The following is a 144179-nucleotide window of genomic DNA, read 5'->3' on the forward strand; positions in this document are numbered from 1 at the left end:
GATATATGTAAATATATAGTGCTCACAATGAGAAATTATGACATGACAACACAAATGACATCACTCTAATAGACTGGTTATTATTGCACTGGAAAAATAAGATGAGTTTCATCCATCAGTCAAAGTGCTTCGAACAAAGCCATTGCAAGTGTGAACAGACTGCTTGCATGTGTGTGTGTATGTGTGTGTGTGTGTGTGTGTGTTCCCAGGAGGCTCACCACACACTTTTCACACTGCCACCCCCGCAGCCAAAGATGCTCAGAGCTGTGGTGGTTTTTCTCTCTAAGTACCACCAGGCAACAAACCTACTGTACATACTAAAAAAAGGAAGGTTTCCAAACGAAAGATTATATATATATATATATATATTAAAGCACAACTGAAGTAAAGATTGACTCGACTTTAGAAATCAATCTTTTCAAAGACCATAAATCAAGAGGACTGCCTCTGATCCCACCTGTATCAAACCATATCATATATCTTATAAGTTTAGAAGATGTATCGAAAGAATTTGTACTTAACAAATCAGTTTGGCAAACAAACATCTAATACTGTGATTCACAAGCTTTGTATGTAAATATGACGAGCTTTAAAAGTAGCTTTTTTTTAAAAAAAAAATGTACCACAATACAGTGGTATACAATAATCTCTAGGCTATACCATGGTACCCCATAAGTGTCTTTAAAATATAACATGGTATTACCATGGTACACATCCGAAAAAAAGCGTGGAGATACTTTTAAGTTGCATACTTTTCCATGTCCAACACTTTATTCTTGAAAATACCGAGGAAGGATCAGACACTGATGTTATCAGATAGGAATAATGTGGTATTATGAGGTTTTTTGTAGCATGGTAGGTTTCTAAAAGATCATATGTACAGTGCCATCATGGTATAAAGTACTTTTTTTGTTAGTATCTATCTATCTATCTATCTATCTATCTATCTATCTATCTATCTATCTATCTATCTATCTATCTATCTATCTATCTATCTATCTATCTATCTATCTATCTATCTATCTATCTATCTATCTATCTATCTATCTATCTATCTTGGAAATACTATGGTGCCATATCATAATACCATGGTACTAAATGATGACCAACATGGTAAAGATAGATACAAGACATCGAATAATATCAAGGAATGTAGCAGGCTGTATTAAAACAATGTATTAGCATTGCACATGTACAAAGCATTGTAATACGGCGATATTTTTCGATTAGTGCCAGGAAAAGACTGTGGATGAAAGAGTAACTTTACCTTCTCCGTTAATAGTTCTTCACCTTCGCGTCCATCCTCAGGCGCGCGTCGTTTGATCCGTTCGGAAGCACCGGGTGTTGTGATGGTGTGTGTTTGATCTAATGAGATGGTCCTCGTTCGTGTGATTCGGTGAGTTTGGTAACATTAACCGATCCTCCGTGTTTATCACATTGTGATTCACGCGCACTGGAGATCCTCGCGCAACTTTCCCCACGCGACACAAACTCTTCTGCCACTACGCGCGCGCACCCAAAGCCTAGCTCAGCCAAATCAAGTCGAAATAAAATAATAATAATAATAATAATAATAATAATAATAATAATAATAATAATAAAAATCAAATATTTTGCACAAAAATATAAAATCAAATAATAAAACAAAAATAACTGATCGCTTAGAGTTTTGCCATGACCATGCTTTTATTTTAGTATGCTAAATATAAAATGAATGGCTAATTTTATATAAAAGAAAGGAACACGTGAACGTACAAACACTGAAATATGTGACTTCTCATAATAAATGAGACAGAAATAAATCACGAGTGGAAGTGTTGAAGACGCAGCCCACGTGATCAGGCGCGTTTACAGCGCGTGCATTTCACTTTACATCCGCTAGATGTCGCTAGAGGAGAGAGAGAGAGAGAGAGAGAGAGAGAGAGAGAGAGAGAGAGAGAGAGACTTTTTGACTTTTAACACCCTTTTAATTTACACCATTTTTCAAAACATTACAATCTTAATATACAAGACACCTAATGATGCACACCAAAAAAGTTACCAATTAAAAACCATGTTTCCAAACTCAAGTTCATTGTTACTAAAGCCTCTCTCACTTCCCACCTCATTTCAAAATAAGGTACATTATCAGTTTGTTTATAATATGCAAACTCAATAGCAACCCTAAATTCTACCAGTGATTTAAAAAGAGACAATAAATCAACATCTTGACCAGCATTTTTACATTGATGCGTTTTCAAGATTGTTCAAGTTCAAGTTCAAGTTCAAGTTCAAGTTCAAGAGTTTTATTTGTCACATACACAGTTATACAGAATACAACCGGCAGTGAAATGTAAACAGGTCCGCTCCATGGACAGCAAATAACAATTAACAAAAAAAGCACAATAAATTATAAAATAGGGATAGGATAAAATAGGAATAGGATAAGGTGCTATATATATATACATATGTAGAATTATGAATAAATCAAGTAAAAGAAATAAGAGATGTGGAATAAAATAAGTGAGATAAAGTAAACTGGAGACTATAAAAATAAATCTGTGGATAACAGAAGTGCAGGAGTGTAATGTGCAAACAGCATTATAATGAGTAGTTACATGAACACAAGAATAAAGTGCAGTGCAATATCAGTATGTGAGTTAACTTGCTAACTGCTAATTGGTAACTTGGCTTGACCCATTAAAAAGTTGGCAAGCACACACTGTTCACGCCACACCTGTTTGTACTTACAACCAAAAATAAAAAGGTTATTTGTAAAAGAAAATCCCAATTTCATAATTAATCTTTCCAAAAGTGCAAACAGTGAAACCAGCCTTGGACACTCACAAAATAGATGAAATACAGTATCAGAAGCCTTACAAAGAGAACATTCAGGTAAAACCGTATCATTAAACTTGGAAAGAAAGGTATTTGTAGCCAACGCACAGTGAAGTAAGAGAGAGAGAGAGAGAGAGAGAGAGAGAGAGAGAGAGAGAGAGAGAGAGAGAGAGAGAGAGAGAGAGAGAGAGAGAGAGAGAGAGAGAGAGAGAGAGAGAGAGAGAGACGGACAAAAAGATCATGACAGAGATTTTTACCTACACTGTAAAAAAAAAAAAAAAAATGGCTTAAAAAGGACTTAAACTTAAAAAGTATAAGTAGCCTGGTTGCCTTAAAATTTTAAGCTTGATTTTGGAAATTGGTTTCATAAATAGAAACTCAAAATATTATTGCATCTGAACCACATAAAAAATATTGATGAATCATAAAAAAAGCACAATTTGGTTTCACTACGTCCTCACAAACAAAACACACACAATTACAAAATATTTTAATAATATTTTATTAAAGGTTCGATTTTTTAATGTTTATTCTCAAACATGTTCATTGTATTAACTCAAATGTTTACGGCAACCAGGTAACTCATTTTTAAAATATTTTTTTACAGTGTATATAAAATGTTTAAAATATATATAAATATAATTCCTGACCCCATTCGGTCCGTCGCAGGTACACGTTATCACTTCCTCACATTCGTCCGTCAGTCCAGAGGTAAGCTGGTAGTGTAAAGTCAGATAAAATAGGCCACGCTTTGGTAAATGACTCAAATAAGCTATGCATGAGATCTAATTATATTAAATATATCTATATATATATTAGCATGGGTCTCTTAAATATGCATATACACTTTAAATGTGAAAAAGTGATTGTTTTAAAATTATGAGAGGTAAAAAGGGCCAATATAAAAAGAGAACAACAGGTCACTTCGGCTGAAATCATTTTATTTTTTAACATATTTTTTAAAGCACCACTGTGTGATATTTTCCCCCATCTAGCGGTGTAAAGGTATATGACCATCCAGTGAACAATAGTTTCTGTTCCTCTCAATACTGATTTCGTTTTAACTCCTACGGTGGCCGATTAGTCCAAGATTAACATGGCAATCCCCCTCTTCACATTCGACACGGTGCCATCGAGTGTTAAAACGCGAAAGGCAAAGCTTGAATTTACGGGTGTGTCCCTCTTTGGCTAATGTACTTTCAAGATGGAGGGGCAACATGGCGACCGGCATTCGAACCCCTCACCCGTATGTGTTTTCAATGGCATATTATAAACTTACGAGAATACTTTATTACTTGAAAGAAGTAAATATACATTAATGAGCACATATATTTTTGAAGGAACTACGTGTTTTTAGCTAAGAATAAACTAAAAAAGTTACACAGTGTAGCTTAAAGTGCACTATTGTCTTAAGTGTGCCACAACAAATTTTCAAAGATTAGAAAATCAGTCAAAAATATTGTTCATAAACCTTTGCTTTGTTGGTAAGCTCACTTATAATTGCTTTAGTACCCTATTAATGACGGATGAAATGTATATGTCAGGCTCACTTGCCTCACTATTTCTCTTACAGTCTTAATGTAACACTGCTCTGCCCACCATTACAAACTCAGACCAAAAATGAAAATGAAAAATGAAAGTCATATGGACATGAGTGAGTAAATGACAGAATTTTGATATATATGTGTAAATTGTATCTTTAAAGGGAATACATTTCATCGTCACATGCTTGGCAAACATGCAGGCACACACACACACACACACACACACACACACACACACACAGAAACAAATCATCCAACCATCAAATTTTTCTCCATCTTCAGTGTTCGTTCTCTCCTCCCCTTTTCGAAGAACTCTACTTCAGCAGCAAGAGGTTAAAAAAAGCAGCACGCCACAATCTCCACTCGCTCCAGTGCCCTTATCCTCCGCCGTAATTAGTGCCGAGAGCGGCCTGCTGCGCCTCTGGCCATCTCCATGCCTGAATAAGGTGGATGTTTCCCCGCACCGCAGTGACAGGAGGCAGAAACCGATACATCCTCTCCAACAACAGCCACAGGGCCGTTTATTAAGCCATACAAGGACAGGGTCAGTCCTAAAGAGGCTAAGCTCGAGGATAAAAGCGTGATACTGTAGCTGACTCTGGAGACGTGTCCTCAAGAAGCAATCATGCATGAGCCAGGACACAAAATATACTGCCCTGTCATTTTGGTCAAACTGTGTTATCCGGTCAGATCTGTATCTCACGCTGAATCGGTGCTCATTTGCATAAAGTTAAATTCAGCTTGTCAAAGTAATCAGGCTTGTTGCTATGGCAAACAAACTGTAACACTTAAAGGTGCACTATGCAACTTTCCGTCCACTGGATGGCGCCTATTCTAAACAAAGGTGTAGTTTGATGACGCCAAGTGTGAGCGCAGTATCCTGGGACATGTGGTCTTCACCTCACAGCCGGTGGGAAATAGGACTCGGGCAGAAATCATGTTGATGGATGCGGTTATTAACGTTACTGTAGTGTGAAGCAGAGCAGGACCGAGTGTTGAGGAGCTGAGCACGGCCGCTGGAGAGATTGTTACACACACACACACACACACACACACACACACACACACACGGCTCGCGAGCAGCGGGACTTTTATTATGACGGGACGGGACAGAGTCGTCGGGTGCGCGCACTTCCTCTTTTCCGGTTATGATTATGAGGTAAAGCAGCTCTGTTTATCATATTAGATACATTTAAGTGTGTTTAAAATGATGTTATGACGTTACTCTGTGCGTGCGCTCGGCGCTGCTGTGACATGTTCACACTGCTAAGAGTAAAGCGCTTCTGCAGAATAAAACCGAGCGTAACGCAGATATGACCCGACTGACAGGCGACTCCTCAAACGCTATGCTGACACGTCCCGGTCCTGAGTTAAAATACACTGTACATTTTTTTTGTTGATTTAACTTAAAAAAGTAAGTAACCTGGTTGCCTTAAAATGTTGTGTTTATTGAACTTAAAAATTTGAGTTGATACAATGAAGGAAATTTGTTTAATAAATAGAAACTCAAAATATTATTGTATCTGAACCACATAAAAAATGTGATAAATCATGAAAAAATTTGGCATGTTTCACTGCGTCATCAGAAATAAAACACACACAATTACCCAATATGCTTACAAAATCTTTTAATAATATTTTCATAAAGGTTGTCGAATCTCCAAAAATGTTCATTGTATTAACTCAAAATTTTAATTTCAATGAACTCAAAATTTTAAGGCAACCAGGTAACTTTTTTTCTAAATAATTTTTTACAGTGTAGCAATTTTCTCACAATTTACAAATAGTTGGAAACATTTGGGATATTGGAAATACTCAACTGAACAAAATATATAACTGGCCGGTTTTTGTTTATTTTACTGCAAAAATACTACATAGTGCACCTTTTTTCTAGGCTTGGTTGTGTTTATGGGGTGCAGTATAACATGTCTTAATACTTCTTTTTTTAACGCTGTATTTATTCTTCTATTCTCCCTTTACTCCACACCGCTGTCTCCACTGTCCTCTGAACGGCTCGTTTGCTTCCTGCTTCTATGAAGCCCATCCCTCTGAAAAACGCAATGGTCTTAGATTGGTTAGATGGCCAAATGTAGTTTCCTTTATTTTTATTGGCTGAAGTGCCAAGCACAGCCAGGTTGTCATGGAAACGTCACGCCCCTTCCCATTACGGGCAGAAGTCACATCTGCGGAGAGTAGTGAGGGTTTATGATGTCACCAACCCAGGAAGAAGCTCGTTGTAGTCCAAACCGGCCGCTTTTGTGGGCAATAAACTGCCGTAACTTTAAAATATCTCCGTTTGCATTGAACTTTCAGCGCTGTAACTTTGCAGATACTGTTTATGCTCAAACAGCGACATTACACACTAACTTAAGTTAAAAAAGTAAAATCGCATGACGCACCCCTTTAATGCGTAATGCTTTATAATTTATACGTTTTTTTAATGCCGCAATTATGCTTTTTTATGCACCCTAATGCATTGGATGTCACATGCCTGTCCTGTCTCGTGTGGTGTTTTGTTATTCAGGCATGTGCTCCTGTCTTTTGTCGAGATCTCACCCCCCTTGTTATCTCATTATTGGTTCATTTGCCTCACCTGTGTTCCCTCTTGATTTCTTCCCTTTATAAGCTCCTTGTGTTTGTTAGTCTTTGTTGGATCGTTGTCTGTTCTGTCTACGGCTCCCCGTGACCCTTTCTGATATGTGTTTAGTTGTATTCTTTTGCATTTTTTGGTGGGTTTTGTTTTGTATTTATGTTTTTTGTAATAAATCTTCACTGCTTGAGTCCATGCACCAGTTTTCCTTTGTTTCAAACGCAACATTATATGGTCTCAGGAATAATTGCAAACACCGTTATAATACATTATTCTTATCTATTTATTGATCATACCTTAAGAAAGTATAATGCATTAAAGCTGGAGTCTGTAACTGTATCTGCTTACTTTAGCTCGATTTACAACGCTAATAATGTTTTTAATGTGGTACTGGTGGATTTCTGCGGGAAATGTAAGCATATTTTTGCGTCATTAGATCACATCTGTGCACAAAGATATGGCGTGAGGATGTTGGAGGTGGAGGTTTATAGCCTTTTCTCACGGCACTTGATATAATTAAACTTCCATTTATTTTGTAAAAAAGTCCATAAAAATAGGGCACAATGCACTGTATAAATATGAAGGAATTTTCCTCATAATTTTTTACAGGTGTTTTACCTGTATTTCGAATTACACGTTGCATTAGTTTGTGTTTTAAGGGTTAACGGAAATTTCCTTAAAATTACATGATAATATACTGGCAGAAAATTACCAGTACATTTTCTGTTTTTATTTTTTACAGTGTACTCTTGGTCTTGTTTATCTAGTTATGAGGAGTTGACGCTGTGATGGAAATATTTGATAATGGTACAAGTGGTAAAAGGGTTATTTAACATTAAACTACAGAAAAACACAGACTAAGGATGTTCAGGTCAAAGACCATGTAGACTTGTAGACACCCAAAAAGGTGCTCAACACAAATAGTAGTCATATGATAGATCATTATAAACCAATCACAGTTTAGGAAACTTAAGTGACATTGATTTTCACTCAAACTGTAAATGTACTGTTTAGGAGACTCATTTGGTTGTTGTGACCAGTGATCTCCCGGCCATGAATAAAACTTCATTTCAGAGGGACTTTGGAGGGGTTTCAGGTATAGGCCTAAGCTGCGCAGCTGAGGAACAGAAGTACTAAAGATGCTGCGCTCAAGAGATCACAGCAGAGACAGTGATAGTGTTCAGGCTAATCTCGTTTTTCAATTTCTTTAGCCATTTGAGGTTAGCGGTGGAGTCTCTCCCGATACACACACGTCCACAAAGCACGCACGGAGATGCATTCATAACAACAAAAGGTTGCGGTTTATTGATTACGATCTCCGGTTTACTTTCCAGCAAAATACAAAATTGAACGTTCAAAGAAACATTCGTGTGAAGAAACATGCGATTGAAGAAACTGTTGCCCTCTACACTCTCACCTCAACAATTCTCACTGACTATTAAGACCGGAGACACTGCAAGTGTGGTGTGAGCGTGGCGTTTCTGCTGCGTGTCATCCGCGGGGCGGCTGCCTTGCTGTGTTGGTGGTCATTATGGCCCCGCCCACCGACTCTATACACGATGTGATTGGCCCGACCAGAGTTTGGCTTTTACAGCTCAGAAGGGTCTCTGTCTTTGCACACCAGAAGGCGCTGCTGCTGTTATTAATGTACAGGGAAGCCCTATACTTCATGTTAAATATAAATATATAGCCTATTGATACAGCAAAGACAACGTCGGCAGTGGCCTATTGACCACATATCTATGGTATTGACGGCAAAATAGGCTACAGAATATTTCGTTCTGTATTGACAGGTTTAATATTTCAAAATCGATAATTATGTTGTTTTTTATTATTACAATTAGGCCTATATCTGCATTTATGTTAACCTACAAACTTTCAAACATGAAAATGTAATTTATTAATATGTATTTGTTTCAAAATGACATATAATCTAGCCTGACAAGCCAGACCCACATCCAGATGTTTGGTCTGGAAACTCACCATTGACAGCTCAATCCGAGGGGCGGATAAACGGTTGTCTTTCAAACTCCCTCTGCACGCGATAGGATAGCGCTACACCAACCAGAGCAACGAAGGTGAAGCGGAGCTAGCTGACAGATTAAACATTCGCCGTATCCGGTCGGCTAAACTCCGAACACATCTTCCCTTTTTAAGAATGACTTCAGTGCCGTTCTTTGTTCTTTTCTCAGAGAAAAGCTTAACTCAAAGTCTTCCAGAGTCGCGGTCAAAGCTGATTCGAAAGACCGCCGCCGTTCGCCAGTTTCTGTGTTTACTAGAAGCACGCAAACGCAACTCGGCCGTCGTCATTATGGCCCCGCCCACCGACTCTATACACCATGTGATTGGCCCGGCAAGAGTTTGGCTTTTACAGCTCAGAAGGGTATTGAGAGTTGCTAGACGACACTCACGGCAGATTAGATTTGCTGCCGCTAGGGTGCATCTAGATTTCTAGTCTACATATAAACATCTTTTCCTATTCTATTTTGCCTGGAAACGCTTCCAACACGCTCGCGTGTCGCGTGAAAAATAGGGGTCTCTTCTATTTGAAGCATGCACGCGTTTTCCGCGCGGCTCAGGCCGCGTGTGAGCCGCGCGTGTCATGCAGGCAGTGTGCAAGCTCTAACCGGTTAACATGGGAGCCAAAATAAAAACGGACACGCCACGCAGCCGAGACGCTCACTGCACGCTTGCAGTGTGTCCCCGGCCTTAAGACCTGCACTTTCGCGCCGTATTGACGCACACGTCAAGGAGGAGGAGCAAGTATAATCACGTGGACAGGTTAGTCCAAATATAGAAAATAATTAAATAAACAAATTAAACAAATCTTTTTTCTCTCTGGTAGTGCACACAATACTCTAGATATGGCTCCTACAGATAGTGTTTGAAGACTGTAGAGGCGTTCTCAGGGTGAGGCTGTAATATGTTAGCATTAAAGGGTTAGTTCACCCAAAAATGAAAATTTAAAAAATCTAAATAAGGACTTTATCCGCCAAGTTATTGTCTTCCGTGTGGGTCTCTGACGTGAACTCACCTGGAACTCACGCGATAGCGGCGCTCCTCCTCTTCCGGGTCATGTGTTGAACAGTGGAGCTGCGACATATTCTCGCGCATGCGTCGAGTTCACGCCAATAATTTGGTGGATTAAATCGTTATTTTGATCGCCAGTGTCACGTGATTTTAGAAGTTTGACACGCGATCCGAATCATGAATCAAAACGCTGATTCATAACCGTTTGAATCTTTATTTGAGGATTGAACACAAATGCAGAAGAGAAGACAATGCTGAATAAAGTCGTAGTTTTTGATATTTTTGGACCAAAATGTATTTTCGCTGCTTCAAGAGACTCTAATGAACTAACTGATGTCCCATATGGACTACTGTGATGATGTTTTTATTCCCTTTCTGGACATGGGCAGTATATAGTGTGCATACACTTGCATACGCTCTGGACTAAATATAAAATATCTTAAACTGTGTGTGAAGATGAGCGGAGGTCTTACGGGTGAGGAACGACATTAGGGGAGGAGTTAATGACATACATCTCATTTTTGGGTGAACTAACCCTTTAATTACTACACTAATTGTAATATAAATAATATAAATATTAGAGGAAAAATATTTTAAGTGGTCATTAATGGACCATAAATATTGCACAAATAGAATTTAGTATTCACCAAAATATGTCCACTGTGGATTTGGATGCAGATTAAACCTCTTGCCTCTCTTTCCGTCCACATGTTAACCCCCCGAGGGATCTACAGGAGCTGAAGCGTCTGAATGATCCTCAGCAATGGCTCCGTGATTCAGAGTCGTGAGAGAAGCCTAGAGGAAGAAGTGACACTTTGTCAGCATTGGCCTGAATTATAACCCAGAAGAGGCTTCAGCAGAACTCACAGCCTGTGTGAAGAAGACAGAAGTTCATTTCAACAAGCCTTCAGCGCTCAATCATAAACAACCCACCAGTGTTGGGTCAGATACTCTAAAAAAGTCATTTATTATTAGTTACTAATTACATCTTCAGTAGTGTAATATAGATTACTGTACAAATTACTCTCTCCAAAATATTTAATTATTTTTTAATTACTTTCGAAATCCTATATCAACCTTGGGTTAAACGATTCAAGGTTAGACATGAAACGGCTCTTTTAACTTATTCAAATAAATAATAATATAAAACTACACAAATGACTCTTATTAACTGACCAAAGTATTACAAATGTGAGAAGGATACAAACAAACAAACAAACAAGCATGTTAAAGTAAGACCTTAAATGTTGATGTTAATTCCACTATTGTATTATATATGTTTAGTATTTAGTTCAATATCATCAGAAGTAACTGTAATTAAATTACAGTAACTAAGTTACTCATTTCACCCAACACAGACCCACACATTAAGATGGCGGCTCTATAAATAAGCACATTATCATCCCGATGCTGGAACTGGCTCAATCGATTGATAACACAGTATCATCACCCAGAGAATACTTTAGATTAGTTATTATTATTATCATCATCATCATCATCATCGCTCTATTATTTAATAGCTCTTAACTGGATAATTGATCCCATCGTTCCAAACTCAGCTGATAGCGTTTTTGAAGCCAATACAATATTTTTGTATAGTTCATAAACGACCACATCTGTCAATCTCCAAAAAGCACTGAAATAAAATCAGAACAGTCAGTATGATAGTACGGTTTTTTTGGAGCTTGTTGGATGAACGAATAAATTGCACTCTAAAAAATCTTGGGTTATTTTTTTTCAATCATTGGTTGAGCCTGGATTTATTAAATGTTTTTTTTCAGTGTTTGGGTAGTTTCTGTGTTACTCAGATCCTGATTTAAAAGAGACAAATGATTCAATAGTTAATAGAGAATAAAGCTATGAAATAAATGTGCACAGCAGAAATGTTTGATATCTCTGACTTTTTAATTTATTTACTTACAGATTTTTTTTTGGGGTAACTTGACAAACCTGTAGTGGAGAAACATCTGACGAGGAGACTTCATCTGACCTCCGGTTAACCTCATTGCTCTCTGAAATATTAAGAAGCTTTCATGTGTGATTAAATCTATCTGACTTAACACGCACTGCATGTGTGTGTGTGTGTGTGTGTGTGTGGGTGTGTGTGTATCTGTGCACATGTGCATTCGTGTTAGTCAATGAGTGTGAAAGTGTACAAGGAGGGAGAACATCAGGGAATATCTGAGACGGTGTGTGAGAAACCGTGAGACGGTGCGAGACGACGGTTTGTGTGTGTGTGTGTGTGCGCGCTGCGGGCCTCCTCCTCCACATTCAGCTCTCACACTGCCCTCTGACAGCACAGGACACATCTGAGGCGCCGGCGATGACCCACTGCTGAAAGAAACACGCATCAATATGAAATAATCCCCAAACATCAGATTCTCTGTCCAGGGCTTCATGCCAATCCTCTTTCACATATATGTGTCAGCAAAAACACGCCGCAGTGTTACATAAGCAGAGAGAGAGAGAGAGAGAGAGAGAGAGAGAGAGAGAGAGAGAGAGAGAGAGAGAGAGAGAGAGAGAGAGAGAGAGAGAGAGAGAGAGGAGAGAGAGAGGAGAGAGAGAGAGAGAGAGAGAGAGAGAGAGAGAGAGAGCGAGAGAGAGAGGGAGAGATGGACAAAAAGATCATGACAGTCAGAGAGTAAAAGAATGACAGAAAGAAAGAAAAGAAAGAAAAGAAAGAAAGAAAGAAAGAAAGAAAGAAAGAAAGAAAGAAAGAAAGAAAGAAAGAAAGAAAAGAAAGAAAGAAAGAAAGAAAAGATATGATGAAGAATTGACAGAAAAAGAAAAGAATTGCAGACAGAAAGGAGGAAAATAACGACAGAAAGAAAGAATGAATTACAGAAAGACAAACCAAAAAACATGACAGGCAGAAAGAAAGAATGAATGAATGAACCAAAAAGAATGACAGACAGACAAGAAGAAAAAGAACGATGGACAGAACGAAAGAGAAGAACAACAGAGAGAAAGAATGAAAGACAAACCGAAAAGAATGACAGGCAGACAGAGAGAAAGAATGAGTAAATGAATGTATGAATGACAGACAGACAGGGTAAAAACAACAGAAAGAAAGAAAGAAAGAAAGAAAGAAAGAAAGAAAGAAAGAAAGAAAGAAAGAAAGAAAGAAAGAAAGAAAGAAAAGAAAAGAAAAAGAAAGAAAGAAAGATGGACCAAAAAGAATGACAGACATTAAGAAGGAAAAAAAACGATGGACAGAAAGAAAGAGATTAATGACAGAAAGATGGACTGAAAATAATGACAAACAGAAAGAAGGAACAGAATGATGGAAAGAATGAAGAGCTGACAGAGAGAAAGAAAAGACAAACCAAAAAAATTGACAGAAAGAAAATAATGCCAGGCAGAGAGAAGAAAAAGAATGATGGAGAGAAAGAACGGACAACAGAAAGACAAATAAAAGGAATGAAAGAAAGAGGGAAAAAACAACAGAAAAAAAGAATGACAGACTGAAAGAAAGAAGAACAGACAAACATAAAAGAACAGACAAAAAGAGAGGAATGACAGAAAGAACCACAGAGAGAAATGACGAATGAAAAATCAGACCGTAAAGAATGACGGACAGAACGAAGGAAAAAGAATGACAGACATACAGAAATAAAGAATGACAGAAAGAAAAGAAGAAGAAGAAAAAAGACAGACAGAGAAAGAACTGAACTGAAGAGAGGAGAGAAGTGGTTGACATGTGAAGGAGGAATGATCAGCGGTTAACCAAAGGCCGAGGCCTGATCTGAGCTCTGCTTCAGCTCATCAGGCACACCGGAGGACAGAAGAGGAGGAGGGAAGGAGAAGGAGAAGGAGGAGAAGGAGAGAAGGAGAGAAGGAGGAGGAGGGAAGGAGAAGGAGGGAAGGAGAAGGAGGGAAGGAGGGAAAAGAGCGGAAGGGTTTGATGGGGAACTGGAGGAAGGGTTTAGCGTTTGATGAGCGCTCCACAAACAGACAGCAAATGTGTCCAAAAACAAGCCTGGCACATCTGCTTAATCCCGGCACATCAACAGCCAAATTAATCACAGCAGAGCGCTTCGACCACACACACACACACACACACACACACACACACACACACGCCGAGATATTCACTGATAGATTACAGTCATAATCCATCTTTTCATTCTGAAACAATCGCACCTTTTGCCACTTGTGCAAAACAAATGTCAAATGAGATGCGGTCTGTCAGTTAGCCTTTAATCCCAGCCAGAGAGAATCAAACATGAACTCAGAAACACTTTACACTCTCCTAAACAACCCAGTGTTTGGGTAGTTTCTGTGTTACTCAGATCCTGGGTCAGACGTAACAACCCAGTGTTTGGGTAGATTTTGTGTAACCCAGATCCTGTGTCAGAAGTAATAACCCAATGTTTGGGTAGTTTTTGTGTTACTCAGATCCTGGGTCAGACGTAACAACCCAGTGTTTGGGTAGTTTTTGTGTTACTCAGATCCTGGGTCAGACGTAACAACCCAGTGTTTGGGTAGTTTTTGTGTTACTCAGATCCTGGGTCAGACGCAACAACCCAGTGTTTGGGTAGATTTTGTGTAACCCAGATCCTGGGTCAGACGTAACAACCCAGTGTTTGGTAGTTTTTGTGTTACTCAGATCCTGGGTCAGACGTAACAACCCAGTGTTTGGGTAGTTTCTGTGTTACTCAGATCCTGGGTCAGACGTAACAACCCAGTGTTTGGGTAGTTTTTGTGTTACTCAGATCCTGGGTCAGACGAAACAACCCAGTGTTTGGGTAGTTTCTGTGTTACTCAGATCCTGGGTCAGACGAAACAACCCAGTGTTTGGGTAGTTTCTGTGTTACTCAGATCCTGGGTCAGACGTAACAACCCAGTGTTTGGGTAGTTTTTGTGTTACTCAGATCCTGGGTCAGACGAAACAACCCAGTGTTTGGGTAGTTTCTGTGTTACTCAGATCCTGGGTCAGACGTAACAACCCAGTGTTTGGGTAGTTTTTGTGTTACTCAGATCCTGGTCAGACGTAACAACCCAGTGTTTGGGTAGTTTCTGTGTTAATCCTGGGTCAGACGTAACAACCCAGTGTTTGGGTAGTTTTTGTGTTACTCAGATCCTGGGTCAGACGAAACAACCCAGTGTTTGGGTAGTTTCTGTGTTACTCAGATCCTGGGTCAGACGAAACAACCCAGTGTTTGGGTAGTTTCTGTGTTACTCAGATCCTGGGTCAGACGAAACAACCCAGTGTTTGGGTAGTTTTTGTGTTACTCAGATCCTGGGTCAGACGTAACAACCCAGTGTTTGGGTAGTTTCTGTGTTACTCAGATCCTGGGTCAGACGTAACAACCCAGTGTTTGGGTAGTTTTTGTGTTACTCAGATCCTGGGTCAGACGAAACAACCCAGTGTTTGGGTAGTTTCTGTGTTACTCAGATCCTGGGTCAGACGAAACAACCCAGTGTTTGGGTAGTTTCTGTGTTACTCAGATCCTGGGTCAGACGAAACAACCCAGTGTTTGGGTAGTTTCTGTGTTACTCAGATCCTGGGTCAGACGAAACAACCCAGTGTTTGGGTAGTTTCTGTGTTACTCAGATCCTGGGTCAGACGTAACAACCCAGTGTTTGGGTAGTTTTTGTGTTACTCAGATCCTGGGTCAGACGTAACAACCCAGTGTTTGGGTAGTTTTTGTGTTACTCAGATCCCGGGTCAGACGTAACAACCCAGTGTTTGGGTAGTTTTTGTGTTACTCAGATCCCGGGTCAGGCGTAACAACCCAGTGTTTGGGTAGTTTTTGTGTTACTCAGATCCCGGGTCAGGCGTAACAACCCAGTGTTTGGGTAGTTTTTGTGTTACTCAGATCCTGGGTCAGACGTAACAACCCAGTGTTTGGGTAGTTTTTGTGTTACTCAGATCCTGGGTCAGACGTAACAACCCAGTGTTTGGGTAGTTTTTGTGTTATTCAGATCCTGGGTCAGACGTAACAACCCAGTGTTTGGGTAGTTTTTGTGTTACTCAGATCCGGGTCAGGCGTAACAACACAGTGTTTGGGTAGTTTTTGTGTTATTCAGATCCTGGGTCAGACGTAACAACCCAGTGTTTGGGTAGTTTTTGTGTTACTCAGATCCTGGGTCAGACGTAACAACCCAGTGTTTGGGTAGTTTCTGTGTTACTCAGATCCTGGGTCAGACGTAACAACCCAGTGTTTGGGTAGTTTTTGTGTTACTCAGATCCTGGGTCAGACGTAACAACCCAGTGTTTGGGTAGTTTTTGTGTTACTCAGATCCTGGGTCAGACGTAACAACCCAGTGTTTGGGTAGTTTTTGTGTTACTCAGATCCCGGGTCAGGTGTAATAACCCAGTGTTTGGGTAGTTTTTGTGTTACTCAGATCCTGGGTCAGACGTAACAACCCAGTGTTTGGGTAGTTTCTGTGTAACCCAGATCCTGGGTCAGACGTAACAACCCAGTGTTTGGGTAGTTTTTGTGTTACTCAGATCCTGGGTCAGATGTAACAACCCAGTGTTTGGGTAGTTTTTGTGTTACTCAGATCCCGGGTCAGACGTAACAACCCAGTGTTTGGATAGTTTCTGTGTTACTCAGATCCCGGGTCAGGCGTAACAACCCAGTGTTTGGGTAGTTTTTGTGTTACTCAGATCCTGGGTCAGACGTAACAACCCAGTGTTTGGGTAGTTTTTGTGTTACTCTGATCCTGGGTCAGACGTAACAACCCAGTGTTTGGGTAGTTTTTGTGTTATTCAGATCCTGGGTCAGACGTAACAACCCAGTGTTTGGGTAGTTTTTGTGTTACTCAGATCCCGGGTCAGGCGTAACAACACAGTGTTTGGGTAGTTTTTGTGTTATTCAGATCCTGGGTCAGACGTAACAACCCAGTGTTTGGGTAGTTTTTGTGTTACTCAGATCCTGGGTCAGACTTAACAACCCAGTGTTTGGGTAGTTTCTGTGTTACTCAGATCCTGGGTCAGACGTCACAACCCAGTGTTTGGGTAGTTTCTGTGTTACTCAGATCCTGGGTCAGACGTAACAACCCAGTGTTTGGGTAGTTTTTGTGTTACTCAGATCCTGGGTCAGACGTAACAACCCAGTGTTTGGGTAGTTTTTGTGTTACTCAGATCCTGGGTCAGACGTAACAACCCAGTGTTTGGGTAGTTTTTGTGTTACTCAGATCCTGGGTCAGACGTAACAACCCAGTGTTTGGGTAGTTTTTGTGTTACTCAGATCCTGGGTCAGACGTAACAACCCAGTGTTTGGGTAGTTTCTGTGTTACTCAGATCCTGGGTCAGACGTAACAACCCAGTGTTTGGGTAGTTTTTGTGTTACTCAGATCCTGGGTCAGACGTAACAACCCAGTGTTTGGGTAGTTTTTGTGTTACTCAGATCCTGGGTCAGACGTAACAACCCAGTGTTTGGGTAGTTTTTGTGTTACTCAGATCCCGGGTCAGGCGTAATAACCCAGTGTTTGGGTAGTTTTTGTGTTACTCAGATCCTGGGTCAGACGTAACAACCCAGTGTTTGGGTAGTTTCTGTGTAACCCAGATCCTGGGTCAGACGTAACAACCCAGTGTTTGGGTAGTTTTTGTGTTACTCAGATCCTGGGTCAGACGTAACAACCCAGTGTTTGGGTAGTTTTTGTGTTACTCAGATCCTGGGTCAGACGTAACAACCCAGTGTTTGGGTAGTTTTTGTGTTACTCAGATCCTGGGTCAGACGTAACAACCCAGTGTTTGGGTAGTTTTTGTGTTACTCAGATCCCGGGTCAGACGTAACAACCCAGTGTTTGGGTAGTTTTTGTGTTACTCAGATCCCGGGTCAGGCGTAACAACCCAGTGTTTGGGTATTTTTTGTGTTACTCAGATCCCGGGTCAGGCGTAACAACCCAGTGTTTGGGTAGTTTTTGTGTTACTCAGATCCTGGGTCAGACGTAACAACCCAGTGTTTGGGTAGTTTTTGTGTTACTCAGATCCTGGGTCAGACGTAACAACCCAGTGTTTGGGTAGTTTTTGTGTTATTCAGATCCCGGGTCAGACGTAACAACCCAGTGTTTGGGTAGTTTTTGTGTTACTCAGATCCCGGGTCAGGCGTAACAACCCAGTGTTTGGGTAGTTTTTGTGTTACTCAGATCCTGGGTCAGACGTGACAACCCAGTGTTTGGGTAGTTTTTGTGTTATTCAGATCCCGGGTCAGACGTAACAACCCAGTGTTTGGGTAGTTTTTGTGTTACTCAGATCCCGGGTCAGGCGTAACAACACAGTGTTTGGGTAGTTTTTGTGTTATTCAGATCCTGGGTCAGACGTAACAACCCAGTGTTTGGGTAGTTTTTGTGTTACTCAGATCCTGGGTCAGACGTAACAACCCAGTGTTTGGGTAGTTTCTGTGTTACTCAGATCCTGGGTCAGACGTAACAACCCAGTGTTTGGGTAGTTTTTGTGTTACTCAGATCCTGGGTCAGACGTAACAACCCAGTGTTTGGGTAGTTTCTGTGTTACTCAGATCCTGGGTCAGACGTAACAACCCAGTGTTTGGGTAGTTTTTGTGTTACTCAGATCCTGGGTCAGACATAACAACCCAGTGTTTGGGTAGTTTCTGTGTAACCCAGATCCTGGGTCAGACGTAACAACCCAGTGTTTGGGTAGTTTTTGTGTTACTCAGATCCTGGGTCAGACGTAACAACCCAGTGTTTGGGTAGTTTTTGTGTTACTCAGATCCTGGGTCAGACGTAACAACCCAGTGTTTGGGTAGTTTTTGTGTTACTCAGATCCTGGGTCAGACGTAACAACCCAGTGTTTGGGTAGTTTTTGTGTTACTCAGATCCCGGGTCAGACGTAACAACCCAGTGTTTGGGTAGTTTTTGTGTTACTCAGATCCCGGGTCAGGCGTAACAACCCAGTGTTTGGGTATTTTTTGTGTTACTCAGATCCCGGGTCAGGCGTAACAACCCAGTGTTTGGGTAGTTTTTGTGTTACTCAGATCCTGGGTCAGACGTAACAACCCAGTGTTTGGGTAGTTTTTGTGTTACTCAGATCCTGGGTCAGACGTAACAACCCAGTGTTTGGGTAGTTTTTGTGTTATTCAGATCCTGGGTCAGACGTAACAACCCAGTGTTTGGGTAGTTTTTGTGTTACTCAGATCCCGGGTCAGGCGTAACAACACAGTGTTTGGGTAGTTTTTGTGTTATTCAGATCCTGGGTCAGACGTAACAACCCAGTGTTTGGGTAGTTTTTGTGTTACTCAGATCCTGGGTCAGACGTAACAACCCAGTGTTTGGGTAGTTTCTGTGTTACTCAGATCCTGGGTCAGACGTAACAACCCAGTGTTTGGGTAGTTTTTGTGTTACTCAGATCCTGGGTCAGACGTAACAACCCAGTGTTTGGGTTGTTTTTGTGTTACTCAGATCCTGGGTCAGACGTAACAACCCAGTGTTTGGGTAGTTTTTGTGTTACTCAGATCCCGGGTCAGGCGTAACAACCCAGTGTTTGGGTAGTTTTTGTGTTACTCAGATCCTGGGTCAGACATAACAACCCAGTGTTTGGGTAGTTTCTGTGTAACCCAGATCCTGGGTCAGACGTAACAACCCAGTGTTTGGGTAGTTTTTGTGTTACTCAGATCCTGGGTCAGACGTAACAACCCAGTGTTTGGGTAGTTTTTGTGTTACTCAGATCCCGGGTCAGACGTAACAACCCAGTGTTTGGGTAGTTTTTGTGTTACTCAGATCCCGGGTCAGGCGTAACAACCCAGTGTTTGGGTAGTTTTTGTGTTACTCAGATCCCGGGTCAGGCGTAACAACCCAGTGTTTGGGTAGTTTTTGTGTTACTCAGATCCCGGGTCAGACGTAACAACCCAGTGTTTGGGTAGTTTTTGTGTTACTCAGATCCTGGGTCAGACGTAACAACCCAGTGTTTGGGTAGTTTTTGTGTTATTCAGATCCTGGGTCAGACGTAACAACCCAGTGTTTGGGTAGTTTTTGTGTTACTCAGATCCCGGGTCAGGCGTAACAACACAGTGTTTGGGTAGTTTTTGTGTTATTCAGATCCTGGGTCAGACGTAACAACCCAGTGTTTGGGTAGTTTTTGTGTTACTCAGATCCTGGGTCAGACGTAACAACCCAGTGTTTGGGTAGTTTCTGTGTTACTCAGATCCTGGGTCAGACGTAACAACCCAGTGTTTGGGTAGTTTTTGTGTTACTCAGATCCTGGGTCAGACGTAACAACCCAGTGTTTGGGTAGTTTTTGTGTTACTCAGATCCTGGGTCAGACGTAACAACCCAGTGTTTGGGTAGTTTTTGTGTTACTCAGATCCCGGGTCAGGCGTAATAACCCAGTGTTTGGGTAGTTTTTGTGTTACTCAGATCCTGGGTCAGACATAACAACCCAGTGTTTGGGTAGTTTCTGTGTAACCCAGATCCTGGGTCAGACGTAACAACCCAGTGTTTGGGTAGTTTTTGTGTTACTCAGATCCTGGGTCAGACGTAACAACCCAGTGTTTGGGTATTTTTTGTGTTACTCAGATCCTGGGTCAGACATAACAACCCAGTGTTTGGGTAGTTTTTGTGTTACTCAGATCCTGGGTCAGACGTAACAACCCAGTGTTTGGGTAGTTTTTGTGTTACTCAGATCCCGGGTCAGACGTAACAACCCAGTGTTTGGGTAGTTTCTGTGTAACTCAGATCCCGGGTCAGGCGTAACAACCCAGTGTTTGGGTATTTTTTGTGTTACTCAGATCCCGGGTCAGACGTAACAACCCAGTGTTTGGGTAGTTTTTGTGTTACTCAGTTCCTGGGTCAGACGTAACAACCCAGTGTTTGGGTAGTTTCTGTGTTCAAATGCTGAAGAGAAGACAATGCTGAATAAAGTCGTAGTTTTTGATATTTTTGGACCCAAATGTATTTTCGCTGCTTCAAGAGACTCTAATGAACTAACTGATGTCCCATATGGACTACTGTGATGATGTTTTTATTCCCTTTCTGGACATGGACAGTATAGTGTGCATACACTTGCATACGCTCTCAGACTAAATATAAAATATCTTAAACTGTGTGTGAAGATGAACGGAGGTCTTACGGGTGAGGAACGACATTAGGGGGAGGGGTTAATGACATACATCTCATTTTTGGGTGAACTAACCCTTTATGAAGAGCCTTTACATTTATTCTAAAAGCCAAATGATAAAACCTCAAGCGGTTCTGCGGTTCCCATGCATAGATTAACCATTAATGAGGCGTTTGGGAGGCAGGGCGGTGGCGGGACAGTAGGGGGGTTCTGCGGAGAACCCATCCAAGGGGAACAGACCCATTCACACACTGTAATCCAATTCTGAGCGCTGTCGCTCTCTCGGAGGCCCCATGCAGAATGGGCTTGATTTCAGACTCGATTGCAGGTCTTTAAAATCCGAAGCCTGAAGGGGGGGTCGTATTGCACATTTGCACATGCACAAAAACATCAGCTGCCCCCGTTCCACAAATCTCAGATCGAGGGAAAACAACTCGGATTACCTAATATCCATGCGCCTTTATTTAGGGCTTGAGTTACAGGGGCTTTCAGAGACACACAGACGGGGGGGAGAGCGAGAGCTATAGATTGGAAACGGACCCCCAAGGGCCCCATATAGGCGATACAGTATTGATGTTTAATGATGGCACATCTGCTTTCTCTCGCTCGGTGTAACCGGAGGCACTCTCACCCGTCTGCTAATATCGAGCCGCGGCTCTTTAGTAAAGAGCAAAAGCGTGTTCCTGTTGGCGTACGAGTCTCTCGGTGGCTCGGCGATGGCATTAATCTCCAGGCGGTCGATGTGCTTTACAACCAAATGAAGTGGCAGGCTTCTCTATCTGTCCATCTCCTTGCTAAATAAAAGGAGTGATTTCTTAAATCTTCTTTAGACTGTGATAAGGGCCATCTTCGAACCGCTCTCACTGCACCTATCGGGAGCCTTGACCTCAGAAATCACCACGATTGGTCATCTTTGGTCTGGGATAGCCCGAAATCTTACGATGCGTAGCGGGGATAAAGAAGTCTTAAGATGGCTGCGACAGAGCAACACCTTGCAAGCTGTTATGTCTTTGCTCTAAGCGGCCCTGCAATCTGTGCGTATACACACACACACACACACACACACACACACACACACACACACACACAGCCCCTAAACCTACCCATCACAGGAAACATTCTGCATTTTTACTTTCTAAAAAAAACTCATCCTGTGATTTATAAGATGTTTTCCTCATGGGGACCAAAAATGTCCCCACAAGGATTTCGGATATTGCCATCTTTGTGGAGACATTTTGTCCCCATAACATAGGGATTACCAGCCCACACACACACACACACACACACACTGCCCCTAAACCTACCCATCACAGGAAACATTCTGCATTTTTACTTTCTCAAAAAAACTCCTCCTGTGTGATTTATAAGCCTTTTGAAAAGTGGGGACATGGGTAATGTCCTCATATTTCACTCTCTCCTGTAATACCGGTGTCATACCCATGACATTATACACACTTGTCCTCATATTTCACAAAAACATGCCCACACACACATCCATCACAGTCAGGACTTCCCATTGACTTTTGTCGCTAGAAAGAGTTTCTTAATGATTTTACGTCTCTAATTCCGAACTTAACATTCACAGTAACCTTTCTGCATTTTCAGTAACACATTTACTGTTTAAAGTCCCCCTGTAGTCGATCATTTAATCCCATCTTTGATCACCAAAAGGACATGTTTAAAAATATATATATATTTGTGCCTTAAAATGCAACTCTACTGCTTCATTTAGGGGTTTTCAGAGAAAAATGTAAAATGTAATAAAACATGAGAAATATTTTTTTTTATAAAAAAAGATGAATAGATATAAATAATTAATAAATGACGTTGATAAAAAATAATACAATAAAAAATAATTTAAATTAAATGCATAACATATTACATTAAAACAAACAAATAAATAATACACACACTGTAAAAAAAAAATTTTAATTTGCTGGTTTAACTTAAATAAGTAAGTAACCTGGTTAACTTAAAAAAAATTGTTGATACAATTAAGAAAATTGGTTTAATAAATAGAAACTCATTGTATCTGAACCACATTAAAATGTGATAAATCATGAAAATAACACTATTTGTCATGTTTCACTGCATCACATATAAAACACACAACTACCCAATATGCTTACAAAATCTTTTAATAATATTTGAATAAAAGTTGTCGAAGCTCAAAAAATGTTCATTGTATTAACTCAACATTTTTATTTCAATGAACTCAAAATTTTAAGACAACCAGGTTACTTTTTTTCGAAATAATTTTTTACAGTGCAGTGTATATACACTAATAAACTTAACTTATACAAAAAAAAACATTAAATATTTTCAAAATAATATTTGACAGTATAAATTGTGTCTTTATACATGATAAAAATGTTTAGCTGCCTGGTGCGCAGACCATGTTTTCCATCGTTAAACTAGCAAAAGTTGGTTCGGACAAACCCTAAATGCACCTGCGCCATGCGCTTCAGACCATATGCTCAGATCGTTAAAATAGGGCCCTAAAAGATTGAAAACCGATTATTTAGTATAACGCAGATTCATGAATATGCAAATTAGCCCCGCCCCCACTCACTTGCACAAGCTCCGAAAAACAGTCTGCCAACTTCCTGAGGTAAACGCTGCACGATGCTATCGCTCTTTAGTCTTTACAACGTCGGTAACGATTATCCTTTTGCTTGACTGCAGCTAATAATGTGTTGCTAATGTTACACAAACCATCTCAGTCGGGCTTCAATATCTATTTAATATCCTTAGAAACGCTTTGAATAACATGTAGACTGTCAATAAAGAAAGGCATAGTTCATCATAACATCGTAATATACATCATTTACATAATTCATCCGCTATATTGGTAAAGCTATACCCTAATTTTAACAGAAGGATAACCTCTTGAGACTCCCCTGCATTAGAGAATAGTTAATGATATGCTAAAGCCCGCCCCCCTCGGGACGTGATTGGTTACAAGGTAGTTTGTGACGTTTAAGGAACACCAGCGATCTCAAACCGGTCTTTGGATTACTGCAGTTTTAAACAGAAAATACTCAACAATGGTGTTGAATGATGAGTTTGCACATGGTTTGTCTTATTAAAAACAACACATATAACACATTTTTGTAATCTGTTTTCCTCAAAGAAACAGTTTACTAAAGGAAACACACACACACACACAGTACAGTCCTCGGGCCGTTGGTCTCGCTGATTCTCGAGTCATGAGTTGGTCTCTATTGGCTGCAGGGTTTGGAAGAGTCTTAAATAATTCACCTCACAGCATCATAAATATTTAGTCTGTTGCTGAAAGATCAGCTGTGTGTCGTGGACCGTTCCAGAGACTAAACTGCCAATGTGTGTGTGTGTGTGTGGAGGGAGGCACTGAAGGGCTTTAAATCTTTACTGCTTAGTGTTAAAATCTCCCATCATCCTTCCTCTGCCTCCCTGTTTTTATCTACTCATCTGTTTTTTCCTCTGAAGGGTCGTCTGCGCCCACTCTCGCTCGCTTGCTCTCTCTCTCCCACACACACATCTCCATCTCTGCATTATTCTGCTCGTTTTTTTCCTCTCACTGGTTAATCTATGAAACTTGTGCATTTTACAATTTGTTAAATTCAAGTCATGCAAGATTTTAAATATTATATCAGACAAATTATGTGTTTAAAGCTCCACTGTGTGATATTTTCCCCCATCTAGCGGTGAAAAGGTAAATTACCATCCAGTGAATATTAGTTTCTGTTCCTCTCAATTCTGATTTCGTTTTAACTCCTACGGTGGCCGATTAGTCCAAGATTAACACGGCAATCCCCCTCTTCACATTCGACACGGTGCCATCGAGTGTTAAACGCGAAAGGCAAAGCTTGAATTTACGGGTATGTCCCTCTTTGGCTACTGTACTTTCACGATGGATGGGGGGATACTCTGGGTTCAGGCACAATTTCCGAGCCCGGAGCCCTCCCCGGACAGCACGCCAAACACACATAATCTTTACTCTATTTAATTGATGTAAGTGTGAACTCGTGAACTATGTTTATGTAAGCTTTTGACCCAAAAAATAACCGTTTAAGGAGTCAAAAGCGGATATAGGCAATAAGACGTGAAGCTGTCACAGTATGCCTACATGTGCAGTAAACATTTAGTCAAAATCCAAAAGTCAGTTTTTAAATGAATATTTCCTGTCACTGACTATGTTCCCCACTGAGTAGTTCTCAGTGTAATATAACACGTCACGTTCTGTCTCAATTGCCTCTATCCACGTTTGTGTCCTTAAACGCTTGTTTTTTTAAGTCGACAGTTTAAAAAAACGTATGGGTTTTTGGTTCTAGATTTAGTAGCTTGTTTTCTGTACACCTTGTCACATATCAGCCTTTAGACATTATTCTGTTTTTCGTTATATGTCAGAAATGATAAGGAGGCCACTTCACACAAAAGTCAATGGAGACGGATAGTTTGACTTGCTTGGTCAGTGTCGCTGTGGGTTTTGGTTCTTTTGCTGTTGGCGGCTGAGGACCTTTGAAATAAGTGAAATCATTTGGCGGAGTGATACATGGAGCTGTAAGGCCCTTTCAGACCGGACGCGCAACGAAAAAGCGAAACGAATAAGCGAATATTTCGCATGCGAATATATCTCATCAGCCGCGACACGAATTTGCGACGTTTCAGAGCTCCAACATTACAAAACTTTCGCGGGGACAGCTGAGACGGGCACTTCATCATTCAGTGAAGACGAGCGTTTCATTTTATTTAAAGGCCCGAGAAGAAGTGTGCTAATCTTGTACAGGAGCTAAAACTTTATAATGGCCGGTTCCGCACTTACTTAAGTCTGTGGGACAATTTGAGGATCTCCTCCAGCGGCAGCGCATCTGACGAGACAAACCGCGCACTTCAGGGAACCGATCGATCTGAGCAGATGCTTCCAGAGTCACAATGTAAACATTTCAGTGCCACAGACGTAGCCTACTGGTGGCAACACGTTCACTTTCCATAATCGCGGACACAATGTTTAGGGAAAAAAATCTCATGAGAAATGGCATGCCTGGCAAAGGTTAATGTTGATTGAATAGCTTGTGACATAAACTGGACACTTCGTCACCTTTGTTTCCTTTTATGCGATCAGTTGAATCCGTTTTTGTCGCCGTTAGAGTAAAAAAATAATTAAAAAAAATTCCACATCAACATCGAAACGAAACGAAAAAAATAAATGTCGTTTTTTCGCCTCAGCACATTCGCGTTCGGCGTGGAAGCGCTCATTACAAAAACAGCTGATCAAAAAATAAAACCATCGCGCGAATTCACGTCAAAATCGCGTCCAGTGTGAAACTGCCTTGATGTGATTTACTGACCACCCTTATATTAACATTGTAAAATAAGTTTCATTGTTTAAGCTTTTTTTTTTTTATATGTTACACATACATGAGGGACACAACTGTCACCTGTTGTCATCACCCATGTTATTTCTGTCTCATGTATATTTCCTTTTTCTCCTGTATGAAGCGCGCGCGCACACACAGAGAGAGAGAGAGAGAGAGAGAGAGAGAGAGAGAGAGAGAGAGAGAGAGAGAGAGAGAGAGAGAGAGAGAGAGAGAGAGAGAGAGAGAGAGAGAGAGAGAGAGAGAGAGAGAGAGAGAGAGAGAGAGAGAGTAAAGCCACAGGTGAAGCTGCCTACAGAATGGCAGCAAACACACACACACAACACCGCTGATGCATCATAACGCTACAGGAGCAGAGCAGTGTGTGTGTGTGTGTAGGCCTATATCTGCCTCTGTCTGTTTGACTTGACCAGGATTATGCTTGCTTTCATTACAGTCAGCAAGTTACTAACATCCACAGAGAACATGTTTACCATGAGACTAGAAGCTATATTTTACATTTTATGAAGGGAGATCAGAAAAATAATAAGTTCGTTACTGGCATTGCACAAAACGTTCTTAAATAGTTCTTTAGATAATAAAAAAATAATCATCATATTTAGATGAATTATAAAATATTATAAATTCTCCAAGAGTACTTGACTTTCTGGTAATTCATCAGATGCACTTGTGTGTATAATATAACCAAGACTGTAATTTATCTAACATCCTGAGGTGAATTATCTTCTTCAGCCAAGCTTTTATTATTATATGCATGTGTATATATCATGCATAAAATTAAGATAAAATGCGTAAAATTAAAATAAGTATTGAATTATTTTTCTATTTACTCAATGAAAGGTCAAGTCAAGCACATTTATTGTGGTTGAGAATAATCTCACACTTGCTCCACTTGATGAATTGGAAAATGTATAGCGTAGGCCAGCTGATATTTCACAGCACCCTTTCCCTTCATGCTCAATAGGAAGTCTTTTGTTAATATTAAGAGACAGAAAGATAGAAAATAGTCGATTGAAGCACATGAGTCTGAAGGATGTTGTTTTTCCAGCTTTAATGGTCAATGTTTTCACATCTTTCATTACACAGCTTCAGAAGCAAACCTCTGATTGTCAGAAGCATCTTATTTAAAGCCCCTAAAAAGTCATTGAAAATGTTGCAGTTAAATAAATAGAGTATGAAAGAATGATTTTGACAGAACAGCATCTATTGTCATCTTACCACCCAGCACAAAAAAAAGCATGAAAACCACTTTTGACGTCTTCATGAAAAGGTCACAGGTTCTTTGTATACAGTACATTGTGGTAAAATCACTCCATGCTTTATTTCTAATTTCTCTTACAATACATCAGAGATGACAAAAGACCAATGAAGTGTCTCCAGTGTTATCTACCGAGAGGTTTTCTAACCCAAACAAGAATGACGAATGAGTTGCGCGTTGAGAACAAATGGTGTTGTTTGTTTACAATAGAAAAGTACATTATATACAAAGAGTACTTTCTATATCTCTAATGATGTCTTGACAGTCCTTGAGGACTGAGATGCTTCCACTAACAGCAGTATTCATTTATCATCTGAGGTATTTCTAATTTTGAAACGAGAAGAAATGTGACTGTTGGTGTTTGTGATCTACCAATCCCACAGCCCACATTAATCTCTTTAAGTATCAACTAGGACTCCTAAAAACAGGAGCTGGTTTATGTGTGGATAATTGTTTCAACACGCTTATTATGTTTTAAATTTATATGCCTCCATTTGACAAGTATACTTAAAGTTATGGCATACATGCCATTGCTATATTGCTCCAAATACTATTTTCTAAAAAAAAAAAAAATACAGTACGTAAAATAAGAGCGAGATTTCACCAAAAAGTAAATGCAAACCTCACTCCAGGAACCAAGGGAATTCTTACTGCGGGAAAGTTTGAGCGAGAGCAGCAAATTATCTTCATTAAAACATGTTTCTACTGAACAAACCTTGCAGCAAAGGCTTTGAATGGCAAATAAACCAATATTAGAAACAACGTTCTGTAAGAGGCTGTCCTTTTAGAGGTATTCAGTTTCTATTTGGTTGCCTAAACCATTTCCCTACCCTGTTCCTGGAGGCACCCCAACATTTGGGATGCCTCCCTTATCTGACCCATTCATTTCAGGGCTTTCGGAGTGTCTGCTAATTAGCTGATGAGTTGATTTAGGTGTGCTTGATAAGGAAGAGCTCAAAAAAGGTGTTGGAGTGCCTCCAGGAACAGGATTGGGAAACTGGCCGAAACCAATGGTCCCCAACTGGTTTGATGCAACCGGTCAGACTCCACAGTAATTTGGTGCAAGTTTATTTCAAAGGTCACTCCAGTGTTGCAAAAGCAAACCAGTTGAGAAACACTGGCCTGAATGAAAGTGATGCAGTGTTGTTTTAAGTACAAAGACAGTCAACGGACTATGTTTTTACATTCCACTGGCACCATTTAATCGGTGACCGCCATTTCGTCGCCACTCTACATCACAGTGCCTTTAAGGGAAGATCCAAAAAGGAAAAGTTAGGCATGAACACACTCTACTCAAGTATGTGAACCCCGGCAATCTGGTAAATAAAGCTCACTTAGCAAGAAGTGTACTTGCCTGTGTAGAGTAGGTGTTAAACTGACAACTTGGAGCTCTATTTCCTACTCTAATTTGATTACATACATGTTACGCATTTGCAAGTGCACTGCAGTATAAACGTTATCCTGAAAAACACACAAGGATTGAACTAACACACTGCTCTCTCTCTGGCTAAGAACATGTAGCGATTTTTTAGTCACTGACCTTGATGGTGTCCATGTAGATGAATTCGATTCCAGCTAGTCAAGGCTGTAGTGACCTCGTAAAAATGGGCTGTGTTACCCAAGCATTGCCCTAAGAGAGGCTAAATATGAAATATTTAAATATCCCTTTGAGAAGTTCGCATCGTCATCAACACGTGTTTTGACCACAACTGAAGAGTCGGTTATGGCGATTTGTGGCTCAGGAGCAGCTGTCATTATGTTGAGAAGCATGTTCACACTTAACGCTCAACTCAAATGTCTTAACTCCAATACAGTAAAGATTATATTCTGAGACCCCTGGAAATTCAAGGTCATGCCAAGCTGGTTTGTTGCTGGTTGCAGGTTAGTTGCCGGGTGTCTATCAAGGTGGTCTACCAGTCCTAACCAATTTTGACCAAGATGATCTACCAGGCCAACCTAAGCAGCACCAGCTGGTAACACCGCTGATCAACCATCTACACCAGCTATGACCATAGCATTAATAAACTAGAATTCATATTAAACCAAGTACCATCTGAAGCTGATTGCTTAAAAACAAACAGTGAGTGATGGTATATATGGAGAGATAGTCCTTGAGAGATTGAGACATTCCAGATGTCAGGCTTTTAGACTTCAATATATCATTTTCCTTCACTTTTGTACATTACATTTTATTCTTTACAACACAATGGTGTTTCTAACTTATAGAACGAGAGTTGTGAGCGTACATTTGGTTGTGCTCACGTCCAATAAAAATGAGGTATGGCCTCAATTTTTCAAGTAATTCCAACAACTCTTTTAGCTGCAATCCCAATCAAGGAATGGGGGAAAAAAATGGAACAAAGTTTGACCATCCTTTCACACTGGTCATTGGGAAAGCCGTAGTGCTCCTTTGGTGCTCCGAGCCACAGTATCTGATGGTCGTGGGATTAAACTCGGAGCTGGGGACTCTCTGTGTGCTCGAAATTGTCCCACGGATCGTGAAGTCTGCTGCGAGCTACGTAACGGAAACCGCTTTCGATAATGTAGAGACTCTGAGCGTAATAACAGCCGTGTGTACTGCACTTCTGGCATTATCATCTTCAGACACTCGTCTCGTGGAGGGCTGTGGCCTTTTTGTGTCGCGTTAACTGGTAAATCGTACCCAACGATTGCCACTTTGGCACTTGGCTGCCAAGGCCGTAACTCCTTATTTGTGATCTGTGCAGCCGAGCGAAGAGGTGGCAAGTTTCCCCCGAAGCAACTACGGACAAGTCGGTCACGAGACTGTCGCAAAAGCTGGACTTCTCGCTCAACACACGCTAGTCCCAAAGCTCTCAGCTGCCGCCACAGCGACGCATTAAAGTAATCGTACAGTACAGAATCTATTGCGTTCCAGGCTCTGATTTTAGCAGTATTTTCGCTTGAAAGGCTGCTCTTGGAGTCAGGTGTGCGCATGTTGAGACTGACATACAGGACGTCATCCAGATCCCAAGACAACAAACGGCGTAACAGCACCAACGATTCATCAAAATACTCCGCGATCATAACCAACGAGAACACCCGCTCCACCTCCGCAGCGAATCGCTTTGCGTACCCCGGCGCTTCCGAAGATGGCCGGTCCTTATCCCCGCCTAAATCGAAAGTCAACGTATTTCTCGCATACATCGAATCCTTCTCTTCTGGACGGTAGTAGCTCCACGGGTGGTCCAGAAAAGTCTCCAAGGAGCCATTTGGGACACGTTTAAAGCTAAGACAGTACTGATTGAAGTAGGTAAAAAGAGACTCAAACATCGCTCCCGGTTCCCGCAGTATAGTGATGTACATAGTGTTGTTGGGCATGAGGCGTCGTAGCTCAGCCCGACTGAACCGTAAATGGTTAGTGATTATATCCGGTGGCGTGGTGTGCGGGTGAACAAAATGGGCACTGAAAGGCCGAGGGTAGCAGAACTGGTGGTCACAGGTGGTAATGGGCAAAGCCACAGTGAGGTTGTTGCGTTCTGCGAAGCGGAAGAGGATGTTTTGCACAGTGGAGCTGGCGGTTTTATGAGTCTTCAAGAAGGCTACACTGGTGTGTTTAGCGGGTCCATTGCTGCCCTGGCTGGAGGAGATCGTAGAGGATGGACAGCCCAACCAAAACGCCTCCAACGTCCTGCAAAAAGAAAAGGGAGAATTAATGCCCTCAGCGTTGAAAATAAACAGATTAGAAAAATGTAAAAATGCACAAAATCTGCTGAATAAACCATCTTTAAGCCACCCTTAAAGGGATAGTTCACCCAAAAATGAAAATTAGCCCATGATTTACTCACCCTCAAGTCATCCTATTTGTATATGACAATCTTCTTCCAGACGAAAAAATGATGAGTTATATTAAAAAAGTCCTAGCTAATCCAAGCTTTTTACGTCAGGGATTGTTATTCTGTTTTTGAAGTCCAAAAAGTTTATTCAAAAAGTTAAATATGGATATTTTTCTTACACAAATGCAATGATTTGCTTCAGAAGGCCTTTATTAACCTCCCGGAGCCGTATGGAGCACGTTATTTGACGGACAGATGTATTTTTATGGAGCAACAATCCCTGCCATAATAAAGCTTGGAAGAGGACATTTTTAATATAACTCAACATTTATTCGTCTGAAAGAAGAATGTCATAAACACCTAGGATGACTTGAGGGTGAGTAAATCATAGGCTAATTTTAATTTTTTGGGGGAAATATTCCTTTAAGCTTAAGGTGTTTATTGGTTTTAGCTGGCTACTCTCTTCTGGGTCAGGTTTGCTTGTTTTAATGGTATTTTGGGCACTTGTCAACTGGTCAAGTTGGGAGACCAGTTGGCCAAGCAACTAAACCAGCAAGGTAAAGCAGAAAGCAAATTAATGGACAAAAAAACAAATGTGACTTGAATTGCTCAGTCCGACATCATGGACCGAAATAGTCAATTTGAATTAGTGCTTCTATGATACCTTGAACAAGAAGTAAACATGTCATGTGTGCACTGTGACCAAAACTATTTAGAAATGGGTCAAATTTACTTACACCTGGTATTAAGATGCATTTTGGATCACAAGGGGGCGATTCTTAATACAGGTGTAAACGGGGTCTAAAACGTTTTTAGCTTGTCCAATTTTGACCACTTCCAGAGGTAGTCAAAAACACATTCGACCGGACTCCTTTCAGAGCGGATTTCATTATGGGAACACTTTTTTGAAAATAGGCTCATTTTCCAAGTCCCTTAGAGTTAAACAGTTGAGTTTTACCGTTTTTGAATCCATTCAGCCGATCTCTGTATCTGGCGGTAGCACTTTTAGCATAGCTTAGCATACATCATTGAATCAGATTAGACCATTAGCATCGCGCTCAAAAATAACCCATGACTATTTTTTCAAAGATTATATTTTTCCTATTTAAAATGTGACTCTTTTGTAGTTTCATTGTGTACTAAGACCAACAGAAAAAGAAAAGTTGTGATTTTTTTAGACCAATATGGTTAGGGACTATTCTCTCGTTCCTGCGTAATAATCAGGTAACTTTGCTGCCGTCCCATGGGTGCAGCGGCAGATATTACACCGCAACTTTTCGTTTTCTGTTGGTCTTAGTACATGCTATAACTACAGAAGAGTCAAGTTTTAAATAGGAAAAATATTGAAAGTCTTTAGTCATTTTTTTTTAGTGTGATGCTAATGGTCTAATCTGATTCAATTATGTATGCTAAGCTATGCTAAAAGTGCTACCGCCAGATACAGAGATCGGCTGAATGGATTCAAAAACGGTAAAACTCAACTCTTCAACTCTAAGGGACTTGGAAAATAAGCCTATTTAAAAAAAAAATTGCAGTGTTCCTTTATGGGAAGCGCGCTAGCCAGACGGGATTTAAACTCTGTCGGCTGAAGACCCAAGTTTGGTTTGAAGATTAAAAACGTCTCAAGCTCAATGTTCTCACCATTCCTGATTTCTAACACACACTCACAGCTGTTCTTGAGTCTGTCAGAGCAGAAACTAAAGCCGATGCTCTCAGTGTGTGTTTTTCCGTCGTCTCCGGGTGCTTTCAAATGTAAATTGTGCTAGTTTACTTTGCCCGTTAGATTGAAAGATCTGAAAAACCCATACATGTACCATCCCCTCTAAAGAAATCAGGACAGAAGTGGTTGAAAGCAGACAAAAGAAACGGATTAAAACACCAGGTGTAAACGGGTATGTTTCGCCCTCCTCTACTTGTGATACAATCGACCCAAATGCATCTTAACACCAGCTGTAAACAGGGACTATATGCGATAAGGTGCTCTTCAAACGCTCTTACAAGTTCAAGTGACCCCCATGGTGCAGAAGCAAGCTGACAGTACTGAGTGCAATCAACACTAGGAATATCTTCTTCTGAGACATCTCCAGGTTCTTTCACTGCAAAAGAGAAGAATGGGAAAATTACAATAGTGTACATTTTGATCGGCAGATAAAAGCACTATTAGCACGGCATTAGGATTATCTGGGGACCTCTGTGATTTAGAAATGACTCCCCCACATCTGAGTTTTGCATGGCGCATTCGCACGGGATAAGCAAAGCCTGTGATTTTACTCAAATTTACTGACTTCTCCCGGATATCATGTCAAGACTTTATTATAGATATAGCAGTATGAAATCATAAGCAGGCATCGATATCGTTTTGATTATTTTATAGTAATAAATAAACAATTTGAAAGTACATTAGCCAAAGAGGGACATACCCGTAAATTCAAGCTTCGCCTTTCACGTTTAACACTCGATGGCACCGTGTCGAATGTGAAGAGGGGGATTGCCGTGTTAATCTTGGACTAAAACGTTAAAGTTAAAACGAAATCAGAATTGAGAGGAACAGAAACTATTATTCACTGGATGGTCATATACCTTTACACCGCTAGATGGGGGAAAATATCACACAGTGGAGCTTTAAACGATCTTGTCATTGTACTGTTCTGTTATATTTATCATTAAGAACAGTATTGATGTTAATATTAAACACACCATTCAATCAGATTACTCCCAAATTGATACTCACTCTAAAGTGAAAGTATAATCCGTGCGGCCACACGGGAATTCATAACGGTGCGCATGAATGCAGCCTCATTCTTCGTGAAAGATCAAGATAGAAATGCGCACAGGAAAAAAAAACGTGCAAAAATGATATAGCCTACGATCCGCCTAATCACAGAGATGTCGATTCGCACGGGACTACTATCATCACAGGGCCTCGGTGTTTGGTGAAGTATGGTCGGTAATTTGCGGGGGAATTTTTACTTTACAAATTACAGACATGGCCGAGTCGCACGGGATTAAGATCACAGACATTCTCTGCAATTATTACAAATCACCAGAGGTCCCAGATAATACGAATCCCCTACGAATGGGGCTTTTCAGTGTCCGTAATTGCTTCTTTTATTTAAGAGCAACAGCCAAACTGAAACCCATACTCTCAGCCAGCAACCTGGAAAAAGTAGTCAGTATATATTTTTTCCCATTTAGACTACTGTAGTACACTTTATGTTGGGACGTGTCACATTGCACGCTTGCAGCTTGAACAAAATGCTGCCGCAAGGTTATTGATGAATGGTGAAAAAAGGACCATGTTACTCCCTTATTAGTGTCTTTAGGCTGGCTACCAATACATTTTAGGATACAGTATAACATTTTAGTATAGGTTTTTAAAGCACTGCATGGAATGGCGGCAGAAGATTTAGTTGAGTTTAGTGCAGGTGACTAAGATCAGCAAACACGTTTCTTTTAACTGTTCCTCGTGCACGTCTCTAAAAATGAAAGGTGATCGTGTTTTCTCTGTCGCTGGTCTGAGATTATGGATAGCCTGCCGTTGGATGTCAGATCTTCCATTAATCTACATTTTTAGTACATCAGTACATGGATGTTTTGTGTTTTGTCTTGTTGTATTGTTGGTTTCTTTTTAACTGCGATGTACAGCACTTTGGATCTACGGTGGTAGTCTGTAAGGTGCTACACTGAAAAAAAAGGAAAACACACATTGTCCAATTTACTTAATCTTATTATTTGTGATCTACGCAACACAATTGTGTTTCTCTTCTAAACATGATTTCTTTGCTTTCGATGAATGTAATTCTCTAAAATGTGCAATCTACTAGATGACATTATTTGGGGTTAATGTGAACCAATCAAGTACTCGAACATGATTTCTGCTGAAACTGCACTCTAAAAAATGCTGGGTTAAAAACAACCCAAGTTGGGTTGAAAATGCACCGACCCAACAATTGAGTTGTTTTAACCCAATGGTTGAGTTGTTTTAACCCAATGGTTGAGTTGTTTTAACCCAGTGGTTGAGTTGTTTTAACCCAGTGGTTGAGTTGTTTTAACCCAGTGGTTGAGTTGTTTTAACCAAGTGGTTGAGTTGTTTTAACCCAATGGTTGAGTTGTTTTAACCCAATGGTTGAGTTGTTTTAACCCAGTGGTTGAGTTGTTTTAACCCAGTGGTTGAGTTGTTTTAACCCAGTGGTTGAGTTGTTTTAACCCAATGGTTGAGTTGTTTTAACCCAGTGGTTGAGTTGTTTTAACCCAGTGGTTGAGTTGTTTTAACCCAGTGGTTGAGTTGTTTTAACCAAGTGGTTGAGTTGTTTTAACCCAGTGGTTGAGTTGTTTTAACCCAGTGGTTGAGTTGTTTTAACCCAGTGGTTGAGTTGTTTTAACCCAGTGGTTGAGTTGTTTTAACCCAATGATTGAGTTGTTTTAACCCAGTGGTTGAGTTGTTTTAACCCAGTGGTTGAGTTGTTTTAACCCAGTGGTTGAGTTGTTTTAACCCAGTGGTTGAGTTGTTTTAACCCAGTGGTCGAGTTGTTTTAACCCAGTGGTCGAGTTGTTTTAACCCAGTGGTCGAGTTGTTTTAACCCAGTGGTCGAGTTGTTTTAACCCAATGGTTGAGTTGTTTTAACCCAGTGGTTGAGTTGTTTTAACCCAGTGGTTGAGTTGTTTTAACCCAATGGTTGAGTTGTTTTAACCCAGTGGTTGAGTTGTTTTAACCCAGTGGTTGAGTTGTTTTAACCCAGTGGTTGAGTTGTTTTAACCCACTGGTTGAGTTGTTTTAACCCAGTGGTTGAGTTGTTTTAACCCAGTGGTTGAGTTGTTTTAACCCAATAGTTGAGTTGTTTTAACCCAATGGTTGAGTTGTTTTAACCCAATGGTTGAGTTGTTTTAACCCAGTGGTTGAGTTGTTTTAACTGAATGGTTGAGTTGTTTTAACCCAATGGTTGAGTTGTTTTAACCCAATGGTTGAGTTGTTTTAACCCAGTGGTTGAGTTGTTTTAACCCAGTGGTTGAGTTGTTTTAACCAAGTGGTTGGGTTAAATGTTGCTTAAGACAACCCAATTGCTGGGTAAGAACAACTCAACCATTGGGTTAAAACAACCCAATTGTTGGGTCGGTGCATTTTCAACCCAACTTGGGTTGTTTTTAACCCAGCATTTTTTAGAGTGTGTAGTTCCCAGCATGCTTTGCGTGGGACTTGGCGAGAAGTTTGAAATTGTTGTTGTTTTTTTGGGCAAAATTAGATAAGGGGGGGAGGACTTTATATTGTTTAATAGTGTTTAATGTTTAGTTGGAATAATTAGAGCCATTTTAATTATACTGGGTTAGTGTATATTGGAGAAGAGCAGAGCGATTGCTTAGGCTGTGGACTGAGACAGCTCATGATATTAAAGAGCATTTAATAGCACTTGACATGTTTATTTTATGCTATTGCTGATTGATAAAATAAAAGCTAGTTACAGTCTTATAAATCAGTCAAGTGACCACAAACATATACAAAAACTAACTAAACTTGTAATTTGATTAAAGAGGCAGGGTCTCAAGCCCTCCTGTGCACACCACTGTTGTTAGGAAGCTATTTTAAAATTATTTTGAGATTACTCAATTGGGTTACTAAAAATTATTTAATTCCATGATGTTGAAGTTATGCGAACAAATTATGTTTGTTTAACTTAATTGATCCATGTGGAACCGATGTACATGATTAAAACATGTAAATCCAACACACCCTTTTTTTCAGTGTATATTAATAAATAAAGTATTGAACGAACAAACATTACTCTTATGTTTAACACAAAATCCAGAAGCATTCTCTCTTCAGCAATATAAACCCCAACAAAATCCACAGCACAGAAATTGGTTGATCATGCAAAAAATTGCTTTGGTTGGCAAGGTCTCAAACTGCAAAGCTTGTAATGGTTTGGGTCATGAAAACACATAGAGACAAAGAAAACAAGCAAATCTTGAAGAAGAACAGGACAGGTGTCACGTATTGCCTGTCTAGTGCTAACAAAGTCTTGGATATCGTCCATACGAGTCAGGGCCACCTCTTCCTTCGGCTTCTAATTACAGTTCTCTCATCTCGCGTTCCCTTTCTCTCTCACCATATCGGATGGCACTTCTACACAACCTGCCTTTATTTCCACTGATCCAGCCCTGATACTACTTTCATTTAATTAGCATTACAAAAAAAGATTTCGCTCATGATGCCAATCGACAATAAAATAAGCCAAGACAATTGAGTGACTTCCATTTTAAGCATAACTCAACTAGTAAAGCTAGTCCGAGATTAGCAGCACAAAATAATGATAAAACTGCAACAACCTGCTTCTAGTTTTATGATTTTATTGCAGTTGGGAGTGTTTACAAAATGTATAGCTGTTCAAATGGACAAAGAAAGGGTTGCCAAATCACAGATCGGATGAAGTGGGGCACAATGACTGGTACAGAGCCCCGCACATGACACGCAGTAAAAAAACTAGTCGGCTATATCGTGGGCACAATTTACCATTTCGTTTCCCTCGAGTTATAAATGGAGGGAACGAAATGGTAAATTGTGCGCACTTTTTACCTTTTTGCATGTCATGCGGGGCTCCGTAGATTGGTGAGGATGTTTTTTTTTTTATTTGCACACAACACACCATTTTTGCACTATTAAAGCAGCACTTGGCTACTTTTGCTCTCGGGGTCCCCCTACAGTTTGGAAAAAATAATGACCTCAACTACTGTCGTAAGATCTGTCATCCTACAACAGGGGATGCCATCGCGCGTGCATTTGTTGACATGACAACCCTGATAGCCCTGAACTAGTGATGCGCAGGTCGTCTCATAACCCACGGACCCCGTATGTCTATTTAATGGTCGCGGGTGCGCGGCGGGTTGTAAAAATATTTACAGTGGTGCGGCGCGGGCCAAATAACTTAAAGCGGCCCGCGGGTCGGTGCAGCACTAACAGTTCCCCTGAACACTGCAGGAGGAGTTCACATGCAGGTGTTCTTCTGGCGGCGTGTGTGAAATGTCTTCATCAGGTACAGTCAGTGGCAGATGTTTCAGCATGTCATATGAATATAATTTCATGGGTTTTATTTTTTTCAAACGCCAAATAATCACGATGCTCACGTTTACAAGCGTCATTATAGTAGTCTATTGGTTACCGTTTGACAGGATCTATATGATACTTCAGTTCAATGTTTGAGTGGTAGCGTTAAGTAATCACCGTAACAAGCAGGACAGCATCGGTCGGGCACGCCTCCTTCAGCTCACGCCAACGAGCAAACGGTGGTCACATGTTGATCCTCGTCCTGCCTTTAATCCATCACTTTTTCGTTTCCTCTTATTGCTTTCCTCCAGCAAAACCTTTTCTTTCTTATTTGTCTGTGCTGCTTCGGACATGACTATATTATCCGACGAACAAAGTTGGGCTGGCACGTCCGAATGTAAGGAAGTGTGTGTGTTGGTGGAAGTGACGTATATGCCGTAAAGCAGTCGAATTTTGTAGTTCTTTTTGTTCTCGGGTTACTACCTGAAACCCGAAGTTTAAAAGTACGATTAAAAACGATACAGACCCCATCAGGCTATGGCAGACGTGTCATTCAACCTATTGTAAGTCGATGTATCATCACAAGAGTCTTAAAAATATATTATGAAGGTTGAAAAGTTACCTAGTGCTGATTTAATAAGGACAAAAAAAGTAAATACTGTTTTTAATGACCAATAGAAGTTTTACTGAACGCAACATCAGGCCTAAAATGTACACTGAAAAAAAAATATCGTCAGTTTAACTTAAAGTAAGTAACCTGGTTGCCTTAAAAATTGAGTTTATTGAAATTAGAAATTTGAGTTGATACAATGAAGGAAATTAGTTTAATAAATGGAAACTAAAAATATTATTGTATCTGAACCACACAAAAAAATCTAATAAATCATGAAAATAGCACATTTTGGCATGTTTCACACTGACAAAATGTGATTTATTTGTCATAAATTAAACACACAATTACTCAATATGCTAACAAAATATTTTAATAATATTTGAATAAAGGTTGTCGATTCTCAAAAAATGTTCATTGTATAAACTCAAATATTTAATTTCAATGAACTCAAAATTAAGGCAACCAGGTAACATTTTTTAAATATATTTTTCCAGTGTAAATGCAAACAAATATTGCAGATCGGAGTTCAACAGCGACCGGCTGTCTGGGACTCTTTTCCAGTGGTAATATAAACCATCACATACGACAAGAGTGCAATGCTCCTTCGGCGTCCTGTGTTGTAAATTGACCCATTTTTATTCTTTTCTCCCCTTTAATTTTCTTATGTTTTTTTCACAAAGTAACTGACATTATCATATGGTGTACTACATTACCCATAATCCCCAATCAAGGTCTATAAATAGACCTCACTTCCTCCTTTTGTTCTTTTGCGTTGGTGAGGTGTGGGTGTTTGAAAGGACACCCAACCATGTCCTTTGAGTCCTTTCCTTAGGATGCGTTATGTAAGTTTGTTTGACAATTGTATGATTTGAATTTGCTTTTATTAATTGGGTTTAATAATTATTTGGATTGAATATATATTGTTTATTTATGAATTGGTTGTATGAGTCTGATCACCTTTTTGTATGGTTTGTAGTGACTAAAGACCATCACATTCATCCTATCCCTCCTGTTTATTCCATCCTGATAATCCTGTCCTGTTAACATCCGTCATGTGAACTTGCTCCCAGTATCCCCATGTGCTTTGGGTTGTTTAAGGAGTTCAAGATTTAAGTATCATGAACATAATAAAGACTATAATGACAAGAACTTTTTCCAGTGTTTTAATCAGACACACCACCAAGTCTCTACAATTCTGACGAACTTTGGATACTTAACAGCTGATATCCAACAAATGGTCCTTCGAGCCGGAGGTAGAGATTTGGTGGAATGGATTACCATGCAAGACCTGCAGCACGGCGCAGCGTAAGAATGAGAAGACCTCCTGCCCGTTTTGCAGACTGTATAGTACGAGAATGTGCTCCTCCTCCCCCTTCATCAACAACAGTTGTAAGTGATCCTCACCAAACAGATAATGGAAATCCATGTTCCTTGAAGCCTGCTCCTTGCTCATCTGTTGAATGTGACCAGACTCAGTCTGAGTTACTTAATATGGACGTTAAACAAGAAATACTTGGACTTAAGGGTATGCTTGGTGAGCTTATGTCTAGAATGTCACAGTTTGCAGTTTCTTCTAAACGTTCTGATCTATCTGAGTCTTTTGATGATGTTTCCGATGATGATGATGATGATGATGAGAATGGCTTAGATAATCCACCTATTGTTCAGGAACTGTGTGCATGTATTAAGAATGTTGAACAGAAATCTACATGTGAGCGTAACTCATTAGCTGTCCCTTCACCACTTCCATTGAGTAGACCTAGCTCTCTGCCCCTCCCACCTTCCTCATTATTATGTAGTCCACCTCAACATATGCATACACATGATGTATCACGTTTGCAGTCAGGTACTATGATCCAGCCTTCTGTAGTTCCCTTAGTTCATGATCCCTCTAATTCTCATTCCCCTCAAATGCAAGCACCTCAGACATTGGTACAACAAGTTGGTTCACCACAGCCTGGTGCTTACTTGCCTTATAGCTCTTTCTCGCCACCTTTAGCTCATATGCAGTTGTCGTCACAGATAACATCACCTCAGTTACTTCCTCAGACTCAGCCAATTCCTCATGTATCTTCAGCTAATGTAGGTCATCATCTTCAGGCTGTAGGTAATTTAGGGAATCCTCTTGTACAACAACCTGCTCCATTTATTCGACCGATTGTTCCTACTAGTCAGGCAAATGCAATCCCATTTTTTCATTCCCACCAACATCCCCAGCCATACTATCCTTCATACCATGTCCCTCCTTATCCTAATTCTCGTGTTCAGGGACCTTCTTTTCCCTTTTTGGTGAATGATGATCCCCAAGAATTTGCAATGTTGCAGTTAGCTCTGACAAATTTGTTGTCACCTCATGAGACAGAACATTACAAATACCACATCTTGTTGGATCATTTAAAATTTCCTCCTGCTCGTGATCTAGCTTTGGCTTATGCTAATGATCCTAGACCATATAGTATGGCCCTCTTTGCATTACAACAGAAATATGGGCAACCCCATCAATTAGTTTTGAGAGAAATTAAAGCCATTCTAGCTCTTCCTAAGGTGAGACCAGGTGACAGCAGAGCATTTGGTAGCTTTGCATTGAAAGTCAGAGCTTTGGTTGGCATGCTCCAATCTTTGGGTCAAGATCATGCCCAAGCTGAACTTACCTGTGCTTCTCATGTACAGCGACTACTTGGTAAACTGCCCACAGAAAATGTGACCAACTTTGCCCGCTATGCTCGTGCTGTCCTACATGGTCAAAGCTACAACCTGATTAATTTTTCTGCCTGGCTTCAAGAAGAGGCCGAATGTCAAGCAATGGCTGATCAAGTTAGCGACTTCCCAAACCCACTCCTAAGTAAGCCTCATTCAAAGACCCACACTAATAGTCGAACAGTTTTGTATGGAGCTAATGGCAGTTCTGCTGTATTAAGATCCACACATAAGCAATTCCAAATTGTAAGAGACGGAGAGCAGAGTTCCAAATACTCATGTGTATATTGTTTCAGTAGAGAGCATTTCATTGGCCTGTGTCCCTCTTTCAAAGCTCTAGAAGACACTAAAAAGGGTGCATGGATTAGACAGAATAAAAGATGCTGGAGGTGTGGGCTTAACCATCTGGCTGTTGACTGTGACCTCAAAAAACCTTGTCCACAGTGTAAAGGTCAACATCTTGGTATCCTTCATGGAGTTAACTGCCGTGATCAGGATAATGGTACATTCTATCTTAGCCGACTTGGAGGTTCCAGCAAGGTGCTGTTGAAAGTTGTTGAGGTACTTATCCATCATAAAGGCCGATCTATGAAAACATATGCCATCCTTGACGACGGATCAGAACGTACCATGTTGCTACCTCGAGCATCTGACTATTTGGGCCTCAAGGGGCAAGCTGAATCCCTAATTGTTCGCACTATACGGCAAGATACTATTGCACTCGAAGGCTCTGCTGTAACCTTTGAAATATCCTCAACTGTCCACCCAGAAAGGAAGTTTACCATTTCCAATGCCTTTTCTGCTGCCAGATTGGGATTGGCAGAACAGACGTACCCTGTTGAGATTTTGCAGAGACGCTTTAGACATCTCCGAGATCTACCACTTCCTGCATTCACTAATGTCCAACCACTTATCCTTATCGGTGCAGACTACCCACACCTGATAAACCCAACTGATCAAGTGTATTTCGGACCTCCTAACTCCCCTGCTGCTATCCATACTAAATTGGGTTGGGTACTGCAAGGCCCAATACCATTTCCTAACAGTGATGAGATGCAGTGCCTTTTTACCCTTACTAACCCTGTAGAGGATCTTCGCCATGATGTGGAGAAATTATGGCAATTAGACATTCTCCCTTTTAGGAATGAGAAGGTCATTACTAGGTCCAAGCAGGATCAAGAGGCTATGGACTTGTTATCCTCTAAGACCAAAAGAGTTGAGGTTGATGGTGTGCAAAGGTACGCCACTCCTTTATTGCGTGCTGCTTCTGCCATTCAGTTAAGAGCTTCCCCCAATGCAGTTATGTCCTCCCTTAGGGGCATTGAACGCCGCCTCCAACAAAACCCTAGATATGTGGCTGTCTATGACCAAGAAATTGCCAAGTTGGAGAAGGCTGGTTATATTTCCAAAGTGGAACCTTCCCATGACATGCTTTCTGAATCATGGTATATCCCTCACCATCTTGTGGAGCATAATGAGAAACCACGAATAGTTTTCAATTGTTCTTATCCGTACAAAGGTACATCATTAAACAACCAGCTTCTTCCTGGTCCATCATTGGGCCCCTCCTTACTTGGTGTCTTACTTCGATTCCGCCAGTACCCAGTGGCAATTAGTGGAGACATTAAATCTATGTTCCACCAAGTTAGGCTATTACCAGAAGATCGTCCTCTCCTACGTTTCCTGTGGCGCAATATGCAACGGTCAAATCCACCTGACATTTACGAATGGCAAGTTCTGCCGTTCGGAACCGTATGTAGTCCATGTTGCGCAATATATGCTTTACAAAAGCATGTCTGTGATCATTCAGAAGGAAATGAAGATACAGCAAATTCCGTACTTCAGTCATTCTATGTAGATAATTGTTTAGAGAGTTTCCAAAATGTGCAAGCTGCAAAGAACCATCTTGATCGCATACGTTCTTTACTGATGAGTGGGGGATTCGAAATCAGACAGTGGGCAAGTAATAAGTCTGATGTTGTTAGACATCTTCCTCCTGAAGCCAGATCTGAGAGTTCTGAACTTTGGATCAGTCAAGACCATTTGGACCCTAAAGAAGGAGCTTTGGGTCTGAGCTGGCACTGTCCCTCTGATACCTTGGGGTATCGATCCCGAACTATGGAGTGTAAAGAAATAACTATGCGTAACATCTATAAAGTTCTTGCTAGTCAATATGACCCGATAGGGTATATTACACCATTCACAACGAGAGCTAAGGTCATCGTACAACAATGCTGGATGAAATCTCGGGGATGGGATGACCCTCTTATGCCAAGTCCTATTCAACAAGCCTGGAAGGCTTGGGAAACTGAACTCCCTGATCTGTCATTGATACAGCTTCCTCGCTGTTATCTAAATTCACCTTCAGAGCAAATTGTATCCAGGGAGTTGCATATATTTTGCGATGCCTCAGAGAGTGCATATGGTTCAGTAGCCTACTTGAGAATGGAAACGGATAAAGGTGAGGTAACTACTTCCTTCATCATGGCAAGATCTCGAGTTGCCCCAAAAAGGCAGATATCCATCCCTCGCCTTGAACTCTGTGCTGCTCTAACAGGCGCACAACTTTCTAAATTGCTGCATAAAGAACTGACACTCCCTTTGATGAATACTACTTTATGGTCTGACTCAACAACTGTCTTGTCCTGGCTGCATTCCCTCTCCTGCCGTTATAAAGTTTTTGTAGCCAATCGAGTCACTGAAATCCTGGAACTGACTGATCTATCTTCTTGGAGATATATCCCTTCTGGGCAGAATCCAGCAGATGATATAACTAGAGGCAAAACACTTGCTGAGCTAGCAAAATCTGATCATAGATGGAGACAGGGCCCATCATTCTTGAAATATCCTCCACATCAGTGGCCCCAAAATCTGGTGTCCAGACTTGATTGCCCTGATCCGGAACTTCGCAAACCACTCTTTTGTGGGTTAACACAACTGGAAGATCTTACACTCCCAGACCCGTCCTGTTTCCAGTCATGGGCAGAATTGACATCTGCCGTAACTGAATTACTGCGACGACATAGCTCAGAATCTTGTGACCCTTCCTCAGTCCAAACTCTACTCTTAAGGCAAGCCCAGCAACAAAGTTTTCCCTCTGAGTACCAGTGTTTAAAGAGAGGAAAGCCCATTGAACATCAAAGTCGTCTCCTTACACTTTCTCCTGAATTTCGAGAAGAAACGCAACTTATAGTGGTGGGTGGCAGACTAAGACGAGCCGAGGATTTGGAGCCTGGAATGGTTCATCCAGTCGTCCTTGACTCCATGCATCCATTATCCAGTTTAATCATCAAGGACTATGACGAGAAACTTTTCCATCCTGGTCCAGAGAGAGTTTTCTCAGAACTTCGGCGCAATTATTGGATAATTAGAGGAAGACAAGCCATTAAAAAACATCAGTGGTCTTGTTTGGAATGTAGGAAGTGGAGAGCTAAGCCATATATCCCCAAAATGTCAGACCTTCCACTTTCCAAGCTTAGAGTGTTTAAACCCCCCTTTTGGTCCACTGGAATGGACTGTTTTGGTCCCTTCCATGTCAAGATTGGTCGGAGAACAGAGAAAAGGTGGGGCATTCTGTTCAAGTGTCAGACCACTCGATGCCTACATCTTGATTTGTTAACCAGGTTAGATGTGGACAGCTTTCTAATGTCTCTACGCCGTTTTATATCCAGGAGAGGTAAGCCTTATGAGATTCTTTGCGATCAAGGAAGTAATTTCCGTGGAGCTGCAAGAGAGTTGAAGGAAGCTTTCCAGAACCTTACCTCAGAGTTACAAGTCAAACTGGAAAATCAGCAGATTCAATTCAAGTTTAATCCTCCACAAGCTCCTCATTTTGGGGGATCATGGGAAAGGGAGATCCGTTCTGTTAAGACAGCTCTGCGGGTGGTACTTGGCAACCAGACTGTATCAGAGGAAGTCCTACGGACAGTTCTTACAGAAGTTGAAGGAGTGTTAAATTCGAAACCACTTGGTTACACCTCTTCTAACATTACAGACCTTGATCCTATTACCCCAAATCTCCTCCTCATGGGGCGGCGAGATTCTTCTCTACCCCAGGTGATTTATGCCAACACTAAGCTCCTTGGCCGTAGATCTTGGCGTCATAGTCAGATCCTTGTTGATCAGTTTTGGGCATCCTTTATTCGCAACTATCTACCAGGTCAGCAGCTTCGTCAAAAATGGAATAGAGAAAACCCTAACCTAATTGACTCTGCTGTAGTGTTAGTTATTGACCCACAACTCCCAAGAGCATCATGGCCTATTGGCAGGGTAGTACGTCTTCTACCTAGTCAGGATAAGCGTATTAGAGCAGTTGAAATTGTTATTAATGGGAAAACTTATGTACGTCCGGTTGCTAAATTGATCCCATTATCCGAAATGAAGTAATAGCAAATACATGACCGTATTTGGGGGCGGCTGTTGTAAATTGACCCATTTTTATTCTTTTCTCCCCTTTAATTTTCTTATGTTTTTTTCACAAAGTAACTGACATTATCATATGGTGTACTACATTACCCATAATCCCCAATCAAGGTCTATAAATAGACCTCACTTCCTCCTTTTGTTCTTTTGCGTTGGTGAGGTGTGGGTGTTTGAAAGGACACCCAACCATGTCCTTTGAGTCCTTTCCTTAGGATGCGTTATGTAAGTTTGTTTGACAATTGTATGATTTGAATTTGCTTTTATTAATTGGGTTTAATAATTATTTGGATTGAATATATATTGTTTATTTATGAATTGGTTGTATGAGTCTGATCACCTTTTTGTATGGTTTGTAGTGACTAAAGACCATCACATTCATCCTATCCCTCCTGTTTATTCCATCCTGATAATCCTGTCCTGTTAACATCCGTCATGTGAACTTGCTCCCAGTATCCCCATGTGCTTTGGGTTGTTTAAGGAGTTCAAGATTTAAGTATCATGAACATAATAAAGACTATAATGACAAGAACTTTTTCCAGTGTTTTAATCAGACACACCACCAAGTCTCTACAATTCTGACGAACTTTGGATACTTAACAGCTGATATCCAACATCCTGTACTGGTCCAGTCTGTATCATGTGCATAAGCTCGTAAGAAAAAAGGTGCAGTAAGTCATTTTAGTGTGGTTTCCCAAGGCATCATCATTATTCCTCATACTTAAAGTTAGGGATTTATAGCAAACCGTTAAACCTGTTAAATGTTGGTGCCGTGGACCATCCCACTCGAGTAGAGAAATGCTATTAAAACTTAAATTGCGTGAGCGCCTTGAAGACTAGTGAGAGTCTCAGTTAGACGCCGCTCTTTAGCTGTGCTGACTAATAATCCAGAAAGTAATGGCAGAAACATGAGACCCCCTCAGAGACATCATGATTAAGAAAAGTTCAGTCGAGTCAGTGTGTGTTTTCTGTGCTGTAAGAGAAGATAAGGAGGAAGAGAAAATTAGAGGCAGAGGAAGACAGGAATCACCCACGCAGCCATCCTCCTACCTACAGTACATGCACTCCGATACGTAACACCGCAGTGTGAGATAAAAGGCATTATAAATGCCCAGATGTACTTTCAGATTTAGTCATGAACTTTAAAAACAGGTTCTGTGCATCGGCACCAGACTAGAGAACAAAAATCACATTGCTGATGGAGAATTCAGATGCATTACATACACTCTAGAAAATGCTGGGTTAAAAACATCAAAAAATGGACAAACCCAGAAATTGGGTTGTTTGAACCCACACTGTAAAAAAATATTGTTGGTTTAACGTAAAAAAGTAAGTAACCTGGTTGCATTAAAAAGTTGATACAATGAAGGAAATTGGTTTCATGAATAGAAACTCAAATTATTATTGTATCTGAACCACATAAAAAATGTAATAAATCATGAAAATAACACTATTTGTCATGTTTCACTGCGTCATCACAAATAAAACACACACATTTACCCAATATGCTTACAAAATCTTTTAATAATATTTGAATAAAGGTTGTCGATTCTCAAAAAAATGTTCATTGTATTAACTCAACATTTTTTATTTCAGTGAACTCAAAATTAAAGGTGCCCTCGAATGATTTGAAACAATATGTTAAATTGTTCTCTGATATCTGCATAGAGGGTGTGTGGCTTATCTAAGGGCAAAAGTTGTCCAGATACAGTTTTACAGGTCCATTTACAACCCTATAAACTGTCCCTAGGATGTAATGCTCTGTTTTGCCTTATTTGGAAGAGTCATGAATATTAATGTTGAGCTCTGCTCTGATTGGCTTATTTCAGCAGCTCAGATCAGTTCAGTGAAGCGGCTCGTGAGTCCTGACAGAACACAGACCGACTGAACGACACTTTAAGCTGAACATCTCAAGTGGAGATTGATAAAAAGCAGCTTACCTGTTTATTGGTGTTTTCAGATCATCCGCGCGCGAGAAAGAGCTCGCATTCGTGCGGTTGCCAGATTTAAGTAATTAAATCCCCAAACAGAGCTTTTCTGTGTAAAGAAACCCGTATACACTCCGGTTTTTTCCTAAACATGTCCAATCTGGCAACCATATGCACACAAGCTCTCTCTCTCTCTCTCTCTCTCGCGGATGATCTGAAAACACCAATAAACAAGTAAACAAGTAAGCTTTTTATCAAGAGATTGATAAAGAATCGTTTTAGCTTATATGGTGGAAAAGGTGACGTTTGCTGGAAGGATTGAACGATCTAAGCAATGTATCTACGGTTGTATTTTGTAATAATATTACCCTTTGTCATTAGACACACTATTTAGTTTTGTATGGTACTTGGAGTTTCCTATTGTTACTGTACTAGCATCTTGCGTCATCTAGACGATGCGGTCTCTCTAAGAAACTTTCAATTTAATCAGAAATTGTTAAAACAGTCAATAAGTGGATAAATTACTTACTGCTTGCAGGAATACAGTCGCCCCTTTCTTCAGTTTAAGACGCTGAGCAAAGCTTGCTTGAAATGGGCCAAACAAGCGAACGTTTTGTTGTGGTATCCGATTATAATAAACCTCAACCGTGTGTCATGAGAGCCATATTTGCTCTTTATCTTCGAGTGTCTAGTTTACCATCAGTAGATTCGGCTTGTTGGACAGATGCAAATGTTGGAGGCGTGCATATAAATGATCCCCAATGCTTGCGTCACGGTTGGGTTTATGTTGAGAAGCACTTTTTTTCTGTTGAGTTTTTGATTCATGAGATTTACATAAGAAGAAGGAGGCAATGGTGTTTGACACTCACAGTATGTGATATACTGAACTCTTATTATTTCACCAGGGCAAGGTTAATTCAGTTTTTCATTCTAGGGCACCTTTAAGGCAACCAGGTAAATTATTTCTTAAATAATTTTTTAAGCTTGTGGTTTACAACCAAATTTCTGGGTTTGTCCATTTTCAACCCAACCACAAAAACAAAACCACAATTCTACCACATCTCACTCTTTAGCTGTATCATTATAGCCCCTGTGTGTGTGTGTGTGTGTGTGTGTGTGTGTGTGTGTGTGTGTGTGTGTGTGTGTGTATTGAATTACTTTATATAGCAGTCGTCAATGAATATGGGTTGCCTCTAGGGGTGTGCGATATTGAGGGAAAATTATATCTATATTTTCTGGGGTTTTGTCGATAACGATAATAAAGATGATATTTTGCTCCTTAAGTTAATGATATTTTGGTCGGCCAGTTCACAGCAGTGACAAATCATCTTTTCAAAAATAGTTTAAATAGATTTTTACCTATAGGCATTTTACCTGTATACATTTCTTTAAAAAAAAGATAATTATATGAATGCATCATCTTGTGGATAAATTTAATTAGAATAATAATATTAATAATAATACACAATAGGGCTGTTACCAATTAAATATTTTTGAAATAAGTATAAAAAAAATTCATCTTTGCAATGAAGAGGAAACACAGAAGCTGCATTTGAAGGGGATTTAAATCATTTACACTGTTTAATGAGCTCAGAGGTGACAAATGAATAACCTGCAGTAATACATAAATAATGTTTCGATGTTTAAAACATTAAATATTGATATTTGAAATGATTTTAAACATGAAAAGATACTTTAAACATGAAATTAAAACCGCCAGTAGGTGGCAGCAAGTTCACCGTTAATGAGTGAGTCATTTAACCGATTCATTCAAACGGCTGATTCATTCAGGAACGAATCATTCGACTCTCTTAATCCATCTAAATCCCAAAAGGCATCCTAAACCCTCACGGCCTTCCTCCGAGTCAGACTTCGGTACCAAAATGTGACGCTTTGAGTGCTGTCGAGTGGAATCGTAAACGCCTCACACCACAATGGGCATTGAATATATCTGTGATTGGCTACAATGATTAGCGCTTCAAAAACATGCCATTTTTCACAGAGCTCTTACACACCGGAGTGTATTTACGATTCCGCTCAACAGCACTCAAAACGTCATTTTTTTTAAATTTCAGTAATGACTTGGTATTAAAGTCTTTACTTTAGACAACACTAGTTAGGGCGTGTTCACACTTGATGTCTTTTTTTGAAGCTGCCAGCATCTGTTTTACATTATAATCCAATAGGATAAACCGTGTTTACAAAAAAGTTGTGAACGCTTTTTTAAAACGCCAACGTCTTTCTGCAGCTCAGAGCGTCTTTTCAAGTTGAAAAAAAGTTCCACTTTTCTGATAAAAAAACACTCTACGTTGACCAATGACACTGACATGTTTCCATAACAAGAAAAATGGAGACGATGCCGGTCGATCGACTAAACAGCCGTAGCAGGTCTTCAAACGGACTTTTGTTAAGTCTAAAATATGACGCAAACTGCGCATCATCTAACCAGAGCTCCTGGACTCAATTATCGTAAGCACCATACTGTTTTCTTCCCCGTATAATGACCTTTTAAAAGAATGGGAACCCTGAAGACCATTCAGCTCTTAAAACTGCAACAATCCTATTGGTTAATTTTACATTACACTGTCCACAGATTAAAACAAAAAGTCACAAATGTTTAAGAGTTCAACTAAAACCAGAGAAGAGATAGCATTTTAGCACTACTGGTTACATTGTCATGAAGACGGTGGGTTTTTTGAAATCTATTATTATTATTAAATACCTGAGATAAGTTATGTGGTTAACACAAGCTCAAGATATTAAGAAGAACACACAGAGCTTATTTTCTTCAATCAAACAGCCAATGGAAAAATCCTATTGGGTTTTTGTCAAGGGAAGAAGAGTGAACTTCCAGGTTGACCTACAAATATATGTCAGTGCAGCACTATTTAGAGAGCAGGCGGGATGAAATAATATACATAATATGGTTTCATCTCAGCAAATGAAATGGAGAACAAAACCCGCTGAACCCCAATGAACTAGAACAGCCAGGCAAATCCGCCACCCAAACGTCAGAGCCTGACCTCAATGACAATAAAAAAACAAGAGTACAAGCTGTTCGAGAGGAAAAGATCCATGGTTTTGAAATGAAAAGTTCAACAAGCACATACGACCATGGTGTTTGGGTGCCATCACGCTTTCGGCCATGGATTGTATATTAAAAATCTGCATTGAAAGTAACAAATAATCCGTTTAGCTGTACACTGTAGGACCAGTAATACCGCAACAGATTCACAATCATTCCCTGTCATTCAGGCCACACAAAGCCAGAGTCGAGGAGAAGGCAGGGAGATTAGAATCCGATCTGTGCTTTTTTGTTGGAATCAAAATGTGGCTTTTGGGGGAAATCACCAAGAGTCAAGCTGAGCTCCTGCGGTGCTGAGTGGATCTATTGAGGAGCTGTGGACAGACGCTCTCTGGAGAACGTGTCGAGTTACTGCGATATAGCCAAGCTTGTGTGACCAATCCAGCAGTGACGTGACAGGCATGCAGCGTTATAGACGTCTGGCACAGATGGTGGTTAAGAGGACGCTTTAGACACCAAGCATGCACTCGCAGATTAATATTTTGGCTCTGGAGTTGTTCTTTTTGAATTATGACATCTTCAAACCAACAAACTACACCAAGAGGAACTTAATTTGTAGCATAAAAGCGTAACTGAGTGGTGACCAATCTTATCTATTTCAGTTCCAATTAACAGCTAGCATTGCAAAGCACATAACACATTTAACTTGTGTAACATGTCAATTTACTGAACAAGTAAGATGGCACTTGTCACTGGCTTTAGAGCAGTCGTTGTTGAAATTGTTGGGCAGAAACTCTCTCCACGTTTCTTTTTCATTACTATTGGTCACCCTTTACGTCAGTCTGTGGGTTTTGCACATATTTAACCAATTAAAAGTATTATAAAGAGCTTGTGACTACATCTTGTAAATTCATTGGATACAATTGACCCTTCGCTAAGCCCCGCCCCCCGTAGTTACTGTTGCTACGCCTGTCAAGCTTTCGCGCCTGGCACGTCTATTACAGTATGTATGCGCCGGTGTCAGACATTTCCGAGGAGATAATTAGTCATTTCTGGCGAACAGGGGAAATATCTGAGAGAGTAAGAAAAAAGGGACTGCAGTATGTATTTGCGGGATATATCCGCGACAAATTATGCAATCGATTACAGAATAATTTCAATAAAATTGAAGCTAAAGCCTATGGTCTCAGCGCAATCAGCAGCTGCCTCATATATATGTTCATGCACAACAGGGTAAGTAAAATGAGAAAATAATCGAATAATTATAAATCAAACAACTTATCAATAAATCTTGTGGAATAAACACAAGACATTAGCCTGAAAACTTTGCAATGATTCTCCGGCTTAACGTTATATTTAGCGCGCCGGGCTAACGTTACTGCTCACATGTCGTGTGTCTATAATCTACTCCTTGGACCTGGCACTAGCCTGAGATTCTGACCTGAGCCATTCATCAAAAACCACACATTTACTGAAACCTTATAACAGAAAGCCAGTCTCTCAAACATGATGGGTTTTATTAATATTATAAACACAGCCACTGCAACAATCCTTATGATGAAGGTCTTAATTTGCACACATTTGTCTAAACAAAACTACAATACAAAACTAATAAATAAAGCTAAGACAGTTCTTTTTATAGTCTATATACTGCATCATATGTAATAACTTCAGTCAATCAGTCAAAAACCTCATGTATTTTCAGTTTGTTGAAGCAAACGTAGGTGTTTTTGTTAATCCTGACGACATTTAACGTTGTGAATGGGGTCTCACACACACTGCTTGATTCAAGGCTGGTTTTTCTTACATTCAGTTTTACGTTTTGGGGAAGGAAAAAAAAAATACACCATCTGTCCAAACTTTTAGGATAGGCATCAGATTTGCACAATCCATACGCACAGATTTGCATCGGCATGTTTCCCTCGCTCGAAAGCTTGACAGACCTTCCGTGCCTAGTTACGGTTGCTAAGCCACGATTGGCCTGTGGTGGTATTCGGGCGTGGCTTAGCGAAGGGTCAATTGTTTCAACCCATGTTTGAGTCAAATATGGACAAACCCAACTGTTGGTTTAAATTTTTAAACCCAATTGTTGGGTTTGTCCATATATGACCCAAACATGGGTTGAAACAACCCAGCATTTTTTTGTGTGTAAAACCTCATAACTAACAGAAATGATCATTGGGAGATACGAGGCCCACTGGAAAAAGCGTATCGACTAACCGATCACATTACAGCCTTGGCCTTATTGATTTTCATTCACAGTTTTGCAACAATCACTCACCGTTTGTGGATACCATAGACATGAATGAGATGTGCCGTGAGCTCAATAATACCTGTGGTACAATTGTCCATGACTTCACTTATAAAACAGCATTTTTAAATCAGTGTAAACTCGAAAAATAGATCCATCCAAAATTAATTTTTAAGAGCAAACATGATAAAGATTAACCGATGGGCTGTCGATTCATTAGTGACCCTATTATGGTTTTTCGACTATTCCCTTTCATGCAGTTGAGTCGTTCGAGAATCACTGAACAATGTGGTGACTGAAAATGTAAGCGTTTTTTTAACCTTTGATGCATGTAAACCTGTTGTAGGAGACTTGAAAACATGTTTAATTCTAAGACTAAAAAACACATTCAATTTCAACATTATTCTCTTTGCAAATGTGACTGAGAACTGGTGACTGATTTGACTTTTGACTGGTTGAAACTTTCTGCATGAGATGATTTCTGGATGGCTGAAGGAGCTTGATGAATCACATTTTGATCCTCATTATTTTTGCCCGTGGGGTTGATCACAGACACAATGTGGATAGAAAGCTTGGCATCATAATTAGTTAATCTTGAAGCTGTGACAGACATCCTAAATCTCCCGAAGTTCCCAAAAAACAAAGGGGCGTACTTTGGGATACCTCCCTGAAATGACTTTTTGCAGGTTGGGATATCTGCGTTGAGGAATTGAACTCCATATGTTCAAAATGTATTTCCAAAAACTCGCTGTGATCTAGGACTTTTAAACAATGTGGCATCAATGAGAGACAGAAGTCATCTTTGGTCAGATATAATGGGTATAAATGATAAATCTCTTACTCGTTCAATATACTTTATAACATTTTCTCAACACTTTTTCAAGCTAATTACAGAGAATAAGTGCCTTACGGGTTTAACATGTTTAAAACCCAGTTAGCATGGCACGGATGACAAAGCATTTTCAATTCAAAGCATCTCAAAGTGAATCAACAGATACTGCTGGGGCATTTATATTTTTACAGACGAATGATCTACAACACAAAAGGAGTTTTTGTCCTGCTGTAGCAAAAAACACAATACTGTAAATATCTCATACAAGATGGTTTCTTAGCAAAACCGTTGCACTTAATAACCTAGAATTCGTAGAAACGTAATAATCTAGAAAACCTAGAACCACTTGTTGGCAGCTCTTAAAGTCTTCGTCATCAATTAGGGACATTGGTGTGCTCTTTGACAGCAAGCTTACATTTGAAAGCCAAATATTTGTAACGTGTCACAACATTATAAAACCACACCCAGATATATTTTCTGATATAATCTCCATCACAAAAGCAGAAAAGTTAGTTCATGCATTCGTGATCTCATTATTGTAATGCTCTACTGGGTGGTTGCCCTGCTCGCTTAATAAACAAACTCCAGCTGGTCCAAAACGCAGCAGCTCGAGTTCTTATGACCAAAATATGACCATATTAGCCCAGTTCTGTCAACACTGCACTGGCTCCCTATTAAACATTACACACATCTTGCTAATCACTCACTAGCACTAAAGGTTTAGATCTATAGTACACGAACAAACTCCTCTTCAACATATGATACGCATTATACATCACGTCTATATTGGTCTCAAAACTCTGGCCAGTTGATAATACCTAGAATATTAAAATCAACCTCCGGCGGTCGATCCTTTTCCTTCTTAGCACCTAAACTCTGGAACAGTCTTCCTAGAATTGTTCGGGAAGCAGACACACTCTGTCAGTTTAAATCTAGACTAAAAACGCATCTCTTTACTATGGCACACACATAGTACATTATTGATTTGTATTATTCAAATCAGTTAAATGATTGTTAGGCTGCATTAACTCGGCCAGCCGAAACTGGGAACACTTGTTTCATCGTAAGAAGAAAGGCATCAATGTCTTATATTAGTGTCTCTATTTAACCTAAGGTTTACAAAAGTCCAGTCCGTCTCCAGATCAGAAAATAAACCTGCCCCAAGACATGAGCACAATGCAGCCCTGAATGTTGATAGAAACTGTGTCACAATCTCCTGTTAAAGCCTCATAAACATCAGATCCTCAGCAGAGACAACAATAAGCAGACAGATCCTCCACACAGACCATCTTCAGCTCCGTACCGGCGTGATCAAACCGATCTTCAAGCAAAAGTATCTGGATGAAATATTAGATTTCTGACTTAAGATGCAGCCTGAATCATAATCAAACAGTGTTTGTTCGACTTGATCTACCTTAAGTGCTTTCCCCTTAAATCATAGTCTCTTGTCTCTAATACTTTCTAACTTAAAAGTGCAATGAGGACAAAAACAGCCTGAGTTTTGAATCTCCGGATTCAATTTAAACACGTTAAACATAGCCAATTCTCTCAGAGAAAACGAGTGCCAAAATTGTACCTTTAGGGGTACAACAGCTTGTCGCTGGGGCAGTACCCTTAAAAGGACCACTTTGTACCATTTTTACCACAAAAAGGTTCATAGTAGTACCTTAAAGGGTTACTTCAGCGATTAGCATATGGCTTTGTATCAGTAGAAACCCTGGAGTATATTCAAACGATTGTGCTTCCCCCCTCATATCCCCCTGAGACGAGAGATTTATGCATTTTATTTCTGGAAAAATTCCTCTTATGACGCGAACATCGTCAATTTGCGTTATCGGAGGAATTGTTGGCCAGAGGCTAAAGACTACAGCCAGCAGAGGGAGCCATTTCCGCATGTTTTACACTCGCTGGTGAGACGGAGATCACACTCACAGCACTCAGCTCGCAGCTGCAGCCTCAGGCATTCATGTTTAAATGGTGCAGCCAGCAGAGCAAAGTAAGTCTTTCAACTTCTCAAACTAATTCCTATGAAAGTTAAGCTTTCGAAGGCATGAACTGAAGACGCGGCAGACTGAACATGCGCTGTGAATCTTTGCCGCGGACGCGTTTACCTCAGCTCTCGTCACGAGCTCATCCATGACGGTCAGTATATCTGACTCCTGCAGCGTTTGGGCTGAGACTCCCTCAGCGGCTAAATCACATATTGAACACACACGGCCAGTTTTTAATTGTAGTGTCTGTTCTCTAACTGAACTGATTTTATGAAGATGATCGCGGTCGCGGTGGGAAAGTGATTCAGTGATCCAGTAGCGGTGGCTTTGGGAGTGGCCTCACAGGGCAGCGAAGCATTCTGGGAATTGTAGTCTTTCATCCCCATGAGACAAAAATACATTTTCTGTCTTTTCTCAGTCTGGAAAGCACCAAATTCAAAAATAATTTCACATTTCTACTAAATTAAAGACCCAGTTTAAATACAGATTCATCTTCCCAGCGCTGAAGTACTCCTTTAAGGTACTCAACTGTACTAATAATGCATCTTTTAAGAGTAAAATAGGTACAAAGATGTCCTTTTAAGGGTTCTGCCCCAGCGAAAATCTGTTGTACCCCTAAAGATACAATTTTGACACCCTTTTTCTCTGTGTGAAGAGTACAAATTTCAAATCAAATCAAATCTGCCAAGATATTAGTGTTTAAATGCATCTACATCCAATGCAAGTCCAATCACTGATGTTACTATCAGATGTTTTATTTGCCATTTGTAAAATGTGCCAAGGTTTGTTTGTTTCCAAATGGCAGCAGTCGAGTCAACATTATAAATAAACCAGCATAAAAATCACATGCTTCAGGATAGATCACGCTTGCATTCTCCACATGCCACGAATTATAGTCAGAGCAAACACATGCTAACAGCAGACCCGCCCGACAGGTAAATGCAAACGTAAAGTGACGACGGTAGCAATAGCAGCCTAGAGCAATAAAAATTGGAATAAAAAAAAACCCTCATAATTTGTAGGAACGTTGTAGGATTACAAGTACACAAATTCAACGATTCCCGCTTGAGCTTATTCTTGTGATTGAACTTGTTAACTTTGTCTTTTTAAAAGGAATATTAGGTGTGAAACTTACAACTTAAGATCAACTGAAAATATTCAATATATAAATTATACAGTATAATGACAATTGCATACATGCGCTGCAAAAATGTACATTTAAACTGCAAAATACTGTAGAAATGCTACAGTGTAGGGTTTGTTACATCAAAAGTTAACTGAAATATATAAGTGTGTTATTATGATGGTGTTTTGTTTGCTATTTTTACCTCTGCTCGTGGAAAACACAAAGCAAAACTTTGACTCTACATGTGGCTCTCTCATTAACACGTGTTATGGTTGTCAGTATATAATAAAGGTTAAATATATAAATATTTTTATAAATTAATAATTTAAAGAAAGTTATTTTTAGTATACCGTTTTTAATATACTCATTTCAGTCTACAATGTCACAAATATGTTTGTGACAATGCATAACACATAACATAAAAATACATAACACATACCAATTGGTTTCATTTAAAATACTGATTATTAAAATCCTCTAGAGTTCCTGAATTGAAGTTTAAAAGCCATTGATGATTAAATTATGAATGAGGCTAAACCTGGCTGTCTTAAAGTTTATTAAACCCAGAATAGTCCTACAATGGGAGGCATTGGGCCAGTTGTTTGACAAAGGCTTGTTTCGTTTACATTTGTTTTCCAAAGGTCTGAGCTAATCCCTTAACACATAAAACTGTACGGAAAACATCCGCATTTGAAATAAGGATGCTGTATTGGACTCATCATGTGTACTACTGTTTTTTAAACAACCGTGGCTGTCTGCGGGACAGAAGCCATTATTTAATCTAACAGTCGGCTCTCGACTCAAATATTATATTTATATGTTCATACATCACACCACAAAGCACGTCCTCTCTCTCTCTCTCTCTCTCTCTCTCTCTCTCTCTCTCTCTCTCTCAAAACTAAAAAAATAACCACAACAGCCCACGGCGCACTTCTACAGTTCCCATTTTATGCTCCGCATTATGTAAACGATATAGTGGAAATGCTGCCAATGATAAGTGTAAAATATACAACGACACATTCAATTAATCAAACGTGAGAGTAAAGACATTGTTACGATTCCGACAATCATTAATAATCACTGAAGGTGCTTACTCTTTGCTTATTCGTGGGAAAAGGAGGAGAAAAAAAGGCACATAAGGCAAGAGAAGCTGTTATACCTTTTATTTTACTTTATTTGTATATTTGGAAATGTATTTGGTATATATTTATTCTTATTACACGGCTCTGTGAAATACTTGATTCTGATTGGTCAATCGCGCATTCCAGCGGTATGTTATTTCCAGATAACACCCGCTTATCCGGGTACTACGAGTTATCTTGACCGGTACTACTTCTGTGCATTGTTCCGTGGGTTACAATGGAAGACTTCAAGGCAGGTTTCCTTTATAACGTTTTTAATATGGATATTTTTTTTACACAAACGCATCGATTCGAATCAGAAGGCTCTATTAACCCATCGGAGTCGTGTGGAGCACGTTATTTGCAATAGATAAAGGCTTAAAGCAGGATGGAACTGTTTTTCTTCGCAGAAGCTTTGCGTAAGAGCTAATCAAATATTTAATCTTAAGACAGTATTTTGCGTCTAATTTATCTGAGACTAGTAGCCGTGTAATAAGCGGGATAATGTCCACCCAGCCGGTTGTTATCGCAGAATAAACCCCTTCAGACGTGACGCTCCGCTCCGCGTTGGGGTCCTGATCACTCTGTCGGGGTTTATTCTGCGATAACAACCGGCTGGGTGCACATTATCCCTAACTTGTACTCAATGGACTTAAAACTAATTATGCATAACATTTGCTGATAAATAACGTTAGAGCAATACCTTATTTTAATAAACGATTTGATTTGTGCATGCTTTTCAAATGACGGGCACTACAACCTGCGGAAATCTGCAGAGTTTCATGCGCCCGCTTATAACGAGTGTTGGGGAAAGTTACTTTGAAAAGTTATGCATTACAATATTGCGTTACTCCTTAATAACTTTAATTATTAATTGAGTTACTTTTTAAGGAAAGTAATGCGCTACATTACTTCTGCTTTACTTTTTCTCACCTTTGTTTTTTTATAACATAAAAAGATCTATTTTTGTGCAAATGTAAAGACCTCTTCACACCAAAATTTAAATAATAAACTTCGACCCAGGTAAAAATGCTAATTTATGCATGTACAGTAGAGGGCGCTGCTCAAACAAACCCTTCAGCTGCGCTGCCGTTCTGGATAATGGAAGAACAGGACGCAGGAGAAAAACGTTTAACTCACTTCTCTAATAAAAACGAAAAATCAAAAGTAATTTTTGCTTTTGGTTTAACTGAATCATCGAAAATTAGCAGCAAGACATTGGTCAAAAAAGGTTGTTTAACTGCATAAATGCATTTTGTAATATGTAATTATCGGAGGTGTGCAAAGTATTCTGATTGTGCATTTGACATTTGAGTACTTAATCTTTATTGTGCAAATGAGATGCATCCTCATATTTAGTTCAAAACTACTATAACCTGTTCTCACACACACACACACACACACACACACACACACACACACACACACACACACACACACACACACACACACACACACACACACACACACACACACACACACACACACACACACACACACACGAGAGCTGTCAGCCAAATGAATGTGAAAAAGTAATTTTTTTTAAAAAGTAACTCATATTTTGTTGTAAATTTTAAAAGTAATGCGTTACTTTACCAGTTACTTGAAAAGTAATCCGATTACGTAACTTGTAATGCATTATCCCCAACACTGTTTATAACCCTACGTACAGATTAGCTGAAACACAAACCTTACGAAAAGCAAAATGCACTTGAAGACCATTAGCCCTGCCAGTGTAATCTTCACATTGCATGTTTGTGGTCTTTGAAAGCTTTGCTCATCATCCCAGCGTGTGGCCAAACTCTCTGTGATGCCCCATGAACGGGCCACTGTCCCCCCAACCCTTGCCCCAAATATCCCTCAGAGAAGAGCAGATTAGACCAGCAGACGTCTCTTTATACTAACTACACTAATTCCTCCTTTAAGCTGGACGGTTACTCGTGTCCTGGGCTTGTAGGATTTCTGTTTAAAAGGCTGCGCAAGAGTCACAGTTTGGACCGTTGTTCAATTAATCCGCTATGCTACACATAATGCTCACAAAAGAGCAGAAAACAATAGCATTGAATTTGTTTGTTGTGACTTTTTTCATACCCGCAAACAAGTGAAACAAATTGAGTAAATTAACATATAATGAAACTATTAATAAACAACACAGTATTTATATATGGTTATAAAAATGTATCTTTGATAAAATATGCAAAAATAAATCTGGTCTTACGTCTTCAGAACAATCAATTAAAAAGTAAAGAGTCATACACAGTAATAAATATTTTTGGAGTATTCCATAATAATAATAATGTGTTTTTTTAAATGGCGCCTTTAAAGAAGCCAAGGACACTTTACATAATATTAACAAAACACAAATAATACAGATATTCAATCATGGTACAACAACATAACAGGCAGCTCTACAGTGATCATAACACAAGACAATAACCAAAGTAATGATGGATCTGAAAATAAAAGTACTGTAAATAAATAAACGAGTTGAGTTTTAAAGGGGGGGGGGGGGGGGGGGTGAAACACTCAGTTTCAGTCAATCTCATGTCAATCTTGAGTACCTATAGAGTAGTATTGCATCCTTCATATCTCCGAAAAGTCTTTAGTTTTATTATATTTATAAAGGAAATATGGGCTGTACCGAGTCTTTCCGGGAAAAACCGAGCGCCTGGAGGCGTATCGTGTGGGCGGAGCTAAAGAATGACGAGCGCGCAAAGCGGTGACGTCCTCAAGCGTGGAGAAACCCATGGCTATCGATCTCAGCTAATAGATATATGATCCACAATCATTTGGAGGCTGAAATAAATTGAACAGGAGAAACAGCAACTTCAGGACGTCCGTCTCTGTGGTATGGACTGTATTTAGTGGCCTGTCAGAATTTGCGTGTCTTTACTCGCAGTTTATGAGGACATGATTCGGTTTATGGACTATTGTATGCGACTAAACCTTAGCAGTAGCAAGCAAAACGGTTTTGCACGTCAGACTAGTGTAACGTTATACAGAGAACAGCAATGGAGTCCGTTAGCGCATTTGAATGACGAAGCACGCGATCGTGTCGTTTACTGATGTTTACTCACGTGACGATAGCCAACAGCACAGACATTTGAAGCAGTTTAACTCACCGGCTGCTTCCAAAGCAGGACCGAACCTTTATCGCTGGGACGGCTCCGTCAAAAACACACTTCTTTGGTATGATTTGGTGAAGTCCTGACAGCAGTGGCGTGTAAATCCACTTTGCGACGCGACTGAAGCGATGTTGTGAAGCTTCCCGTCATTTCTGTGTTCAAATCGGGTCAAATGCAGCGCTGCCTTCCCAGAATGCTGTGCTGAAGCGTTGAAGTCGCTCGACGTCACCCATAGGAATAAAGTGGAGCGCGGCGCAACATAAGTGTTCACGGAGGACTGGATCTGCAGCTGAGCGAGTGTTTAGGGGCGTGCATTTCCTCTCTCGCTCTAGTCACGCACGCGCACCCTACCGGGAGAAGAGCCCGTACGGCCCATACAAGGACCTTCCGCTCTATTAACGTCAAGCCGACCCATACTCGAAAAAAACTCTCCGAAACTTGTGAGAAACCGGAAGGAGTATTTTTGACACAGAAATACTCCATCAAACGTCCAACATTAGTTTTTGAAACTTTGTCTATGTTTAGGATGGGAATCCAAGTCTTTAACAGTGTAAAAAGCTCAGTATGCATGAAACAGCATTTCACCGCCCCTTTAAAGATCTGGAGTGAGCAGACTTGAGTAATTTACGCTAATTCTCAGCACTCGGGCTCAGGAACACACAGGTGTATTAAATCTGAAGGATATGAAGGTGGCGAGACATTGCAGGCCTTCAAAACTAGGACAAGTATTTTAAACTGAACGCGACACACAATAGGGAGCGAGCTGAAGGATGGGCGGGATGGGCTGATGTTCTGGTGACGGCAGGGGCTCGAGCAGATGAGTTTTGAACTAGTTGCAGGCAGTTTAGGTCTTTAGTGCATATACGAAACTAAAATATATTGCAGTATATTGGGAAATATCATGTCATACATATGGCAATATATTCACCAAATGGGATTTAATATTTATATTTTCCAATATATTGCAATTTATAGAAAGCGGCAATCATTTATATTTTGCAATATATTACATTAATATATTGTATAATACCATCAATATATTATTCCATATATTTACAATATATTATAATATATTTCAAGTAATATATTGGTAAATGTATTTTCCTTTCGTACAGGCCACTAAACAGTTTCAATCCATATGTTTTCAGTCACGTGACCGTCGCGAAGCCTTGGAGGGCAAACCCGCCATTGAACTGCAGCACAAACCTGTCAAACTTCCATCTTAAAACAAAAATATGTGAAGAAGATGCACTTTTTGGGCACTTATGATCCATATACAGCACCTGCTGCAGTATTTTAGTCACTAAAAACAGCGGGACGTTTTTTTAAACCCTTAAAGTGAAAAACACTACAGGGATGCACCAATAAGGATTCAACTAAGCGAAGTATAACGCTAATCTAGGATTTATTGATCCGGGTTTTATTTTAAATTGAGTTGTTGCACCACTTCATTTTAAACACCGATTAATTACGCAGTTATTGAGCTGATCAAGCAGACGGAGGTGAACCGACGACTTCTTTTAAACCATTAAAGTGCCGTAATGTACTTTAACAGTAATATTAAAATATTAAATTCAGTTTACATCTTTTTGATGACCCATAACGTTACTATGAACAAGCGAGTAGATGAGCCAAGATTATAAACTATTATATGTTTTCTTTATAACGGTGAAAACACTTCAGGATAAACCTCGTGTTGCATTAATATTCTGTGTTCATCAGCTTTACTGTACAAAGTGTGCCACACCAATAATGTATATATTGGATTTGGTATTTTAATATCACTGTCTTACTGCATAAATACTGACTATAAATCTGGAAAAACGACTGGCGGTCAGTGGAGGAACGCCTTGTTTTGCCCTCCAGGTGGGCGTTCGTGTGGCGACTCGTGAAAACTCTGGATAGTCTGGACGTGACGTTATGAAAGCACAGACAACAGTCTGTGAGACTGCATCTTTGAGATTTAAAGACTGTCAGATTTAAGACTCACAGACTGACGACAGTCTCGGCATCTTTGAGATTTAACGAAGGTTGAACGGATGATGCTACAAAGATGGAAAAAACAGGATGTAGCAAACTGGCTAATATAGGGTTAAAGCATCATTTTGGAATAAACAGTTAGGGATGCAGCGATGCAGCGCGGGCACGTTAACGTACTTCATAAATCAGTTTTCTGACTATTTTTCTTCCCTTTCCTTTTTTCCTGTGGACGATATCGAGCTTGTAGAGGTTTAGCTCTCGCGGTCATCTGAACATCACACGCCGCCATTTCTGATATATCACTATAATCTGTCTCTCTTTTACTTCAATTATAGTGTGTGTATAATATTGTGTTTGTATAATAGTGTGTGTAATAGTGTGAGTGTATGTGTGTATAATAGTCTGAGAGTGTATATAGTGTGTGTGTGTGTGTTTGTGTGTGTGTATGTGCGTATAGTGCGAGTCTGTGTGTGTGTATAATAGTCTAAGTGTGTGTGTATAATAGTCTGAGAGTGTGTGTATATAATAGTGTGTGTGTATAATGGTCTAAGTGTGTGTGTATAATAGTGTGAGTGTGTGTATGTCTAATAGTGTGAGTGTGTGTGTGTGTGCGCCTGTAATAGTGTATGTGTATAATAGTGTAAGTGTGTATGTATAATAGTGTGTATAATAGTGTGAGTATCCGTAGAAGTGTGTGTGTGTGTGTGTGTGTGTGTGTGTGTGTGTGTATGTATAATAGTGTGAGTGTGTGTGTGCATGTATAATAGTGTAAATGTGTGTGTGTGTGTGTGTGTGTGTGTGTGTGTGTGTGTATAATAGTGTGAGTGTGTGTGTGATGGGTAGGTTTAGGGGCAGCGTGCGTGTATAATAGTGTGTGTGTGTGTGTGTGTGTGTGTGTGTGTGTGTGTGTGTGTGTGTGTGCGTGTGTGTGATGAGGGGCAGTGTAAGGCGATAGAAAATATGGTTTGTACGGTATAAAAACCATTACCCTATGAAATGTCCCCACATTTCACAAAAACAAATGTGTGTGTGTGTGTGTGTTTTTCGATTGGGACAGTGTATGTTAATAAACTCAACATGGAATACATGTATGTAAACATGCCGGATTGTAGCCAAGGGCTAATTTCCATCCGTAGTCCCACGGGCTAAGGTCACATAGCTCACAAAAACAAAAGTTATCAAATGTCCTATAAACTATATTTACATAAGACTCAAAGATTAATTCGGCATCACAAATACATCCATATGCACGTGACGAAATACAAAAATTAAAATAAGATGCAACATACTCACTAATGTGTGTAACTTTGGTTTGCCCATAACCATTTTTTTTATTGGACTTTGAACAAACTATATGTAGGGCATTCTCTCAGTGTTAGAGGAAGACTATTCCACATGTTCCCACCTCGGACAGACAGGACTCGTGGTATACCTGTGGGGTATTATCAAGTCTCCTCTGGTGGAGGCTCGCGTGGTGTGTGAGTGTGTGTGTGTGTGTGTTGTTGCTCAGTGAAACATTGGAAAACACCAGCTGAACCTTTATTGACATCTTTATCAGACAATGCCTATTTTATGTGCCAAAAATAAAAACAACAGGCAGTAAATCCTGTTTTAAACACAGCGTTTCATCCGCATCTGACATCTCCATAAATCTGCTCGTTCTGACCCATTAATCATACACCTGCTGATAGGTGCAGATCTCAAACTGAATATTACTATGACAACAGAGCAGATTATGAGCGTCTCAGGTCACACTCATAATTATGCAGCATAAACAGTGAAAAATGTTCCTCTGGTTAACAAAGGGAACAGGGTGTTTTCTTGCAGAACGAGGTGTAATTATTCATGAAGGTTTACTGATAGAAACGCCGCCCTTTAATCGGCACTCTAGAAACATTTAAAACAGATAAGCCTTTCCAAATCAATTTGATTTCTGCTAAAGGATTTGACAAGTCCAGCAAATAAGGGCCGAGGTGGCAAGTGCATCCCAGAGGGTCATGGGTTCAAATCCCCTGGCGCTCGTCTAACTAATCCCCAATGGTCCAGACCGTCCCGAGAGCCAGAGCCTCTGCTCCGCGCGCAGCAGACGAGCCAAGCGCGAGATTGAATTATTGTGCGAGATGTAACAATCAGAGCAGAGCTGTTTGGCCCTCACTGGAGCCTGAGCGTTTATGGGCTCGGGCAGATGGCACAACCTCTGGTGTAATGCTCAAGGGAGATAAATGAAAGCGATCAAGAGGTGTGTGTGTGTGTGTGTGTCAAAGAATAAAGGATGGGAAGTTGGGAACATTACGTTCAGAAACATGCACAGTGGTGTGAAGACGGAGCTGCTTATAACATTATAAGCTTATTGACATTAACTTTTTTGGTCACTAGTCAACCCTTTTCCAGAGTTACTAGCCACTCTGCACTTGAAATGAAACCGGTCAAGAGGTGTGTGTGTGTGCGCTGCTAAACCCTACTTTATGGGAACAAAATGTCCTCACAAAGATACAAGATTAGTTTTTTGAGAAAGATGCAGTATTAAAAAGTCTGTACTGTATTAAAAACCATTACGCCTATGGAAAGTCCCCATAAAACATGGAAACACAATGTGTGTGTGTGTGTGGGCATGTTTTTTGTAGCATATGAGGACACAAGTGTGTATAATGTCATGGGTATGACACCGGCATTACAGGAGAGGGTGAAATATGAGGACATTACCCATGTCCCCACTTTTCAAAAGGCTTATAAATCACACAGGAGGAGTTTTTTTAGAAAGTAAAAATGCAGAATGTCTCCTGTGATGGCTAGATTTAGTGTGTGTGTGTGTGTGTGTGTGTGTGTGTGTGTGTGTGTGTGTGTGATGAGTAGGTTTAGGGGCAGGGGTAGTGTAAGGGGGATAGAAAATACGGTTTGTACAGTATAAAAACCATTACGCCTATGGAATGTCCCCATATGTCACAAAAACAAACGTGTGTGTGTGTGTGTGTGTCAAAGAATAAAGGATGGGAACATTATGTTCAGAAACATGCACAGTGTTGTGAAGATGGAGCTGCTTTACAACACATTATAAGCTTATTTGAATATTATACACAGGGCTTGACATTAACTTTTTTGGTCACCGGTCACTGTGGCTATTGGTTTTCCAGAGCTACTGCAGTAAAATATCCAAAAACCACTAGGCCAGTATTTACAATATCCCAAAATGTTTCCAACTATTTGTAAATTGTGAGAAAATTGCTATTTTAACTCAGGAGCGGGACATGTCAGCATAGCGTTTGAGCGAGTCGCCTGTCAGTCGCCTCATATCTGCGCTACCCTCGGTTTTATTCTGCAGAAGCGCTTTACTCTTAGCAGTGTGAACATGTCACAGCAGTGCCGAGCGAACGCAGAATAACGTCATAACATCATTTTAAACACACTTAAATGTGTCTAATATGATAAACAGAGCTGCTTTACCTTATAATCATGACCGGAAAAAATAAAATGGCGCCGGCGACTGTGTCCCGTCCCGTCATAATAAAAGTCCCGCTGCTCGCGAGCCGTGTGTGTGTGTGTATCAATCGCTCCAGTGGCCGTGCTCAGCTCCTCAACACTCGGTCCTGCTCTGCTTCACTACAGTAACGTTAATAACCGCATCCATCAACATGATTTCTGCCCGAGTCCTATTTTCCACCGGCTGTGAGGTGAAGACCACATGTCCCAGGATGCTGCGCTCACACTTGGCGTCATCAAACTACGCCTTTGTTATGAATAGGCGCCCTCTAGCGGTAAAGAGCAATAAGCAGCTAAAAAGGACTCAATTTAGTGCTGAAAGGTGGCTTTGTGCGCGCACCAACGCTGAACTACACGCTGAAATCGAAGCCCTGTGATACAAACGTTATTCATCTGGAGCAAAATAAATGAGTGAGTGAGGGGAGGTGAGTTTGTGTCACTCGATGTCAGAGATGAGAGAAAATTTGTTTTGGAAGCATTTCATATAATCGCTATTTTTGACAACACTACATTGTACTTAAGCCGCGTTTCCACCGCAGGAACTTTACCCGGGAACCAGGAACTTTGGGTGGTACTCGGTGTGTTTCGACCGCAGGGTCTAAATGAAGTTCCGGGTAAATATTTCCCCCTCCAAACGGCCCTGCTCGCGGGGTAGTACTTTTTCAAAGTTCAGGAACTTTCGAGGGCGGGACTTGGGCGCTGAACATGCTGATTGGTTGAGCTCACGCAGCATTTTATTTCAACCGGCATTTTTAAAAGTCTTTTGCGAGGTTCGGTCTCCGTTCAGTAAATATCAGTCTTGCTCTCTGTCTGATGGCGCGTGTTCGTCTCAGCCATCTCACGTTCAATGTCCGTAATAGCTGATAATAACATATAACATATAATGACAATAACATTGTCATTTTAAATCTAGCTTTACAAGCTTTCTGAATATGCTGCTCTTTTCTGTCGTTGTTAATTTCCTCTTTAGTAAACCTAACGTTATACATAACCAGCAAAAGCAGCACAGCTTGAATCTCTTCCATTTCATTTTTTTACAGTCTATTTTTCACCATGTAAACGACCTGACCGATTACTTTTAAGTGTGTGTCCTTACATGACGTGACAGCGCGCCGCGCTCATGTTGACAAGAGAGGAAAGCTCATTTTTCTGAGGGGTAAACTTTTTATTTCGTAAGTTATGAAGATAATGTTGGAGTAATGACACAGCGTATATTGCCCCAGGCAGTTTTTACTTTAACTGCGACTGACAGAAGATTTTTTTTCCTGAGATGATTATCACACTTTCCAACAAATAAATAGCTTATATAATACTGTATTAGTCCTGGTGGCCGTTAAGAGTTGCTCTGGCTACAGTAAACACATTCAGCTGCTGGAGAAAACAGTGGAGACATTTTTGATGCGGCAGACAAACTGCACGTGACAAAATGATCGCGATTGAAAGTCATCACATGTAAACACCAGATCGGTTTAGATAACGTCTCATGTAAACAGTCCACTAAATCTTTCAATCGGTACAAAAAATGTCATCATTTTTTGTTCATTTTTGCGGTCACGCAAAAATGATTACTGTCCGTCTCTGACTTGGAGGAGCAGTCGCGAGCAGTCCTCCATCACCGGACTAATCTGCCTAATCTTCACGTTACTTTAGATCGCGGTGGAAACGCAGACAGCTGCAGGTCTGGGGGGAGAAAAGTTCCTGGTACAAATTGTTCCGGGTAATTTTGGTGGAAACGGGGCTTTAGTTTATTATTTCTGCTGCCTTTTTAAAAGACTACGCATGAAAATCGTATATGCTATATTATCAAATCAAAGTAGGTGGGGTTTAGGTTCTCTTTTAGCAGACGAACACGTCAATCTAGCGCTTAACACCATTGAGGAGAGGATATTCTGACTCTCAGGGAAAAATCACAAAACAAAATTGCACACAAATGTTTTTCTGCTTTTAGTGCAATAAATCACAACGTATGCGTATGGAGTGGCGTCCGCCTCTTCCAGGGCCCGTTTTATGCCTTTGCAACAGTTATAAATGAGGCCCCTGGGGTTTTCAATGCAGGAAAAAATTGTGCATTTGGCAACGTAACATGTGGGTGCAATTTATTAACATTAATTGTTAACTTAATTTTATTGTATAATAAAATTGTAAATTACAACAGTAATATAATATAAACAATAAAAAAAATTATAATTAGTTGAAAAAAATTACAGTAATTATTATTCTAATAATCATCATTTATTGGTGCTGTCTCCGAGTTCACTTTAATATCCAGCAAAAAAGTTAAAATAAAATTTGTTGCATATTATGTCTGTATTTTTTCGTGTAATTTTTTCGTCATTCACCCTTATTTTTTTACCACACTCTAAAAAATGCTGGGTTGTTTTAAGCCAATGTTGGGTCAAATATGGACTAACCCAGCAATTGGGTTGTTTTAACCCTGCAAATATTTCCTCAAGACAACCCAATCACTGGGTTAGTCCATATTTGACCCAACATTGGGTTGTTTTTTACCCATAATTTTGAACCCATCACAGAAGTGTTGGCTGAAATATTAATCTCAGGAAATAGATATTATACGTCTAAGGCAAAACGCGTTCGGAAGCACCTGCTAATACTCGCATTTTGGATTGCAACTTAAGTTTGCCTGATGTGAAGTGCTATATAAATACAGAGATGAATAGAAAAAAGGAGAAAACTCAGACTGCCGGCAGCATCAGTGATGAAAGTTGTGCATCAGCGGGTTTAGCGCTGCGCCGTTACTGATATATCCACTTACACTCCTGCTGTCTAAGCACCGAGAGACGCCCTCCGGTCCGCCGCGGGGGGTTAAACCGCCAGGCTTTGTGTCTGCGTGTGCATGTTTATGTGGTTATTGGATCTGTTGCTGGAAAGGAGCATCTGTAAAAGACCGACAGTCAAGCCCCTTTCTGAAGAGCTTTTAATTAATCCTTCAGCGGCCCATGGGCAACCCGGCCATCCGCCGCACGTCTGGGAAGAAAAATTACAGAACAACAAAGGGTGTTCGCAATGACATGATGATACTACACCGTATTTTTACACAGTACTACACCGTTTCATACAATACAATAATATAATATATATTACATACATACATACATACATATTTACAGTGAAATCCCTAAAAGTGCTCAACTTGACCTTTCAGTGTTAAAAAGACCCTAAAAATAGATCTGCAAATGTCAACATGTAATCGGACCACGGACCACATTTTTACAGCTAATTTGACATTATTACTAATATTAGTGCTCATACTCAAACTGAATAATAATAAAGTTGTTCATTCATAGCTGAATTTCATAATTGGTAAACTTTACATTTATTGAACTAAATCACTGAATGGACTCGAGCCGAATAAATGCCACTATTGTCTTTTTAGAGCTGCTTTACAGCAGAATTTAACTCGCCTTGCGTCCCAATTCGTATACTATCCATACCAAAATAGTATGTGAAAATATAATTAGTATGTAGTATGCTGAAAAGAGTAATCCAAAGATACCCGGACGGTTTACCATTTCCGGTCGGAAGTGCGGATCGACACACTCTTAACGGCTGATATTACCCACAATCCATTACGAGTTGGATGAGGATTCGATTAGAACTACAAGGCGAAAAAAGCAAAAAGCGTTAGAAAACTACAAACATGACGGAGTTTTAAGTAGAGAGGTTTAGATAAAGGTTTAAGTGATCAACTATCAGTATTTAGCCTGACAAAAAGATATTTATTCAGTGTTGTCCACATTATATTTACCTTCTGCAGCAGCATTGTGAACTTTTGTAATGACACGTTTGGCCGTTAGCTTTTAAATGCGTCATTAATTATATTTAAACTGCAAACACACGAGGAGAGTCTCTGCATTAAAGACCCACAAATGGCAGATCAACATCCCTGCCCCTAAACCTACCTGTCACGCACACGCACACGCACACACACACATACAGCCTCTGCCCCTAAACCTACCCATCACACACACACACACACCCTAAACCTACCCATCACACAGCCCCTAAATCTACCCATCACAGGAAACATTCTGCATTTTTACTTTCTCAAAAAAACTCCTCCTGTGTGATTTATAAGCCTTTTGAAAAGTGGGAACATGGGTAATGTCCTCATATTTCACCCTCTCCTGTAATACCGGTGTCATACCCATGTCATTATACACACTTGTGTCCTCATATGTCACAAAAACATGCCCACACACACCTCACACAAGCTTATAGTGCAGAGGAGACCGAGTGATGAAGCCAATCAGGATGTGGGGATGATTAGGAGGCCATGATGGACAGAAGCCAAAGGGTAAATTTGGCCAGGAGGCCAGGGTTACACCCCTACTCTTCTTCTGAAGAACATCCTGGGATTTTAATGACCACAGAGAGTCAGGACGGTTCTCATCCAAAAGACGGTTCAGTGCAGCTGCTAAAGGGACAGCAGCCTAATAAACCTGCTGCAGTCATTATTAATGCTAATCATACAAGAAAAGACAAAGATAAAATCTCTCAGTGCTCTTGAATGAATAACATTTGTTATTTTAAATAAGTATTAGTCTATAATATTTTAGGGTGATTATACACTGTAAAAAAAACAAAAGCGACATTTTAACTTTTGACTTTTAAGTGAAGTTCTTACCTTAGGGTCAATAGTCGTACAAACTTTGTTTGAGTTATCTCAACTTTTTTCATGTTAAATAGTTGAATAAACTTTAAAAGCTGAATTTGTCATACATACAGGGAGTGCAGAATTATTAGGCAAATTAGTATTTTGACCACATCATCCTTGTTATGCATGTTGTCTTACTCCAAGCTGTATAGGCTGGAAAGCCTACTACCAATTAAGCATATTAGGTGATGTGCATCTCTGTAATGAGAAGGGGTGTGGTCTAATGGCATCAACACCCTATATCAGGTGTGCATAATTATTAGGCAACTTCCTTTCCTTTGGCAAAATGGGTCAAAAGAAGGACTTTACAGGCTCAGAAAAGTCAAAAATAGTGAGATATATTGCAGAGGGATGCAGCAGTCTTAAAACAGCCAAGCTTCTGAAGCGTGATCATCGAACAATCAAGCGTTTCATTCAAAATAGTCAACAGGATCGCAAGAAGCGTGTGGAAAAACCAAGGCGCAAAAAAACTGCCTCTGAACTGAGAAAAGTCAAGCGTGCAGCTGCCAAGATGCCACTTGCCACCAGTTTGGCCATATTTCAGAGCTGCAACATCACTGGAGTGCCCAAAAGCACAAGGTGTGCAATACTCAGAGACATGGCCAAGGTAAGAAAGGCAGAAAGTCGACCACCACTGAACAAGACACACAAGCTGAAACGTCAAGACTGGGCCAAGAAATATCTCAAGACTGATTTTACTAAGGTTTTATGGACTGGCCCATCAAGACTCACTCTCATTTCATCAGATGGATGGGCCCGTGGCTGGATTGGTAAAGGGCAGAGAGCTCCAGTCCGACTCAGACGCCAGCAAGGTGGAGGTGGAGTACTGGTTTGGGCTGGTATCATCAAAGATGAGCTTGTGGGGCCTTTTCGGGTTGAGGATGGAGTCAAGCTCAACTCCCAGTCCTACTGCCAGTTTCTGGAAGACACCTTCTTCAAGCAGTGGTACAGGAAGAAGTCTGCATCCTTCAAGAAAAACATGATTTTCATGCAGGACAATGCTCCATCACACGCGTCCAAGTACTCCACAGCGTGGCTGGCAAGAAAGGGTATAAAAGAAGAAAATCTAATGATATGGCCTCCTTGTTCACCTGATCTGAACCCCATTGAGAACCTGTAGTCCATCATCAAATGTGCGATTTACAAGGAGGGAAAACAGTACACCTCTCTGAACAGTGTCTGGGAGGCTGTGGTTGCTGCTGCACGCAATGTTGATGGTGAACAGATCAAAACACTGACAGAATCCATGGATGGCAGGCTTTTGAGTGTCCTTGCAAAGAAAGGTGGCTATATTGGTCACTGATTTGTTTTTGTTTGGTTTTTGAATGTCAGAAATGTATATTTGTGAATGTGGAGATGTTATATTGGTTTCACTGGTAAAAATAAATAATTGAAATGGGTATAAATTTGTTTTTTGTTAAGTTGCCTAATAATTATGCACAGTAATAGTCACCTGCACACACAGATATCCCCCTAAAATAGCTAAAACTAAAAACTAAAACTTCCAAAAATATTCAGCTTTGATATTAATGAGTTTTTTGTGTTCATTGAGAACATGGTTGTTGTTCAATAATAAAATTAATCCTCAAAAATACAACTTGCCTAATAATTCTGCACTCCCTGTAAGTTGGATTTTTTTACAGTGTATTTTGATTACCAAAAACCAGGACACTCAGTCAATGAGGTACTCGTAGATTGCCCTAGTGCCGGTAAATTTAATGGCTCAACGAAAAAAAAATGAAAACCAGGACAATTTATCACTTTATAACAAACATTCAGGACAGGACATGTCCTGGAAAAAACAGGACGTTTGGTCACTCTATTATATTAATGTGTTCAGCAGTGTTGTTTGACATTTGACTACTTGAACCCTAAATCATTGATTTGTTTATCCCTGTAAAGCTACTTAAACAATCGGTATTGTATAAAGCCCAATAGAAATAAAGCTGACTTGAATATTAAAAATCTTCATTTCTGATAAGATAATAAATCACTAAACATCAACATAGTATTGTCATGTAATAAAACCCGGAAAACCAAAGCTTTCCACTGAAGCGCATCTGAAGTTTCCAAGAAAACCAGCCGTGACGGCACAGATCCTCTTCTCCATTCATTCAGAGATGACAGGATGAAAAATGCTTTGAAATGCAATATCACAGAGACCGCAACAGTGGCTAATTTCACTCTGTTGTAACACCGAGGTCAAAGTGGAGCCGTTTGATACGACAACACAAGTTTTTCAACCACAAAAGAGGGAAATATTAAACCTTCAAAAGGCCGTCTGTCAGGAACCTCCGAGTCCTTCATCTGCATTTCAAAACCAGTTAGTGTACGGTTCACCAAAAGAACCAGACAGTGTTGAAAAGGTTCATGGGAAAGTCCATTTGACTTTCAAACCTCAATATATTCTGTAAACTAATTAATTAAAGTGTTAGCTTAGGCATGTGTATGACGCGCACGACAGGGCGATCGCTAGCTTAGCTCTGTGAGTGGATTTACCCATGAAAAGCACTGTTTGGATTTATGCTAACATTAATTATTTCAGATCACTCACTAACAATGGATCGTCTGTAACTGTATTTACATTATTGCTAACAATGACTAACAATAAAACAAATATAACGTTGCATTTATGCACATGCATTTTCCAGGTTAAATAAACACTACCGTATCACTCAATTTTGGGTGAGTTTTTTTAAAGAGGATATATGAGGTAAGGTATCTTCATCATTTACAGCGGCTAGTCTGTGTTTTTATTGCCGTCTGAATCCAGAATGTCAGTGTTTTTCTCTCACCACCCGTTTAAAAATCCCGGCTAAATTACCTCCTGTTTTTAGACAAACACGAGGTTGTGTGGTGATTTAATTGCCGTCCACATCTCTGAGTTTAAGAAGAGATCGCTTCAAAAATAACTGTTCATATCCTTTTTGACCCCTGCAGAGCACCGTACGGTTGTGCGTAGCTGTAATTTGGATGTATTTTAAAAGATCAAGACTTTTATTATGCTATCAATCAATCAACTTTATTTATATCGCGCTTTTACAATGACGATTGTTTCAAAGCAGCTTCACAGTGTTAGACAGGACAATACTGCAACAAAATGTGCTATTTAAGAGAGCAATACATTTCATCACTGCTCAAAAAATAATAATAAAAGCACGTAAACATTTGAAATGGCCGGTTATCAGGGATGGAAATTAGCACCACCACCAGCCAAATGCGGGTGATGGCGGGTAAACCCGCTTCACCTACCTGCCACCGTGGCGGGTTAATAAAAATATATCTACGGTTTCACCTCTTTGTAAACTTTGTTCAATGCATGCGAGTGCTGCTGCCGTATGTCCGAATATGAGCAGTCGTTTTCGCCATCATCATCACCCGGGTGTGTGTAACGTTAGGCCGGAGAGACACACCGCAAGCGTGGCGTTTCTGCTGCGTGTCATCCGCGGGGCGGCTGCCTGGCGTTTTCTCTGTTTTTGCACACCAGAAGCGTGTCTGACGCGGCGCTGCTACTGCTATTGATGTACAGGGAAGCCCTATACTTCATGTTAAATATAAATATATAGCCTATTGATACAGCAAAGACAACGTCGGCAGTAGCCTATTGACCACATATCTATGGTATTGACAGCAAAATAGGCTACAGAATATTTCGTTCTGTATTGACAGGTTTAATATTTCAAAATTATGTTGTTTTTTATTATTATAATTAGGCCTATATCTGCATTTATGTTAACCTACGGACTTTCAAACATGAAAGTGTCATTTATTAATATGTATTTGTGTCAAAATGACAAAAACATATTTTCCTATTCTATTTTGCCTGGAAACGCTTCCAACACGCTCGTGTGTCGCGTGAAAAACAGGCGTCTCTTCTATTTGAAGCATGCACGCGTTTTCCGCACGTCACGCAGGCAGTGTGCAAGCTCTGACCGGTTAACATGGAAGCCAAAATAAAAACGGACACGCCACGCAGCCGTGACGCTCACGGCACGCTTGTAGTGTGTCTCCGGCCGTAGAGCCAGAAGACGCGAATGAGGAGGACTCGCGCGCGCTGACAGAAGATCTGTCTCTGTGGATCATCCGAAAGCACGCTCTCGTCTCACAGCGCGCAAATATTGAGTTCTCTTTCAAGTCTTGCACTTGAACGTACAAACTCCCACCAAAAAGTATGTCAACATGTCCATCTTGATGAGTATCCAAGCAGACGTAGTCTGAATATGCCTTAAGTGAACTGAATACAGTCGAAAAAGACGAGCAAATCCTTCTTTTAGGTCTTAAAGGGGCAGTAGCCTTTACTGCTGTCTGTTTAATGTCAAACAAAAGGACATCACTCACTGCTCTTGATTAAATAGCTTTTGTAAGTTTAAGATTTAATCTTTAATTTAAACAGTTAAATATGCAGTTATTTTACATTTGATTACTTTATACAATGGCTGTACCTTTCTGCAGGCCACTAGGCATGTGCATTATTATTTAATGTACACATGAGTGAGGTCAAGTTAAACATTTTAGTTTGAATTTTATTTTATACTGTGCATTGTTGCAATGTGCTAAATAAATATTTGCATAGCTTATAATTTATTTATTATTTAAAACTAATATTAATTTATGCAATTGTAATGCCTTGATTTTTAGTAAAGTTACAAACATAGCATTAGCCATAAATGCAATATTAATAATAATTGGCATCACTTCTTTTAGTGTTTAGGTTTTTGGTCTTGGTATCCTCTCTTTCGGTTTTGGCCAAGAGTTGTGTTTTTGGTGCATCCCTACTGGCAATGTTCTGCTCGGTGTGTGTCGTCAACACGCTTCAGAAGAGGCCAAAACTAATAGTTTCATTGTTGGGACTAAAAACCTAAAACTGGAAGGCATAAAAGACCACAAATCATCCAAATGCCACACCCAGGTAAAAAACAAAAACAAAGAGCGCACAGACCCCTACTCATTTGATGAAATGTATATCAGTTCATGGTTTGTGTGTGTATAAGAGAAAATGTCAGTATTTCATTGAGACTTGAGATTAAATAAACTGCTTTATTTACAGTACTGCTACTTAAGTATTGTAGAGCTTGTAGTATTAATTTTCACGTGTGGTTACACATTGTCGGTTAAAAACAAGATTTTTTTTTAATGGAAATTAACTTTCTTGTCCAACGGCCACTGTGGCTGGTGGACTTCAAAATCTACCAGCCACAGTGGCCGTTGGACAAGAAAGTTAATTTCCATCCCTGGCGGTTATTACGGCAGCAATTACACATGTTAAAAAACCGCAGCATTATGTTTACCTCATGTAAATAAGAGGCTGTATCAAATTATTTCCGCTCATTTCCATGTGGACCTTGATTTTGAGATAAAATACAAGACAGAAAACCATTTTAACTATAATATGGGTCTATATACCTTCCTATTTTTAAATTGATTTAAATAAATAATAATTAGGATATAATTTTTCGGTAACACTTTAGTATGGGGAACACATTCACAATTAACTACGACCTTTGCCTCAATAAACTGCTAATTTACTGCTTATTAATAGTTAGTAAGGTAGTTTTTGTAGCGTTTAAGTTTAGTTATCGGGTAGGATTAAGAGATGCAGAATAAGGCATTAATATGTGCTTTATGAGAACTAATAAACAGACAATATCCTAGTAATATGCATGCTAATAAGCAACTAGTTAATAACTGAATCTTAAAATAAAGTGTTACCAATGTTTTGATTATTAAATTCAATATGAATTTATTCTTATTATTCCAAGCATGTGACATTTTATTTCCAGCGTACAATCACATTATTAACAGGATCACAAAACTCGCTCCTCCACTGGGAATGAACCACCATGGCCAATCATGCTCGAGTTTATCACTGCGCTGGTAATACCATTACCTAAACTTAAACACACATGCACATTTATTTTTACGGACTGCTACGTGAGAAACAATTACCATCTGTAAAGGGCTTTAGCCTGCATTTATCTGCTGAAAAATACTGTAAAAACAGTGGAATAATTTTACAATTTAAAACAACTGTTTTCTAAGTGAATATATTGTAAAATGTAATGTATTCCTGTGATCAAAGCTGAATTTATCATCATTACTCCAGTCTTCAGAGTCAGATGATCCTTCAGAAATCACTCTGATGAGGATTTGATGCTCAAGAAACATTTATGATTATTATCAGTGTTGAACACAGTTGTGCCGCTTCATATTTCTGTGGAAACCCAGATAAAATGTTTTAGTATTCCTTGATGAATAGAAAGTTAGGGAAAAAAACATATTATAAATGTCACTTTTGATCAATTTATGCATTTGCATCCTTGCTAAATAAAATATTAATTTCTTTATATATATATATTTTTTTAAACTTACTGAGCCCAAACTTTGTTATATTATAGTCTTTGAAAAACACCATCGTTATCGTCCACTTTTGAACTCATATCCCTCCTTCAGTTTTAACAGCAAACAGACGAGTAACCTTTATTTGCACTGAGAGAACACGAGTAACGCTGTAGGAGGACAAGATTCATATTTACATGCTCCGCCATGATAAAGCAAAAATGGACATTAATAGCCAAGTGGAAGGAAAGGAGGATGAGACCCAGAAATGCAGAAAGCGCCTCAGAGGAGGGAAATTAACGCAAGGGTCACGGAAAAGGTTGCGATCGGGGAAACCAAAGGGGATGCGGAGAGAAGATGGCGGGTTTAATGAGTGCAGTAAATTAGCCAGACTCGTGTATGCAAGCGCAAACACACACTTTCCCGCTTTCACTTTTCTCTGGAGCAGCAAAAAAAACCCAGTAAATATTTAATCACAGGCGATCTAATCAGATTCCCACTTTAAATGCCAACACACACCAGCGCAGTCGAACCAGACGCCACGCAGACCCGTCTCCGCATCTCACTTTACCTTCTCAAGTGCCCAGATGAACACACACGAGAATAAATGAGCCACAGCCTCGACATCACTTTGATCGCAACACCATCACAATCTATCTATGAGATTCACACCAAGCTTATCGACCTGGTGTTTTTATTAACTTATTAAGATCACAATCAATCCCGTAAATGCTGTTTTAGAGAGTCGTTGTACTTTGCCCCATCCGACTAGATTAGCCCAAATGAAGGGTCTATTAATAATGGAAGAGAATCGTGTAATTGAACACACATTCTCCGACTGACTTTCAGGGAGAGCGGCGACTGCTCTCACAACAAAGCTGCTTCAAGATATATTACTGCAGTAATGAGATATTCAAGCTCCAAGATTGTAATTATACTTGGCCTAACTAAGTCAAGTAAAAGCAACTAAGCAAAGTTAAAACTGAATAAACCAATAACCATCAGAAAAACTGCTCATTTAACGGGAAATGTACCCGTCATGGGTCAGTGTTATTATTATTGATGAAGTTTGAAGGCATTCAACTTCACAATTGCTCATAAAACAATTCACATTAAACTAATTATTATTGGAAAAAAAAAGATTTGAAAGTATTGGCATGAAACTCCACAAAGAGTTATTTTCTGTCAATGTGTGAGACCCAATGCGTTATCTGCTAAAGGTAAATAACTGGACGAATAAAGCTCACTAAAGTGCAAAACTTTTTTTGTGTTTATGATCATGGTAAATTAAAAATAATATGCTAAATACCAAGGGCCTATTGTACCAAACTGGAAAAAGGGATTAAGCCGGGATATCTTGGTGATCCTGGCTCAATTTATCCACTAATATACAGTTATCTGTCGTTATCGTTATCATTCTTGGTGTGAGTTTGCCTCCAGGGTACATTTACATGACAGCGGTGTACTAAATTTTGCATACAGATAAGATCACAAAGATATCCCAGTTTAATCCCTCATCCTAGTTTTGTGCACTAGGCCCCAGTTTGCATAACAGACTGATAAAATAACTGAAAGTGAATGACACAACAAAAGGCTTGTGTACTACAAGGAAAAGAAGAAATGGTCGCATCCGCTCTTACATAAAAATTAAGGGGGAGGGGGGGATTAAACAAAATATGGATTTTGACCATTGGGAAGTTATTAGATTGTTGTCATTTGCCAATTACGGCGATTGTATTATTGGACGAACTAGCCAAACTACATGTCATCAGAGGCTACGGTTGTGTCCAAATTCGGTTTGCATGTAGGGACCCTCATTATGCTGCCGTGTTAGTGTGAGGCTATTTTGAGCCTTGTTAGTGGTATTAACTAGCAATTTAATTTCACTACCCTGTGCCCCATAGACAAGCATTATAAGCTAATCTGTTTTTAAAGATAAAACTCTTTACATTCGATTTTCATGAAAACGCATCCCAGAGAACGATCTACTCGGTAACCATCTGTTAATTACCCCTACGTTCTCCGGAGTTATCCTTTAATTTTCGCTGTATCTGGTCTAGAGTGCGGATCGGGCCGCATTTTTCTGTCCGAGCCCGACCCGCGTCCGACAGAGCAGTAACCGAACCCAACCCGAGCCCGACAGGCATTAAAATATTTAAGTCCGAGCCCGACCCGAGCCCGACAGTTAAAATCTATTTTTTCCCCTCATATACTAATGACACGTACGTTTGTTTGTGTGGAAAGCCTGCTTTTATTAAAGGGGGGGTGAAATGCTGTTTCATGAATACTGATCTTTTTACACTGTTAAAGACTTGGAATCCCATACTAAACATGGACAAAGTTTCAAAAGTTAAGGTGGACGTTTGATGGGAGTATTTCTTTGTCAAAAATACTACTTCCGGTTAGTCATAAGTTTCGGCAAGTTTTTTGAGATCATGCGTCCCCTTTGACGTTAATGGGGGCGGAATTTCCTTGTATGGGCCTTACGGACAATTCTACCGGAAGAGCGTGAGAGAGAGAGAGAGAGAGGGAGAGAGCGAAAGCAACAGGCTACGCCCATCAAAGCGCTGGCTTGTAGGATGCTAAACAGGTGATATAACCAGTAGCTACTGACTTACCCACTGATAGGCCGGCGGTCGATCTGTATTAGCACTTTCCTCACGCGACGGGCGAATCACTTTCCTCACAGAGCGAATCACTTTCCTCACAGAGCGACTCACTTTCCTCACTGAGCGAATCACTTTCCTCACAGAGCGACTCACTTTCCTCACGCGGCAGGCGAATCACTTTCCTCACTGAGCGAATCACTTTCCTCACAGAGCGACTCACTTTCCTCACTGAGCGAATCACTTTCCTCACTGAGCGACTCACTTTCCTCACGCGGCGGGCGAATCACTTTCCTCACTGAGCGAATCACTTTCCTCACTGAGCGAATCACTTTCCTCACTGAGCGACTCACTTTCCTCACTGAGCGACTCACTTTCCTCACTGAGCGAATCACTTTCCTCACTGAGCGAATCACTTTCCTCACTGAGCGACTCACTTTCCTCACTGAGCGACTCACTTTCCTCACGCGACGGGCGAATCACTTTCCTCACAGAGCGACTCACTTTCCTCACAGAGCGACTCACTTTCCTCACGCGGCAGGCGAATCACTTTCCTCACTGAGCGAATCACTTTCCTCACAGAGCGAATCACTTTCCTCACAGAGCGAATCACTTTCCTCACAGAGCGACTCACTTTCCTCACTGAGCGAATCACTTTCCTCACTGAGCGACTCACTTTCCTCACGCGGCGGGCGAATCACTTTCCTCACTGAGCGAATCACTTTCCTCACGCGGCAGGCGAATCACTTTCCTCACAGAGCGAATCACTTTCCTCACAGAGCGAATCACTTTCCTCACAGAGCGAATCACTTTCCTCACAGAGCGAATCACTTTCCTCACAGAGCGAATCACTTTCCTCACAGAGCGAATCACTTTCCTCACGCGGCGGGCGAATCACTTTCCTCACTGAGCGAATCACTTTCCTCACAGAGCGAATCACTTTCCTCACAGAGCGACTCACTTTCCTCACAGAGCGACTCACTTTCCTCACTGAGCGAATCACTTTCCTCACTGCAGCGCGCTGCTGCACACGTCATTATTTAGCTCCGCTCACATGACACGCCCCCACCCGCTCGGCTTTTTTCGGAAAGACTCGGAACAGCGCATCTTTCTTATATAATTATAAAAAAAATAAAGACTTTTCGGAGATATGCAGGATGCAATGCTACTCTATAGGTACTCAAGATTGACATGACACTGACTGAAACTGAGTGTTTCTCCCCCCCTTTAAGCAGCTGTAGGAAGGCATTCTGAAATGTTTACAGACGAGCGCATCAGCGCGCACACGGGGCATCAAACGTTACACAGAGCCCAATCAAATAGACAACTGAAATTAAATGAACAAAGGTCTGCTAAAAATGGCCCAAGCTAACAGAACAAAACATTAACGTAACACAATTGACATGCTTATTGAAATGAAAGTCATCTTACCAATTTTCTCAAAATCTATGTTTCCTAAACTGCAACATGGGATCTATTTACATAATCTATCCATCAAAGTTTCTTTGTTTTCAAGAAGCAGAACCGCTACAACTCTGCCGTCATTATGTTAAGCCCGCCCCCTGACTCTATACACGATGTGATTGGCCAGATAAGAGTTTGGTTTTTCCAGCATTTTTAGGGTGCGTCTAGATTTCTATGATATAAACGTGCCCCAAGTGTTCGAATTCACTCCCTCATTCGAGTGGACTTTATTAGTGGAGTAATGTAGGAGGTGATTTCAAACACAGATTACATCTACACTAATCCAGATAGATTTGAAAACACATCTTTTTCTTTACATTTTGGTCATCCCTCCACGCTGAGTTGTGTTGTTGTCCAGCAAAATAAAATATTTTTGAAAAACGCCCCCCAAAGTTTTTTAATTTGAAAATGCAGTTTTTGCGTGTAGTGTGGACTATGAAACGACGACGCTTGTTTAGTCATGCGACTTATTTTGTACTGATATATACTCAAGGGCCTGCTATGTGCTAAGTGTTGCTAACGGTAAATGCTACTTTTTACAATCTTCATATTAAAGGGGGGGTGAAACACTCAGTTTCAGTCAGTGTCATGTCAATCTTGAGTACCTATAGAGTAGCATTGCATCCTGCATATCTCCGAAAAGTCTTTCTTTTTTTAATAATTATATAAGAAAGATGCGCTGTTCCGAGTCTTTCCGAAAAAAGCCGAGCGGGTGGGGGCGTGTCGTGTGAGCGGAGCTAAATAATGACGTGTGCAGCAGCGCGCTGTGTGTTGAGTCGAGCGTCATCCCTAACAGCGGGAAAAAAACTTTATTCAAAATAAAAATATGGCTTTTAATCAGATACAGCCATACATCTATGATCCGGAATCAGACCCAGAGGCTGCAGTTGAACAGGAGCAGCAGCAAAAACGACTAGAGCAGGACGTCTGTATGTGGTACAAGTTATACACTAACTATATAATATGCTTAGCGGCTTGTGTTATTTACATATTTATACTTGAATTATATCGTCGTATTTTTGTCTTTGAAGGTGTACATGTGGGAAGTGCAGTTGTGCACGTGTGTCTGTGTGTTTACGCGTGGTTTGTGTAGACAGTAAGCGGACTAAAAAAAACACAGACATTTGAAGCAGTCTCACTCACCCTTCTAACGTTGGGACCTTTATCGTTGGGACTGCTCCATCATTCAGCATTAGGCGATTGGGAAAATGCGGCGTCGAGCTGGGCCTTGTTTATGAAACAGTCGGCACCGAAATGCAGCGAACAGATATAAACATTCGCGCAACTCAGTTGCTGATCCGGAAAAGCAAATTACATCCACTGTTGCCTTAACGCGGGGTTTTGGAGAATCTGTGCAGGACTGTCTTGGTCTGGCAACCAAAAACGCACTTTTTTGGTGACATTGTTTTGTGCACATCACCTGTCCAGCATCCTACGAGCCAGCGCTTTGATGGGCGTAGCCTGTTGCTTTCGCTCTCTCCCTCTCTCTCTCTCTCACGCTCTTCCGGTAGAATTGTCCGTAAGGCCCATAAAAGGAAATTCCGCCCCCGTTAACGTCAATGGGGACGCATGATCTCCAAAAACTTGCCGAAACTTATGACTAACCGGAAGTAGTATTTTTGACAAAGAAATACTCCCATCAAACGTCCACCTTAACTTTTGAAACTTTGTCTATGTTTAGTATGGGATTCCAAGTCTTTAACAGTGTAAAAAGATCAGTATGCATGAAACAGCATTTCACCCCCCCTTTAAATTTCAGCAAAATGACAGAAAATTCACTCACAGCAAAACAAGAGGGCAACTGTGTTTTAGACCAAACGTGTGTGACCTGGACGCAGCAGTAAGTCGCGGGATATTTTGCTAATAAATTGATGGAGACAGAAAAATAATTGTTTTTTTACCATGCAGTAAGATGATTAAGTGTCTTCGAAGGTTTCAGTGCGGATGAGAAAACGCTAGCATGGACAGAGAGTGTTGAAAGGTAAATGCCGTTCATTAGGGCTGCACGATTTGGGGAAAATATATAATTGCGATTATTCTGGGTAAAATTGCGATTGCGATTTAAAATGCGATTATTGTTATTATAATTTTTTTTACAAATGAAAAGTGTGTGTTTATAATATTTTGTGTTTTTATATTAATGTGACTATTAATAATTATTATTACTGCAAAAAATATTTTTAAAAATAAGAAATATTACCATTACAATAACATTTTCATAATTACAAATAAAAAGAGTAGGTCAGAACAAATATAACTATATAATACTAATTATTATTATTATTTTTGTAATATTTTACAGAAAACATTTTACACAAAAAAACAAACAAAAACCTGCTGGGTTACCTATTAATATGCAGACAGCCAATGACTAAAAAACGTTAGAAAGGTCTAAGCCTAAGGAGTTATTCTTAAAGTCTGTCTTTAATATGAAATATGAACCTCTTGTGCATACACTGTGGGGGAAAAACTCCTGTACACTGAAGAAAAACATGGATTGTCCAACACATTTATAATTTAAGTTTTAAAATGTATTATTCTTATTATTGATTACCCAAAAGTTTTTAATTCATACTGAAAGCCAGAGGGCGCCCTCGAGCGGAAAACGCCACATTTGCCTCAGAGAAGTAATTGACGTTAGTTTTCAGGAAATCCATGATGTGAAGCTAAAACGGTGTAACTTAAACAGAAGATAGAGATGCTTTGATTAAACATGACGACAATAAACACGACTGCAGCAAAATATGGTGTATTTGAGTTCTTCAAGCCGTCAAGGGTATTTTCATAATAATAAAGTGTATTATAATGCAGTGCTGAATGAGATAGAATACTATAAAATAACACATCGTCTGCCTCACTCTGATGAGAAGCCACATCAGCTCACACACACTCGACTGACGATATGAAGTGAGTTAAACATGTTATTAAACGTTGTCTTTTGCTGAACAGGTTTATGAACGCTTCACTAGTTTGTGAAGATGCTTGACTCGTGTTGCTTTTTCAAACGCACGTAATAAGCGACTCAAACTCGCAGTCTTTCAGACGGAGCAGCGTTTATCACAGAGCCGCTCTTCGCTAACACACTGGGCATTTATTTATTTCATTAAAATCGCAGCCTTTGAGCTTTCATAGTCGCACACAAGCCAAATCGCGATTGCGGTTCGATTTCGATTAATCGTGCAGCCCTACCGTTCATAAATGTATCCAGATGCATGTAGACGTAGCCAGAAAAAATGCAATAAAATGCAAATTCTGTCATCCTTTACTCACCCTCAAGTTGTTTCAAACCGGTATGAATTTCTTTCTTCAGCTGAACACAAGGGTAGATATTTTGAAGAATGTCAGTAACCGATCAGTTAACTGGAGCCATTGACTTCCATAGTAGAAAAAAAAAAGCCATGTAAGTCAATGGCTCCAGTTAACTGATCGGTTACTGACATTCTTCAAAATATCTTCCCTTGTGTTCAGCTGAAGAAAGAAATTTATACCGGTCTGAAACAACCTAAGGGTGAGTAAAGGATGACAGAATTATCATTTTAAAGTGAACTATCCCTTTAAATGTGTTCATGTTATTTGGGAAGACCCAAACTGGTCAACATAACATGCATTTTGTGAAATTGAAAGCTCAATTTCATTTATCAACCAAAATGGATTTCCATTAAGACTTCAATGACAGATGGGAGAGAGAGAGAAAAAAAGGTCATTAATTCCACTTGGTGACACAGAAATGACTCCCTGCTGATGAAAATAATGTTTGGGTGTTTATCATGCACATGGATTCAGGATCGTGGTTTACTCTAATGCCGAGTTCACACTTCATGATTTTCAAACTGGTTTAAAGTTCTGGGGTAGCATTCAGTGGCTGCTGTTCACACTACATGATGGATCGACGACAGGAGGTTTCACATTGCATTACTCTACAAGAGGAAGAGTCGCAGACGAGATGTGACAAGGAAACAATGCGAGATCACGGCTGTGTCTGAAAACCAAGGCATCAGACTCGTTGCCTCGCTGCTTTATCAGACAATGGCTTGTAAGGCAGTGGTTTGTGCATGAAGGCATCTCATGAAAATGATTTCGGACAGACTTGTAAAAGGCAGTGTAAGTGTTAAATGATTTACAGCAAAATAGAGAGAGATTTGGTGAGAACTAAACACACACACACTCACCTAAAGGATTATTAGGAACACCTTACTAATACTGTGTTTGACCCCCTTTCGCCTTCAGACCTGCCTAAATATTACGTGGCATTGATTTAACAAGTTGCTGAAAGCATTCTTTAGAAATGTTGGCCCATATTGATAGGATAGCATCTTGCAGTTGATGGAGATTTGTGGGATGCACATCCAGGGCACGAAGCTCCCGTTCCACCACATCCCAAAGATGCTCTATTGGGTTGAGATCTGGTGACTGTGGGGGCCATTTTAGTACAGTGATCTCATTGTCATGTTCAAGAAACCAATTTGAAAATGATTCGAGCTTTGTGACATGGTGCATTATCCTGCTGGAAGTAGCCATCAGAGGATGGGTACATAGTGGTCATAAAGGGATGGACATGGTCAGAAACAATGCTCAGGCAGGCCGTGGCATTTAAATGATGCCCAGTTGGCACTTAGGGGCCTAAAGTGTGCCAAGAAAACATCCCCCACACCATTACACCACCACCACCAGCCTGCACAGTGGTAACAAGGCATGATGGATCCATGTTCTCATTCTGTTTACGCCAAATTCTGACTCTACCATCTGAACGTCTCAACAGAAATCGAGACTCATCAGACCAGGCAACATTTTTTTCAGTCTTCAACTGTCCAATTTTGGTGAGCTCGTGCAAATTGTAGCCTCTTTTTCCTATTTGTAGTGGAGATGAGTAGGGCCCTATAAAATCCGTTTTATTTTTTCCCAAATTCCGTTTTTTCCGTTTTAATTTTTGCAAATTCCGTTTTTTCCGTTAAAATGTTTGGCAATTCAGTTTTTTTACCCTTTACTGTTATTTTGGTGAAAAAAGAGTGTGCTTTAAATGTTAATATAATAGAACATAAAACAAAAAATAGGAATGACCATATGACAAATATGATGCAACATAACACTGCACTTCAAGTACTTCAAATATTAATGGTTATTAGCTTTAAACTTCCCGGTAAAATACATTATAATAGTTTATATAAGTTAAAATGAAAGTGCTCTATTAGCTTTTTCTTTCAAGTAGAAAGAAAAGCCTGAAGTTTTTTCCCCCAAATTCAAAGACCCCTTTAAATGATTAAAACTAGATGCTTAATTTTAACTTTAAGGTTACTTATCATGTAAACTACCCATATACAGCATGTTAAATGCATGTTTGGAACAGAGGGGAAAACGGTCGCATTTGCAGCAGATATGCATTGCTGCCTAATGTGTCCATTATAAATCAAAGCACGAGATGACAGGGGTCGAGCAGAACACCGGAAAATCTGACAGAATGGACAATATTTGTCTGTATGTGCAATACACGAGCCGCGGTTCAGGTGCGCGCGCGACCAATGCTGCCTGAGCACAACGAGCGCGCGGCTCCCGCTCTCCATACGCAAAGCTTCTGCGCCGCCTGCACGTGCAGTGTGAAACCGCCGTTAGCGTCGAGTTTCTTAACTTTTTCGCTGCCGAAAGCAGAGCCGAGGAGACCAACTTCGCCATACTTTCATTGTTTTGACGGGCGAGCTGAAATGACAGGTTGTGTCGCGAAGATTTGCTTCCCCCGGTCTGCACTTTCCTCAGACATACGTTCTTAACCCACACGACACAGAATTTCATTACAAATATGTAAAATTCCGGGGAAATCTGCGTTAACACCAGATTCCGCGATTCCGTGATCGCGGAAATTATAGGGCCCTAGATGAGTGGTGCCCAGTGGGCTCTTCTGCTGTTGAAGCCCATCCGCCTCAAGGTTGTGCGTGTCGTGGCTTCACAAATGCTTTGCTGCATACCTCGGTTGTAACGAGTGGTTATTTCAGTCAAAGTTGCTCTTCTATCAGCTTGAATCAGTCGGCCCATTCTCCTCTGACCTCGAGCATCAACAAGGCATTTTCTCCCACAGGACTGCCCCATACTGGATGTTTTTCTCTTTTCACACCATTCGTTGTAAACCCTAGAAATGGTTGTGTGTGAAAATCCTCAGATTGTGAAATACTCAGACCGGCCCGTCTGGCACCAACAACCATGCCATGCTAAAAAATTGCTTAAATCGCCTTTCTTTCCCATTTTGACATTCAGTTTGGAGTTTGGACCACACCCCTAAATGCAGTGAAGCAACTGCCATGTGATTGGTTGATTAGATAATTGCATTAATGAGAAATTACTACATTAGTCATTTTTCACTATAAGTGAAGCTAACAATAGATTCGGATGTGAAGGCAGCCCTTTCCAGGTTTTGGACGCAGCTCACCTGTGCATCAGACCAGCGCTCTCACGCGAGCGAGACTGGAATTGTTATTAAAAATGATAAACTACAGGAAGCTTGTGATCTAAATTGTCTGTGCGTTGATTTGCAGTGAAAAGGAGAAAAAGAAGAAGATTATGCCGGAGGAAATGGTTGTTGAGATGCAGGGATCAATGTGTTCTGCAAAAAGAGTTAAATAAATCATTTTGCAAAGTGCTGCTGTTGCATCTTGTCAAGCAAATGTTTGTGCTTTTTCTGTTTTATAAATATATTAAAATACTGATATTCTGGCCTATAACTCCTCTCTGAACCTTCCCCTGGCCTGTATCGTGCGCTCTCAAAGGCTGTAGTTCATCACAGATGTCATTTTCAGTCAAAACTCATTTCACACAGCAGGATTTTGCCTAGGATTTCGGGCATTTGTCAGCAGTCAAAATCAGGGCTAAAATCGTGAACTCAGCATTAGGTCTAGAGTGTCCCAATGCAATTTTCTCAATTAGGCAGCCAAACTCTCAGCTGAATCTGTACGACTGGAGGATGTTTGAAGGGGGATGTAAATCAACCAGCAGAAAGAATTACCCAGTGGCTTAAAAACCTAAAAAGTAGCCCAATTTCACTGGAAAACCAAAAACTTGGCAACACTGTGTCACCACGACCCTGAATGTGGATTCTAATCATACATTACATATCAATTCTTTCATTCCTGGTTAGAGTCGTATGAGCTCTGATATTATATAAATCTCCAATTTGAGAGCATCTTAATTCCAATTCGAGTAAAAAATTCCTCTTTATTGTGTCTGCAATGAAAATCTTCCCAAATGCAAGCTCTTGCAAACTGGTTTCTCTTCATTTAAGCGAAAATATTATATAATTTTGATTAATGCACCTTTATGTTTCCTACATTTGTTCCACCAGATGATGGTAAGCCTCATTATCTGCCGTGCTAAAAACGATGAATCATTTTCTGAAGGGGGGAAACTAGGAACAGCAGGACAAACAGAAAAAAAGATAATTAATGTGACGCGGACTAGATCATCTCACACCACACAAGCCTGATGTGCTAAAGGTTGCTGTGATTATTTAATGCCATTTGAATTGCAAATCCCACATTGACAGGTCCGTTGAACACCTGACACGTTTGTTAATATGTTAAATTATAGAGTTGCCTGTCCTCATGCATCTATAACTGGAGCACAACTTCACATTTTTTCAACAAAACTGAATACATGTAAAGCATTTCACAGCATGTACATCATAACACCAACTTTATAAGACACACAAGCTTTCACAACACACTGCATAAGCGTTCAGATCTCGATTAGACACTTCAATGCTGCTAAAAGAACATTAATTCACGTTAAATCTGGAACTGATGTCAGATGAGGTGAATCTAACACTCTAGAGATCCTCACCTGTCACTTAAAACCCGATTTATAGCATGCAGTCCTAAAATCAATATCCATAACTCAGCTGATGAGCATTAGGAAGCAGAAAGGTGAAAGCGGGGACGCCGATGCATTTGATTGTTTTGCTGCAAACGCGCCGCATGCACGAGACCAGAACAATGTAAAAGCACCGCAAACATCCCGTGCTCGCGTTAGGATGTGATGCTAGACAGGTGTGCTGTCAATCCAGGCCACTGATGCCATCAAGCAATACCGAAGCAGGTTGTGTTCTCACCCACCTTTGTCATCTCACGCTCCCGCGACTGATGATGGATAGATGCCGTTTTTGATCCGCACAGTCAAACAATGGGTCCGAGCCGCTTATTTAGGCTACATGCACGCGTCCGCGGTTATTCAGAGCGCAGGATAACCGGACGCGAAGCGCGGGAGACGCTGAGGTGTTCGGTAGGTCATCTCGGCGTTTATAGCGGCGCGTCGGTTGCCGCGGTCTGTCATCACGCGACTGCACCGCCTCGCTCCCGCGTATCCACGACGCACGCGCGAGGAAGGTGCACGAATCAAGAGGCGGAGAAGCTCCTCAATTAACTTTCTTGCTGATGAATTGAGAACATTAACCCTTGTATGGTGTTCGGGTCTGTTGGACCCATTTTCCTTTTTTATCGAAAGAAAAATTATATGATTAATTATTTTTTCAAACTGAGATTGGCCTTGGCTCATTTTCTGTGAGGAATATTTATCAGAACACATTTTCAACGACCACACACTGTACACCCCCCTACACATTTATATTACACACAGGATGTTCGGGTCCACTGGACCCGGGGCTAATAAAAGTGTAGAATTTGTAGGTCCTGTTTACCTTTACTCTGTCCTCCTCCTGTCAGGACCTGCTGTTAGTGTGTGTGTGTGTGTGTGTGTGTGTGTGTGTGTGTGTGTGTGTGTGTGTGTGTGTGTTCGTGTGTATGGTTTATGAGGACACAAATGTGTATAATGACATGAATATTACAACGTAAACCTGGTTTATGACGATATCTGTGTCCTCATACTAAAACATACTAAATGGTGTTTTTTAAAACTCAAAAAATGCCAAAAGTTTTCTGTGATGGGCAGGTTTAGGGGTAGGGTTAGTGTAGGGGGATAGAGTATACAGTCTGTACATTAGAAAAACCAGTATGCCTATATGAGTAACCATACACCACATATCCAAGTGTGTGTGTGTGTGTGTGTGTGTGTGTGTGTGTGTGTGTGTGTGTGTGTGTGTGTGTGTGTGTGTGCGTGCGTGCGTGCATGTGAGAGAGATTGTGTGTAAGTGAGAGAGTAGCTACAAGAGTGAGTTTTGTTTCTACCTCTGCCGTTCCCACACGAGGTTGCAATTCTTAAATGTGATCTAACAAAGGTAAAGAGAAAATATTAACCATATATGCTGTTTATATTGCTTGTAATTGTGATGAAGTAAACATCTGTTGACTATTTTAACATAACATTTTTGATTTTGTTGAATTAAAAACCCAAAAATGCAGCGGGTCCACCAGACCCACAAGCACTGGTTAAGTAACAAAAATATGAACACCACACAAGGGTTAATGGGATTTTGTACCGACCACGAAGATATAGCCTACTTTGCATTTTTTCAACAACAAAAAATCCTCCTCAGTGATTGATTAGTTATTTATACGTTTCCCCTTCCATTGTTCTCATCATTTGTAGCCTACTTCTGAGGGGAATTTATCATCTGTCTACTCTAAAAAAAATGCGATTGGGTTGTTTTAACCCTGCGGTTGGGTTAAATATTTGCTTAAAGGGATAGTTCACCCAAAAATTAAAATTCTTCATTTATTCCCCCTCAAATTGTTCCAAACGTATGTGTGAATTTATTTATTTTCTTCTGCTGAACACGGAGGATATTTTGAAGAATATGGAGAACTGAACAACTGATGCACCCCATCGACTTCCATAGTAGGAAGGGGGAAAAACATTATACAAAATATCTTCTTTTGTGTTCAGCAGAACAAAGAAATCCATAGAGGTTTGAGGAGGAGTTTAGGTGAATTATCTCTTTAAGCAACCCAATCGCTGGGTTAAAACAACCCAATTGATGGGTTAGTCCATACTTGACACAACATTGGGTTGTTTTCTTATCCCAAATATTTTTGAGTGTATGGGGGCGACTCATTTCCAGTGTTAAAGGAATAGTCCACCCCAAAATTGAATATTTTACCATCTTTTAATCGTGCTCTATTATTTTGTTTTGTTTTGTGAACACGCTGTTCGTAACATGTGACCCTGGACCACAAAACCGTCATAAATGGTCCTTTTTTTTTTTGGAATTGAGAGTTGCACGTGATCTGTAAGTTGAAAAAATAAGCTTTCTATGTTATAGTCTGTTAGGATAGCCAGGACAATATTTGACAGAGATATAACCATTTAAACATTTTGGAATCCGATGGTGAAAAAAAATTCTAGTGCCGCTCCAGGCAAACAGGTGTTGTGTAGTATTGAGTTCCTGTGAAAAACTGTTCCAGTGGGCAGAGTAAACAAGAATATTAATGCTATTTACCTTGTTGTGGCGAAGACACGCACATGGATGGAACTGAAAATATTTGTGCACGCTCCTCAAATCGCAAAACATAATGAAGTGTCAATGCTATCGATTAAAGATCCATCCAAAAATGAAATTTCTGTAATGTACTCACTGTGTGAAGATATTATGAAGAACATTGGGAACCAGTGGAACCAATATTGGTTTCCATTGAATTCTTAATGTACAAAAATACACAGATTATTATTTATTTATTTTTTCAAAATATACACACAGAAAAATAGGGTGTCAAAATTGTACCTTTAGCTTGTCACTGGGGCAGTACCCTTAAAAGGACATCTTTGTACCTTTTTTACTCCTAAAAGATGCATATTAGTACCTTTGAGTACAAATGAGTACCTTAAGGTACTACTATGAACCTTTTTGTGGTAAAAATGGTACAACGTTGTTCTTTTAAGGGTACTGCCCCAGCGACAAGCTGTTGTACCCCTAAAGGCACAATTTTAACACCCTATTTTTCTGTGTGTACCATACAACTTTTAAAACAAATGAGGGCATCAGTATTGTTATTTTTGAACAATCAATCAATTTAAAATGGACCCTCAAAAGAATACATCATGTTTTTCTCTATAGTCAACAGTCAAATACAGTTTAGAGAATCTAACATAAAGAACTAATAATAATAATATTGTACTAATAAATAGTCTCTCTCTCTCTCTCTCTCTCTCTCTCTCACACACACACACACACACACACACACACACACACACACACACACACACACACACACACACACACACACACACACACACACACACACACACACACACACACACACACACACACACACACACACACACATTAAAGCATACCTCATGTCTGTTCTCTGACCATGTGTTGCACTGAAAAACAACTTCCTTTCATGTCAGGTGTTTTATAAGGTGTGTGAAATCATCTAAATGTAACAATTCATAATGTGTTTTAATCGTGTTTAACATTATTCAAAAGTCTTTTTCTCATTTTGATAATCATTGCTGAACATTGTAGGGATTCGGCAGTGGCTCATGTAGATTGTGTAGAAACCAGAAGGTTGGTGGTTCGATCCCCAGTTCCACCTGACCAAGTGTCGAGGTGTCCATGAGCAAGACACCGAACCCCAGCTGCTCCCGATGAGCTGGATGGCGCCTTACATGGCTGACGTCGCCGTCGGTGTATGAATGGGTGAAGGTGAGGCAATATGTAAAGCGCTTTGGATGGCCATAGGGTCTGTTGAAAGCGCTATAAAAATGCAGTTCATTTACCATTCCTAAACATTTTATCAGCCAAACTCTGTTAATCTAAAGTATTTACCGGTACTTGAATTCCTCTTGAGATTAATAAAGGTAATGTTTCAATAATTTAACAACACACTTTCACGTTCACATTTCTACACATAATAATCTACGCACACGCACATGGACACACACACACACACATATATATATTTACAGTAGGAAATTTACAAAATATATTCATGATCTGTACTTAATATCCTAATGATTTTTTTTTCATATGTATTTTATTAAAGGAAGAACAATGAGAAATTACATACAGGTAAATTGAACAGTGTCCTTATGATTTTACAATTTACAATTAACCCCTTACCCTCGACCCACCCCGGAACAGTATTTAAAAAAAATAAAAAAATTAAAAAAATAATAATAATAAATTAATTAAATAAAATAAGGAATCTCAAAGTATGATGTTACAAACAATGAGGAAATTGACAAGGTTGCTAGCCCACTGTGTCTGATTGACTTTTTTCTTTAAACTTGTACAAAACAAGCATTCATCATTTAATTTAATTTGGGGGAAGTGTTGCACCCTTTTCAAAATATGTGATCATTGGAGTCCATATAGGGTAAAAACGTTTGGTGGATCCTCTAAGAGAATATTTAATTTTCTCCAATTTCAAGAACAACAATATCCTAATGATTTTAGGCATAAAAGAAAAATCGATAATTTTGACCTATACAATGTATCCTATTGTTGGCTACACTCCAAAACATGCTGGGTTAAAAACTACCCACGTTTGGGTTAAAAATGGACAAACCCAGAAATTGGGTTGTTTGAACCCAGTGAATGGCCCCATTCAAACAACCCAATTTCTGTTCTTTTTCCATTTTCAACCCAACTTGGGTAGTTTTTAACCCAGCATATTTTGGCGTGTATTGCCGCAAATATAACTTAAGACTGGTTCTGTGGTCCAGGGTCACACACTTCAAGCAGTCTGAATCATAATAAAGTGAAAATGAAATCCATTCGTTACTCCACCTGATGTTATTTCAAATGACAAAATTATTAATGTCTCACTAACCTGCCATGCAGGAACAGTTTCTCAAACAGCACCTTCCCATAAGATAAGAAGGGTTGACACGGATGTTGTTTGATGACAGTTGTTTTTGTAGATGGCCATTTATTGTTTTTATTTCACATTCATTCCTACTGGGTGGAAATGTGTTATATCAGCCTGTGCTGGTTAAACTCGTCTCTCTCTTCAACACTTTACAACACTAAACCCTCGTTATAAGGCCTTTTCTGTGACAGCTCCTCGACTCTGGAAGTCTTCCTCTTAATATTAGATCTTCCCCCTCTGTTGCTACTTTTAAATCATCTTTAAAACTCATTTGTCTTCTGTATGTTAACTGATTGTATAAATGTTTTCTCGTGGGACTTCAGTGGTTCAAATTTAGATCAAATATGTATATTTGATTATTTTTCTTGAACAGCACTTTGGTTACAAACCCTGTTGTTTTAAAATGTGCTTTATAAATCAATCTAAATCAGAAGAGTTTGATTCTAATAGCCTACTAACTACAATTGGAGTTGAGAACCAATGAGGTTCATTCTTGTGTTACGCATCACATTTGATCTTCAGCGAGAACCAATGAGGTTCATTCTCGCGTTACGCATCACATTTGATCTTCAGCGAGAACCAATGAGGTTCATTCTCGCGTTACGCATCACATTTGATCTTTAGCGAGAACCAATGAGGTTCATTCTCGTGTTACGCATCACATTTGATCTTCAGTGAGAACCAGTGAGGTTCATTCTCATGTTACGCATCACATTTGATCTTCAGCGAGAACCAGTGAGGTTCATTCTCGTGTTACGCATCACATTTGATCTTCAGCGAGAACCAATGAGGTTCATTCTCGCGTTACGCATCACATTTGATCTTCAGCGAGAACCAATGAGGTTCATTCTCGCGTTACGCATCACATTTGATCTTCAGCGAGATTCATTGAGGTTCATTCTCGCGTTACGCATCACATTTGATCTTCAGCGAGAACCAATGAGGTTCATTCTCGCGTTACGCATCACATTTGATCTTCAGCGAGATTCATTGAGGTTCATTCTCGCGTTACGCATCACATTTGATCTTCAGCGAGAACCAATGAGGTTCATTCTCGCGTTACGCATCACATTTGATCTTCAGCGAGAACCAGTGAGGTTCATTCTCGCGTTACGCATCACATTTGATCTTCAGCGAGAACCAGTGAGGTTCATTCTCGCGTTACGCATCACATTTGATCTTCAGCGAGAACCAATGAGGTTCATTCTCGCGTTACGCATCACATTTGATCTTCAGCGAGAACCAGTGAGGTTCATTCTCGTGTTACGCATCACATTTGATCTTCAGCGAGAACCAATGAGGTTCATTCTCGCGTTACGCATCACATTTGATCTTCAGCGAGAACCAATGAGGTTCATTCTCGCGTTACGCATCACATTTGATCTTCAGCGAGAACCAGTGAGGTTCATTCTCGCGTTACGCATCACATTTGATCTTCAGTGAGAACCAGTGAGGTTCATTCTCATGTTACGCATCACATTTGATCTTTAGCGAGAACCAATGAGGTTCATTCTCGTGTTACGCATCACATTTGATCTTCAGTGAGAACCAGTGAGGTTCATTCTCATGTTACGCATCACATTTGATCTTCAGTGAGAACCAATGAGGTTCATTCTCGTGTTACGCATCACATTTGATCTTCAGCGAGATTCATTGAGGTTCATTCTCGCGTTACGCATCACATTTGATCTTCAGCGAGAACCAGTGAGGTTCATTCTCGCGTTACGCATCACATTTGATCTTCAGCGAGATTCATTGAGGTTCATTCTCGCGTTACGCATCACATTTGATCTTCAGCGAGAACCAATGAGGTTCATTCTCGCGTTACGCATCACATTTGATCTTCAGCGAGAACCAGTGAGGTTCATTCTCGCGTTACGCATCACATTTGATCTTCAGCGAGAACCAATGAGGTTCATTCTCGCGTTACGCATCACATTTGATCTTCAGCGAGAACCAGTGAGGTTCATTCTCGCGTTACGCATCACATTTGATCTTCAGCGAGAACCAATGAGGTTCATTCTCGCGTTACGCATCACATTTGATCTTCAGCGAGAACCAGTGAGGTTCATTCTCGCGTTACGCATCACATTTGATCTTCAGCGAGAACCAATGAGGTTCATTCTCGCGTTACGCATCACATTTGATCTTCAGCAAGAACCAATGAGGTTCATTCTCGCGTTACGCATCACATTTAATCTTCAGCGAGAACCAATGAGGTTCATTCTCGTGTTACGCATCACATTTGATCTTCAGCGAGATTCAATGAGGTTCATTCTCGCGTTACGCATCACATTTGATCTTCAGCGAGAACCAATGAGGTTCATTCTCGCGTTACGCATCACATTTGATCTTCAGCGAGAACCAATGAGGTTCATTCTCGCGTTACGCATCACATTTGATCTTCAGCGAGATTCAATGAGGTTCATTCTCGCGTTACGCATCACATTTGATCTTCAGCGAGAACCAATGAGGTTCATTCTCGCGTTACGCATCACATTTGATCTTCAGCGAGATTCAATGAGGTTCATTCTCGCGTTACGCATCACATTTGATCTTCAGCGAGAACCAATGAGGTTCATTCTCGCTTTACGCATCACATTTGATCTTCAGCGAGAACCAATGAGGTTCATTCTCGCGTTATGCATCACATTTGATCTTCAGCGAGAACCAATGAGGTTCATTCTCGCGTTACGCATCACATTTGATCTTCAGCGAGAACCAATGAGGTTCATTCTCGCGTTACGCATCACATTTGATCTTCAGCGAGAACCAATGAGGTTCATATCCAAAAAATGCCAACTGCTGAAGTCAGTTTTGAGTAAGTTAATTAGTTTATTAATTTTGGATGCTGGTTATTTTATTTATTTATTTATTTATAATTATGACAAAGCATCTTGAGCAATTATTACCGTTGTTTTCAAATAGCAGTGTTCATCAGGTTAATCTTTGTGAATATGTGTGTGTTTACATGCCCTGAAACAAATACTAAAGTTACTTTTAAGATTCTGGATGTTGTTCATTTAGGGTTAAGGCCAGTTAATCTGTCCCATTGTCTGTTATTTACTCATGTAAGCGCCGTTTGTACATCTCTGGAAATAAAGTATTGCGTTATCGCCATTGTTTTTCTGAATTTGTAAGTTTTGGTCCAACCTAGAAACTGCCAATGGAGCAAGTTAGGCAACATTTTTATGGTTTCATTTGTGCCGGTGATTGTGGCACAGGGCCAACATTCAAAAATGAAATAATTTCTAGAAAGCATGCGTCACGAGGAAGATAAAATCTGTGTTTGCAGAGGAATGATAAAGGACTGCCTGTGTTACCTCTGAGTTATCTTACAAGATCAGAGATGCTAAACTCACTGACACAGATTTAAAAAAAACAAACAAAACAAAAAAACATTTTTTGTAAAACAAATATTCAAGTATGGGTCCTTATGGTTTATTATCCTCCCCCTACTCCTCATTTTCTCTCCCTTTATTTCTGTGCAGTGACTTTGTCCTTGTGGGATCAAGTATCCCAGCACACACAGAGCACTGTTAACAACAATGAGGGCTGGGTGAGACTCTGTGTGTGTGTGTGTGTGTGTGTGTGTGTGTGTGTGTGTGTGTGTGTGTGTGTGTGTGTGTGTGTGTGTGTGTGTGTGTGTGTGTGTGTGTATTTAAGTGCAGGGTTGTCAGAAGAATAGACCTTGTGTAGTAGTGAGTGAGAATGAAGGTGGACAGTGAGACTGAAAACTAGTTTGAAGACGAACAGGAGATATTTCAGACCTCACAGATTGTGTGTGAACCTCCATGACACCCTGAGATGCCACTCTCACATCAGATCGGACACAGACAGGTGCGTCTCTTGAATGAATCAGAGTCTCTGTCCCATGTCAGACTCCACCCATCCACATCTGCCACTGCTTCTCACAGGATTTATAAGTAAACCTCACTGGTCGTGGGAAATATTGTATAATTCAATACTGCACGGCTCTCTAAAATAGGCTACTTGATTTTGATTGTTTAAGCATGATTAAATTGAGATAGAGAGAAAGAAATGTATATTTATGCATTTATAAATGCATGTTTAGATCTTATTTTGAACAGTTCAGTGTGTTTCGTTACTTACAATTTTAGTTTTGACCTTATAATGTTGAATTATACATGGATCAAACATCGCTCATTTAGTTGGTGGGCGGGGCTAAAGAGGCAATTATGTAGAAGTGGGCGTCGCTCTTCTTCAGAGGCGGTCCTTCGTCACACTATAATGTGATCACGTGTCAAATCTGAAACGAGTTGTTTTCTGAGCTTGGTTTTAAGACAAGCTGTTTTTATAAGGAGTGCGTTTTGAGGCCTGACACGTTATTTTTATAATATGACCTCTTGGCCAAAGATCACAGAAAATTGATTTCTCAATTTATGACCCCTTTTAAGGGTTCATTTTATTACACTTTTACTACACTATCTATTTGCACCTACTGTATTGTGTCCATTACAATATCTTTAACGGCAGTAAGATGTTTTTTCCAGCAATGAGCCATAAATCTCCACTTCAGCAGCACTTTTATAACAAAACTGTGGACTGCGTCCGAAAACCTAGGCAGCTGACTCTTTGCCTCGCTGCCTTATCAGACAATGGCTTGTAAGGCAGCGTTTATTGAATGAAGGCAGCTCATGAAACGATTTCGGACAGACTTCTGAGGCAGTGTAGCAGTTTAATGATCTACAGCAAAATAGAGCGAGCTTTGGTGAGAACTAAACACATTTTTAATTACTACATTAGTCATTTCTCGCAAGAAATGACATCAGAGGTGAAAAATATTCATAAAAAACTTACATTTACACACAAACTGACCAGCAAACGCAACTTTCGGACGCCATTTTTTTCCCCCAGTTCAACTGTCACTGAATGGAAAGCACAGGATTGTGGGATATCAAAGGCAGTGAAGGATACATATAAGATGACTTCAAAAATCGATCAGATGAAGGTCTCTCAGGAGACAGGAAGTGAAGAAAACATTAGATTCGGACATTGCTTGATGCCTTCCTGCCTTTAAATGTGTCCTCCGAAGGCAGCATTTTCTAGGTTTTGGACGCAGCCTATGTTTTATTCTACACTCACCTTAAGGATATTTAGGAACACCTGTTCAATTTCTCATTAATGCAGTTATCTAATCCACCAATCACATGGCAGTTGCTTCAATGCATTTAGGGGCATGGTCCTGGTCAAGACAATCTCCTGAACTCCAAACTGAATGTCAGAATGGGAACGAAAGGTGATTTAAGCAATTTTGTGCGCGGCATGGTTGTTGGTGCCAGACGGGCCGGTCTGAGTATTTCACATTCGGCTCAGTTACTGGGATTTTCATGCACAACCATTTCTAGGGTTTACAACGAATGGTGTGAAAAGAGAAGAACATCCAGTATGCGGCAGTCCTGTGGGAGAAAATGCCTTGTTGATCCTCGAGGTCAGAGGAGAATGCGCCGACTGATTCAAGCTGATAGAAGAGCAACTTTGACTGAAATAACCACTCGTTACAACCGAGGTATGCAGCAAAGCATTTGTGAAGCCACAACACGCACAACCTTGAGGCGGATGGGCTTCAACAGCAGAAGACCCCACCGGGTACCACTCATCTCCACTACAAATAGGAAAAAGAGGCGACAATTTGCACAAGCTCACCAAAATTGGACGGTTGAAGACTGGAAAAATGTTGCCTGGTCTGATGAGTCTCGATTTCTGTGGAGACATTCAGATGGTAGAGTCAGAATTTGGCGTAAACAGAATGAGAACATGGATCCATCTTGCCTTGTTACCACCGTGCTGGGTGGTGGTGGTGTAATGGTGTGGGGGATGTTTTCGTGGCACACTTTAGGCCCCTTATCCTATCAATATGGGCCAACATTTCTAAAGAATGCTTTCAGCACCTTATTGAATCAATGCCACATAGAATTAAGGCAGGTCTGAAGGCGAAAGGGGGTCAAACACAGCATTAGTATGGTGTTCCTAATAATCCTATGTATATTCTGAAGGTTTTTACAGAGCAGTTTGTTCATCATACATTATTCCTAAAAGCATGAAGAAAAAGTGTTTATCTTCTGGCTGTTAACAATGTTTTCTGATTTATAGAGATCCAAAATCCCCAATGCAAAATAAAGTTGACTCTAATGTGTCAAGAAAAAATTATCCAATGTTCTGATTCATATACTTTAATACTTTATTTGCATATTTAAACATAACATTTCAGAATATTGTCTTAACATACTGTAATATAATATATGCGGTAAAGTTGTGTGGAACCACTTGAGGCTGCTTATTTAAGTAAATTCAAGATTTTTTAAGTACAGTTTTTGTGTTACTCAGATCCTGGGTCAGACGTAACAACCCAGTGTTTGGGTAGTTTTTGTGTTACTCAGATCCTGGGTCAGACGTAACAACCCAGTGTTTGGGTAGTTTGTGTGTTACTCAGATCCTGGGTCAGACGTAACAACCCAGTGTTTGGGTAGCTTTTGTGTTACTCAGATCCCGGGTCAGACGTAACAACCCAGTGTTTGGGTAGTTTTTGTGTAACTCAGATCCTGGGTCAGCCGTAACAACCCAGTGTTTGGGTAGTTTTTGTGTTAAACAGATCCTGGGTCAGACGTAACAACCCAGTGTTTGGGTAGTTTCTGTGTTAAACAGATCCTGGGTCAGACGTAACAACCCAGTGTTTTGTAGAGTGCAGTACGAGTACTAAGTTATTCTGAACGCAGTCACACTCCTGCATTATGCAGTGTAATATCAATCTGCCTATTCTGTCACAGTACGATTTGTACCAAAAACACAGCTTAGCATTCCCAATGCATCAATAAAAACGTTTATGTCATTCCCGAATGAGATGAAAAAGTAAATCTAGATTAAGACTAGCAGCCAATCTTCATAATGAAAGCCAGTCTGGTGTCGACCACAACTCACATCCAGCTGGGGCCATTCAAACCAGCTTATCTATGAAAACACCCCACACATCATCCACTTCAGCCGCGCACAAATAATCCTCTCAACTCAGGTTGATTTCAGCAATGGATCTTGAAGTACCATAAAGCTATGCTGAATGGATTGGGGGATTTTTGACACAATGGAGCAGTTCATGACGTGAAAACAAATCGCTGGAGCAGGGACAGGTCTTTCCTTTGCCGATAAGGAAATTATTTTCTGCGGTGTATAATTAACTCTGACTATATTGACCTTTCTCTACAAGGATCCTCCCAATTCAGTTCGACCTGTAATTGAGATGGACTTATGATGGACATTTATCTACCGCACAAAGCACATCGAGATTTAATTTCAGCCTCTCGTTATCTTATCAACAATCAGAGCATGCTTATATATGCATGGGTCAGATAAAAGTGAAAATCTGATTAAGTGTAATAAAAAGGGGGACCATAGTATTTATTATCAGGTGTAACAACCCAGTGTTTGGGTAGTTTTTGTATAACCCAGATCCTGGCTTAGACGTAACAACCCAGTGTTTGGGTAGTTTCTGTGTAACCCAGATCCTGGGTCAGACGTAACAACCCAGTGTTTGGGTAGTTTCTGTGTAACCCAGATCCTGGGTCAGACGTAACAACCCGGTGTTTGGGTAGTTTTTGTGTTACTCAGATCCTGGGTCAGACGTAACAACCCAGTGTTTGGGTAGTTTTTGTGTATCTTAGATCCTGGGTCAGACGTAACAACCCAGTGTTTGGGTAATTTCTGTGTAACCCAGATCCTGGGTCAGACGTAACAACCCAGTGTTTGGGTAATTTCTGTGTAACCCAGATCCTGGGTCAGACGTAACAACCCAGTGTTTGGGTAGTTTCTGTGTTACTCAGATCCTGGGTCAGACGTAACAACCCAGTGTTTGGGTAGTTTTTGTGTTATTCAGATCCTGGGTCAGACGTAACAACCCAGTGTTTGGGTAGTTTTTGTGTTACTCAGATCCTGGGTCAGACGTAACAACCCAGTGTTTGGGTAGTTTTTGTGTTACTCAGATCCCGGGTCAGACGTAACAACCCAGTGTTTGGGTAATTTCTGTGTAACCCAGATCCCGGGTCAGACGTAACAACCCAGTGTTTGGGTAGTTTTTGTGTTATTCAGATCCTGGGTCAGACGTAACAACCCAGTGTTTGGGTAGTTTTTGTGTTACTCAGATCCTGGGTCAGACGTAACAACCCAGTGTTTGGGTAGTTTTTGTGTTACTCAGATCCTGGGTCAGACGTAACAACCCAGTGTTTGGGTAGTTTTTGTGTTATTCAGATCCTGGGTCAGACGTAACAACCCAGTGTTTGGGTAGTTATTGTGTTACTCAGATCCTGGGTCAGACGTAACAACCCAGTGTTTGGGTAGTTTCTGTGTAACCCAGATCCTGGGTCAGCCGTAACAACCCAGTGTTTGGGTAGTTTCTGTGTTACTCAGATCCTGGGTCAGACGTAACAACCCAGTGTTTGGGTAATTTCTGTGTAACCCAGATCCTGGGTCAGACATAACAACCCAGTGTTTGGGTAGTTTTTGTGTTACTCAGTTCCTGGGTCAGACGTAACAACCCAGTGTTTGGGTAGTTTCTGTGTTACTCAGATCCTGGGTCAGACGTAACAACCCAGTGTTTGGGTAGTTTTTGTGTTACTCAGATCCTGGGTCAGACGTAACAACCCAGTGTTTGGGTAGTTTTTGTGTATCTCAGATCCTGGGTCAGACGTAACAACCCAGTGTTTGGGTAATTTCTGTGTAACCCAGATCCTGGGTCAGACGTAACAACCCAGTGTTTGGGTAGTTTCTGTGTTACTCAGATCCTGGGTCAGACGTAACAACCCAGTGTTTGGGTAGTTTTTGTGTTCTTCAGATCCTGGGTCAGACGTAACAACCCAGTGTTTGGGTAGTTTCTGTGTTACTCAGATCCTGGGTCAGACGTAACAACCCAGTGTTTGGGTAGTTTTTGTGTTACTCAGATCCTGGGTCAGACGTAACAACCCAGTGTTTGGGTAGTTTTTGTGTTACTCAGATCCTGGGTCAGACGTAACAACCCAGTGTTTGGGTAGTTTTTGTGTGACTCAGATCCCGGGTCAGACGTAACAACCCAGTGTTTGGGTAGTTTTTGTGTGACTCAAAACCCCATTCAAACAAACCAATTTCTGGATTTGTCAATTTTCAACCCAACTTTGGTTGTTTTTAACCCAGCATTTTTTAGAGTGCAGGACAGGATTTTCTGCGGTGTATAATTAACTCTGACTATATTGACCTTTCTCTACAAGGATCCTCCCAATTCAGTTCGACCTGTAATTGAGATGGACTTATGATGGACATTTATCTACCGCACAAAGCACATCGAGATTTAATTTCAGCCTCTCGTTATCTTATCAACAATCAGAGCATGCTTATATATGCATGGGTCAGATAAAAGTGAAAATCTGATTAAGTGTAATAAAAAGGGGGACCATAGTATTTATTACACTTAATCTTTGATTAATCTTAAAACAGCTGAGCTGGGAAAAACTGATTTGAAGTGGGGGTGAACATGTGACGTCACCAAAGTGATTAATTATGCAAAATCATTGAATGTAATCTTTTACTGTTTTGATAAATGAATCAGTAATGCAATAATGTATTGATCTTATTAATGATTAGAAATGTACAAAAGCTAGTGCGAGTCAAATGTTTTTTGTTTGGGTTTTTTTTTTTAGACAAAAATGACAAATCAGTAAACTTTATGTGAAACTCAATAAGGTGAAAAACTTCCAGAGCTTAATTCAAGCTTAAATAAATGAAACCCAACGCTTGCGTCAACTGACACTTTTCACATTTCTGGGTTTCTCAGAAGCCGAGGTCGTCGTGGTTGGGTAAACTTATAGCGGTCAATGAGAGAATGCATTAAATATATATTTTTGTGCTCCCATTTTCTCAAATAGCAAAAGAAAAACGCCACAATCACATGTCCACAACTTTCAAAAAGAGGGGGAAAATAGAGAGATTCATTGATAATGGCAGTCCGAAGAGAGAAAGATTTAGCTGCCCTCGTAGCAGCAGGTTTTTTGTAATTTGATGCACAGGTAATATAAATATAATATACACAGAATACATCAGTTATAGACTAGTGTTATAAATGTACACACTGCCGTTCAAAAGTTTGGGATTGTTAGCATTATGTTTTTGAAAGAAGTCTCTTCTGCTCACCAAGGCTGCATTTATATGATTAAAAATACAAACCAAACAGTGATATTATGAAATATTATTCCAATTTAAAATATTTATTTATTTATTTATTTGAATACATTTTAAAATGTAATTTATTGTGAGCATCATTAGGCCTACTGCAGTCTTCAGAGTCACATGATCCTTCAGAAATCATTATTATAGTCGATGCTCATATTTATATAGTTGATTATTATAAATAATAGTTGATTATTACAACATTATTACAACAATAGTTGATTATTATAATTGTTGAAAACAGTTGTGTAATTGTTTTTTTTAGGATTCTTTGATGAAGTTCAAAAGAACAGCATTTATCTGAAATATAACCTTTTGTAACATTATAAATGTCTTTACTGACTTTTTTTTGATAAATTTAATGCATCATTGCTGAATAAAAGACTTTATTTTTCACTCTTGCTGAATAATAAATGTTTTATGAGTAGCAATTCATCAGAATGAGTTCTGAAAGATCATGTGACACTGAAGACTGGCAATGATGCTTAAGTTAATATTCAACTTTGATCACAGGAAAATTACATTTTAAAGTAGGCCTATATTCAAACAGAATAGAGTTATTTTAAATTGTAATTATATTTAACAATATTATTGTTTTTTTATGTAGTTTTTACTTATATAGCCTAAATGCAACTTGGTGAGCAGAATAGACTCATTTAAAAAACATTTTAAAAAATCTTATCTTACCGATCCCAAACTTTTATTATTATTATTGTTAATAAAAATATAAAAAGCGTTTCCGGATTTACGTTGCAGATGACCGTTAAAACCATAGACCGTAAAAAATAAAAAATAAAATTGAAACACGCCATCTGCCACCACAGTCTGAAAATGAACCATCATGAACCGTTGGCTGGCTTTCACTGCAAGTTCATCCTAAAGCTCCCCCTACTGGAGAAAACTGAGGTAAACACACAATTAATGGCAGACAACACACAAATGACAGATACAGATAGAGTTTGAGACGTTTTATTCTGGGGTTTTCGATTTAACTTTTAATACTGTTGTGTGTTTGAAAAGCACATATCGATGGAGACCCATGAGACAGATCTGAAGTACCCAGAAATCACATCATGATGGATAAAAACAACATCTATAATTTAAATTATTAGAATATCGCCAATAGAAACTATCAAAATCCTCAAATAACATCACGGTACGCCTGAGGATGAAGGCATCATCCTTCCATCTCCTTTCAAAACGTCCAGAACATTCCCAAAACTTCCATTGAAAAGAGCCAGATCGAGACCCTTTATTTATTTACGACACTTTTTTTGTGTGGTCTAGTCAGAGCAGCCATGACAGGTATGAAAGCTAAGTTGTAAGAGATAGACTTAACTTACCGTGTTTTAAATGGCGGCCATTGTAAAAAAAGAAAGAAAAGAAAAATCGTAAAGCTCCTAGAACACTAATTTTTTCCACAGCTCAGGTTGTCTGGAGTTTTTTGTCTAATAAATATTTTTGGAAATATATTTTTTAAAGTGTTTTGTCAGCAGAACAATAAAAAACAGTATATAACAGTAGCAACCCGCTGAAAAAATATAATTTAGCTTATGTCTATTTCTCACGGCCTCACTTTCATTCCCGTTAAAAAACAAAGATGGCGCTGCTGTCTAGTTCACTCTAAACCGAAAACCGTCATCATTTACTCGCGTTTAAAACCAGAATATTTCTCGTTTTAGGGCACTTTTCAAGGACTACATAATCATTAAAATTCTATAAGAATATCCCTACCATAACTATTAACGACAACGACAGAGAGGAATAACATCGGTGGATTATTTTTCAGAACACTTTCCCGCTGTTATTATCGGTTAACCGGTAATAACAATTGTTGTCGACGCTAATGTGGTACATTTTATTTAGCGTTATTGGCCTTTAAACTCATATTAATGTCTTTTTTTTCAAGCTGACATATCATCAGAAAACCTGGACTTCTTGACAGACCTTGGGCACTTTCTCCAAACATACATAATGTCATACAGGTTTGCAACGACATGATGGTGAGTAAATGATGACAGAAATGTAATTTTGAGTGGACAGGCGTGTGTACATAACAAGAATCTTAAAATGCAGACAGAGGGGTGGTTAACTGCAACAATCCAGTCTTTTATTGAATTAATCCATCTTGCACGGCCTTGGATTTCAATGTCTTTCCAGTGGTTTTAAGGCAAACCTGGTTCTAGTTCAGCACTTTGGCAAGCAGAAAACCTTTCCGGTCAGTACAACACATACACTTTTCATTTCATTTACTGGCTTTGGTTGATAATTTGGCACATACTCTCCAAATAAAAGAAAAACAAATCATGAATTTGCCTCCAAACACCACAATCAGTGAAGACATCATAAACAATATTAAGGGGTGACAATACAACATACAGAGACACGACGTTCTGTGTAGAGACTATTCAGTTGTTCTCACAGTTTCATATTAAGAAGACACTGGACAGCAGTAGTGCTTTTTGGGGTCTTTAAATACAACACAGACCTAATAAGAGGGGGGTCTCTCTCACGTATTATTGTCTGTAGAATAAACACAGCATGCATCTTCATAAGCGCTCATTAGCATCAACAAACACACTTTTTATTATATCTTTTATCATGTTGGAAGGTTTTGTTTTTTTTAGGCACAGAGAGGGAAGGTTGGGCTTAGCGTGCTAAAGTCAACATGAAACGCATTCACTTTACTTTTATAATGTAGGGGCTCAGGACTTGATTTTGTTTCATATCCAGAATAAATCCAGTTAGGAATATTGCATTTTTGTGCTTTATCCAAGGCCGTAACCATGTCTTGAACATTGGGGGGAACAATTTTTTATAAAGCCTATAGAAACAGAACAGTGAAGGAAATTCTAGGTCTAATTCTAGTTGGGAAATAATCATTTTGAACTATTTTGCAAATTACCATTTGCATTAAAATATGCACATATGTACTTTTATTTGTATGCCTAAAATGTCAAAAACATGAAACGTTTCTTGTCTCTACTCAGTTAGGAATGACATGAATCACATAAATGCATATTTTCTATTTAAAACGGCCATATTTGAGAAAAAAAGTTGAGTAGTTTGCATCACTGTATGTTATACGCTCGGTCGTTTAACTTCTATCACAAAACCGTTCACATGTATTAAATGCTTACCTCACTTTCTTTCAACGTTAATCTGGGGCTTTGCGCTGTAATTCGCGCTTTTCTTCTGTAAACTCCGCCTACTTTGATTTGATTGGCCATCTCAATCATTTTGACATCGGTTAGATTGTTAAAATGCAACTATTAAACCTTTTTGTCATCCCAACAACAACATACAACGCTGCGTAATGGAGTGCAAGAATTTCAAATATTGGGTCGACAATTTGACCATTTCTCATTATTGGAGGGAACTTGTCCCCCTCAATGTCTATGGTGGTTATGGCCCCGGCATGACCTACAAGCCTAAAAAAATGGCTAAATTGAATCTTATCATTCCTGACCTGGATGACATCATCTGAAACAGAAAGGTGTTTCAGAGGCGGAGCAAGTTATTATATTTAGACAGAAGCACCTGGCATCCAAATTGGACATAATTTGAGATTAAAACCCCCCATTACACGTCCCTCCATTTATAGGGTGGATGTAAGACGCATAAAGTATGATGTTAAAGCTAGCAGTGTGGGCTGTAGACAGAAAAACAGAGAATATTTATGAGGGGAAACGAGGGATATTATTAACTCTCTCGCTGATTGAAAGCTACATTTGGGGGCGTGGAGAAAACGAGAGGAGAGAGAAAGATGAGAGGAAAGAAGGAGAGAGAAAGGCTGTCAGAGCGTTTATAAATCGCTCTCTCCGTAGAGGGCGCTGGAGAAGGAGATGTAATCCAGGGCTCCAGGGGCTCCTTCGGGGCCGACGTACTTGGTCATGCGGCTGATGCAGTATTCGGCCTGCTCGGGTGGGAGTTCACGACGAAGCTCTTCCACAGTGATATAGGGCTGGAGGACAAGAGGAGACACAGTTAGTGTTTTTGCACGCTATTTTGTACTTGATTCAGAATCCTTCCTGAGGTGTTAACATAGACCAGGGGACCCCAAACTTGGTCCTGGAGGGCCGCTGTCCTGCAGAGTTTAGCTCCAACCCCAATCAAACACACCTGAACCAGCTAATCAATGCCTTTATAGGACCTAGTAAGACATTGATTAGCTGGTTCAGGTGTGTTTGATTGGGGTTGGAGCTAAACTTTGCAGGACAGCGGCCCTCCAGGACCGAGTCTGGGGACCCCTGACATAGACTCAAAAAATTGTGGACGTAGTGTCCGTGAAGGCAACCATAGGATTTCGATTCGCCTTTCTGTAGCGTAAAGTAGGGATGAGCCGTTGCCATCTTGGCAGCGTTTCACTGTGCGTCACGCCCGGATAACAGAAAAGGGGCAAAGAGGCGGGACGTGGGCGGAGCTGAGGTAACGCAATGACTAAAGCCCCGTTTCCACCAAAATTACCCGGAACAATTTGTACCAGGAACTTTTTTACAGGAACTTTTCTCTCCCCCAGACCTGCAACTGTCTGCGTTTCCACCGCGATCTAAAGTACCGAGAAGATTAGGCAAATTAGTCCGGTGATGTTGGACTGCGCCTCCAAGTCAGTGACGGACAGAAATAATTTTTGTGTGTACCGATTGAAGGATTCAGTGGAGTGTTTACATGAGACGTTATCTAAACCGATCTGGTGTTTACATGTGAGGACTTTCAATCGCGATCATTTTGTCACATGCAGTTTGTCTGCCGCATCAAAAATGTCAACGCTGTTTTCTCCAGCAGCTGAATGTGTTTACTGTAGCCATAGCAACTCTTAACGGCCACCAGGACTAATACAGTATTATATAAGCTATTTATTTGTTGTAAAGTGTAATAATCATCTCAGGAAAAAAAAATTTTCTGTCAGGCGCAGTTAAAGTAAAAACTGCCTGGGGCAATATACGCGGTGTCATTACTCCAACATTATCTTCATAACTTACGAAATAAAAAGTTTACCCCTCAGAAAAATTAACTATCCTCTCTTGTCAACATGAGCGCAGCGCGCGCTGACACGTCATGTAAGGACGCGCACTTAAAAGTAATCGGTCAGGTCGTTTGCATGGTGCACCTCGCGAGCAGGGCCGTTTGGAGAGGGAAATATTTACCCGGAACTTCATTTAGACCCTGGTTCCTGCGGTCAAAACACACCGAGTACCACCCAAAGTTCCTGGTTCCTGGGTAAAGTTCCTGTGGTGGAAACGGGGCTTAAGGCCCTGTCCCAAATGGCACACTTCATGTGCACTTTTGGTCTTGTGGACTTACAATGCCTGCTGCGTGCGTGTGTCCGTAAAGTCCATGAGACACAAGGGTGTCCCATTTGTCATTTTAGTTCTCAGAAGGGTGCTCGCGAGCGCCACCTTTGCGTCCGTTATGCGCCCTCGATCCGCTCTTCTGCCAAGCCCACACTGGTATGATTTACAGAGTGGACTTTTTCCTGGCAGTCAAAGCGGCATTACTTCATGGAAGTGCAGACTCAGAGGAAGACCGTGAGGGTTTAGGGTGCCATTTGGGACAGGGCCTAACAGACGGCGGATAAATGGCTCTCCACCTGTCACTGAAAGTGGCCACGCCCTTAATTATGCATAACTTTAAGGCTTTATATAATGTAAACGAATGAGTTATAAAAACATTCACCCCCCTCACAGTCATCATGAAGGCCAAAATTAGCCGTATAGACCAAAACCACAATTTGTCCCAGGCTGTAAACATGTTTTTTCTGCTGTAAAGTTGGGCATTTTAACACGGGGCTCAATGAGATTATGCTCCCTCTGGAGCCTGTCCCTAGTGGCCAGTCGAGGAACTGCAGTTTAAGTCACTTCCGTATTGGCTTCAACAGAAACTGTGGGAGGAGCCGCTTGGGTGTTAAGACACAAGGAGAAAAAACACAACTTGATCTCACCTTGTCGGAGGCCAGGATCTTGAAGGAAGCCACGACTTGTTCAGCGGTGTCGGTTTCGGCGGTCTCGCGGGTCATGAAGTCGATGAAGGCCTGGAAGGTGACCACGCCCGTGTTATTGGGGTCCACCAGGGTCATGATGCGGGCGAACTCCACCTCACCCTGTCAGGACACCATCAGGGGGAACAGCCAATGAGGTTCAAGATACACATTTAGGCCTACTTTTGTGGTTAATTAATGGTGTTCAGCAAAGCATCTATTGAGGTCCTGGCACGAGTTGGAACATTTTGTTTTGCTAAAATCATGTTAGTCTAAAAGGAGTAAAACCTTTAAAAATGAGACCAAAATAATTTGTTTAATCAGAATTGAACCAAATAAGGAAATCTGCAAATTTGTGCAAAAAACAACAACCAAAAAAAAAACAAGTGTGATAGGCCTTTCTTTATTTAGGATATTTAATCAAATTATTTGTTATTATTATTATTATGATGATTCATAGTTTATTTAAATTTAAATTATTATTTTAAAGTTTAGCTACTTTTGTGATTAATTAATGGTGTTCAGCAAAGCATCTATTGAGGTCCTGGCAGGGGTTGGTAAAATATGAACATTTGTTTTGCTAAAATCATGTTCAACTAAAAGGAAGAAAACCTTTAAAAATGACACCAAAATAATTTGTTTAATTATAATTGTATCAGAATTTCCAAATAAGGAAATATGCAAATATGTGAAAAAAAGTGTGATAGGCCTGTCTTTATTTAGGACATTTAATCAAATGATTTGTTATTGTTATTATTATGATGATGATGATGATGATTTATAGTTAATTTAAATTATTATTTTAAGTAGTAAAAATATGTGATGCAAAAAAAATGTTTTCAATAAGACTTTTTAACGAAATTAATATTTTTAGTCAGCAAGGATGCCTACTTTTTTTTCCAAAAGTGTCAGTAAAGACATTCGTAATCCTACAGAAGATTTCTATTTTTAAATCAATGATATTAGCTATTAGAAAACAAACAGCTATTTTAAGTTAATAATATAACAAGTTAAAATATTGCCGTATTCTTGATCAAATAAATGCAGGCTTGGTGAGGAAAAAAGGAAACCTTTCAAAGAATTAAAAAAAATCATCATTTCTTGAATTTCAAGAAAATTGAACATTTTCTAGTGACTGATCACATCTAAATTTTTCAGTTGGCTGAATTGAAACTCTGTGAATTGATTGAGAAATTCAATTCGGCCAACGGAAACATTTAGATGTGATCAGTCCCTTGAAAATTTCCATATGAGACCTGAATTTTTTTACAGTGTACTTTCAAATAAATGTGAATGTAGTTTGGAGAGGATAAAACATTTGTCAACATTGTTTTTTCTGACGATTCGTAAAGGGGTGTGGCTGTAAGTGTGAAGTGGGCGGAGCTTCCCTTTCACTCACCAGATCGTAACCCATAGAGATCAGACATGCGCGGAAATCGTCGGGGTCCATCATGCCGTTTCTCTTCTGCAAGATTAAAACAATAATGAGACTTGTAGACGCTCAGATATGACTGTTGATGAGCGTCAGTGCGTCTCACTGACCCTGTCGAAGTGGTTGAAGGAGGCTCTGAACTCGTTGAGCTGCTCCTGGCTGATGCCCTTTGCGTCGCGGGTCAGGATCTGGTTCTCCACCTCGTTGATGGTGCGAGCGATGGTGGTGAGCAGCTGCTCCCATCCCACACGGACGTGCTGGAGGAGGGAATTATGAAATTAGGGAATGGTCTGTGTGTTGTGTGTATTTGTTATGTGCGTTGGAACCATTGTGTGTGTGTGTGTGTGTGTGTGTGACAAGACCCGCCCACTTTTTATGACCAATGATATCGGGCCCACTCACTTTTATCGTCTCTAATTCAGCGCATGTCTGTTCACCTACCCCTAACTGAGAAACACTTATTATTAAACACGTGTTAGACACTTTAATTTCCACTTTTTCCCAATTTTTATTGAAAATAAACACCTTTCCGATCTGATATGTGATGGGAAAAGGGAGTAGAGCGAGTTCAGCAAAAGGCGGATTCCAACCTCTGATCGAGTTTCGTTAAAACTTTATCTCATGTGTCTTACCCCTACACTATAGCCTCGGTAAATAACTCAGTAATTGTGTCTGGCCCAACAATCATTTAGTAAACGGCGGTATATTTGTATTTGATGAACATTACATGGTGTATTGACTAAGTCCTAAACTAAGTCTAATACTGGTTGCTAATATAAAGGATTAAGTTCAGACGTGTGCCAATGTGGTCTCATACAAATCAAGAGTTCAGTCTTTTTACTATATTATCTAGCAAGTTTATTCTCCTCCAATACATATTTTAGAGGCAATATCTTAACTCATAATACATAACCAAAACAACAAACCCTATTGTTCACCATAAAGGTAAGACACGACATGACACAGTCGAAAACTGTTTGCTTCCCAATCAGCAACACCTGTCTCTGAATTTCCTCCAAGTTAAATGACATACCCGGGCTGACCTGAGATCAGCTGAGCCAAAGCAAATACCTAGTGCCCCCTAGTGGCATATGACAGAATTACATATAATAAAAACTGAATATGGCTCTTACACTTCTTACACATGGCATCTAACGTTACTCCAGTAAAAAAAAAAATCTGAGAGAGAGGACCCACCCAATTTTATTTTCTTCCAACGGTATTTGTTACGCAGTTTTGGTGACCTTGTTAAGCGAATATTGGGCAAGGCATTAAAAATAAAACGTATGGACCCACTTTATATTAGGGGCCTTAACTACTATTTAAGATTTGTAATGCCCTACCTGACCATCTGAGGGCACCTCAAGCTCTTGCGACTTTTAAAAAAGGTCTAATAACATTTATTTTTAGGAGAACTTATGACTTTTAACTATTATATCTATTCGTATTTTTATTTACCATTTTTAAATGATCTTAACTGTAGCACTTTGAGATTTGTTCCAAATGTAAAGTGCAATACAAATAAAATGTATTATTTAATTATTACTATGTACTAACATTTAAATAACTCATTTGATACAATGCCCTTATTGTGTACATACATGACTTTACATTGTACTTAGCTTTTTAAAAATACCTGCATGTAAGTACATCTGTAATTAGTTACATTCAAAATTACACAGTTGACCCTTCCCTTACACCTTTCCCTACCCACACCACCACACCTGTCCCTAACTTTAGTAATTATCAGTTGGGAAGTATGCGATTTCAGACGCAGCATTTGTCTGCTGTGTGTGTGTGCACTTGTTTTTGTGACATATCAGGACACAAATGTGTATAATGACATGGGTATGACACATGAGGACATTACCCATGTCCCCACTTTACAAAATGCTACTATATCACACAGGAGGAGTTTTTTTGAGAAAGTAAAAATGCAGAATGTTTCCTGTGATGGGTAGGTTTAGGGTGTGTGTGTGTGTGTGTGTGTGTGTGTGTGTGTGTGTGTGTGTGTGTGTGTGTGTGTGTGTGTGTGATGGGTAGGTTTAGGGTGTGTGTGTGTGTGTGTGTGTGTTATTGGTAGGTTTAGGGGCAGTGTAAGGGGATAGAAAATACAGTTCGTACGATATAAACGTACATATATACATTGTGTAAAATGTCCCCATAATATAAACCTGAGATCAGCAGCCAGTGGTCCCCACAATGTAAATGGATTTATCAACATACTAAATTTTTGTTTTGTTTGGAAAATTCAAAAATAAAGCATTTTTTTTTGTGATGGATAGGTTTGGGGCAGTGTAGGGGAGTGAGTGTGTGTGTGTGTGTGTGTGTGTGTGTGTGTGTGGGCTGGTAAACCCTCCATTATGGGAACAAAATGTCCCCACAAAGATGGCAATTTCAGAAATCCTTGTCCTTGTGGGGACATTTTTTTGTCCCCATGAGGAAAACATCTTCATAATCAAATCTCATAAATCAAGTTATGTTTTTTTTGAAAATGTAAAACTGCAGGATATTTCCTGTGGGGGCAGGGGCAGTGTAGGGGGATAAAATATACAGTTTATACAGTATAAAAACCATTACGCCTATGGAAAGTCCCCATAAAACATGGAAACATAATGTGTGTGTGTGTGTGTGTGTGTGTGTGTGTGTGTGTGTGTGTGTGTGTGTGTGTGTGTGTGTGTGTGTGTGTGTGTGTGTGTGTATACCTCCATAGTGTAGTTGGTGTGTTTGTTGTCGAAGACGAGGGCCTCCTGAATGAGCTGGTGATCTCCCTCCAGTTTGTCAATGTTGGATTTGTAGTTAATGATGTTCTGCTCGTACTGCTTCAGATTATTCATCTGTTCCTCCAGAGAGCCGGCGATATCCACCGACACGTGACCGATCTCCTAATAACAGCAACACAGAGAGAAAGCTAGTTAACTAATGTTTAATAGACGAGGAAGAGCAAAAGTCTGTGAAGGAAGAAATGAAACGGCAAACAGTGTCAAGGAGCTTCATAACCAAGACAAAAACTAAAAGCTACTCATAATATAAAGCAATTAAACTAAATCTGGTTATTTTTCCTCCTCCTTATCAGTTATCAGTTATTATAGGTCATTAAAACCGTAAAAAAAAAAAAAAATCAATAAAATAAATGTTAATAAAATAAAACATTGATAATTCTTTCATCTAGGTTTACTTGATGTACACTACTAAGAAAAAAAACATTAACAAACTAAAACTAAACAAAAAAAAAACAACATAAATAATTAAATTTATCAATAGAAACTATATTAAAGATCTTAAAGATGTTCACCCTCTTGCGACGGGCCTGTTAATAATCATTTGTTACTTAGCAAACTAGCAGCTCCAGTAGTAATGAAAACATCTTGAACTCTGTCATGGAAACTAGCATTAATAAACCTTATTTATACGATTTAATCAGGGCCGTAGGCAGGGTTTTATAATTAGATCCCAAATTTAAGTTTGCATGCACACCAGAGCCAATTTTGATTTCTCATTTGATTTCTCAAGTGCATTTCAAGACGTTTGAAGGCCATAAAAGTTGGATAACAATAGTTTTAAAACCATGTCAGTGGGCAGGAGGTCAATATCCGCTCCCTCCTCATCTCCATCACTCTTTCTGTTTCTCTCAGTCTCCTTATCTTAGCTCTTCCCCTCCTAAAGCTGAGCTTTGACTGATAGTCTTTTCATTTTCAGTGATATTTATATTAAGCCTGTTTTATTAATCTTGGACAAGTTTAATTTATTGAAGGCTACAAGGAAAGCTATAGCTTAATTCACAATATGTACACATTCATTATTAATCCTGTGCCTAATATGATGAAACGTCTTTGTTAATGTTTCTTAACATTGACAGTTTAGGGCTACTAATTATAACATTACATGAATCACGTAAAATATATGCCTAATTTAAATTAAAAATGGCAAAATTAGGCTAACGTTTATTGGTTTGCATCCCTGATTATTTTTTGTCGGTCGTGTAACATTTCTAGCCTAAAATAGCTGTCAAATATGAAATGTTTAGTTTGGCTACTTTACATCTTATCTCACACTTTGACTCTTTACTGAAGCATCGAGTTCACGATCAACAGCTTCTGTGAACATAAAACCTGTCTACTTTAATTTGATTGGTCCTCTCAAATATGTTGATGAGCGGTGACAGACCAATGAGATGAGAAGATCTTAGTGCTGTGCACTATCCTTGTAGCACAAAAGTAGACTTAACACTATATCACTGTATGATATTGCGCTGTAGCCACACTGGACCAGCAGGTTTAGAAAATGAATAGATGGATGATTCAGCTGCAGCGCCATCTTCTGGTCAAAAGCGGGAACTCATTAGGCGCGACGCTCACAGTGCATTGTGGGTTTTCTCCGTTGAACGTACATCAGTTGTACACTTGTTATTGCTGCGCATCATGGGACTGAATGAGTGCACTCGATAACGTCCACACCACTACAAATATTTGATCCCTTAAAGGTGCCCTTGAGTTGAAACAATATTTTAAATTGTTCTCTGATATCCACATAGAGGATATGTGGATTTTTAAAGGGCAAAAAATGGTCCAGATACAGTTTTACAGGTCAATTTACAACCCTAGAAATGGTCCCTAGGATGTAATGCTCTGTTTTGCCTTATTTGGAAGAGTCGTGAATATTAATCTTGAGCTCTGCTCTGATTGGCTTATTTCAGCAGCTCACACAAGTGCAGTTATCCAGCAAACACGACTGCATGACATTTTAAGTAGAAAATCTCAAATTGGAGAAGCTGAAATTGTGCTTATTTTGGGCTTAATTGTTTATAGTTGTTTTCAGATCACCATGCGAGAGAGAGAGAGAGAGAGAGAGAGAGAGAGAGAGAGAGAGAGAGAGAGAGAGAGAGAGAAAGAGAGAGAGAGAGAGAGAGAAAGAGAGAGAGAGAGAGAGAGAAAGAGAGAGAGAGAGAGAGAGAGAGAGAAAGAGAGAGAGAGAGAGAGAGAGAGAGAAAGAGAGAGAGAGAGAGAATTTTTGCAGCCAGATTGCACATATTTAAGTAAAACACCAGATATAATACTTCTTTTAGCATAATACGGATATAATATGTTCTTTTAACATAAAAGCTCCAATTAGGGGAATGACTGGAACCTGGCAACCGAAAGCACGAACACAAATGATTTACATGGGTTATGGGTTTAATGATTTATGGGGCGTGTTTCAACTGAACCAGGAAAGACCTCAATTGGTCAGACCGACAACCAATCAGAGCAGCGGAGCGACGCATAACGTTAGTTGTCAATGTCAACAGAGCTCAACTGCACTGTGTTGCCAAGTCCGCGGTTGTTTTCCATGTCCGCGGGTTGAAGCGACTATTATGTGATATATAGACCCAGGAATGCAAATTTAAGCCGATTACCGATTTTTTTTCCGGCTGGAATCCAGGCTAGCAGTTCACACCACTTTAGTTACTTTCCAACGCACATACCCTGGCCATTTCCTTAAATCTCGTTACACTCAAAACTTTCATAGTTTCCAGTTTCTGAATAAGCCCACCTCCATCTTGGTCTGAATCCAGGGTCCAATGATGTTGGCCTGAGCGGCAAATGAACGCCTCAGTCTCTCGTTGGCCTGCTGCCTTGCAACCTCCTCCTGTAGCATCTGGTCTCTGTGGGGAACCAGCTGCTTCACCTACAGGGGGCGACAAAGCCGAACCGGACAATGACGAACAGTATCTCGCTGAATCAAGTAAATTACCGACCATTAGCTTCGACACTAGGGCTGTGCGATATTGAAGAAAAATGCGATATGCAATACCTTGTTACATAATGGGATATTCAATATGCAATATTACAATTAGTGTGTAAAATCTATTTAAATTATATATTTTTTAAATATTTTATCATTTATGTGTTTCACATTCTCTCTGGGAAAAGACAGCGTCGCTACAACTTCTGAAAACGGCCAGCAGTGTTTTAGCATAAATTTGTCAAAAATCTGATTATATAATTTTAACGTAAATGTTTCATTGTGTGTTTGTTAGACAGCGAGAGATTGTAAGGAGTTGTTTTTCACAACTTATTGCATTTAATAACTCTTTTTAACATCAAGCAAGTCACATATGTAACAGTCGTGAGCCCAATCTATTCTCTGCTATATGTGTCAACCTAAAATGTACACTTTTCACTTTTCAATGTTGAAGTAACCTATTAAAATCATTCAGATATTGTGTGCCATTGTGATATGCGTATTGTGATATGTACATTTGCAATATTTCGATAATTTCAATATATTGCACAGCCCTTCCCTAAACTGTAGCTGTGCACTTTGGCTCTACACTAAAACCAATGCCTGTACTCACAGCATCCCATTTGTTGGAGATGTCCTGTGGGCTAAGGACCGTGTATGGATTGACTCCGACCAGCTTGATGCCGTAGGTCTGAGCGATCTTCGTGATCTCGTTTTGGATGCCCATGATGGCCATGCGCTCCTTGTCGGCTTCTGGTAGGGTGGCCTTGAACTGGTCGTGAGCTGTGATCAGACTCTGAAAGACAAGAGATTAAAAACATTAAAAGTGTAGTGAAAATATTTTCTCTGTTTAGTAACCAAATGTCTTAATTATAGTTGTGCATAAAGACTTTAGATATACAAAGATGGTGCACTCATTTTACTATGAATTGGAGAAAACCCAATGGACAATATGGCGTTATAAGTCCCGGCTTCTAAATAAAAGAGCCAATCAGGAATTGGTAAAGTCATTGCGCCAGTGACCTGAGACGTGTTTTTTTGTCATGTGTTTAGAAACTATGTTCATGCGATTTCATTGGTGATTTCAAATATGAAGTTTAATCATAAGCTTGGCCCTAAAGGTTTACTTTTAGGAGCCGCCACGTATTTGTGAGCTTGCAGCGGGAATCTCTTCCGTTTAAAGTTTCCGTTGATAACTTCTGGGATTTCTAACGGTTCGATTCTCTCAAGTCTGCACTTGCTGCATCCTTGATATGCAAGCACTTTTATACGAGTATTGGACATAAATGTTGATGATGACGCAGTGCGAGAACACAAGGACACAAGATCGCTTAAACCTGCACTATGTAATTTTTCCGTCCGCTAGACTCAGGTTGCCTATTCAAAACAAAGGTGTGGTTTGAAGATGCCAAGTTTGAGCGCAGAATCTTGGGACATGTGGTCTTCACCTCACAGCCGGTGGGAAAGAATCGGGAAAGGATTCGGACAGAAATCATGTTGATGGATGCGGTTATTAACGTTACTGTAGTGTGTTGAAGAAACTTTTATAATTTATGTTTGAGTTCTAAGACAGAAGGGGGGCCATGTATGTGTGTGTGTTTCTCACTTTCCCCCTGTAGGTACAGGGACCATTGTGTCCCATGACAAAAGGGTTGGGGGGAGACATTTGTTTCACCTTCCTCGGTATGGAAAAACACTACTGAGACACTGGGGTATAAAAGCTTGGGCCTTCTTTGTTTCCTCAGTTCACACTCGATGCAGGCATTACCTGGTTGATTGTGGATTCATTCTAGCAAGGATTAAATCTTTATAAAGACACAATTGGCTAAGGTTTGTCTCTTATTCAGAAATGCAACAGAGTTAATATAATTTTGCCTAAACAAGTGTAAAGCAGAGCAGGACCGAGTGTTGAGGAGCTGAGTGAGACCACTGGAGTGATTGTTACACAAACACACGCCTCTCGAGCAGCGCCATTTTATTTTTTCCGGTCATAAGTATGAGGTAACGCACTTTTGTTTATCACATTAGACACATTTAAGTGTGTTTAAAGGTGCACTATGTAGTATTTTTGCAGTAAAATATCCAAAAACCACTAGGCCAGTGTTGTATATTTTGTTCAGTTGAGTTCTTACAATATCCCAAATGTTTCCAACTATTTGTAAATTGTGAGAAAATTGCTATTTTAACTCAGGAGCGGGACGTGTCAGCGTAGCGTTTGAGCGAGTCGCCTGTCAACCGTGTCATATCTGCGTTACCCTCGGTTTTATTCTGCAGAAGCGCTTAACTCTTAGCAGTGTGAACATGTCACAGCGGCGCAGAGCGAATGCAGAATAACGTCATAACATCATTTTAAACACACTTAAATGTATCTAATATGATAAACAGAGCTGCTTTACCTTATAATCATAACCGGAAAAAGCGGAAGTCCGCGCGCCCGGCGACTGCGTCCCGTCCCGTCATAATAAAAGACCCGGTGTTCACGAGCCGTGTATTTGTATAACAATCGCTCCAGCGGCCGTGCTCAGCTCCTCAACACTCGGTCCTGCTCTGCTTCACTACAGTAACGTTAATAACCGCATCCATCAACATGATTTCTGCCCGAGTCCTATTTCCCACCGGCTGTGAGGTGAAGACCACATGTCCCAAGATGCTGCGCTTACACTTGGCGTCATCAAACTACGCTTTTGTTTAGAATAGGCGCCCTCCAGTGGACGGAAAGTTGCATAGTGCACCTTTAAAATTATGTTATGACGTTACTCTGTGTGTTCATTCAGCGGCTGCTGTGACTCTTGTTCACACCGCTAAGAGTAAAGCGCTTCTGCAGAATAAAACCGGAAACCGGGAGTAACGCAGATATGACGCAATTGACAGGCTCAGACGTCCCGGCTCTTTGGTTAAAATAGCCTTTTTCACAAAATGTACAAATAGTTGGAAACATTTGGGATATTGTAGGTACTCAACTGAACAAAATATATAACACTGGCCTAGTGGTTTTTGGATATTTTACTGCAAAAATACTACATAGTGCACCTTTAATAACGCATGTTGAGAAACGGCTAGTGTTTCTGTTGCTTGACAGAGCTGTGGCTCTTTATAGAAAATAAAGTGTTTTTTGGGTTACCGTTAAGTATTTAATAAACACCATAAATTATAAATGTTCTGCTTGTGTGCCAGTCAAAGCTCGTGGTGGAACTTGTGCGTCTTTTATCCAGTAATTGGCGAGTGGTTTCAAGTCACTTAATAAAAGCCTGTGTTGCCGGTTTGCAGTGCGTTACGGTGTTTTCTGCTTCTGCACGTAGCATGTGACAAAAATAGAGTTCAACTTGCAGCTGCAATGCAAAGCTTGTTGAAAAAAAATATGTGCTGCTATGAAACCTGAAGGCCATATTGCTCAGAACTCATTAGTGCACTATATGCAAAATTATGGCATTATTTCATGCTGAATATTCTATTGCACTCTGAGATGCATCACATTGCAGAAGTTAAATGCATTGCAAATGCTGTTTTATGTCATCTTTACACCTGCACTTCCATGCACAGTATTTTAAATCAATTGTGCATGAAACTTCCTGCTTCTAACCTGGATTTCCTCAATGCTGTGTACGATGAACATGTCCTGTAGATCCTCCATGGCTCCATCCATCCAGTTGTTGAAGGGTGCTGCCCTCTTGGCGAACTCCAGATACAGCTGATCAATCGTTTCCCAGAGTTTTTCTACACGCTGGAGAAAGAAAACATTCAGCTCAAGTAGTAGAAAACTTTCACAAATTATTTCCTGATGAGCTTTTTACGACTGGTATTACAGTTGCGCCTTTACAGTGGACAGTTAATATTTGGCCTCACGGTGTTATAGATGTGATTTTAAGTGTGTGTGTGTGTTCACCTCCAGAGCGTCTCTCCTCTTTTGGGTGAGGGTGCCCAGGTTGTCCCACTGGTCACAGATGCCCTGGCAGCGGGCGTTTACTGTAGTGGCATCATGATAGTCCAACTCACTAATCAGAGAGAAAGACAAATCTAAGCACCTTTGGAAAGCAGTATGGAGATCTCTGGATGAAACCTGTCGTTGTTTTTAATAGTCTAATTATTAAACCTCAGGAAAATGTTCAGGAAGAAGACAGAATTTGCGACAGAATGGTCGGTTTTACTGCTGTAGAAACCGTGGCAGTGAGTCTCATGACAAAATGTGGAAGTTGTAGTTGTAGCGTCTAGCACGGCAATCTGTTGTTGTTTCGCACAGATGTCTTGGACCACAATTCCTTATCGTTCGCAGCAGGATCTTTCGCCAACATAACTCCAAGAAACGTAAATGTATGAGAGAATCAAATGACCCAAGAAGAGTTTTGGACAAGAGGAGAAAAAAAAGAGGATGAATATCAGTGTCTTTTCCTAACACTGTTTATCAAGTCTGGTGAACAAGTCGATGGCAGTGTAATTAAACACAGTCTGTGTTATACATAAATAGAAAGTCAGCCTTTCTGCAAATGCTGTGCGCGCTGTGCTATTTAATTAATTATATTTAATTCAACAAATAAAAAGTGACAAGCTCTTTTTATTTTGTAGTTTGATTAACATTAATGATGGACAGCACCAGGTTATTAGACTGCTGTCACTTTAAGATCAAATGCACGGATCCAATACACTGATACACATCCAATATTCTCCTAACTGTTAGACGTTCTTTGAAGACATAATCTACTATTTTAATTCATAGATTTTCATCATAGTTTCTCTCATTCAAAGCTGATTTCGGCAGTAAAAAAAAATGTCGGTCAACTTATTCAACTAACCCGAACCCCTTATTCTACTAGGCAAGGCAAGGCAAGTTTATTTGTATAGCACATTTCATACACAATGGCAATTCAAAGTGCTTTACATAGAAATTAATTAAAACAGTGGTAACAAATGCATGAGAAAAAAGAATACCATATGGACGAAAAAATTAAAAACAAGCATAGTTAAAACAGTTGTAAAGATAATAATAGTAATTAAAAAAAAATAAATAAATAAAATAAAATAAAATAAAATGGTCAGATCCACAATAATGGTCTGATATAAAAATAAACATTCTTCAGTTTACTGCCTAAATACATGTACCATCTTTATTAGAACACCTCTCATTCATTTCTTTCTCAAACACGTTCATAACATCCATTTTGATCACTATTCCCTGATTTTTACTCAGGAACCTTCTTGTTAAACCCATACTCACTCATCATACCCTCCACAGATTTACACATACTCAAACCTTATTGTCAAACTTACTATTTCCATCAAACCCAGTTTTCACTCATCATATTTAACTCAAAAGAACATATAAAATAAACAATAACCAAAGATAAGAACAAAGGTAATCTAAAACAATTATAACCCAAACCCTACCCCTAACAGTCTACTAATACTCAACTAACACTCTAATGAAAGTAAGTTGACATGTAGTTGTATCTCATAGTCAACAGAATGTCTAAAGGGGACTGTCAAAACAAACGCATTCCATTATTTTGATTTTGGGGTAAAATATGACCCGGCCATATTTCTGACAGGCTCCGTGAGATTCACGCATTCTCTCTCCCTGCGTCCCAATTCGCATACTATCCATCCTAAATAGTATTCAAAATAATAATTAGTATGTCCCAAATCGTAGTATATTGAAAAGTATTCCAAAGATTCCCGGATGGTTTACTATTTCCGGTCAGAAGTACAGATCGACACTCCCTCTAACAGCTGATATTACCCACAATCCATTGCAAATTTGACGTGATTTTCGCTTGGAACTACAAACGCGGATAAAAAAAAAAATGTTAAAAACTACAAACATGACGGATGTGCGAGTCCGACGGTTAAGTAGAGAGTTAGATAAAGGTTTAAGTGATCAATTATCAGTATTTAGCCTGACGAAAAGATATTTATTCAGTGTTGTCCACATTATATTTCACCTGCAGCAGCATTGTGAACTTTTGTAATGACACGTTTGGCCATTAGCTTTTAAATGCGTCATTATATTTAAACTGCAAACACACGAGGAGAGTCTCTGCATTAAAGACCCACAAATGGCAGATCAACGAGCGGCTACATTTCTCTCCCCTACGGATGGAGATTAAACTGAATGTGGAGGATTTGAACCCAGTTTAACTGTGATGAATCTGACAATGATTGACAGGGCAGTTTAAATGGTGATGGGATGCACGTAATTAAGCGACAGAGTCCGTTAAAGATGACAAAGTACTCCCAAAACTTGCATACTTTTCAGTTCATAATTTTAGGACGTAGTATAAGTAAGAGAATTGGGACGCAGCATCTGTTTCTTACTTCAGCTCTTGAGCGATGGCTGCAATCTGCTCCACTCTGTCCTGGTGGGCGGCCAGGTCGCTCTCAAACGCCTCGTGCTTCCTCATGAGGGCCCTGATCTCCATCAGAGAGGCCGTCTCATAGTCCTTCTGGGACAGCAGGTGCTCCTTTCCTGCAAACAGAACGTCAAATCCGCATCACTTAGAGATGCAGCCACAAAACTGACATTATGCAGGCAAATAAGACTATTGTCTGGTGTCAATAGCATATTGATTTATGAAGTAGATGTCGACCGATAGTGGATTTTTCCGATAACTAGGTTGGACCACGGTGGCCGATAAACCAATTAACCAACCGATGGATACTGAATCTGAATACTAATCATAACACATACAATTGTGCTAAACTTCATTACAAAAATTGAAAAATAGTATTAAACCATGAAAATCTACTGTACTTTTTAATATAAAAATATTATTATACCTTGATCATTTATGTTAGTTCATAGAGCTTTAACTAATGTTAAGAGATACTTTAAAATGCATTAGTAAATGTTGACATTAACAAATTAATTTTACTTTTATTAACCTTAGTTAGTTACAATGGACTCTTATTGTAAAGTGTTACCATTTCATATAAATCCAAACAGTTATTCTTAAAGATGGCCATCTTTAAACATCACAAAGGCATAGTATTGAAATTAGACAAATATGTATATTTTATGTATATTCCCAGACTTAATTTGCTTTCATTTTAGAAAACTTGATTATCTAATCAAAATAAAATATGTATACGGCATTTCAGAATGTTTGTAAACCATCGGCACCAAGATACTTCCGGGTCGCAGAACGCGAGCGGCTTCTACTGACAAACTGAAGAGATCAGCCGGCTACTGTAAACATTACTTAACTTAACTTAACAACAATGTTCTTAACTTACATAGTTAAGAACATTGTTGTTGATAAAAGTTGAAAATATGACGAAAACGTGTTGTGTTTGGGGTTGCGCCGTCAGATATACAGCAAACGGTGCAGGATTGTATTGATTTCCTTCAGAAAAAAGTAAATAGCGATTGATTCCTTATGAAAGTGTGAAATGAACAGATTAATGGGAACACTAACGCATAGCTTTCTCCAGGTATTGTAGAGCTCCTAGATTTGAGTACCTGAGGTCCAGGACTCATGCAGGGAGCATTTCTGCTTGAACTTCTCCGCCAGATGATCGAGTCTCTCCAGACGACGGATCTCAGTGAGGAGCCATTCCTCATAGCCCTTCTCTACCTGCTCTAGACCTTTCCATGCATTCGCAATATCCTGCAAAAACACACACGCTTAGTTTAAAAGCAATCAATTAGTCAAATCACAATCAATTTACTTGATTTGATTGGCCGATTTCTAAGGAGTGGGAGTGGCTAAAGACTACACTCTTAGAAAAAAAGGTACAGTGCTGTCACTGGGGCGGTACCCTAAGGTACAAAAGTGAAAAGGTACACCTTTGTTCCTTACTCACCCCTAAATGGTACATATTAGTACCTTAAAGTACAACTCCGGTGAGAAATGACCCTAGGGGTAATTAACAGATGGTTACCGAGTAGATCGTTCTCTGGGATGCTTTTTCATGAAAATCGAATGTAAAGAGTTTTATCTTTAAAAACAGATTAGCTTATAACGCTTGTCTATGGGGCACAGGGTAAGTGAAATTAAATCGCTAGTTAATACCACTAACAAGGCTCAAAATAGCCTGACACTAACACTGCAGCATAATGAGGGTCCCTACATGCAAACCGACGCATTGGGAACTTTGTAAGTGTACAAACAGTTTAATAAGAAGATAATTTATAAAGACAGTGCATTACGCGTTTACGGACATCAGCCATCTTAGAAAACAGTCTCGACGAGTCGAGCCACGAACGATGTGCTAAGTGATTAACTGTGACTTGGCGTCTCATTTGGGACTCCTTCTTCCCTAGTAGTTAGTCAAGCATATATTTTAATAAACAGATATAATTCATGCATTTCCATGTAATTAGATTTCACAAACTTAATTCCTATCGACCAGCTCACTTAGCACAGCGTTCGTGGCTCAATTCGTCCAAGATGGCTGATGTCCTTATAAAGTATCTTCTTATTAAACTGTTTGTAGACTTACAAAGTTCTCAATGCTTCGGTTTGCATGTAGGGACCCTCATTATGCTGCCGTGTTAGTGTGAGGCTATTTTGAGCCTTGTTAGTGGTATTAACTAGCGATTTAATTTCACTTACCCTGTGCCCCATAGACAAGCGTTATAAGCTAATCTGTTATTAGAGATAAAACTCTTTACATTCGATTTTCATGAAAACGCATCCCAGAGAACGATCTACTCGGTAACCATCTGTTAATTACCCCTAGGTTCATTTCTCACCGGAGTTGTCCTTTAAAAGGTACATATCAGTACATTAAGAGTGTGAATTAGTACCTTTTCGGTTTTGTACCTTAGGTTACCGCCCCAGTGACAGCACTGTACCTCTTTTTGAGTGTGTGCTTATGAGCAGGATGCAGAAGATTATTTTCCAAAGGGTCAGAATTGGGGACTTTTGCAATGAGCTTCATGACTTACCGACACCATCTTCCCCTCGGAGGGCATGAAGGCCGGGCGGTTGCTCAAGCGGAGCTTCGTCTGCAGGGTGTTGAAGTTGATCTCCAGCTGGCATTTCTCCTGGACACGTGGAGGCTTGTGGACACGCCTGTAGTCCCGGAAATCCTCCAGCTTCTGCTGCATGGCACGCATGGTCTGCTCCGCCACGCGGTTCTCCAGCCACGGGATGGTGCGACGGATCCACTCCAACAACTACAGCGAGATGGAGGCGGTTTAGACAGAAAATGATGGGCATGAGACGATGTTGGGAGATTTCGAAGGAACAACATTAGGCTCTTTTCCAAACCCAAGTGAGATGTCAGCTAAATGCACAGCAAAAAATGCTTTTCTTACTTAGTATTTTAGTCTTGTTTCTAGTCCAAACATCTAAAAATTCTTAAAACAAGAAGTATTTACTAGACAAGCAAAAGTAATTGTTTTGTTTTGGGGGAAAATAACTCAAAATGAAGAGAGTTTTTTCTTAAAATAAGATAAAAAATCTGCCAATGGGGTGAGCTAAATAATCTTAATTCAAACAGAAAACAACATTATTTTTTATCACCCCGTGTGTTCACACCGCCGGCTGCGAGAGAGGCAAGGTGGCTGGAAGTCATTCATTTTCAATTGGAGCGGGCGGCGAGCTCCGGTGAGAGCGCGTCTGGGACAATTTGGGTGTCGAGGAGAGCTGAAATCAGCTCAACTTTATGGTAACGAGCGAGTTCGGCGGCAACCAATTGAAATGTAGAAGTGCTCCGCTTGGGAGAAATCCAGAGAACGCAGGCATATAATCTTTGGTTCCGACCACATTCGTTCCCAAGCAAAGGAGAGGTTGATCATTGCTGTGCGGGTTTCCCTATCATTTATGACGTGTTCATTCATAGTGATGTGTAAACTGTTAAGAAGTCACGCAACACTATTTTATAGGCGCTAGAACGCTCGTTTTTCAGCGGGTGTGCAGTTCATTCTTACTTTCACATTTAAACGATTTCATGAGGTTAACTTATACACTACTTGTGGTCAGTATATCCATCAAAATGCTCGTTTGATTTGCGGCCTCTTTAAATACAGTTTAAAAAAAGAAAAAACATTCGATCTACATCAGAGCGGCAGCGCGTCCACAAATCTTTCTACAGCGTCGTTGGCAGGGCGGCAAGAGCTAATTTTGACGCTCTCGCTGGCGGCGGTGTGAACGCAGTAACGTTAGCGGAGTAGCGCTAGTCTACAGCGCGCTATCCTTTTGACCGTCAGAAGCTCACGTCTGTGCCATCTGATCCGACTCCGAGCCACATTAAACGATCATAGCCTTTTGAGTTAGATAACAGGGAAATAGACCGTCTACGATAGCCTAACATATTGTAAGTCAAACAGCAACAGTCACTAAAATAACTACTCAATGGTCGGCTGAGGCTCATTTAAATATTATGGTAGTAGACTAGCGCTACATCTACTGGAGTAAGGTTAGGCATTTCATGTATTGCTGTCTCCAGAATTAGTTAATCAGTCCCTCAATAATCATGTTAACTATGTCTGAATCCCAAGCAATTTACTAGCGTTGCCATAGGAGCGCTTCGGCTTTTGCCACCCGGAAGGTCATGGTGAATTGTCGTATTGGAATCAGTTGTGCACAAGTTTGAGAAACAGAGTCAGATCTCCTCACCTCACTGGCCAGTTTCTCATACTCCTCCATCAGCCTCTCGTTCTCCTGGTTCACAGCCAGAACCTTACAGATTCTGTTAGCAGCTGTCTCGGCCTGAAGAGGGAGAGAGAGAGAGAGAGAGAACCAACAGCTCATTTAGTGGCATAACAAATGCCGTTTGGTGTTAATGCGCCTCTACTCACTTCATTTACTTTCATTTACACATTCGTTTACTCTGCGTTACACTGGAGTGCGACTGAAAACTCAATGCATTACTGAAATCCTTCAGTCATTTACACAAACTGATCCCAGTCTGTACATCTAACAATGTAATGTTGACCGACGTTAGTTTGAGAATCTGAATGAAATGTGACTCGTGAGTGTTACCTGCTCGGCACCAGCGAAAGCATGGTAGAAGCAGGACACGTAGGTCATGATGGCCTTCTCGTCAGGTTTAGGGGTGTTAACGATGTCTGAGGACAAAAGAGCGAGAGAATCAAGTCTGCGATCATCGTGGGCAACAATCGTCTCTATGAAAAATCAACAATCTGTTTGTCAAGTTAACATTTTAATAACATCTGAAATCCTCAATTTAACCCCACGGCATTGGAATCAGAAATTGACATGTGGTGGAGCAACGGTGACCCATTTTTATTTAAATAATATAACATACATATAAAGTCTTTATCTAATCTTGACAAACTATAAAATTAATAACCATTATATTTATTTTTATATATTTTTTCTCTTTACAACTATTTTAATCGTCCTTGTTTTTATTTTAATTCTTACACATGGTATTCTTATTCCTTATGCATATGTTATGACTATTTTAATGAATTTCTATGTAGAGCACTTTGAATTGCCATTGTGTATGAAATGTGCTTTACAAATAAAATTGCCTTGTCCTATAAATCATTCAAAAGTTAACAATTTTAATATGAAATATGATCCTTTTACGCATACACTGAGAAAACAACTTACAAGTTAAGCTAAAATTATACTAAAAAGGTGTATTTTTCATGCGGGTCCGGCTAATGGAGTAAAAAGCTCTTTTAAATGGAAGGCAGGAGTTAATTTTGTGTGTTACATGCATCGCCTCCTCCTAATAATGTCTGAAGGTTAATTTTAGACATCTTAAGATCTGCACAAAATGAATACTGTATGCCCACAGAGCCATACAATCTCTAAATAAATTAAGTATCTCCGATTTTTTTTTGTTTTTTTTTTACTTAATTAAACTGGCCAGGCACACATTCAACCACAAAACAGGGTATCTGCCAGTTTAAAGTGTGTGTGTGTGTGTGTGTGTGTGTGTGTGTGTGTGTGTGTGTGTGTGTGTGTGTGTGTGTGTGTGTGTGTGTGTGTGTGTGTGTGCGTGCGTGCGTGCGTGCGTGCGTTTGAATATATCATTCAATACATATGAATTAGAAGTTGATTGGATGTATTTGAACAAGTGCAATTAACATATTATTGTGCCAATCCTAATTAAATCTATATAATGAATGTGTTAAATAATGTTCTGTCTTTTGTTTCTGGGTGGCCCAGAGAAAAGTCACAAGAGTTTAGTTTATTGTGTAACCAAAATACCAATAATAAACAAACAAAGATTAAATGCCTAATTCTCTTAATAAACAAGCCTGAAACACACGGGACTTTTATTTTGAAACCTGTGCTTTACTACATCCTGCTGCTCATCAAAATATATGCACTCTTACAATCAGCTAAACATGTTACAATATAAAAACCATAAAGTAATCATCTACATAGATAATAAGCAATCAATTGGCATAAATGTGTGATTATCATTGATTGCGAACTGAATTGAAACTTAGGCCCCAAAATTCTCTTATAATGATCGTTTTGTTGAACCATTTAAAGATATTAATGGCTACATTTTGGTTTAAAGCCATAAAAATAGACGCCATTTGAGTGGCTCTTTCACTCACCCTCGGCGTCAAGCATTTTTGGGATGTCCAGGAATTTCTCTGCCACCTCAAAAGCAGTGTTCAGATTTCCAATAGGGTCATCCTTCAGAGGAACAACAAAAATCAGACACTTATGTCATTATTATACTCCATTACACGTCACATCAGTATGGTACATTTAGTTGCTCCGGGACTTTTGGAGGCACATACTGTCATTTTTCAGAGCTGCAGGCCTTATTTTCGACCCTATAGTTTTCTTGTTTTTTTGTTTTTTTTATAAATCACAAAATTGTCTTGTAGTAATATCTGAATATTCAATGACATAACTTCTTTGAAACTGTTCAAGCTAAATTAGGGGGATTTTTTTGAGCATTCGAGTCTGAAAATACACCTCAGGACTCATGTAGGGATGCACCGATTTTGTTTTATTTATTTCTTTACATGCAATTTGGCCGATTCTGATACTAGTTTCTGATTATTATTTTTTCCCAAAAAATGTGGCCAATTCCGATACCGAATGCTGTGCTTGTTTGTTTTTTGTTTTTCAAACAAATTGGCCAATACCGACTGCCGATATTCGTGTTTTAAGATCTTATTTGTTAGATCTTAAAACACGAATATCGCTCTGTAAGCGATTTAACAGCTCTGTATTTGCTCTGTATTTGCTCTGTAACAGATTTTATCTTATTTGCTTTATATATTTTGCTCCAAACTGATCTTAAAAAAATAATCTGTAGCCATTTGAAATGAGAGGAAACACTGAATTTTAACATGAACCAAACAAATATGCTACGCATGCAAAAGCTGAATGATCTGAATTTAGATTTGCGAAATTATGATACAGAAGACGAAACAAAAACAGCAGACGGACTGAATGAAAATGCAAGTTGGTCAACTTCCTTTATAAAGACTTTGTAAAATTTCCACACAAATGACATTTTGGGGAATGACTGCAATGCAGTTTGTGTGCATAGTCTGGAAATTGAGATTGACCAGCGGAAAACTAAACAGCAGGTGATGGTCGTATATATCGGGAGGAAAACCCAGCCGGGTCTGATTTATGTCTGGTTGGCCACTGCACCTCTAGACTCATAAACCATTGGAGTTTACGCTGTGAAAATGTAAAGATTGTGTGCTGAAATGGCTGAAAACTCCTCACAGAGTTTAAATGTGAAAGATGTTTAAAGGCAGCCTGATCAATAAAGAGCGAGGGAGTGTCAGAAAGCACGAAAGCATCACCTTTCTGAGTTTAGAGTAGTCGATGAGGTCCGGTCTGTGTCTGTGGATGAGGGCGCACAGAGCCAGGCCGTCCTTCCAGCTGAGGAACAAACACAACACGTTTACATGTGTTACCACTACTGTCACATCAACTAATGATCACAAATACGTCTAAAGCTTTATTAAATATTAATGATTGTTTTGATATTTACTAATATAGGGTTAAAAGCAAACGTTGTGTCTGTTAACATCATCTGAGCTAACATGAATCAACAATGAACTGATGTATTTTATTAACTTAATTTTAATTAACTAATAGGACCTTAATGTAAAATGTTGCCATAAATAAAAATATAACAAAATAATGCAGGGTCGTAGGCTAAAACTAAAACCATTTTCATTACTTGAAATAAAATGAATGTTATCTGAAATAAAAAGTCAGCTACTGTAGCTGCCAATGCAACATTTATTATTTTCATTTAGTTTAATTGATGTACTAAAATAAAATAAATAAAATACATATAGTATTTTTTTTAACTTTTTTTTATAAATACAATAAAATTGCTAAAACTAAAATTTTAATTAAACCAGAAAAAATATTAATACAAATATAATAGTATCTCATAACACTCAAACAATGAAGCTAAATGTGATATTACTTATTATTGGTTTGTGACAATTGATCAATAAAATACAATAAAAATTCTTAAATTAAAAGACTTTAAAACTTGCAATATATATATAATATTTTTTTTCAGTTTTTTTCACCTGTATATATATATATATATATATATATATATATATATATATATATATATATATATATATATATATATATATATATATATATATATATATATATATAATTTACAGTTTTAAAGCCTACTAAACTAGGTGATGGCTTTTAATAATTTTCCTATTAGTAGATATTATTAGATAGTGCTGGTATAAATATCAGCAATAATAGTATTAAAGTTATTTGGGATTATATTTGACGAGAATGAAGAATGTTTTGCATCTTAATGTGAGTTGAAATGCGTCCGTCGTTTCTGACAGAGCGAAGACATCATGAAGTGAACAATGAGAGGTTTGACTGGCGTTCAGTCTCGCACCTGATGTGGAAGTTCTGTACGTTAACGTTCCTGTAGGGGGCGGTCTTCCTCTGACACCACAGCAGCAGACCCTCTTTAGCAGACGTCTCTGTGGACACACACACACACACACACCATTGGCTTAATAAGACCGAACTCTGCTGAAGTGATAATGAGTGTTGAATTAGAAACATGAGCAGTCAGGTTGGTTCGTGATTGTCTTTTTCACAATGCAAACGTGTGTGTGGATGTGTGTGTGTGTGTGTGTGTGTGTGTGTGTGTGTGTGTGTGTGTGTGTGTGTGTGTGTGTTTGTACCCTCCACAGAAATGTCCTGGATAGCGAAGCGGAGGATGATGGTCCAGATCATTCCCAGAGTCATTTTCACGTTGCCATCAACAATCTCTGCAGAGCAAAAGACCGAATTTTGGTAAAATAATTTTGTGTGTGTGTGTGTGTGTGTGTGTGTGTGCTCGTTTTTGTGATATATGAGGACACAAGTGTGTATAATGACATGGGTATGACACCGGTATTACAGGAGAGGGTGAAATATGAGGACATTACACTTGTCCCCACTTTACAAAAGGCTTATAAATCACACAGGAGGAGTTTTTTTGAGAAAGTAAAAATGCAGAATGTTTCCTGTGATGGTTAGGTTTAGGGGCAGTGTGTGTGTGTGTGTGTGTGTGTGATGGGTAGGTTTAGGGCAGTGTGTGTGTGTGTGTGATGGGTAGGTTTAGGGCTAGGGCAGTGTAGGGTGTTAGAAAATACGGTTTGTACAGTGTAAAAACCATACACAAAAACAAGTTTGTGTGTGTGTGTGTGTGTGTGTGTGTGTGTGTGTGTGTGTGTGTGTGTGTGTGTGTGTGTGTGTGTGTGTAGGTTTATATATGCATTTTGTATTAGGGCTATTAATATTAAATACTTAAATGTGATCTAGTTAATTACCTGGTTTGCTGATCATTAAAGTTAATCACATATACCTTTTTAGATACTGAAACTTTACAAGGATGTACAAAAATGACAGATTTTATTATCAATGTAATAACTTTATATTTCTAAAGATAATTTATATTTCACTGAACATGTCCAAAGTGCACTAAATGTAACTTATGTTGAGAGTAAATTGAGCGCCCGGGTTAATACGAGCCTCCCACCTTCAGCTCCGATGGACACCAGTTTGACTCCTTTGCTGCAGATGTAATCCAGAGCCTTGTTGACGTTGGCGATCTTGTGGAAACGCATCTTTCCTTTATCAGGCTTGGGAAGTCTCTCACCTGACGGAAAAATATCAGACCCGAATGATATCTGTTATGATCAGATCATTATTTTAATGCTTGAGTGCAACTTCTGCATCTCTATTTGCAAAAACAATGCCTGCTTCCAGACAGGTGTCCCGAATCTGTCCTCGCCTCTGTCTTTGTTTATTGTCAAAAAGCCCAATCTTTTGAAAGCACCACAGATTAACAGTTTTACACTCTTCAGGAAATCAGTCTACCGTTACATATTACACTAAACGCATGTTTAAAATCAAAGCAAATAATATCCATTTCGATCACAATCAAAAGCCCTTTTTAGAGTCGGAGCGAGTAATGAACTCAATAGCGTGCTCTGATGAATCGCCACTGTAAGATCTGGGACACACACTGCGACTGTAAACAGAGAACATTTCATTTCATGTTCAGACCGCCGGTGATTTGATCCATGATATCACGTCTGTGGAGAAAGACCATTTGAGTCTCACTCACACACACACACACACACACACACACACACACACACACACACACACACACACACACACACACACACACACACACATCACACCACACTAAACTTTCTGCATTTATACATTTTCAGAAAGAATCAACTAAATATGACTTAAATACTTATTATTACTTTCCTCATGGGGACCAAAACAATGCCCTAATGATCTAGGGTTAAGTTAGACACACACACACACACACACATTTACACGCACACTCACTCAGACAGACTCACAGGCACACACATACACACGCACACACACACACACACACACACACACACACACACACACATCACACTAATTTTTCTGCATTTATACATTTTCAGAAAGAATCAACTAAATATGACTTAAAAACTTTTTATTACTTTCCTCATGGGGACCAAAACAATGCCCTAATGATGTAGGGTTTAGCTGGACACACACACGCACACACTCACTCACACAGACTCACAGACACACACACACACACACACACAGACTCAAAGGCACACACACATTCACATGCACACACATACACATACTCTCTCACATACATGCACACACACACACACACTCACAGACATGCATTCACACTCGCACACACACACACACACACACACACACACATCACACTAAACTTTCTGCATTTATACATTTTCACTAAACATCACTTAATATGACTTATATACTTATTATAACTTTTCTCATGGGGACAAAAACAATGTACTAATAATGTAGGGTTTAGCAGGACACACACACTCACAGGCACACACACATGCATTCACACTCACACATAGACACCCACTCTCTCACTCACACACACTCACAAACACATATACACACTCACAGACATGCATACAAACTCTCTCACACACAAACTCACATGCACACATACACTCAAACACACTGGGACACATACACTCACACATTCATACACTTATACGCACAAACACCCACACACATTTATACGCACAAACACACACACCAACTGTTCGTATCCTGCCGAATGTGCTGAAAAGGAACTGCGTATGTCACCATCTTTCCTAATGACTCCCCTAAGGATAAATAAATATGAGTCATGAGCTCAGTTTGTGCTGTTCAGTACTGTGTGTTCATTACACACTACTTCAGTCTGTAGTCACAAACTACTTTTAAATATGACTGTTCAAGCTGGCGAAGTTGATAATGACTGTCTGAGGCCTGTCTGTCTGTCTCGTCCGTCCGCCTGGTCTGTCTGTCTCGTCCGTCTGGTCTGTCTCGTTCGTCTGGTCTGTCTGTCTCATCCGTCCGTCTGGTCTGTCTCGTCTGTCCGTCTGGTCTGTCTCGTCCGTCTGTCTGATCTGTCTCGTCTGGTCTGTCTCGTCCGTCCGTCTGGTCTGTCTCGTCCGTCTGTCTGGTCTGTCTCGTCTGGTCTGTCTCGTCCGTCCGTCTGGTCTGTCTCGTCCGTCCATCTGGTCTGTCTCGTCCGTCCGTCTGGTCTGTCTCGTCCGTCTGATCTGTCTGTCTCGTCCGTCTGGTCTGTCTGTCTCGTCCGTCCGTCCGGTCTGTCTCGTCCATCCGTCTGGTCTGTCTCGTCCGTCTGATCTGTCTGTCTTGTCCGTCTGGTCTGTCTCATCCGTCTGGTCTGTCTCGTCCATCTGGTCTGTCTCGTCCGTCCGTCTGGTCTGTCTCGTCCATCTGGTCTGTCTCGTCCATCTGGTCTGTCTGTCCCGTCTGTCTGTCCTGTCCGTCTGGTCTGTCTCATCTGTCTGTCTTGTCCGTCCGTCTGGTCTGTCTGTCTCGTCCGTCTGTCTGGTCTGTCTCGTCCATCTGGTCTGTCTCGTCCATCTGGTCTGTCTGTCCCGTCTGTCTGTCCTGTCCGTCTGGTCTGTCTCATCTGTCTGTCTTGTCCGTCCGTCTGGTCTGTCTGTCTCGTCCGTCTGTCTGGTCTGTTTTGTCCGTCTGGTCTGTCTGTCTCGTCCGTCCTTCTGGTCTGTCTGTCTCGTCCGTCTGGTCTGTCTGTCTTGTCCGTCCGTCTGTCTTTCTGTCTGTCTCATCCGGCCGTCTGTCTCATCTGTCTGTCTGTCTCGTCCGTCTGTCTGTCTGTCTCATCTGTCTCTCTGTCTCATCTGTGTCTCATCTGTCTGTCTTGTCTGTTCGTCCAACTATCGGTCTGGTCTGTCTGTCTCGTCCGTCTGGTCTGTCTGTCTTGTCCGTCCGTCTGTCTTTCTGTCTGTCTAATCCGTCCGTCTGTCTCATCTGTCTGTCTGTCTGATCTGTCAGTCTGTCTGTCTCATCTGTCTGTCTGTGTGTCTGTCTGTCTCATCTGTCTGTCTGTGTCGTTTGTCTGTCTTTCTGTCTGTCTCATCTGTCTGTCTCGTCTCATCTGTGTGTCTTGTCTCATCTGTCTGTCTGTCGTCTCGTCTGTCTGTCTGTCTTATCCGTTCGTCCATCTGTCTGTCTGTCGTCTCATCTGTGTGTCTTGTCTCATCTGTCTGTCTGTCGTCTCGTTTGTCTGTCTGTCTGTCTTATCCGTTCGTCCATCTGTCTGTCTGTCTGTCTCATCTGTCTGTCTGTCGTCTCATCTGTCTGTCTGTCGTATCGTCTCTGGTCTGTTTGTCGTCTCGTCTGTCTGTCTATCGTCTCGTCTGTCTGTCTGTTTTATCCGTTCGTCCATCTGTCTGTCTGTCTCATCTGTCTGTCTGTCGTCTCATCTGTCTGTCTGTCTGTCTGTCTGTCGTCTCGTCTCTGGTCTGTTTGTCATCTCGTCTGTCTGTCTGTCGTCTCGTCTGTCTGTCTGTCTTATCCGTTCGTCCATCTGTCTGTCTGTCTGTCTCATCTGTCTGTCTGTCTGTCTGTCTCATCTGTCTGTCTGTCTGTCTGTTGTCTCGTCTCTGGTCTGTTTGTCGTCTCGTCTGTCGTCTCGTCTGTCGTCTGTCTGTCTCATCTGTCTGTCGTCTGTCTGCCATCTCGTCTGTCTGTCTCATCTGTCTGTCTGTCTGTCTTTCTGTCTGTCGTCTCGTCTGTCTGCCGTCTCGGCTCGTCTGTCTGTCTCTCATCTGTCTGTCTGTCTGTCTCCCGTCTGTCTGTATCGTCCATTCGGTTAGTCTGTCTGTCTGTCTGTCTGTCTCTCGTCATCATTACCTGAAATGACCTCGAGCAGCAGCATGAGTTTGAGGCCATTCCTGAAATCCTCCTCAATGTTCTCGATCTGAGTTCCCGCTTTACGCAGATGAGAGTTACACCACGCTGTGAACGTCTGAGAGAGAGGAACAAAGATCGTTAATGGATGTTTATCTGCAAAAAAAAAAAAAAACTTAAATACAATACATCTCACTTGATTTACAGTACGTTCCATAAAGTGTTTTTTAACCTATAGCTAGCTTAAAACCCTTCAGATTTAAACACATCTGTGATGAAAAAAAACTTTTCAAGAGTCTTAGTGCACATAGAAAACATTTTTTAAATTTCTACTGCTTTGCAGTCTTTTGCAGTCTCGCGCAATACACAGCTTTCTAAAAAAAAAATTCTAAAAAAAAAGTTAAAAGAAGTTCAATATCTCTAGACCTTGACCTTTTTTATTTTCATTGATCTGCATCTTGCGTTTTTACAGTCACAAGAAGTGCCTTGAAACTCAAAGCAGTATTCAATGTGTGTTTACCTAGTGTAACAGGAAGACAGAGCAGGACTTATTGAACAGCTCCTCCCCTTTTTAAAACAGCCAATAGTAGCCCTGATAGCATTTAGTTTAAATCACAGCTCAGCCAGAGCCGTAGAGCTCGGTAAAGACGCAGTTTCCTCCTAATCTCTAATCAGTTCTCCTCCACGTCGCTCTAAATGCAGCATTCTGTGCAGAATTCTTTCAAACGGGTCCGATATGTTTTTGTACTCTGTGCTCTCGTGTCTCTGGACCGGACCCCTCTTTAATGCATGGTCTGAATTGTTCCCTATCCCCTATATAGTGCAGTGTCTGAATAGTTCCCTATCCCCTATATAGTGCAGTGTCGGAATCGTCCCCTATCCTCTATATAGTGCAGTGTCTGAATCGCTCCCTATCCCCTATATAGTGCCGTGTCTGAATTGCTCCCTATCCCCTATATAGTGCAGTGTCTGAATTGCTCCCTATCCCCTATATAGTGCAGTGTCTGAATCGTTCCCTATCCCCTATATAGTGCATTGTCTGAATCGCTCCCTATCCCCTATATAGTGCAGTGTGTGAATCGCTCCCTATCCCCTATATAGTGCAGTGTGTGAATCGTTCCCTATCCCCTATATAGTGCAGTGTCTGAATCGTTCCCTATCCCCTATATAGTGCAGTGTCTGAATCGTTCCCTATCTCCTATATAGTGCAGTGTCTGAATCGTTCCCTATCCCCTATATAGTGCAGTGTCTGAATCGCTCCCTATCCCCTATATAGTGCAGTGTCTGAATCGCTCCCTATCCCCTATATAGTGCAGTGTCTGAATCGTTCCCTATCCCCTGTATAGTGCAGTGTCTGAATCGTTCCCTATCCCCTATATAGTGTAATGTCTGAATCGCTCCCTATCCCCTATATATTGCACTGCCTGAATTGCTCCTTATCCCCTATATAGTGCACTGCCTGAATCGTTCCCTATCACCTATATAGTGCAGTGTCTGAATCGTCCCCTATCCCCTATATAGTGCAGTGTCTGAATCGTCCCCTATCCCCTATATAGTGCAGTGTCTGAATCGTTCCCTATCCCCTATATAGTGTAGTGTCTGAATCGTTCCCTATCCCCTATATAGTGCAGTGTCTGAATCGTCCCCTATCCCCTATATAATGCAGTGCCTGAATTGTTCCCTATCCCCTCTATAATGCAGTGTCTGAATCGTCCCCTATCCCCTATATAGTGCAGTGTCTGAATCGTTCCCTATCCCCTATATAGTGCAGTGTCTGAATCGCTCCCTATCCCCTATATAGTGCAGTGTCTGAATCGTTCCCTATCCCCTGTATAGTGCAGTGTCTGAATCGTTCCCTATCCCCTATATAGTGTAATGTCTGAATCGCTCCCTATCCCCTATATATTGCACTGCCTGAATCGCTCCCTATCCCCTATATAGTGCACTGCCTGAATCGTTCCCTATCCCCTATATAGTGCAGTGTCTGAATCGTCCCCTATCCCCTATATAATGCAGTGTCTGAATCGTCTCCTATCCCCTATATAGTGCAGTGTCTGAATCGTCCCCTATCCCCTATATAGTGCAGTGTCTGAATCGTTCCCTATCCCCTATATATTGCAGTGTCTGAATTGTTCCCTAACCCCTCTATAATGCAGTGTCTGAATCGTCCCCTATCCCCTATATAGTGCAGTGTCTGAATCGTCCCCTATCCCCTATATAGTGCAGTGTCTGAATCGTTCCCTATCCCCTATATAGTGCAGTGTCTGAATCGTTCCCTATCCCCTATATATTGCAGTGTCTGAATTGTTCCCTAACCCCTCTATAATGCAGTGTCTGAATCGTCCCCTATCCCCTATATAGTGCAGTGTCTGAATCGTCCCCTATCCCCTATATAGTGCAGTGTCTGAATCGTTCCCTATCCCCTATATAGTGCAGTGTCTGAATCGTCCCCTATCCCCTCTATAATGCAGTGTCTGAATTGTTCCCTATCCCCTCTATAATGAAGTGTCTGAATCGTCCCCTATCCCCCATATAGTGCAGTGTCTGAATCGTTCCCTGTCCCCTATACAGTGCAGTGTCTGAATCGTCCCCTATCCCCTATATAGTGCAGTGTCTGAATCGTTCCCTATCCCTTATATATTGCAGTGTCTGAATCGTTCCCTGCCCCCTATATAGTGCAGTGTCTGAATCGTGCCCTGTCCCCTATATAGTGCAGTGTCTGAATTGTTCCCTGTCCCCTATATAGTGCAGTGTCTGAATCGTTCCCTGTCCCCTATATAGTGCAGTGTCTGAATCGTTCCCTGTCCCCTATATAGTGCAGTGTCTGAATCGTTCCCTGTCCCCTATAGTGCACTATGTGCAATTCAACATGTAGAAAACAGTAAATGAGTGAACAAGTGACCGATTTCAGCGGCAGCTTCAGCGTCTGTTTATAATGTTTATAATGGGGCGGGGCTTCAGATTCTAGAGAGGGTTTTCTCGTTTGATTGGACAGAAAATGGGTCTATCATTGATCTTTATTGGCTGAAGTGAGAGACTAAGTTTTTAACGCTTATATCTTCTAAATATGAATTTAGTCATTGTTTTGGAGCAACACTAGCTTATAGACAACAGTAAGACTAACATATTCATATTGAAAGCCAAGAAACTTACATTTTTATCTCAAGGGGACTTTAACAGGAAATATGAATCCCGTGTGAATGTTGCATTCGCAAGCATGATGTTCAAGGCAAGCAGGGCTGCCAACTCTCATGAATTAATTGTGAGACTCATGCGATTGACACTTCTCACGCCACACATTCATTTTCTCAGGCATTGAAAACAACATCACAGAGCAAAGAGGACACTGACAACACACCGACAGACGAGACAGAGACCGCTGCTTCTGATATCAAACAAATTCTGTCAATTTTATTACAAAATTCAAACAATAAAAAGGCCTACAGTTTTGGCGCTTTTTAATGTGGCGTGAACCCATCTGTGTTCCTCTTTTGTACTAGTTATAGCACCAAATAAACATGCACAAACATCAGATGGTATGTTTAAAGATACAGTACAACATGTGATCATTCAATGAGTGCTTAACGCGGAAAACGTGAATAAAACAGCCTGTGAACAATGTCACATTCAATGACCATATAGCATGTTAGTTTGCTAGAAATAGAGAGGAGCATTCTGCTGAATATATGCACTATTACATGTTTATTATATTTTTACTCTTATATTATGACAGATTTCCCTCTATATGTTTACAGAGATTTGTTTCCTTGAGAGAAAATAACAGGCCATACACTCTCAGAAAAAAAGGTTCAAAAGCTGTCCCTGGGGCGGTACCCTTTTAAAAGGTACACCTCTATTCCTAAAAAGTGCATATTAGTACCTCAAAGTTACATACTGGTAGCAAAAGTTGAAATATTAGTAATTGTCTAAAGGGTACTGTCCCAGTGACAGCTTTTGTACCTTTTTTTCTGAGAATGAACTGTACCTGATATTCAGCCAAATGAATCGAATCAAGAATCACAAGCTTATGAATCAAGTCGAAAAACGAGTTCCACTATCCCATGTGTCTTATTGGCCCTTATTCATTATTCTGAATCATTCTCTTCTCTAAGAATCTGACATTTTTAATGTTTTAAAGGTTTAACAATGAAAATGTGAACAAAATCATCTGTTAAAACCTCTGACTGCGATGTTGTTTTAATTAGCTATATTTCAACGATCTTATAAATATCCGTCACTCTCAGCGTGTGAGATGCCAGGAAGAGCCGTGTGCCAGTGATGTGGGTGTTACGGGGCAAAGCTGCTCGATGTAAATGAGTCTGAGTGTGTTTGTTTGTGCTGAGCGGCAGAGTAATGTATGAAAGAGGAGGAGGACTGATGAACAACAGGACATGTAGGAGTTCCTGATGAGAGAGACGGATGGAGAGGTTGAGAGCGGGAAGAAGGATGGAGGAGGTGTAATTGAATGTGGAGATGGAAGCCAGGGGTCTCTGTAGGGCTGAGTGGGTGGATCGCCAAACACACACACACACACACACACGCCAAACATAGGCTGCAGAAACTATAACGATTACAAGAGAGAGAATGAGACAAGAGGAGAAAAGACATGAGAAGAGAGGAGAAGAAAAGAGGAAAATGAGCAAAGAGAATGAAGAAATTAGATCAAGAGAATGGGGCCAAATGAGAAGAAACAAGAATGAGGAATGAGACTAAATGAGAAGAGAAGAGAAGAAACGAGGATTAGAAATAAGATGAGAAGAAACAAGAGAATGAGAAAGAGATTAAATAAGAAGAAACAAGAGGATAAGAAATGAGACCAGAAGGAATGAGAAATGAGACAGAATGAGAAGAGAAGAAACAAGAGAATGAGACCAAATGAGAAGAGAAGAGATGAGAAGAAACAAGAGATTGAGCAATGAGACTAAATGAGAAAAGAAGAAACAAGATAATGGAAGAGAGAAGAGAATGAAAAATTAAACCAAATGAGAGGAGAAGAAGGAAAAGGAAAAAAACTAAGAAAAGAAAACAATGGAATTGGAGAAAGAAGAGAACGAAAGACAAGAGAGGAGAGAAGACGAGAAGTTAGAAACCGAAAAAAAAGGATAATGAAAGTTGAGAAGAGATTAGACATGAGAATAAAAAATGAGACCTAATGAGAAGAAAAGAGAAGTGATGAGAAAATAAGAGATAAGACCAATTGAGACGAACCAAAGGGAAAATGAGAGATGAGAAGAAATCATGGAAGTTGAGAGAGGAGAAGAAAGAGACACTAGGATGAGAAGATGAAAACTGAACAGGAGATAACGGATAATGAAAGTTTAAAAAGAAGAGAATGAAAGTTGAGAAGAGCAAGGAAGACAGAAAAAAGAAGGGATGAGAGATGATGATGAGATGAAAACAGAAGAGAAGAGAATGAAAGTTTAGAGAAAAGGAAGAATTGAGAATGACTGACATTTGAGAAAGAAGAGAATAAAAGATCAGAGAGAAGAGAATGAGACAAAAATGAAAGGGAACAGAAGGGAAAATGAGAAGAGAAGATGAAAACAGAATAGAAGAGACATTAAGAAAGGAGAAGGGATGAGACAAGAATAGAAAGAATGAAAGATGAGATCAGATTAGAAGGAAAGAGTAAAGATGAAACAAAAGAGAGAGAAGAGAAGATGAATGTTGAGAGAAGAGATGAATGAATGAGAAAAAAAGAAGAGATAACGGTAGTTGAGAATGAGAGGCGAGAGGTAAGAAAAGAAAAACGAATGAGATGAGAGGCAGATGTGGAGAAACTAAATGCCTCAAACGGCCCAATCCAGAAGCTTTTCTTCCAAACAAGTCCGGGATGTCTCATCCCGAGCTCTTTAGAGGCTTTTAGTGGGACTGTCAGGAGCGTTTTGGGAACCTTTAGAGGAGACAAACTGGATGGAGGTATAAGCCTCATTAAGATGCGGATTGGTCGATCAGATCACAAAAGAGAGCTACTCTAATACAGGTGTAAACAAGTCTAAAACGCTCTGAGCTTGTCCACTTTCAACACTTCCAGAGGTCGTCGAAAACACATTCGACCGGATTGCTTTCCTAAAATAGCCTCACACTAACACGGTAGCATAATGAGGGTCCCTACATGCAAAGAGTTTAATAAGAAGATACTTTATAAAGACAGCACATTACGCGTTTACGGACAGCAGCCATCTTGGAAAACAGTCTCGACGAGTCGAGCCACGAACGCTGTGCTAAGTGAGCTGATCGATAGGAATTAAGTTTGTGAAATCTAATTTCATGGAAATGCATGCATTATATCGTTAGTAAAATATATGGTTGACTAACTACTAGGGAAGAAGGTGT

At 40.0% G+C, this 144179-nt stretch overlaps 3 protein-coding genes across 6 annotated transcripts in view; all 3 read right to left on the minus strand.

Annotated features, from left to right (window-relative positions):
• rin1b (Ras and Rab interactor 1b) overlaps nt 1–1516 on the minus strand; it is a 111083-nt gene extending 109567 nt beyond the window's left edge. For both annotated transcript variants that reach the window (XM_067447313.1, XM_067447304.1), the window contains exon 1: nt 1268–1516. The gene's annotated coding sequence lies outside the window, so the exon portion shown is untranslated. The remainder of the gene's footprint in view (nt 1–1267) is intronic.
• Nucleotides 1517–27396: 25880 nt separating this feature from the next.
• gal3st3 (galactose-3-O-sulfotransferase 3) lies at nt 27397–90483 on the minus strand. 3 transcript variants are annotated; one of them, XM_067447398.1, is made up of 4 exons: nt 90212–90483; nt 69811–70022; nt 33415–33512; nt 27397–31271 (listed from the first exon to the last, which is right to left on the minus strand). In XM_067447398.1, exons 3-4 carry the CDS (start codon nt 33495–33497, stop codon nt 30008–30010), a joined length of 1347 nt encoding a protein of 448 aa, XP_067303499.1. In that variant the 5' UTR covers nt 33498–33512; nt 69811–70022; nt 90212–90483; the 3' UTR covers nt 27397–30007. The 3 variants fall into 3 exon arrangements, with proteins under 3 accessions (XP_067303499.1, XP_067303496.1, XP_067303506.1); XM_067447395.1 differs by lacking the exon at nt 69811–70022; XM_067447405.1 differs by lacking the exons at nt 69811–70022; nt 90212–90483 and adding an exon at nt 89940–90050.
• Nucleotides 90484–106028: 15545 nt separating this feature from the next.
• Nucleotides 106029–144179, minus strand: part of actn3b (actinin alpha 3b) — a 53894-nt gene continuing 15743 nt past the window's right edge. The window contains exons 2-21 of the mRNA XM_067447335.1: nt 137847–137961; nt 134134–134253; nt 133295–133381; nt 133000–133087; nt 131909–131987; nt 130691–130772; nt 129129–129214; nt 128763–128855; nt 127088–127318; nt 125657–125804; nt 124513–124663; nt 122090–122198; nt 121787–121927; nt 118820–119002; nt 118015–118149; nt 115188–115367; nt 112593–112739; nt 112450–112515; nt 111015–111173; nt 106029–109037 (exon numbers count right to left, since the gene is read on the minus strand). Coding sequence (XP_067303436.1) covers nt 108879–109037; nt 111015–111173; nt 112450–112515; nt 112593–112739; nt 115188–115367; nt 118015–118149; nt 118820–119002; nt 121787–121927; nt 122090–122198; nt 124513–124663; nt 125657–125804; nt 127088–127318; nt 128763–128855; nt 129129–129214; nt 130691–130772; nt 131909–131987; nt 133000–133087; nt 133295–133381; nt 134134–134253; nt 137847–137961 — 2559 coding nt within the window. The 3' untranslated portion in view covers nt 106029–108878. The remainder of the gene's footprint in view (nt 109038–111014; nt 111174–112449; nt 112516–112592; nt 112740–115187; nt 115368–118014; nt 118150–118819; nt 119003–121786; nt 121928–122089; nt 122199–124512; nt 124664–125656; nt 125805–127087; nt 127319–128762; nt 128856–129128; nt 129215–130690; nt 130773–131908; nt 131988–132999; nt 133088–133294; nt 133382–134133; nt 134254–137846; nt 137962–144179) is intronic.

This window comes from Pseudorasbora parva, chromosome 1, assembly GCF_024679245.1.
Source record: "Pseudorasbora parva isolate DD20220531a chromosome 1, ASM2467924v1, whole genome shotgun sequence".
Classification (NCBI taxonomy): domain Eukaryota; kingdom Metazoa; phylum Chordata; class Actinopteri; order Cypriniformes; family Gobionidae; genus Pseudorasbora; species Pseudorasbora parva.

Coding starts and splice junctions, on each gene's coding strand:
- gal3st3 (XM_067447395.1), bottom strand. CDS start 33,497: ATGTCTCAGAAGAAGATATTCCTAGTGTTGATTGCACTCAGTACTGTC. Junction 31,272..33,414: donor CATGGGGGTCACTTGAACTT/GTAAGAGCGTTT, acceptor TTCTTTTTGCAG/GACGTTGGAGGCGTTTTGGT.